The sequence below is a fragment of the Gopherus flavomarginatus genome, chromosome 10 (assembly GCF_025201925.1).
Source record: "Gopherus flavomarginatus isolate rGopFla2 chromosome 10, rGopFla2.mat.asm, whole genome shotgun sequence".
NCBI lineage: Eukaryota > Metazoa > Chordata > Testudines > Testudinidae > Gopherus > Gopherus flavomarginatus.
This window is the reverse complement of record NC_066626.1, coordinates 40,412,272-40,526,740: the sequence shown is the minus strand read 5'-3', so window position 1 is coordinate 40,526,740 and position 114,469 is coordinate 40,412,272. Positions and strand designations below refer to the sequence as shown.

General features: G+C 43.3%; 1 protein-coding gene across 3 annotated transcripts; it reads right to left on the bottom strand.

The window, feature by feature from the left end:
• Window positions 1–19,326: 19,326 nt before the first annotated feature.
• Window positions 19,327–114,112, bottom strand: WIPF1 (WAS/WASL interacting protein family member 1). 3 transcript variants are annotated; one of them, XM_050969025.1, is made up of 9 exons: window positions 113,895–114,112; window positions 38,113–38,201; window positions 36,458–36,587; window positions 33,453–33,623; window positions 30,479–31,246; window positions 26,839–27,054; window positions 24,477–24,590; window positions 23,266–23,317; window positions 19,327–21,711 (listed from the first exon to the last, which is right to left on the bottom strand). In XM_050969025.1, the coding sequence occupies exons 2-9, from the start codon at window positions 38,161–38,163 to the stop codon at window positions 21,633–21,635; spliced, it is 1,581 nt and encodes a 526-aa protein (XP_050824982.1). In that variant the 5' UTR covers window positions 38,164–38,201; window positions 113,895–114,112; the 3' UTR covers window positions 19,327–21,632. The 3 variants fall into 3 exon arrangements, with proteins under 3 accessions (XP_050824982.1, XP_050824983.1, XP_050824984.1); XM_050969026.1 differs by lacking the exon at window positions 113,895–114,112 and adding an exon at window positions 89,127–89,197; XM_050969027.1 differs by lacking the exon at window positions 113,895–114,112 and adding an exon at window positions 82,803–82,825.
• Between the last annotated feature and the right edge of the window lie 357 nt (window positions 114,113–114,469).

Sequence of the window (114,469 nt, the reverse complement as noted above, 5' to 3'; positions counted from 1 at the left end):
GCTCCCGCACACAGAGCATCTCCAACAGAAGCAGCAGAGTGAAACAGTGTCAGATCACGTCAATTTCATTCTGTTCCTTTTGCAATAATGTGCTATGTGTATGATCAGCCTGGGGGAGAAAAAACAAAACAGAAAAGGGGAGAAACAGAAATGGAAGGAGGATAAAAAAAATGAAGAGGCAGGACAACAAAGAGGAGAAGCTAATGAGAGAACACCAAACTCAGAAGAGATGCTCACAAATGGAAAAAAGTGGGAAGGGAATAACAAAAAAAAATTAGTGGCGGGGAGGGAGGTGAGTTAGCTTCACTAGTGGGAACATTGTTTAAGGACCATCCTCAAACCCCTGCTCCCTAGCATAGGAAGGCCTTGTCTAGACTAGGACTTGGAAGATGTTAGCTAAGCACGTTAACAACCTCATGTAGACAAGGCAGCATGCTTTTAACATGTTAAACTAGTTCTTTAACTCAACTAATTATAGAATACACAGTGAGAAAAATAACACATTGTCCTCAGTACAATACTAATTAAATACTGTACAGATGACCATTGCATCACCGATGTCAATAATGTAGCAGAAAGTACTACCGGACAGAGAATACAGTATTGTTATCCTTTTTTTACTTGAGCTGTTAGCCAAAATTTGAGGGTGTAGTCAGGGCCCGGTCCAACCATTTAGGCAGACTAGGCGGTTGCCTAGGGTGCCAAAATTTGGGGGCACCAAAAAAGCGCCCCTCAATTTTTTTTTAAGTGGTTGAGTGGTCGCTGCCGCTGGGATCGAGAGGGACTCGGAGCTGCCGGCAGCATCCACAGCCGGCAGCCCAGGGTGTCCCCTGGGTCAGGGCACCGCCGCGGCAGCGGGCAGCCCAGGGTTTATAGGGGGCAGGTTCTATATGTTTGCGGTGCTCGAGCACCAGCAATATTCAGGGCTGGGGGCCCTGCTCCAGCAATATTTGGAGCTCAGTCTCCCGCGGCCCTGCTTGGATCGGGCCCCGGCCCCGACCCCCGCGTATCCCCCCCACACACACGGCCCGCCGATTCCGTGCCTCACAGAAAGCAGCGCAGCACCTCTCCCCTGCCTGCTTCTGTTGCCGGAGTGGAGCGGCTTCCGGCAGAACTGCTGTCTGCTGTCCCAGCGTCCTAGTGCCCCCCACCTCCTACTGGCAGGGCAGGCTGCCCTTACCCTGTGCTTCCGCCCTCGCCCTGAGTCTCTCCAACACCCTAATCCTCTGCCTCAGCCCTGAGCCCCCCACACCCTAATCCTCTGCCTCAGCCCTGAGCCCCCCACATCATGAACCCCTCATCCTCAGCCCCAACCCTCATCCTCCTGCCCCCTAATGCTCTTCCCCAACCCTGAGCCCCCCTGCAGCATGAACCCCTCATCCTCAGCCCCAACCCTCATCCCCCTGCACTCCCTCCTATCCCCAAACTCCCTCCCAGAGCATGCACTCCCTCCCAGAGTGTGCACCACCTCCCCTTTCCCACACACTCCTTCCCACCCCCAAACTCCCTCCCAGAGCATGCACTCCCTCCCAGAGCATGCACCACCTCCCCTTTCCCACACGCTCCTTCCCACCCCCAAACTCCATCCCAGAGCCTGCACCCCTCACCCTTTCCTACACCCCCACCCCCAGCCTGCACCCAAACTCCATCCCAAAGCCTGCACCCCTCACCTCCTCCTGCACACCCACCTCCTGCCCCAGCCCGGAGCCTGCACCCAGCACCCAAACTCCATCCCAAAGCCTGCACCCCTCCTGCACCCTAGTCCCCAGCTCAGGGCCTGTACCCCAGAGCTCTCCCCCAAAACTCCTCCCAGAGCCTTAGGCAAGTGGGGTTGGAGTTTGGGGGACAGGTGCTGGGCACCACCAAAATTTCTACAAACTTGCCACCCATGCCTGGGTCAGCGTGCCACCACCAGCCCAGGGGTTCCACTGCGCAGTTGCTACTTCACTTCTCCCGCCTCCCAGGCTTGCAGCTCCAATCAGCTGTTTGGCACCGCAAGCCTGGGAGGAGAATTAGAGCAGGACAGCGTGCTCGGGGAGGATGCGGAGCAGAGGTGAGCTGGGGTGGGGAGGTACCACAGGGCTTCTTGGGCCAGGGGGAGGGGAGCTGCCGCAGGGGCGGCGGGCACACTTCAGGGCGAGGAGCTGCTGCAGGGCTGGGGGGGGCGCAAGATGGAAGTTTTGCCTAGGGCGCGAAACTTCCTTGTACCGGCCGTGGGTGTAGTGGGTTGCTTCAATTAGTTGGAAAAGTTGACTTGGAGTCAGCTATTTCTCTGATGCATTCCTTTCTTTGTTCACAGTTCTAGGTGCTTCCTGCCTCCCTCCCCTTGCACACAACTCCATCAAGGGATGCCCAAGCTCATGTGTTTGCTATATAGGTCTCAGGGGAGCCCCTATCAGACAACTTTTTATTAGAGAAGGCAGAGAAAGGGGGAGAGGCTATTCTAGATTTGATTGACAAATAGGATGGAACTAGTTGAGAATTTGAAGGTGGAAGACACCTTCAGTGAAGGTGATCTTGCAATAATAAGACTTGATCATATTTATCATATTCATCATGACTTGATCACATTTATAATGTGCAAAAAGAATAAAGTCTAGACCAGTATATTATATATATATACACACACACACAGAGAGAAATTTAAGAGTACCATATTTCACAAAGGTGAAAACAATTGTTAATCAGAGAAATGTGAATAATTGGGAATTGTTTAAGAACACTTTACTAGATGCCCAAAAATCCACAATCGAGGAATGCGGCTATATTGGTTTAAAAATGAACCTGGTTTAGTGGGGAAGTGAACGTCTCTATAAAAAAGAAACATAACAATTGAAGACAAGGGAATTTGATAGTAATGAATATAAAACAGAAGCTAGGAATTGTAGAAAATTGATAGCTAAGGGAAGCAAGGAGAAATCTATGGCCAACAGAGTGAAGGACAAGAAGAGCTTTTTTTTTCAATATTAGGGAAAAAATATTCCTAACAATTGCTTTGGTTCATTACTGGATGAAAATGGTAGAATTATCAATAATAATGCAGAAGAAGCAGAAGTATTCAATAAATATTTCTGTTTTGTATTTGGGGGGTGAAATAGGTGTAGTCATATCATATGATGTGATAGCACTCTCAGTCCACTACATTGGGACAATATTAAAAAACAGCTACAACACTTAAACATGTTTAAAATCAGTAGGCCCACATACCTTTCATCCAAGACCTTTAGAAGAGTTGGACCTTAATGTTGATTTTCAATATGTCTTGGAACACTTGGGAAGTTCCAGAAGACTGGAAGAAAGGTAATGTGCCAATATTTAAAAAGGATAAATGAGATGACCTGGGTAACTATAGGTTTGTCAGTAAGACATTGATCTCAGGCAAGATAATGGAGTAGCTGATAGAGGGCTTGATAATAAAGAGAGGGTAATATAATTTATGCCAGTCAGCATGAGTTTATGGAAACTAGACGCTGTCAAACTAACAATATGTTTTTTTAGATGAGATTACAAGTTTAGTTAGTAGTGTTGATGTAATAGACTTCTGTAAAGCATTTGACTTGGTAACAACAATTTGATTAAAAAACTAGAATGATATAAAATTAACATGGCACACATTAAATGGTTTAAAATCTGGCTAACTGATAGGTCTTAAAATGTAATCATCATTGAATGGGTGTGTTTCTAGTGGGGTCCCACAGCCTACACTAGGCAATGTCATCAATTACCTGGAAGAATTTAAAAAAAAAAGCCACTAATAAAGTTTTTGGATGATATAAAAATTGGGAGAGTGGTAAATAATTAAGAGAACAGGTCACTACTGGAACTGTTGCCAATACTAATAGAGGGTACTGCCAGACACTAATTTAACCATAAATTCCTTCATTAAATCCAAATATTTATGTAATTGCTCTAAACATGTTTAAAAGCCTAAAAGATAAGCAGTTACTACAGCTATACAACCTATGCTGACTGGCTCCAGTTTGGTCAGCCAGATACTAGTGATGAGCCATCTAAGAGCTCACCCTTTTCTACCCTTTAACAAAAAAATGATGTCATTGCCAATTGCTAATTTTAGCAGGTTAGGGCTAGGCTCTGTTCTTAGGCCTGAGGTAGATAAGATTTCTGACTGGGTTCCCTTTTTCCAAGTCTTTTTTTTTCTTCTTTTTAAATCTTTACCATACTTCTTCCTAGCTGCTGACCAATATTCCTTCAGCTGAAGCTTGTGTATAACCAGGTACAGCTTCAAGGTAACATTGGTATGTTAAAGTAATTACTGACTCAAAATACACAACCCTTCTTTATTGTTCAAACTAGTTGGAACCGTCTGTGATAATTAGAGGTCCCTCTTTTCTTATCAGCCACATTCTGAGCTCAGCATTTTTACAACTTCTCTTCAGTTACAGTTTTTTCTAACTTTTAAGCACATTATTTCCAAGGCCTTCCCCTGACTGCTAAAATCCATTTATTTACCTATCTAATCCTACAGTCACTGTGTGACGCAGAGGCCCATTGGTATTTCACTACTTTAAGTGGATTTGTAGGGTCTACAGTTATACATTGTTTTATTTTTGATTGCAGTTATTTTTTGTACATAATTCTACATTTGTACATTCAACTTTCATTATAAATAGATTGTACTACAGCACTTGTATGAGGTGAACTGAAAAATACTATTTCTTTTATCATTTTTACAGTGCAAATATTTGTAATAAAAATAATATAAAGTAAGCACTGTACACTTTGTATTCTGTGTTGTAATAGAAATAAATATATTTGAAAATGTAGACAAACATCCAAAAATATTTAATACATTTCAATTGGCATTCTATTGTTTAACAGTGTGATAAATCATGATTAATGTTTTTAATCACAGTTAATTTTTTTGAATTAATCGCGAGTTAACTGTGATTAATCGACAGCCTTAGTTCTTTCACTTACCCACCCATTCACATACACAAAATTGAAATATCCTAAATTTTTAAAAAAGCAAAGTGAACTCCCCTTCCCTCAAAATTCTGTCAGCAGATTTAAAACCTTTAGATTCACTGTGTAGACCTCTGCCACTTGAGCCAATGGAATAACTGATAGGCTCTGGAGGAGAGTGTGCTGTAATGGTCACAGACTTTTCTGCCCAGGACTCCAAACTTGACCCCCTCTACCCTGTCTCCTCCAATCTGTCCTTGTCCAAATCCTGCTCTTTTCCCCGTCTCCTCCTGGCTCCTTGTCTCAGTCCCCTTCTCTTGGCCTACTCAGACCCAGTCTCCAATACTCAGGCTTCTCATCCCACTTCCAGTCTCTTTGCACAACCACTCCTAGTCTCTCCCTCCTGCCTCAAATCCTTGTCTCCAGTCTCTTTGCTCAGCTGTAAGTCAAGAGTTCCTCCCTCCTGGCTCCTTGTCTGATCTGTTTCTCACCTTCATCCTGCCATAGTCTCCCTCCCCAGTTTCAGTCTCCCTTGACCCAGAGTTTTGTTTCAGTCTCTTTGCCCAGCCAGTCTCAGTCTAGTCCTCTCACCCCAGTGCCTCATCTAATCTCAGTATTCCTCCCACAGCTAACTGTCTCCCAGCCATCCCCCTACCCAACTTCTCTCAGTGGCTCCCAACTCTAATCTCCCCCACAGCTCCCAGTCTCCCTGACCTGCTAGTTCCTCGCTCTGCACCCTAACTCCCCATCCCAGTCTCCTTGTCCAACCAATGTCAACCTCTCAGGCACATTTCTTCTCTTCACCCTCCTACCACTCCATTCTCACCAGAAGCCTTATCCAGTCTTCTCCTTTTCCTTTCCTCACACCAGGTCTGGCTTTTGTCCCCTCTGCATCCCAGTCAGACAGCTTCCTCCGCACTGGCTGAGCCTGGGGGTAGGGATGAGAGTGTCATCAAGAGCAAAGGAGAGACAAGCTCTTTGTTATCAGTTCCAGTGCCTGGTCCCACCCCAGCCTGGAGCTGCCATTACAGGGTAGCCCTTTTGAGTCCTGATCCCTTTTGAAGTCCCTTTTGAGTCCTGGTAGCTCAGAGCTGGAGGATGTTGAATCATTCTCTGATGAGGATGTAGCATTCATAAGAGAACATCAGGGTTATATTTACCTGCACCCTGTAAAAGTTTGGAGCCGTGCTGGAGAGGTCAAAGGCCCTAAAACTTTTCAAAGAAAGTTTCAAAAACAAACATTTTAATATGGGCAAAACAATGTATTTTCCCCAAGCCTCATTCTCAGAACTTGCTCAACAGTTTTGGCTGAGATTTTAAAAAATACGAATAAAATTGTAGCCTGAGGCAGACACCCAGCATGGAAAACTTCAGGTAAACAGCTAAAGTTTGGTGAAGTTCTAAGCAGCTGAAAGCAGGGATCTCTAAACACAGATGGAGGATGAAAATATTGTTTGTGGGGGTCTGTGCCCAGATCTATCCCAGCCTAGTGCAGAGGGGAGGCCTGGGGTGCGGGCCCATCCAGCACTCATCCTGGGCAGTGGTGGCTCTGCTCCTGTCCCGTGGTGCTAGCTTAGGCCTGGCTCCTTGCTCTGGCCCATTGGTTTGCAAGGAGGAGGCTTGAGGAGCCATCACAGAATTACATGGTGCACATCAGTGTTTCACCAGTGGAGCTGGATTTACGGTGACTGGAGCCACCTCTAGCCCTAGGTACTTGCTGCCAATGCTGATAGTAGTTAGTGTCAGGCAATCTTAATAATGGGCGGTGCTGCTACCCCTGCCTACAACATCACTGAACATCACAAAATAAGCTCCCAGTAGAGTATTACAACGATTGACCTTTGCAGGAAGACAGGGATATCACTACTTTTGGAAGGAGATGAGCAGCCAGTGGGAATTATGGTACACACAAACAAATCTGGATGAAATACACCTGGATCACTACCAATATAGTAGCAGTGTAATTTCCAGCCAGCTGTTCATTTATTTTAGAACAACATGGAACACCTAGAGACCTATGGATACAGCTGTTTTTAGCAACTGTAGACACAATGGAAAGAAGAGTATAGCACCTTTTACGTAATCTTCTTTCTCTCAGTTACTTACTCAAGAAAGATACTTACTCAAGTGCTACTTTGTTATTGACAGAACCCCAAAGTTCTGTGCAAACTTGTTGAAGGCAATGGGTTTATGCCAGCAGAGAGTTGGGTCTTGTAACTTTAAAGCAAAAAGAAGCACTACTATCATGTTGCTTGTTGCTTACAGGAAAAATATAGTGAACAAGACTGGGACCTGTATGCTGCCATTGCTAACTTTAGAAAGCTGACTGGAAATTCCTGTGCAGAAATATTAATGCATGTCACTCTCCAACTGCATGATAGAATAAGCTGGAGTAATTGTAGAAAAAATTCTCTTGGATCTATTTTGTAATAGCAAACGGAATCTAGCAGGGATATGTTTTGATATTAAGTGTCTTTGGTTTCTTCTGCACAGCAATAGACTGATGATGCCAACTGACATGTCACACCAGGCATTTGTATTAAACATTGATCTGGCAAGCACTTTAAAATTAACAGATTAAAAGACTGCCTGAAATTTCTCTTCAAAACACTACCAGTTGTAGGGGGGAAATGTAGTAAAAATGGAACACACTTACCAAAAGTAAATGAAGATATTGTATAGGAACTTCTCTATGTGGATGACAGTGCTCTTATTGCACATATGCCATATGACATCCAGTTTATCACCTATAGTTTTGCCAAGACAGCTATAAAACTATAGACTTACTACCCAGCTGAAAAAACAAGCCATAACAGACAAACTGGAACAACATAACTCATAAGCTTTTAAGACCTAGCATCACATCAATGACCTCAAATACAATGAAGATGCAGATTTACTTTGATTATCCTCTTTACCTTTGTCAAACTTTGTCCTCATTGACCATGTTACCCATCTGCTTGTCTAGCGTTTTACAATAGTACTAGTCATTGTGGTGTCTAAATTGGGTACCAGAATCAAATTGATATTTTCTATCAGGCAGATTGGAACATCAAATCTGGAACCATCACAGGATCATACAAAAGCTTGAAGTCCATGTTTACAGCCTATGATGACTTTCACCTTATTTTATATCTGAAACATAGACACATGTTGCTGGATGTAACAGGGTTGTTTGCCCTGGAGAGTCTGAGGCCAAGCCAACCCTGACTGCAGAATGAGCCGCACCTGAGAGGAATGAAGCAATTTCCTATGACGAGGAGAAGGAGCCCCCAGTGAGGTGGTGGAGGGGCTATAGTGAGACTACAAAGAGTGGGAGAGGCTTCTTGATGGAATACTCTGAGAGCAGGGGAATTGCTCCAGCTAGGAAGGGGTGAGGGAAGCCTACTAAGGCAGGAAGGTCTCTGACTGAACATGGGAAGTTTGGACTGTACTGGGAGGGGGCGGGGGGGTTGTTTACTGTTGAGCTTTAAGATAATAAAATCAGACCCTAAAGAGGGCTGGTAAAACTGTGTGTGGAGTTTATTTGGGGGATCCAAGAAGCGAAACTGAGTGAGAGGCTATGTGCAGGACTGCTCTGAGGCCACCAACGGATACTTTGAGGTGGCTGTTCATCAGCACTGGCGTATCAAAGAGCTGGTAAATATAATCATTATAATCTTCAATCTTCTGTGTCAAATGACAAGAGACAAATCTTCATGAAATTCTGCAAACCAGAATGGTAGCAATGCTTCTGCAAGGACAGCTTTACTGAAATGGAAACATCCTCTTCTTGTAAGGCACTAGGCATCAAAAGAAAATGTTATACAGGGGGAAATTCACCCCCGCTCCTTGCAGAGTATAATGTATAAGGATCACAGAGAGGTCTCAGTGAAGTCAGTAGCAAAACTCCCAATGATTTCAGTAGGACCAGGATTTGGCCTAAAAGTTTATGAGGGAGATTGAAAAAGCAATGCAAAGATATTGTGAAAAAAGCAGCTTGATCATTGGCACAGAGGTGACAGCTTCTGGAAAGCTATCACAGCAAACAAATCAGCTTGACAAGTCAAAGTACAAACCCTAGACTGCCCCTCAACACTGTGTGAATGTGTCAAACTGCACGGTAAAAAAATGCCAAAAGAAATAGTGGCCCTGTCAAGTAGTATTTTAAACTTCACTGTTCTAACATACTTCTTTATGAGTGCTTAATCTAGGGATTTGTTATTTAAAATTAAAAAGCTTTTGTCTTCCAGTTTTATGTTATGAGTTAGAAATAGCTGCACATTTGAGTAGCATTAGTTTATACAGTAGTATAAACAGCATATAGACATTGTAGTTATTATACATTGTATATGTTTATTTTGAATTAGCTGAGGACCCACCATATGATGGAAGGAAATGTGAGTTCTGGCTAGTTTCCATGTAAAGCCACATTCATTCATTTTCCTGTACACAGACAGTTACTGGTATTGTGAGTGTTGTATCTTTCCATCACGTCTGCACTCATTTAAGAGTTGTTATCCATAGTTATTGTGAGAAAATTAAATTCATTTTGATTCTATCAAAAGAAAGAAATGGAATAAGATTAGCAGTTGTAACTCTAGTTGTCAAACACTGCTTGCAGGCCCTCTCTGACTTTGCTAAAGAAACTTGCACCAGGTAAGTTGCATAAAATAAACTGTCTTTTTTATAAGAAATCTGCATGACGTGACTAGCATGCCAGCTGGTCACAAACTGATTCATTTGGAAAACCAAAGCCACTTTTGATACCTACATATCATGAGTTTTTGAATGGTGTATGTTGAAACCTTTTCACTATTGACCAGACTTTAATCGATCTCCCTTGCTTATCATGATTCTATTTGTGAGCACAGTATATCCCTATGGAAAAAGCAGCAGCTTACAACATTTAGGAAAGCACGTCTCTCATTTAATGAATTTGTACATGTGCGGTTAAACATTACTTTGCAATTACTATACCTTTTTTGTGTTGTCTGTTTTGGGTAGAAAACCGCATCAGACCAGTTCTTTTTGTTGTTCATTTCATCTCCTCCTCCTAATTCCAACTCTTTTGTTCCTCTGTTCCATGCACATGCTATCATGTCTCTTGCTCTTCCTGCACGCCTCCGTACATACTAGTGGTATATCCTTCTCCTGTGCTCTTGCACATGCCTTCATGCTTCATCTCCTCCACTGCTCTACTCATGCTTCACAGTTCCTTCCTCTCCCCCTCGCTTCTCATGTTTAGTGATTTTGCATTTTATTTTAACCCTTCAAGTTTTTAGAATCATTTGGCGACGTGGGGTAGGTACGCTCGTCAGAGAAGTGCCGGTTTGTGGGGGAATTAAAGTAGGGGTTTGGCAGCCCAAGTGACTTAATTGCCCACATCACAGTAGTGGCCCTGACTCCCAGGACAGCACAGCCCAGTGGCCAGAATCAGTAAAACTGCCCTCCTCTGTGGGACTGCAGGGCCCATGGCCAGAGTAGAGTGGGCTGCCACCTGGGGTGGGTGGTAGTCAGGCCCTTCCTACTCCACCAGGTCCCAACTTAGGGCCTTGTCTGCAAGGGAATCAGGGGTGGAAATCCACCAGAGGCTCAGCAGGGGTTCTTCCAAAATACACAGAGTCTAGCCCTGGTTCCGTAACCAGATCATTGTCTAGTTCCTCTGGGCTACTTCCTACCCTTCCTTCCGAGACTGGTAGTTTTGAGGCTTCCACTGTCTCTCCTTTGGTGGTGGTGGTGGGCAGCTGGGGGTCGGGTGGAGCCTCAGCTGGCTCCTGTGTTTTGGTGCTCTAGTAGGCTCTTCACAAAGAGAGACTGCAAACACATGTACTCCCTTCAGCAGCCAGTCTAGAGTGAGCTGAGCTACTCTCTTTTATATCTAGGTTCCAGCTGAAGCATGCCCAGCAGGGGCGAGGGGGCACAGCCTCTTCACGCACACAGTGTGGTTTATCCCTGCTGAACCAGTGCGGGATAGGTACACACCGTCACATTTGGGTTGCAAGAGACATCAAATGGATCACGCATGCCAGCTCTTTGGATCACAGAACCAATTTCATTATTCTTAAGGGTCCTTAAGAGATGGGTTTCTGTTTCTAGATCTGAATATTTTTACTGATGGCAGCCCTCCTTTTTCCCTTTATTCTTTCTGAACAATGTCAATAAACATCTGCTCTTGGTTTAAATTCTCACCTTCTGTTCTGCTTCTATCAGTTTAGCTATAATAATAGATGCAGGGTTTTTTATTTATATTTTAAAATGCTAATAGTATCCTGCCTTCCCGATGAATCCGTTCTTGTAACAAAATTATGGAGCTGATTCTCCACTTTGTTACACTAGTTTTAGGTTGGTTGACGGCGTTACACTGACCTAAAACTTATGTGACTGAGTGGAGAATCAGGCCCTGTCTAGATTATACTTGAGTCATTTTACAAGTTGCTGTACCAGCAAGCAAAAAGACAGATTGGTGCTGTTATCACTAACTTTAAATTTTCATAGCTATAGTTCCGATCAAAGAGGTTAAAAACAAAATATTCTGTGAGTTGGGAATATATCTTAAAATGTAAAACTACATTTTGTTCTCACACAAGGTAAAATATTGATCAAAACTAATTTATAAATGATATAATTTCATAAGTTGACTGTGACCGTATAGATGTAGTCCCTTGTGATTGCAATGCAAAGGCTTATGAGAACAAATCACAAGTGCCACCTAGTGCTCTTTTGGAAAACACCATCTTTGCTTTCTAAGTAAAGAACATTCTGGGCAAAAAATATTTTTTTTGCAGTAATCTGAGATTTAATGCCAAAATTCAGACAGTCAAGGTGTTGTCTACTGACAACAAGCTAGTAGACACTTTTTTTCTTTGGAATCCAGATTGGTATGGAGCCAACATAATTACAAATCAAATTGTAAACCAAGAGGAAACATTCTGAAATGTACCTAAGGAACAAAACCCACAATCCTATTAGTGACACTGGGCATGCAGACCCCTGAGCCACATGGAGCCTTGCCCCACTGAACTCCATGAACATTTTGCCAAGGACTTCAGTGTAGCCAGAATCTCACCAATTTATTTCACTAGGGATCAGTAAACTGCAGAATTGGAGGGTTTAGAAACTCTCTTTTCGTTTTTAAAACTTAAGGAGTTCTTAAAGGGTAACTTAATTCCACTGGAGGGAAAATATGAATCCGCCTACCAAAAATAAAAAAGATGGAGAAAGAGAAAGGTCTCAAATATATATAGTTAGGATAAAAATTACAGTGAGACATAAGCTATTAGTGAAACCAGACTGAGGGAATAGATTTTTTTTTTAAATAGACCAATTTCTGTGCTGAGTTATACTAGTGTAAATCTATAGTACCATTATGGAGATACTGCAGAATAAATTAATGCAAAAGTTGGGCCACTATTTTTTGAACGTCCTTTTTACTGACTTACTACTATAATATGCCATGCTATGTTATGTCACTTGCACAATATACTGTGCAAACCTCTTTAATTGCTTAAAACACTGAATTTAGTTGTTTGGTGAATTGGCTCTCCAAGGGCATTACCAGATGCACACTACTTATGATCACTACTTGTGATTTCCATCAACTGGAAATTCATATGCAGCATGTACACAGCACTTTCTACCACCTTCCTGGCAACGAGTATCCAAAGCTTAGGTAGATATGGCTCCTGCTTAGTAAACATGAAGCTATACAACAGGTGGACAAACCCAGGGTCGGCTCCAGGCCCCAGCATGCCAAGTGCGTGCTTGGGGTGGCATGTCACAGGGGGCGCTCTGCCAGTCGCCGGGAGGGCGGCAAGCGGCTCCTGTGGACCTCCCGCAGGCGTGCCTGTGGAGAGTCCGCTGGTCCTTCTGCAGGCACGCCTGCAGGAGGTCCACTGAAGCCGCGGGACCGGCGACTGACAGAGCACCCCTCGCAGCATGCCGCCGTGCTTGGGGTGGCGAAATATCTAGAGCCACCCCTGAGCAAACCACGGCCCGCATCCGGCCCACCAGCTATTTTAATCCAGCCCTCCAAGCTCCCACTGGGGAGTGGGGTCTGGGGCTTGCCCTGCTCCAGCCAGGGAGTAGGGTTAGGGGGCCACTCTGCACGGCTCCCAGAAGCAGCAGCATGCTCCACCATCAGCTCTTACACATAGGGGCAGCCAGGAGGCTCTGCTCTGCATGCTGCCTCCGCCTCAAGTGCTGCCCCTGCAGCTCTCACTGGCCAGGAACCATGCCAAATGGGAGCTACAGGGGTGGTGCCAGTGGGCGTGGCAGCGCGCAGAGCTGCCTGGGTGAACCTCTGCATAGGAGCCGGAGGGGGGACATGCTGCTGCTTCTGGGAGCTGCTTGAGGTAAGCACCATCCAGAGCCTGCACCCCTGAGCCATGCTCCGGTGCCCCCACCCATTGGTCCCAGCCTGGAGCACCCTCCTGCACCCTAAATCCCTCATCCTCAGTCCCACCCCAGAGCCTGAACCCCCAGCCGGAGCCTTCACCCCTCCCATGCCCCAAACCCCTGCCCCAGGCTGGAGCCCCCTCCTGCACCCTGAACTCCTCATTTCTGGCCCCATCCCGGAGGCCACACTCCCAGCCACAGCCCTCACCCCCTCCCGCACCCAACCCCATTTTCGTGAGCGTTCATTGCCTGCCGTACAATTTCTATACCCAGTTGTGGCCCTTGGGCCAAAACGTTTGCCCACCCCTGAGCTATACATACGCAGGCCCCTCGCATTGTGTTATATGTACTTGTATGTCCACACCTGTTCCATCAACTACAGACATTTTAAATAATTTTGAATTTTTTATTAATAAAATTATTTTTACAGCTCCCTTTCCCCAAGTTTGTGGGACACTTTGCAGAACAAATAAAAAGATATGGTCCCTACCCTGAAGAATTTACAGTCTTGCACAGGCAGGATGAGGGTCCCAGCAATAAAATGATGTGGTTATTTGGGCACCTGTACATTATTTTATTTTTAAATAAGTAATAATCCACATGTGGGAGGTAGTATAGTAAAAATGAGTTTGAAGGAGGAATTAGAATGAAGAAAGGGGAGGGGCCAGGCAGGCAGACTCAGGGAAGGTGTTCCATGAAACCAGCCAGAAAGAAAAACAGGGCTACTTGAATTTTATAGGCGCACATGTGTATTCTCAAATAAACCATCTTCCTTGTCTCACTGCTTTCATAGGAATGCAAGTAACTTGCAGGATAACAGAAGTGAAAGCTTCTATTTTCAGTAAGGCTCCAGAAAGATTTCACAAGACTCCAGCAATAAAGGGCTGGTTTATAGATGGTACAACAAAATGACACTTTCCACAACCCTTTGACAACTGCCCCAGTGGAAATAAGACTGTACGCTAGAAAGCGTGTGCACTGCTTTCACAGCTGCTGCATCTTACATGCAGAGCCACTTCCTTTTGTGGAGCTCTTGTCATGGTCTGAACACTTCAGCTACCTCTTCCTCATCCACAGACACTCTTCCCTTCTTAGGAAATGACTTATATACATTAATTGCATGTGATGCCTTTAGCCCTCTACCATCCAAAGAGAAAAACTGCAACACATTAGAAAGTTCAAGGCATGCATCATGTTGGCCAGATTAACGGTAACTGTTTTTGTGTTTATCAAAATCTGCCCTCTGCAATAAATGGCAAAATATTGGTGCAAACAGGCGGGGGAGGGAGGAGGACTTATCATTTGCACAGTGCTATGTATGTATAAAGTCTCACATTTTAAAATCAGAATGAGTTAAGATCCTCTATTCATGTCCAAATATATTTGCATACAAAAGCTTAGATTTCCATAAGAAAATCAGCTTGATGGATAGCGAATTACCTGATGTGTGTGTGTATGTGCTGGTATGGTTTGCACACAAATTTGAATGTTTCTGTGCACAAACATGTGATTTGACTAATTTCACACACAAAACATAGATTGACCGAGTTGCGCTTGTATTATTAATGGTTGTTTTTGAAAACTGAATCCCAAAAGCTTAAAACTTCCTTTTGTGAAAACTACTGCCATCAAACACCAGACATTCCTATTTTTGAGCACAGATTAGTCCTGAAAAGTGATGCCCTAATTAAAATATAATTCAGTTGCGTGCATGTTGGGCCCCTTTCCTCAAACCCCGTGTCTGTTTATTTGTCTTCCTTTAGATTACAAGCTACTTGGGCAGGGATGATGCCTTCTTTTCGCAGAGCACATTACGAGTGCTAATAGAAATAACGAATACAGGGAAAAATAATGAAAAATAGTTTAAGATTCAAAATGAGGAAGGCACTCACAGGAACTAGTATCATCACTTCTCAAATAAAAATGTTACTTCTTTCAGCTGCGGAAGAAAAAAAATGAATGATGTAAAGATAGAGAGGGGCATTTAAAGGAAATTAAGTGGTTAAAAAAAAAGGCAATGATAAAACCGAAACAATATAAAGGCCCAGCAGGCTGAGTTCTGTAGAACTCACTCAGGTTAACTTACACCCTATACATCATTTAGACAATCCACCACATACTGTGATTATAGGCAATATTTACTGTTCTTTATTGTTAAGTTGGCATCTGCAGAAGCACTTTAAAAAAAATCATTCTCTCTTTACATTATCCTCCTTTGGAAAGAAACTATGTTTTAGTTCATTGCATTGCACAATGGACCCCATCTCTCAGCTGGGGCCTCTAGGTGCTACTGGAATACAAGTAATAATGGTTACCATTTTTACAGCCTTACACTGGTTCTCACATTAAGGCTTCCTGTTCCTGTCCTTTTTATGCTCACAGCCAGTCAGGTTACCTCCACACCTCATTCCTGAAGGCTTGCTTCTCTAAATTTGAGAGGACGCCTCTTCTAGGCTCCAAATCCATTGAATAAACTGCATTAGAAGTTGAAGATTTGACTTCCTTACTGTCAGAGATATGGTGCAAATGTCCCGACTATCCACATGGTCTGGCAGAAGGTAAAATGATCATGTACTGGGAGAAGAGCATTAGTAGGAGTGACTGTGTTAGTTTTAGCCCCATCTCACTGAATAAGAAGTTTAGGAGCTGGCAGGCAGATACTTGGTTGCAGCTGAATAAAGAAAACGGTTGCTGACCTAGTTTTCTGACCTCTCATTTAAAACTCTTACCCAAGGACTTTACAGTTGAAAAGTATGTCAACCAGGCTGTGAGCATCATGGATGTGAGCTGTAATGTTAACATGAACTGATCTGATCTTAATTAGCTCCTTTCAATGACAGTGTAGTTTATGGAACACAAGGCCCCAGCTCCTCTGCTTCTAGCCAATCTTCCTTTTTAATATTCACTTGATTTCCGTTTTGAAATCATAATCCCTTCAAGTATTCCAAGTTTCCAAGGAGGGGTTTAATAGCATGTCCTTTAGTCTGGAACTGTTTCCTTATATAAACAAGAACTGCAATTTTGTTTCATCTCAGTTCCTTGGTAAATAGGTGCAAAGATTTTGTTCTAGCACATGGATAAGGTACACAAGTCCAGGAGAGCATTAGCAGCAGCTTCCTATGGGAATGCAATGAAATTTACCCTCTGTATTTTAAACATTTACGAAGTTATCTTTTGTGGTTTCCTTTCCAAGACTATTCTATGCCTGATTTTTCTATAGACGCTTAACTTACCCAACTCTTAACTAATTGCGAATAAAAAACCCAGAGAACTGCCCATCACCAAAATGGGTGTTTTTAAAGACTATATTCTAATTATAATTCCCTGCATGTACCCCCCTGAGTTTAACAGTTTAGCCATCTCAGTATGCACCATTATACTGATTACATCAGTTTCACTAGCTGTGAAAGAATAATAGGTGAGCCCATTGCATTTTTAGGATAGTAAATTGAGATGCAGTACTATATAGACTTCTTTCACAAAAGGATCTGACCATCCAAAGATCTGTCACAGACATCATTGTCAATATTATTTCCTCTTCTTCTCCCTTCCTATAGTGCAAGCTCTTGGGGTCAGGGCTCTCTTGCACTAGGTGTTCGCTGCTTAGCACAATAGGGCTCCATTTTCAGGTGGGAGCTTTAGGAACTATTGGAATACAAATAATAAACTGTGATAAGGGGACACCACTAACTTGAAATCCAGTCACTTTAAGAACAGGGTTAAAATTAGTTTCAAGCATTCAGACGCTTGCCAATTTTTGTGGTTCTACTCATTGGCTCCTTTAAGGTTATTACTGTGAACTATCCTAACGAGTTAAATAATCCTTCTACTTCTGAGGAGAGGTTGAAGGGAGAACATGACTAAGCCCCACTTGTATTTTCAGACATTGACTAGGGGGTTCTAACCCTATATTCTGGCTCCAAATGGACTAAAGTATAGGAAAAGTCTAAAGACCAGGAGTGAGAACAGAATTGTGATGAGTGAATGGACACTTCTTTGGGGAAATGGGAAGTCCCTGATATTTTGCATTCCAAAAGGTAAAATATTTGCTTATCCCTGTTTAGTAGAGACATTTGGTGCATAAGACTTTCATCGCGTATACGTTTTTGTTTGGCATTACACCTCACCTTAAATTTTTTGTTTGTCTTGCTTAGAAACAAATCCTGAAGTCTTTATTCAGCTATGACTGTAGGATCTGGCCCTAAAATAATACCTAGCTATAAGTATAGTATCATAAGATACAATGTAAATCTGTAACATTCATTAATCAAAATTAACAGGCTAATTTAAGTATTAAATTACAGTGATTTTTATATACATTAACCATGCTTGACATCCTTTCAGTCCCACACTGTGCTGCAAAGAAGTGGTATATACTAAGTTGGGAAAAAATGTTGCAAGTCTTGAGCAAGTGCCCAGGTTCATTATTACACTTCTGCTTCCCTTTAAGGCCAGTAGTCAGTTTCCTCTCTCCTGAAGGACTTGATAGGGTTTGTTCCTAAATTAATGCAAGTCTCCACAATCAATTCATTATCGCAAATAAAAGCAAAAATTTATTTAACATAGGGCAGAAAATAGAGAAAAAGAAGCACAAACAAAATAAATGTTATTTTTGTTCTGCTTGATGACTAACATTTTATGAAAAGCCCAGAGAGCTTAGCTCCAAGCTCAGCTCTGGATAGTTTTGGTTAAGCTTCCCAAAGACTTCACATAAGTTACCAGAATCTCCTCTCAGCACAGCAGGCTGTCAGGTGGACTTGACACATTTCTTTCAGAGAAATGCTTTATTTGTTCTTCAGGAACCATTTTGAGCTATATTTCTTCCTCTTTACAGTCTTGTGTGGCTTTGCATGTCCAGATGTTAAGTGCTGCCGTTAGCACATTTTATATTACCTTACATTACAGGCCTGTCATCATTGCACCAAGTAAACTGTATTTCAGACATACTTGATTAGGTTTATTATTCCTTTTCTCTGGACACACAGTCTTCATTTCCTCCTCTTTGACTTGCATAGCCATTGCATACACTTGGGAACAAAAAATTTATATAAGCCTGAGCTAGTCTCACTGAACACCTGCAAAACCTCCCCTTTGTCATCAATGGTGCAGGTCCAGACGCTAATTAAACAGCCCAGAAGATTTCGTTTTAGATGCTTGGGAGCCTAAAGGGCTTCCTCACCTTCTCTCTTTTCATTTGAAGAGACATTTTCCTTGCAGCAGCTTCTTTTAGCAGTTTTTCTTTTAATGAATATTTCATGCAAGGTATTCTCATTATTTCCTGGTTGAGTACAGTTTGGAAAAAACTATACACCCAATGTAATGCCAGAGTAGATTTTGTTCCCACTGGACAGACATCAACATTCACAATACTACAATATGACACTGAGAAAGCACATACAGGTCTTGTTTTGAACTGTTATATCAATATTCACTCCATTTTTTATGTAATCCAATGCATACAAATTCTTCCTTCTTTTTAAGATTCTGTTGCCATAATGACTATGTCAAGGTTTCTCATTACATAATATTTTGTTTGAATTAAAATTAGAAGTTTGCTCATAAGACTCAGAATTCTTGACTCTAAAAGGAGGAACGTGTAGCTTCTAATTGCATTTTTTTTGCATAGCAAAATTATTATAGTACTAAAACACCCAAACCCAAGTGGAAATTAGTTCCCCACACCTTCCTCATAAATAGAATGCAAAATACACCACAGACATGTAAAACAGTTATTTTTGTGAGCAGAAGCTACTGTCTAATTTTTTTAACCATAAGAAATGCATCTTGTAGTTCCATCCCAGAAGATGCTGTTCTTCTGAACCAAAGAAAGTTAATGCAAGGCTATTTAGTTCATCAAAAATTCCTGATTTCTGCATCACATATTTAGTTTTCTGTAATAATTCTTATACCTAAACAGAGTACCTAGAATAAAGTCATAAAGCATTAAGAAAGTCACTCCAATAGATATATAGTTTGTGCTCTTCATTCAAAAATAGGGAATAGAAAATATAAATAAAAATGGCCATCTCACACAGAAAGCCCTGATTTTATTTATCTGGTTGATTTGCATAGAAATGAGTTTCAGTGGTCATCTGTCACAATTTGAGTCTCAGGCGATGACATACAGATAGTTAAAGGAGTGCATGTTTAAAACACCATGCCATCAAAATAAACATACTAAATCCTAAACACAGCTAGTCAGTGGTCTTCTAATATACTTGCGCAGCCCCACTGAAGTTAATTGGATCGTACAGGTATAATAGAAGAGATACATTGGTCCAATGACTGTAAACATGTGGGGTAACTGTTCTATTATTTTCAAATGCATTAACATCAGAAATTGATTTGGAATTAAGCAAACTTCCATTCATACTCCAATTAAAGGCCTGACCCAGCAGTCTTTTCAAACACACTACTCCCTTTGAAAGTAGTGGATCAAGCACGTTACAAATGCAAACACTTAGCTCAGACATTGTATGATCACACTATAAGCACTGTTTTGTATTTTACATTAGACATTAAAGCAGAACATCTAAAATTTTTATAAAAAGGCAGTAATTGCTATTTTGACATCAAAGGTTTGTTAAAATATAGTAAGGCACCATTGGATTAACCAGTTTTGTTTCATGCTTATCTTTTTTAAACACTATGCATAGTGAAATAAATATTGTAATACTGATCTTATTGTAAATATCTACTTGTATACAAAATGATATACTGAATGTTAAAATGATGCACTTTTTTAATATATTTGGTGAATTTTACAATCAAAAAGACATACATTTATTACTATCTGAGGGAAAAATGATTACTTTCATTTCTCAAAGGTGTTTTATGGCTGCTTAGCGTATACATATTGAAAAAATTTCTACTAGTAAAGAAAGTGCTAAGAATCAAACAGTTCCAAACAGATTGGATTTCTTTGCTTCTCTCACTGAAGCCCACATCACAGTTTAAAATTAGACTTCTGCTAATTTGTTATGGCTTTGGTTATGATTATAGAGAAATTCTGCTCATGAAGTGAATTAGAGAGTATTTTGGATGGTGCAGTCAGCTACAGGAATGAAATACAGCATTTTCATTGATTCAGCCAAAGTAAAACTGTCTTGCTATATGTAGATAAGTTATAAAAATGTATAACTTCTGGAGTTGCTCTCAGTTGTTACACTGCATAACTATTCATATTTCATTAAGACTTGGCAGGGTGATGCATTAAAATATTGTATTCTCAAGTCCATGATGTCGTTCCTCAGAAAGCCATAAGTGCTTTGGTTTAACAGCATCAATACAATAATTTATCCTATAAATATCACTAGGTGTTTTAAATCTTCTTTGGACTTTAGACTCACACAATAGTGGGCCACATACAGACTTTCAATATTCATAGCCCTTATGTTTGTTTGTTTGTTTTTTAAGTGCCATGCTTACAAGTGATGTTAGTACATTTACAGATCAGACGGGCTTGATCCAAAGTTACATGTCACAGGTGGAGCTTCTTCTGAAATCTGTGCAAGAAGCTCACATGGCTCTGATCCTCTGTGTGTGTGTGTGTGTGTGTGTGTGTGTATTTCAACGTAGGATCAAGTCCATGGAACGCATCTCAGAATCAGGCCCAGAGATATCATAATATAAAAAAATGTATTTTATCAAATACTATCATAGGTAAAAAAATCCAAACGTGACTTTGTAAACATACTGGAAAGGCAAAGCTGTACTCATCACGTTCATCTCCTACCCTATCATCAGTGGGATTACACAGATTGTAAGGCAGGGTGGGATCTGCCACTACATAGTCACATAATGGAGAAGGTCCCACTGCACACTTTTCCCTAGGGTTCAATGTTCATTTTGAAGAGTCTCTTCTGCCAACCCCCCGAGATGTTCAAGTGTTGGGCTCAAAAGTATCATACTGTAACAAAACTCGCAGAATTGAATGAAGAATCATGTTTTCCACTGCTGGGGGGGGGGGGGTAAGCGGGGAGGAGATGTCGGCATTTTGCCCAATATATTTCTAACTTGCATGGCTTCTTCTTTTGATTTAATGAGCAACACAGTATGAAACATGTCCACCAGTGAGGACTTCCTGGGGACTCCAGTGAGCACGTTGAGAGAGTCAGAGATTGGTGGGGAGGTGATGGAAAGAAAGTCATTCTTCAAAGCTAACTTTCAGAAGTCCAGCTTACAGAGATACATTCATCAGACACGTTCAAATCCAGAATCAAAGTCCTCCTATGATTTCCAATGTCTTTTTCCATTTGTTTACATCAGTTTATAAAATGCACTAAACAAACATTCTTTGCTCATGTACAATATTTAGAGGCAGTTCTGCAATTTCACCAATCACCACAATGCCTAAAAAACGTTTGCTTTCTCCTAAGAAGGGAATTTCCTTCAGATTCCTCCTGATACCCTCTGAAACAAGAGTTTGGGGTCAATACACTTCACCCCTGTTGAACCAGCATGGACAACAAGTTCTAAAGTTTATGGCTTTCACTAGAAAATGGCCTTCCACCAGATCCCTCCTGTTTAAATGTGAGGGCCATTCATTCAAGCACTCACTTGATCTCAATTGCCATGCAACACAAGGGAGAAGCACTCGAGCAGCCAAACCACACAAAGGTTCATTAGTCAAAAACGTTATACCCAGAAACAAATGGGAAGCCAATGCAATCTGTGGAGCACAGGTGTTAGCAGGCTTCACAGAAGGAGCATATAATTAAGGGGGCTAGTGCATTTTGTATTAGCCATAGTTGGAGCAGTCTTCAGGTGTAGCCCGACATAAGGAGCATTACAGTAATCCAATTTTGAGGGCATGATCCACATCCAAATGGAAAGGATCAGTAGAGATTAACAGTATAAGACTATTACAAAACAAGGCATCAGGGCCATATAGGACACTATTACACAGCTGAATTCTCAATTTTCTCTTTTCTTTGAGAATTCTCCTTCATGTCATGGTAACGTTTTCCCTCAAGAATGAAGGCTGGAGATACCCTCTGCTGGAGCCCAGTGCTGATGGGGTGTCAGAAAACGATGCCATTTAGTTGTCACCCTCAGAGGGAGGGTGTGCAATCTGTAGCATAGACACACACTTTTGACAGGCTAAACCAGGGGTAGGCAACCTATGGCACGTGTGCCGAAGGCGGCACGCGAGCTGATTTTCAGTGGCACTCACACTGCCGGTTCCTGGCCACCGGTTTGGGGGACTCTGCATTTTAATTTAATTTTAAATGAAGCTTCTTAAACATTTTAAAAACCTTATTTACTCTACATACAACAATAGTTTAGTTATATATGATAGACTTACAGAAAGAGACCTTCTAAAAACGTTAAAATGTATTACTGGCACACGAAACCTTAATTTAGAGTGAATAAATGCAGACTCAGCACACCACTTGTGAAAGGTTGCCGACCCCTGGGCTAAACTATGGTCAAAAGAATTTGGGTTGAACTATTAAATTGCAGACTCACATAAAGCTGAGCAGTAGCATGCAGAAGCAGGATACGGCGTTGAAGCATGCAAAAAAAGATCCAAGGGAATCTCATAAGTGTGCCGTCCCCATGTGATTCATTTCCAGGCAGACAGCAGTAAATTATTGGACTTTGTCCCACAAACTAGTTAGTGGGCTTGCACCTGCTCTTGTTGAATTCAATGGCAAAACTCCTGCCAAGATCACTAGGAACAGGATGGGACCCAGTAAGAATATGTATATTGTTATATATGGTCCCCAAAATGCTTTTCATGACAGCCTGCTATATAAGCAAGTAAAATCTATAGTTTTAAGCAACTATGGTTCATAAACTGTACCTTACTTCTCTAACAGATACTCAAATTACCCCTAATCACAAGCCAAAAGTGGAAACAAAGCAGAAGAGGCAACTTTCCAATGACATGGGCGTGAGAAGTAATTCAAGAGAAATCTAAAACCAGCAATCACCCTGAGAAGGGCTGGAAGTCCACTTCACCTCGGTATAGGTGGGAGCGGTGGGACACCTCTTTCCCTTCGGCCAGAGCCATCTAGAAATGAAAGAAAGAGATGGCTGTGTTCATCATGATATATTTCTTTCACACAGAAGAGCGGGCCCAAGCTCCTCATGAAACGATTTGTGAAGAACTACTCATTTTAAGTACCCGTATTATCCATTTTATGAGCAGTTTTGTGTAGTTTATTGGATGATTTATTTACCAAGTTAAGAAATATAAATGATGTACAGAATAGTTCCTATTAAGTAACTATTTAATGCCCCAAATACCAAAAAGCATGAGGTTTTTCTGCCTTTTGGCTTTTTCCGCCTCTTGAGGACACATCTACAACTCTTGTTAGCATTAATAAGAGTTATCAGTTCTACAAGGGCATTAAGTCTTACTGTGACTTTAAAACAAATGCAAATTGTAATAAAAACACTGAAGTTCTACAGTTTAGGTGTGATAAAATCTCAAAGCACCATTTCTCCACAAGAAAATTTCCATCCAAAAACTAGGCAAATTAAATTTGAGAAGGGTACACAATTTCCAGGCCCTCCCCCTATTTAAAAAAAAAAGTATCAAGTTTCATAGGACTTGATCCTGCAAACAATCTTTCAGTGTTTCCTGCCTGGATAGGGTGCGAGATCAGGCCCTTAGACTTATAAATCTTAACTTATTAAGAGGATGTTGGTTTCTCCCATTTTTACCCAAAGAGATTTTACATATTTTCGTGTTTATAGAGTCTGTTCTCAACAACAGAAGAGGGACTTGCACAGGGAACATCTACACTATTTGTATACATGAGAATTCAACCATTAAATTTCTTCAAGCCACCAACAACAAAAATATTGAGAGATCTATTAGGCCCTATTCTCCCTCCAACATCTTTACAATCCCAATGGGAGTTGTGTTTGTATGTCTGAAGGGAGAATTATGAGTTTTTAGGTTGGATGGTGTGTGCAGCCAATAGCTAATAGAAAAGGGGTAATGGTAATTAGCAGAGAAATTAGTAAACTCAGTCTACTAAGGAAAAGCAGATGCATAGAGATGAAAATTTTTCCCAGTTCTAAATATTTTTAACCTCGCACTACTCTGTATAGGTTTTTTTTTTACTACATCCATCACTAGGCCACCTGAAGGCCTGACTACTATCTTTCAAAATTAACAATATTTGGCAAAACAAAAACAAAAACAGAACAAAACACCATACCTCTGCTTTCATTCCTTGCTAGTTTACTGGGGTAACTTTTGTTCATTGGAACGTATGGCTCTGGAGGTGGCAGGTCAGATATCGGATGGAAGGAAAATCTGCTTTCCCACTCATCTGGGGAGAAAAACAGTTACAAGAAAATTTTAAAAGTAACAATTCTTAACAGAAGAGTTGTGTTGTATTGATATTATTACACATTCAGTACTGCAGTACTTCTTAGAAGCCCAAGTCATAGACCAGAACCCCACTGTGCTAGATGCTATACAAATACAGAACAAAGAGATGGCCCAAATTAGCCTGAATTCACTTCATCATTCATTGATCATTTACATCATTGCACCTGCCTTGTCTTATTGTTTACAATGCTCCATTAAAAACAAACTAAGACAAATAATCCAAACAGGAGTCCACTGAAATCCGCAAGAGTCCTAACAGTGTGACTCAGAATGTTATATGAAGACTCTGTGTCTTCTACCCACCTTACCATCTGTGCAGAAGAATTTAGCCTTCAGGGTTGAGATTCGATGCCCAAGGGGATGGTGGCTTCAAGCCTTGGCATAGATAGGGCTGCCTAAGCTAAGTTATAGTAGTTTCCCTGGGTTGCCCTACAGGCCCCACAGCACTGCCTTGAATGTCTGCAGTGCTGTGTGCTGGGGCCCCTTCTGCCCTTTGCCCCACCCGGGCATGGCCCCTATGCTATGGCTTGTAAGGGGTAGTCGTTGGAGGGCAGCCTTATGACTGTCTTTTTACAGTGTCCGTGCTGGGGGGAATCCTCCCATAGTCAGCTATGAAGCTTTTAGAGTGTCTCTTTACATTACTCCGGCCCTTGTATGCAGCGTAAAGGGCTTGGAGTTGGTGGGAGGATCTCACTCTAGGTTGTTTCCTGATTCTCAATATTGCACCCACTTATGCATATAATAAATTTGGCCCTACATAGTCTATATTAAATTAATCTTATCGCCTGCTATAGAAATGTGTAGTAGGATTCAGGGTGCTGAATTTGCATTACGGCTACTGAGACCTAATAGATGTGCAAAGTATCCAAAGAGCTAGAACCACTATAGCATCCAATAAAATTCAATGTTAAAAGAAAAAAGAAAAATTAGCAGCACTGTGAGAAAACGCATAATCAAGGAGAAATGTGCATCTTTTGTAAAAAGTGTGAAAATAAAGCTAAAGGTTTCAGTATTTCTTCAATCGCTAGAGACCCACATTTCCCTGTACAACAAAAGAGGGGTCAGATTCCAATGACATATTTGTAGTAAATCAAAATCTTGGAAAAAATAGCCTGTGCTCATATTACACTGCCTGTATCTGAAAGCAGATGCTCAAGGGGTAGAATAAGGGCACACAGGCAACTTTGTTTTTTTGTCATTTCCAGCACTTTGCAGCCGTAACACTCCTGTAATGCAGGTTTTTGTATGATGTCATCCAGCTATGACCTGAGTGAACTTCACCAACAATTGACCACAGGATTGATTATTTTGGGGCCCAGATTTGCATTCCTGAGGCAAACAAAACTCACCTTGATTTCAATTAGAGTTCTGCTTGTGAAGGAACTATGTAGGTTCTGACCCCTAAAGGTAATTTGCACAGAAAAAATTATGCTGCATCGAGAAAACTCAGAAGGATTATTTTAGAGTCTTATTTTCTGCTTGCTTTTTATCCTAGAAATATCAGGAATGTCAAGTCTGGTCTTTCCTGATTTTGTAGGGAGATGCAAATGTATATTGCGAGCTCATGCCTTAATTGAAAGGAAAGGGCTGATTCATCTTTAATGCACATATTCTTTATCCCCACTGTTTAGTAGCCAAAATGGAAAACCCGCAGAAGTTTTAAATAGTTTGACTAAAGATCCCTTTCCTTCACTACTGCTCAGCTTTTACTTTGTCTTCTGTGATGTCATAATCCCACTACTTCAGTCATCCAAAGGGTTTCAGGGCAGAGACCACCTGAATTTTTAACATGAAAAAAAAAGTCCTACAGACTTTCTTTATACAGCATAAAGAAGCAAGGAATGGCACACACGTTTCCTCTTTTTAGGTTACCTTTGAATGGTTATTTCTGAGGTCCAGTGCTTGCTGAAGTCCCACTGGCATGCTAGTATGTTCATGTCAGTAGTACTGTTAACTTTGCACTTCTGTTTTCCACATTAAAATATTTAGATAACTCCATATGGCAGGCCTTTTTAGACCCAAGTTACACTGGGGTCAGTCAGGAACAACTCCAGTGTAAAACTGGTGAGAGCTCAGAATCAGACTCTAAGCATCAGTGAAGTATCTCATTTAACGTTTGGGGGGCCAAATGCTGATAGCTTTACTTAGACAGACATATGTTGTGTATGTCTGAGAATGCAGCTCACCTTCAGATGACGAGTCCGGGAAGCCATTTCTGATTGCTGATGGTGCAGGAGGTGGTGGTGGAGGAGCTACAGAACCAGGTCTGTCAGGAGGAAGTGGAGGCCTTGGTCCACCTCTCTGGTTTTCTAATCCTGCCCTGGAAGGCAGCTGTGGAGTAGCAGGCAATGCCCGTGAAATGCTGCCATTTCTGTTTACAGGGGGAGGAGGTGGAAGGGGTCCTGAATCAAGACAGAGAATCAAATCAATAATCTATTGTACCATAAAACCTACTATTATTCTATCAGCTCTAAGCATTGTTGTCCTGCATAGCTCTGAAGGGTGTCAGATAGGATACTAGCTTTGAAGGGCTCCAAAAGCAATGGGGAGGGTTGTCTGCCTCCTTCAGCCAGACGGAAGGAACACAGTAATGCAGTGTTTGACATCTCTTTCCTGATTCACCCTCCCATGGATGTGGCTGATCAATACAGAGTGCAGGTTCAAGGGGCATGTTTACACAGAAAGGAGGCTTAAATGTCATCTTTCCACTCCCCTTGCCTCAAATAGCCTCTGTGCAGGGCTAGTCTCTTTGTTCCACGTTAATGCAGCCCTAAAGCTGCTCTAACTTATGCTGGCTGCAAATGGTCACAAAGGGCTGAAACTACGATGGTGCACCAGGGCAGCACAGAGGGTCCTGGCCATATCCCATTTCCTTCAGCCACACCCTCTTTTAAGGTAACGGGATGGGAAGTGGTGTAAGAGCTCTCTGAACCAAGAGAACATAAGAGCGGCCATACTGAGTCAGACCAATGGTCCATCTAGCACAGGATCCTGCCTCCAACTGTGGCCAGTACCACAGCTTCAGGAAGAGTGTACAAAACAGGGCAATTTTGGAGTGAACCACTCCTGGCTTCCACTTCTGGCTTCTGACAGTCAGAGGTTTAGGGTCACCCCGATCATCTTGCTTAATAGCAATTGATGGACTTATCCTCCATAAATTTATCTAGTTCTTTTTCGAATCTAGTTATACGTTTGGCCATCACAACATCCCATGGCAATGAGTTTCATGGGTTAATTATGCATTATGTGAAAAAGTACTTCTTCTTATTTCTGTTAAACCAATGGACTATTAATTTCAGTCGGATGATGCCCGATATTTTTATTGTGGGAAAGGGTAAAACACACTTCTCTATTCACTTTTTTCCACACCATTCACGATTTTATAAACCTCTATCATATCTTCCCTTAGGCATTTCTTTTTTAAGCTGAACACCCATAATCTTTTTAATCTCTTCTCATATGGAAGCCGTTCCATACCCCTGATCATTTTTGTTGCTTTTCCCTGAACCTTTTCTAGTTCTACTATCTCCTTTTTGAGATAGGGCAACCAGAACAGGACATTGTATTGAAGGTGTGGGTGCACCATGGATTTATATAGTAGAAAATATGATAGAAAAATATCACAATGCTATCTCCTTCCTAACAGTTCCTACCATTCTGTTAGCCTTTTTGACTGCTGAGCAGAAGTTTCCACAGAACAATCTATGGGCACTCCAAAATCTCTTTCTTGGATGGGAACAGGTAATTTAGAATCCATCATTATATATGTATAGTTGAGATGATTTTTTCCAATGTGCATTACTTTGCACTTATCAGTGTTGGGTTTCATCTGCCCCTTTGTTGCTCATTCAAGTTTCGTGAGATCCCTTTGTAACTCTACACAGCCAGCTTTGGACTGAACTATCCTGAATAATTTTGTATTGTCAGCAAACTTTGGCACTTTACTCTTCACTCTCTTTCCCATACCATGCTGGGTGTTAGGACCAGATTCTGCCAGTGGCATAGTGTAAAGGAGAATTCAGCTCAATAATGGCAGTGTTATGCAGTGTGAGATCAGTTCTCTCTCTTACACAAATATTTGCTGCATGCCAGGCTCTGCTGTGGCTGCAGTACACGAATCTGTCTCTGAATTAAAAACAGACCTCACACACATATTTTAACATTTCCAATGTCAGTATATTTGAACTACTGTAGCGGTAACATGCCTAGAGCCAGCATGAACGATATCGCACACAATGTGGGGCAATTAATCAACACAATTAAATTCTCCCAAGTCATTTTTTTACAACAAGTATCCCCTCGGCTCAAAGAAATCTAGTTACATCTATTAAAGATGTATTACAGATACATCTATTAAAAATAAATCAGCAGATATTGTGCCACTATCCAAAAGCAAAAATGTGTCACAGAAATCCTACATACTTTGTGGTTTACATTTACATGCTACTACAGTTTGCAATCCTGAAATGGTGCTCCATTAGTAAAGGTTAATTCATTTTAGTAACTTTAAGATTGGGGTCGGCAACCTTTCAGAAGCGGTGTGCCAAGTCTTCATTTATTCACTCTAATTTAAGGTTTCATGTGCCAGTCATACATTTTAACGTTTTTAGAAGGTCTCTTTCTATAAGCCTATAACATATAACTAAACTATTGTTGTATGTAAAGTAAATAAGGTTTTTAAAATGTTTAAGAAGCTTCATTTAAAATTAAATTAAAATGCAGAGCCCCCTGCACTGGTGGCCAGGACCTCGGCAGTGTGAGTGCCACTGAAAATCAGCTCGTGTGCCACCTTCGGCACACGTGCCATAGGTTGCCTACCCCTGCTTTAAGATAATGAGAGAAATTATTCCAAATTAAAAACAATGTAAATATTAGAAGGATATGGATTAAGAAGCAAACACAAGGTTCCCTTCTATTTACTATATTATCATCAAGAAGATTGTTATTAACAATAAGAGTATAATCTATGTTCTTGAACATTAGTAATAAAAGGCACAAGGCAAAGTATATTATGAAATATCATCATGGAAACAATATTCTTTTTGTTAGAAATCTGCATATGATAAGTGACAAAGTTGACTCAAATATAATGACACTTGTTATGATAACTACTGTTGTATACATTAAAATAACTTAAATACCACTGTAAGTGTAAATGATGTTTAACACGCACAGAGCCTGTTTCTGCAAATCTTTACTTGTGAACATTGCCACTGACAAACTGTACTACTCCCGGGGGTAAAGATTACTCATCTGATTAGACCCATAGATAAAATAAGTTTGTTGCACCAAAAAATATAATCATCAAACATACTGTTTGTCATTGCTATTAACTATGATAGTAATAATGAATGTGTAAACACTACAGCATAATTACTACTACTAAAAATGACTTGAGTGGAATGGTGCTTGTAATCAGCCCGACTGAAGGAAGGTAGTATTACATGAAGTGGCAACTACATGACCCATGTGCCTGCAAAAATAACTTGCAAATCAAACTCAGGTCATGGCAGTTAATTCAAGTCTGAATAGTGATTTTTAAAGATGTAACTGATTAAACCAGTCAGTCACACTTTTTCAGTGAAAGGAGGACTTCAGTTTTTAAAACTGATTGCCATTTTGGTCTATAGCTTCAATTTATATGGCAAATAAACAGCAAAGTATGTCAATCGATTTAAAGCTACAGCTCATATTATATTTTGAAAAGCAAGAAGGAAATTGGTGTTGGAGGTAAATTCAGCTACTTCACTGAAACCATGTGGATAACAATTAATTTAGTCATTACAAGGGTAGTCTGGAGAGCTGAAAAAATGCACACTGCCGTACCTGATCTGCTAGGAGGATCTCTTACTGGAGGAGGAGGCCGCTCATTTGGAGGGGGAGGAAGAGGCCCAGATCGACCTGCCCCAGGCAAGCTGGGAGGAGCAAGAGAACCTAGAGAGAGATTCCTTTGTGGAAGACGTGGCATGTCATCATTTCCACTGGAAATGGGTGGAACTGGAGGTAAGCCTGGTCTTCCTGGAGGCAGGGGTGGAGCCTGTGAGACAGCGGATGGCCGAGGTGTTGAAGGAACGGGAGGTTTACTGTTTTGAGGTGGTGGAGGTGGAAAAGAAGGTTCCCGGTTGACGGATGCCCTGTTTCCTGTTGGAGGTGGTGGTGGCGGCGGCTTGTCATCTGTTGACTTGCCAGGTGCAGGAGGAAGGGGAGGTCTGTTAGAGAAAGAAGGTGAAGAACTTGGATTCGACTGGCGAATAGATCCTCCAAATCCTGTATTTCTGTTTCCTGGGAAAGATGGAGGGATAGGCCCTGCACTGGTTTGCCTGTTTACTCCTGGCACAGGAGGGGATACTCTGTTGTGTAAACTTGATGGAATGGGTCTCGGAGTATTTGGCACTGGAGGAGGTCCTGTATCTGGTTTGGAACCAAAATCAGGTCTCGGAGGTGGCATTCGGTTTCTCTGTGGTTCGGGAGCGGTACTTCTTTGCCCCAAAGAAGGCCCCGGAAATCTCCCTACGGCACCTGGAGGTGAAAAAGGCTTGGCAGATGTTGTTCTTCCTCCTGGTGGTAGCATGGGAGGTCTGTTTCCTCCAGAATCTGGAAACAGAGAAGTAAATACTAATTATATCAGGGTAAAGAGCTGGGCAAAGGCAAGAGAAGGTAAAACACACTGTGAGAATGGGCCAAATTTTCAAGTCTTTATTTGAATGCACTGGGAGTTTTGCACTGGCTGTAAGGACTGATTGAAGTCTTCAGAATTTGTCCCTATAAGGCTACTCAATAGGTAATTTAAATGCATTTGTAGCAACAGCTTCTAAGTAGCCATTATGTTCTATCACAGCAGGATGGCATACAAAGAATACTGGCTCTCATCCTTTCCAAACTACACCGCTACCTCGATATAATGCCACCGGATATAATACGCATTTGGATATAATGTGGTAAAGCAGCGCTCCTGCGGGGGGGGGGTGGAGGGGGGCACTCTAATGGATCAAAGGAAGTTCAATATAACACGGTTTCACCTATGACGTGGTAAGATTTTTTGGCTCCCAAGGACAGCATTATGTCGAGGTAGAGGTGTATTGTACCCCTTTCAGGAGTCTGATTTGTCTTGCGCCAAGTTGCACCTCTCTTAAAAAACTATTTGTTTACAAAATCAGACAAAAATACAAAAAAGTGTCATAGCACACTATTAATGAAAAATGGCTTACTTTCTCATATTTTACCATATAATTATAAAATAAATCAACTGGAATATAAATATTATACTATATACTGAAATGTAAGTACATAGAGCAGAATAAACAAGACATTATCTGTATTAAATTTTAGTTTGTATTGACTTCACTAGTGCTTTTTATGTAGCCTGTTGTAAAACTAGGTAAAATCTAGATTAGTTGATATACCCCCCTGGAAGACCTCTGCATACCCTCAGGGGTACACATACCCCTGGTTGAGAACCACTGGACTGGAGCGATTAAGAACCATTGCTAATAATGATATAATATGATTTATTTTCAGGCTTCCCTGATGCAAACATGAGCAGCAAGGAGGGAAGAAACTCCCCTTGGAAAAAACTGTGAAGAACAATGATTTAGGGTTTTCAACATGTGAGCAGAAGCGTCTTAACTTTCAATCAATATTTGATCACTAGAATTCAGCAAAAGGAAGAGGACTTGAAAGTAATCCAGAAAAAAACCTCTCCCATTTCTCCCCTCTTCCAATATCCATTTTTTATGGATTTGCTTGTGTTTCTCTGGAGGAGGCAGTTTTGCAATTGAAGAAACACTGGCTTATTATGCTGGGAACCTTTGGATTAAGAAGAGTTCCCAGCACAGGCTAACATAGATAAAACCATCTCTGGAAGTCTGTGTTGTGTCAACATGTGCTGAAGGATTAAAGTTAGATCTGTAATGAGCATAGGCCATTAATAGCATCTTAAGTACACATTTAGATGGAGCCATTACATCCTCTCATGTCAATAATCACTAAGGCCCAACCTTCCTTGACAAGTGGCAAATCCTCAATTTTATAAGTCTTGCCCGCCACAGAATCTGCTTTGTTCCATCGGGTAGCTCCTTTGAAAACCTGTGAAATGCAAAAAAGTGTGTATGCCCAGCTAACGATAGCTTGCATAGCAGCCTGATGGGATGTTTGCCACACACCTTAACAGGTAAAGTATGCCTCCTTGGGGTTTAAATGGGCTCTCCAGTTTAAGAGGAGGCCAGTTTCCCTTGGGCTTAAGGGAGTTCTAGCTTGGGATCCTCTTGATGCTACACTTGAGGGTGCGCACACACAGAGCAATGGACTGGATCTGGCCCTTATTACTGTACACTACAGGTGAGGTATCAATCCCTGAGATCTTTATTTCTCAGTAATACCTTCAGGAATGGGGGGGAAAAGAAGGAAGGGATTAACTTCTCTCCCCCAAATATCCCTATATAACATAGCACTAAGAATGAAACACACAAAGCCAAATTTAAGTCTGAAACTGCATTTCTTTTTAACTCCCTTCCTTGTACCTAGTTACTCAAGGGATGACCGTACCTGCTATAGAGATTGAAATACTGAGGCACAAAAGTGAATGCTGGTTTTCTTCAGAGTTTACTGTGTATGAGAGTTTAAAGTTAACCCCTTAACGAGATTTTAGTTGTATTTTGTTTACATATGTTTGGAAGCATTCCCTAAGCCAAAGAACTCTTGCATTATTTTATTACTCTTGTATTAATGTTTTTGTAAATTTATCATTTAGAAAGCTTTTAATATCTTGACTGAATTCACAGATCTGGGAAATCCTCCTTACCTGTATCTCGATTTGCTGCAGATCTGAGCTTTGGCATTCCTGACTGAAACAGGCCTCCTAAGCCAGGTGGTCCTCCTCCGCCATAGCCACCACCGCCGCCACCACCTCCTCCTCCGCCACTTCCTCCTCCACTGCCGCCACCACCACCACCACCACCAGATCCTTTGGGTTCTGTTGAAACAAAAATCAGGAATTTTAAAACATAGCCAGTATTTTCATGTCCTCTCCTTCTTCTTGTCGCTGTCTTGGACTACAGGATTATGAAGCAGGCACAGAGCAGAAGTTAGGACTGGAATAGGTTGGGGCAATGATAATTTCATGTGGTATTCAGCCACACTTTCATGCTGGGCTTCCATGTTTCCCCATGCTGTTGGTCCCTAATCCTTCTCCACCTTCCCCAGATTTATAGGCTTGGTTATAGATGGAAGAGCTGTCCTTCTGGTGGCGGTCTGAGCAATTTGGAGTCTTGGAATGTGCACAAATCTCAGTCACCAGTGGGGTTGCTGCCACAAATACACATTGAACAAAGCCCCCCAAGAGATCAAGGAGTTGTTTTTAAGATAGTTTTGGGATGGCCTAGGAATGGATTTTAGCTTGTTTTTCCAATCGGTAGAAATGGTCATAATAGAAAAATACTTCTTTCTATTCTGACCATGACAAATATTGACACCGTAACTGAAAGGGCATGTGAAAGTATTTTCCTGGTTCTGAAGGCAAGGGACTACTTTAAGGCAGCACGCAGGGCACAGGATGGGAAATCAGGAGGCCTAGGTTCTGTTCCCTGCTCTGTCACAGATACCATGTGAACTTGAGCAAGTCATTTCTCTGCACCTCAGTTTCTACATTTTTTTTAAAAAGGGAGAATAGTATTTTCCATCCTTTGTAAAGGGTTTTCAGGTCTGTGGATGAGACGCACTATTCAGTAATCTCTCCCTTAAAGAGAAAAGACGCATTTATAGGGAAGTGCTCAATTGCTCCCTTCCCCTTTGTTAGGCTCACTGGGCCAAATTCAGCTCTGACTTGGTTAGGGTGTAAACCTCTGGAGAGTTCCTGCTATGAGACTTTAGTCTTTCATCGTTTCCTAACTCAGGCAAACAAGAAAATAGACCCCATCATCTTTAATGTTACTATTTAATCTACCTTTAATTCCCATTGATTGCCTTGCCATGATAGCTCCAATTCAGCAGATTAGTGAAACACGTTCCTAGCTTTCAGTGGGAATATCCACATGCCTCAAATTAGGCATCTCGCTGAATGCAGCCCTAAATCTACTTTGCTTGTTTTTTTCTGGTTCACTTCTAAGAATCTCATTCCTTTCAGTGCTTTGGTGTTCTTCAGTCATCTTCCCATTAAAATCCAGGGTTAAAACATGCTGGGCTAGACCAGGCTGTATTTCTCTACACCCTCACCATGGAAGTCTGGTTTGAGTGCCTATCATTGTGCTTCCCATCAGCTAATCTGGCTATGAATGCCTACTGTCACCAGACAGCAGCCCCATGACCTACTAAAGGGATGGGCTTTTATTTTCTTGATCCTCTTTCCTGTTTCTCTCCTACCTTCCCAGAGTTCTTAGGAATGGTGCTTTTCCAGTCTCCTCTGCATCTGCCAAGTAGAATTCTGATGCACTGTAGCAGCTCAACTGGATGGGGAGCCTCCTCCAACACAGGTAGACCGTCATGCAACTGAGTTGCTACAGAACACTATCTGGCAAGTTGAGCCACACACCATTTCTGTCCCCTAGACTGGAAAGAAGTAATTCGAAGAAACTTTTATTGGACCAGCTTCTGTTGGTGAGAGAGAAGCTTTCAAGCTACACAGAGCTTTTCTTCAGATCTGGGACAGATACTCAGAGCATCACACCTAAACACAAGGTGGAACAGATGCTAACACATATTGTTAGCACATATTCATTCAAGGTGAAGTGGCCTGTTAGCACCTCTGCATGCATAGAAAATAAATGTCTAGCTAGGTAACTCTAGAGGAGTCACTCCAGCATGATGTGACTGAACACATCAGAGTGACACCTCCCAGGTGTAGCAGAGGTTCAGAGCTTTGGCTAAGATTTTGCTTAGCTATACTGGGGTCAATTCATAAATAAGGACTCAACCCAGGCACTCTCTCAACACTGCACATACTTTTGTCTTGTTGTGCAGAGACTTTTAGTACATTACAGAAAGACTGTAATGGGATTTAAAGAGTGTTTCCATGCACTTGATCAAAAGTAGAACATTACTAAATAATTCAGGAGATATTTTTAAAATAACTTGTACGTAAAAATGTAATTGTTTCATATTAAATGTTATCAGACTGATTAGATTTTTCAAGCATTGTAACAGGAAGATCAGAGATTCAGGAAACAGTATATGCTTTTACCAGATATTTTTCTGGATCTTCTTTTTCATTTAGTGTTTCCATCCATATAATATGGACACCTAGTCAGAGCCAAAGGGCCAGTGGTACCTGTGGAATGCAGGTTGCTTCTACCACCCATTCTGGGTGTATACCAGCAGCTCTCATCCTCCTGTCCTGACATCAAGATGCAGCTCCTTTTGTAATTATTAAAAAAGCTGACCATTTCATATCAGTGGAGGATGCAGATATTTTTATATACTCCTTTGAAATTAAGAATATTTTTCTATAGCCATCTAAAGAAGTACTTAAAAAAATCACTGCAGTCTGCCTTTAAAATAAGCATGTACTGCAAAATTCAAAGCAATACACTTTTTTCCCTATTCCCCACCATTACACTTAGTTGTGCCAATTTCATTTTGCTATAGACTTACCAGAGTTAGCACACAAATTACTATACACATTTTATAAACAGTAATGGAGATCTCAAGTGATTTAAAACATGCATTAATATAGCAAATTATTGGACCATTTAATAATTTATTTTGCCTGACCATCCTGCATCTCTTCACCTGATTATAAAAACTACTCTAATTTTGCATATTAACTCACCGTTCATTAACTATATTAAAATAAACAAACAGAATTGTACTTACTGTCTAGAATAGGGGCACTTCTATCATTAGTAACAGCCTTCTTTAGCTTTTTTCCTTTGCTAATATCAGATAAGAGAGCATTTCGCCCCGCTTGTTCGGACCTGTTTAAGGAAGGCTTTTCGGTATTTGCCTGCAAAATGAAACAACAAATAAAGATATAAAAGAAAACTGCAGCATCCTGCTTAAGTAAGGGGTGTAATGAATACCTCCATTTTTAACACAAAAGCAGTGAAAATGAGTTTCGTGTTACAGCCTCCCTCTTGCAAATGTGGCATTAAAAGCAGTTAGCCTTGCAAACAAAGATTCTGGTCCCCAAAAATCTACTTCTGTTTCAATACTCAGGATCCATTGCCACACCAAAGGTCTAATTTGAAAAACAGTCCTCTCTTCCACCCAGCATTCAGAGTCCATATCTGATACATGTGAAGCCAAGATGGATGTGTCTTTTTTAGAAATCTCAATTAAAAAATATAATTGAAAAGATGGAACTGAAAAAAAAAAAAAAGGTTGCTATTTTGGAGAATGAATGAGTGCAAACCATACACAGTGATGATTTGCACAGAAAGATTGAAGTTCTTGGGGGGCGGGGCAGAGGATTAACACTGAAGTACATAATATCCGAACACTGGATGCCTCGGAAGGAAACCAAGCATTTGGCTACTGTTTTCTCTTCATTAAATCTATCTGGAAAATGTTGATCCTCCACTTCAAACATCACAGGCCTTTCTGATTTCCAGTCAAGGTTTTAAGATGCCCAATCTCAGTTGCATCTGCTTTGTCTTTTCAGAGTGTAATTTTTGCATTACCTCCGCATTCAGAAAGGGTAACGACAAGTTTAGAAAAAGAGAGGAAATGTTTCATATTGTTATACAAAATACAAGTTCTAATCTTTCCAGACGTTTCTAAAGCCTCTCATGACTGAAGGAAAACCGTTACTCATTCAGATTGAATTTGTTGCATTAGATTTCTCCCCTTCTTTCCTTGCAAAACTGCAGCTGAGAAAAGATCCCAAAACCTAATTTGTTTTGAGATCATTTAATGACCACTGAAAGAGTTTCCTGATTTGCCAGCTCAGTAATATGGACATTTCCCAGAAAGTGGGGACAGAGACCATGCAGAACACCCCTGCACTCTTGTGTGGCATAGCTTTCAGTGGCAGCATAAAGGGAAAGTGGGGCAGGGATGGATCAAAGCCACTAGTTCATCCAATAGGAAGATCCATTAGCCTAATGGTTCTCAACCTTCTCCACATGATGGCCTCATGTTACAATGGAGAAAAAGTTTCACGAACCCCCTCCCATGTAATGTAGCTCTAATGACAGAGAAGGTGGTCACAACCTCCTGAAAAATGGCTATGACCCTCAGGCTGAGAAACTATATATTAGACTAACCCAACTGTATGGAGGGAGCAAAGGGATGCAGAGCAGGTGAGGACAGTAGTGCAGTCAATCAGCGGGAAGGAGTAGCAGCACTGCTTGTATTCCTGCAGGGAGTACATTCTCCAACACGGAGGGAATCCCTCACCCGAGTCCCAAATACATGATTGTGCACAAAGGTCCAGAATTTGCCCCTTTAAACATGACCCACATGGTACACTGTAACAACAAATATTTTACCTTTATATTTCATGTGATCACTTCTAAGTTGAAACTTACCAGTGCAAGAGTTGGGGGAGGCGGAGGAGCTGGAGGGGGAGGGACAGGCATGGTCTACAGTGGAACTTTTCCCGATATTGCTATGAAATCTGTCAACAATAAGATACAGTAAAGTAATAAATCTATAAACGTTGTATTCACACTTTATCCTGACTGATGAACCATATGCTTAGCTAACAGATTTAGCAGCTACATTTTCGGAGGGTATGTCTTCGCTACTGGTCAAATCAGTGGGCAGCGATCGATCCAACGGGGATCGATTTATCGAGCCTAGTCTAGACGAGATAAAATCGATCCCCGAGTACTCTCCCATCAACTCCGGTACTCCAGCTCGGTGAGAGGTGCCAGCAGAGTGGACGGTGGAGTGGCAGCAGTCGACTCACCGTAGTGAAGAGACCGCGGTAAGTAGATCTAAGTACATCGACTTCAGCTACGTTATTCATGGGGGGAATTGCACAAAATTGCCCAACTGAGAGAGAACAGACTACTCCTCTGCAGCCTACCCTAGGCTATGTCTACACTTACGGTGGCATGCAGAGTAAAGACATTACATGTGTAGCTACATGCTGCAGTGAAAGGCTCCAGCATCTTCCTCCCTCCTGCCAGAGCCTTTCACTGCAGCGAAGAAAGGCTCTAGCAGCAGGCAGGCAGTGTAATGGTGGGTGGCACTGCTTGGGTGTGTAGAGAGCCTGTGCAGGGTACACACCCTGAGGGCTCCGGTATGCAGGGCACTCTACTCTACTCACCTTAGCTAAGCCTTGCCATCGACACGGATATTTGTACCCCTGTATTCGACACGCCACCATAAGTGTAGCTATACCCCTTGTGTTTCAGCTGCTGAGGAGGCTCCATTGGCAAGCAGCACTATGTGCAACCACAGTGATTGCACATCCCTAGTGCTGGCTGTAGCAACAACAACAACAGATATAAGCAGAACTAGTTCTAGGTAAGGTTAGGTTTCTAACTTCATTCTATACCTCATATTCAGCTACCTTTTAAAAATCTCTCTCTAACAAGCTCCTTTTGGATTAAATGTTTCTAAAACTTCATCTCAGCCCAAAGAGCTCCTAACAAAAACAAACGAAAAACCCCAAAACAGTTTGCCCTAAGTCAGCCATGTTGCTTTTGAGTTTGTTGGGAAAAAAAAAAAAAAAAAACCACTACAGATTTCCCATCATCCCCTGATCTGAAATCTCATGCTTGGATAATTCAAAGAGATGAAAGTAAAATGTTCAACCTTGGGTTTTATGTAGTTCTCATTAAGGCTAAAGCATAGGTCAGACTTGGGAAAAAATGGTTGTGTGCAAGTCCAGTGTTTACAGATGACATTTTGGAACACGAGAGCTAGAACTTTTCTATTTGTTTTTTCACAGCTGCATTCAGAAGTATTAACTTAGAGGTATCCTGAAGATCAATAATTCTCCAACTATGGTTGAAAGTCCCACAGACTGCTAGCAAGTCCTCTGGTGCAGAGGATGGAATGGGAAAATGAAGGACTTGGTAATGCAAAGAAAGTGCTACCTCTATAATCAGCTGCTCCTTTCTGGAGAAGCCTAGCCATTGAGTATTGCTGCCTCCACAAGGAGCCAATCCAGCAGCTTTCTAGGGTAGAGAAGCTCAAGAGTAGTTGACACAAAGTGTTTGAGGAGTGGCCAGACAAGGAGGGAGAAGCTGACTGTTGCTGAATGAAGGAAAGATCAAATTCCTGTGCCACGAGCCCCAGCAGCAGGAAGGAAGAGATCATCACAGATGGGAGCATTATACACTTGCCTGCCTCATTGCTGTAGGTAAGTGGAGGTAACGAGCATACATTTAAATAGAAGCGGTTTCTGGAATAGGAAGCTAGTTTGTTATTTAAGATGCCTCCTTTTCCCATAGGTTTTTCTTTTGCCAGTTCAAATAAACAGGCATTAGTAAAAGGTGCCACTATCAGTCACTCAAATCATACCTATGCAGAACAGGTAAAAAGGTAATGGGAGTGGGAATAAAAGTTATCCTCAGGTGTCCATGCTGACAGTAATATTATCCACAGTAGTTATTCAGAGGAATACACAAATCTTATTTTTTCCACACTTATTTTTGAAGTCTCAAAACAAGATTTGCAGCAAACAAATTCTACTTCAGATCTGCCTCATGCTAGATAGAATACACTGATTAAAATCTGATGCTAGAAAAAGGAAGTTCAATTATCTGAGCTGTTAGTAACCATCTGGATTCGAGTCACCACTTTGCACTTCTGTTATATCACAGAAATGGCAAGGTGGTTTAGGTCTGTTAGAAAAAAAATCTTGCTTAGAAATAGAAATTTATATCTTAAGATGCTGACATGCTTCAAAGAGGAAAAAACTTATTTTCCTAGTTATTTGTAAAGTCATAAATAGCATTGCAAATACACTTAAAACAAAATCCATGCTACACAGAGAAGAGGAGAGGAGAGGAGAGAAGGAATTTACACAGGCTGCAGTTTAAGAAAGCACTTAAGAATGTGCTTAACTTTAAATATGTGCTTAAGTGCTTTCCTGAATTGGGACCTCAATGAATACTGCCTAAAGTTTTCAACGGTGGAAGAAAGGAGGAGAACACATCACCAGCTTGAAATCTAACTAACTGGGGGAGAAAATGGAGTTCAAAATGGTTTCAGGCACTACTTCTGCCTTGGAGTGTCTCTGCCAATGTTTGTAGGTTTATAGTCTCCTTTAAAAAAAGTTTTTCTCCTGTTGCTCTGTGAGACACCAATGCAAATGAAAGGAGAAGCTAATTAACTTACTGAGTCTACACACAACGCTGTCAAATACAGAAAACCAAACAGATAGAAATTCTCTTTGATCTTTGTAGTGGTAGAAGTTACCTCTAATATTAGTAGGTGAAATATTTTCAGACAGAAGTAGGTGTTAATTGACAGTATTCCAGTAAGTTCTGAACATTTCTTTTCAGAGGTTTGCATATTTCCAACTCTTACGATCATCAAATAAAAATGTGAACAAAATATTATCCATTCCCAATCTTCTTATACTAAAATTCAGATTTCAGATTTGAAATATTAACAGAAGAGCTAATTAAGACATATGCAGCTTTGTTCTTCAACTTCCTGTTTAAAAACAAAAAAGTCAACAGGAAAATTAGTTCTTACAGCAAACCACCACCATCCTGTTTCTTAATACAGTCTTTTCATAGCTGCAGTTGCCTGCACAATTACTATGCCATCATACTGGGAGGGAGGGGTGGTGGTGGGAGGGAAACAGTCATGCTTTTCACTTATAATAAAATCTTAACTCCTTCAGCTGAGTGAAATGGGAAATAATTTGTTTTCTTTATTTAAATGCTATGGCAAGAAGCTAACAAAGGCAGTTTGCTTAAGTCATTGCAAATTAATGACACCATTGCAAACACCCAGAAAAAGCATCTTTAGAGGAAGGAGAAAAACATCTGGTCTGAAATGTACACTTCATATATAAAAATGCATGCATGTAGGCTGCTCAAAGATAAATCAGTGAGTAATTGGACTAATCTATTAATGTTGAAGACTGGTTTACCAGTTACTTATTTCAACTATCGAGTTCTGCATAACTATACTATTTTAGTTACCCTTCCTTTTTAATGGGTCATTTAGGCCAGCAGAAATTGGCTTCTTAACAAGTTCAGTGGGGTGGAAGTGAACTAAGGCTGCAGACAGGCCTGGAAGTTTAACAAACTCAAATCTCTAAGGAAACCCCTTAACCTAAAACAGGCCTCTCTCATCTGCCTAATCCCCCATTCCTTAGAAAAGAGGTGGGGGAAAACAGGCACTAGGCAATGGCCTGTCTTTCTATCCTGCTTCTCCAGTGGCAAATGGTCCCCTCGTCTCTCTCCCCCACGTATCTTCAGTGACCCGCAGGTAGAAGGCTAAAAGTTGTTTCTAAGGGCTGGGTGAGGCGAGTCTTTTGTGGCAGATGGGAGTGGAAACAGGAAGTGCACTCCTGCTCCCAACAGTATGGTGGGAAGTGAGCTAGAGCTAAGCAAGCCCCATATTCTGCCTAGTGCACAGTAGCTAGAGAGCCCCTAAAGGCTCATGAAGCTTTGCGAGCTTGGGCTGAGATTCAACAATGCGCCCAGGCTTAGGCAGAGTGGGTTGGAAGTTTAATGCTGAAAGGACGACTTTCCCATACTGTGGTATGAACTACGAATCACGGTTCTTTTTCTGTGCTTTATACAGATGCTTTTATTTCACTTACCAGCTATTAGAAATGGTGCATATGGCTTCACGGGGGCGGGGGAGGGGGAGGGGAGGGTGGAAACAGAATATTATGTATGTGTATACAGTGACCTGTGTAACACATCTGTTCAAGATTCAGAACAGAGGGAGTTATGATGCTAATTCAACTAGTTACAAAAGTAAAGTTGAAACAGTCCTAAATTCTTTTTCTATCTGCAACTCAAACTGAAATTTTGTACCAAAAACAACTCCCCATCCTCGCAACCCTGATTCAGCACTGGCCTGTGTACATTAGATGTTGTACAGTATAGTCCATTTCTTTCCTTCCTTTTTGTGAGCAAATACCAACATGCTTGATCTATAATGTTCTATCGCTATGAGCCTGTAGGAAGAACAATGTACTGAAAATGAGTAATAGCTCTAAGACGTTAACTGTAGTCTTCCAATGAAAGCTTCAATAATTGTGTTATGTTTGGCAAACACTGACTCTTTCTCAACATGCAACAGATTAAAGATGGGCAGTGTATGATTTGTGCATTATCAGGGGGAAAGATTCCACTTTTAACAAATAGGAAGTATACTCCATGGCTGACAATTAACACTTAAATAGTCTGGATTTGTAACTGACCCATGCAGTGTTATTGTATCTGTATTGGTCCCAGGATAGTAGAGAGAAAAGGTGGGTGAGGTAATAGTTTTTATTGAACTAACTTTGGACCAGCTTTTATTGGACCAACATATTGGTCCAGTGGAGCTAGCGAATAGGACTCGCATACGGGAGAGTTTTGTGAGGGAGCTTTCCAGGTGAAAGAGATGTGACCACGTGACCCTTGGGCGAGTGTGTTGTCTGGTTGTTTGTTGCTGTGCGCTTGCTTACCGTGTGCCTGCTGGATTGACGATTATAGTGAAGGGTGTATGGGGGGCTGCATGCTGAACCCAGTGACCTCCTAGGCAAGGCTGAGCACTTCCTAATGAGGCTCTATCCTGCCATCCTTTGATTCGTAATCCCTTTAGGAGCCCTTGACCAGGGGGTGGGACTAACGCAGGGAGAACAAGGGTTTAAAAAGCCATCTTGTAAGCGACCAGAGGAGCCAGCAAACAGGAGCAGCAAACGGGAGTTCTGGGAGGGAGTAAGAGAGCCAGATACATCTAACAAACATTCTCTAAACATAGGCTAACGAACACCAGAAAAAAAAAAACAAAATTCATTCATCCACAACAACAAAAAAAAAAAAACAACCAACCACCCCACCCATATCTGCAGGAGTGAAAATAATGCAGGCAGAAGTCCAGCAGCAGCGTGGGGGCTATCCAGTTTATTCCACTGGATGCAACAGGTATGATTTACCTGCCTTGTGGGCAGGTGGCATGTGTGTGCACATTTGATGTAAGCAGCGCACTGTTCTCAGAGTTTGCATATGGGCTGTGGAGACCAGAGGAGAGCAAAGGGAGACAGAAAAGTACACAGCCAAGACTTTCCGGGACACAACAGAGCGATCCCACCCCCATGTGATGGCCTCTGTGCTGTTGAGGAGGATGAAAGCCTTGGGAAAGGAGAACATCAAGCGGGAGCAGAGGTGGAATGATCCCATAGTTGTGACCCTCCTTCCAGATGATGTCATGGTATCTCTTGAACCGAGGGTACCTCTGTGGCAGTGGAAGGAAACGAAGTTAGCAGGAAGACACAGGTAACAGTAATGGGGGATTCGATTATTAGAAATGCAGATAGTTGGGTTTGTGATGACCAGGAGAACTGCACGGTGAATTGTCTGCAGGTGTGAAGGTTTCAAACCTCTCAAGACATCTAGACAGATGGATGTGCAGAACTGGGGAAGAGCCAGTGGTCGTGCTATGTGTGTGTATCAGTGACACAGGGAAAGATGTGCTAGAGACCAAATTTAGGCTGTTAGATAAGAGATTGAAATCCAGGACCTCCATTGTAGCATTCTCCAACAAGCTTCCAGTTCCACGTGCAGGGCCAGTTACACAGGCAGAACTGCTGGATCTCAATGTGTGGATGAGATGATGTTCAAAGGAAGGATTTAGGTTTATTAAGAACAGGGAACATTTTGGGAAAGGAGGAGCCTATATTGGAAAGATGGGTTCTATCTAAACCAAAATGGAACCAGATTAGTGGCATGTAAAATTTAAAAGGTCATATAGGAGTTTTAAATGAAGGGCTGGGGGAATCCAACAGGTGCATAGTTTGGACAGACACATCCAATAGGGGACAATTTATTAAAAGGGATACTCTATATCCTAGTAAAGTGAAGAGGATAGAAGTTATAAAGTAAAGGTAGGAGCTGAAGAGAAACAAACAAACAAGAGTTTCATTCAATCATATAACAAAGGCAAACAACTAAATACTGATACATTTTACAAGTGATTGTACACAAATGCAAGAAGTTTAAATACTAAAATGGGTGAACTTGAGTGCCTGGTATTAAATGAGGATATTGATATGATAGGCATCATAGACATTTTGTGGAACGATGGTGATTAACAGGACACAGTAATATGATGGTACAAAATACATAGGAATGACAGTATGTCATACTGGTGGGGGAGTATGTGAAAGAAAGCTTAGAGTCAAATGTAATAAAAATCTTAAATGAATGAAACTGTACCATAGAATCTCTGTAGATAGAAAATCCATGCTTGAATAATATGAGTATAGCTGTAGAAATATACTACCCGTCACCAGACCATGATAGGGATAGTGATTGTGAAATGCTCAGGAAGATTAGAGGGGTCACAAAGACAGAAAACCCAGTAATAATGGGGGATTTTAACTATCCCCATATTGACTGGGCACACGTCACCTCAGGATGGGATGCAGAGATAAACTTTAGAGACATCACTAATGACTGCTTGGAGAAGCTAGTCCTGGGACCCACAAACAGAGAGGCAATTCTTAATTTAGTCCTAAGTGGCAACACAGGGTTTGGTCTGAGAGATGAATATAGCTGAACCACTCGGTAAAAGCGATGACCGTAATTAATTAAATTTAACATCCTGGAGAGGGGTGGGGGGGGGAATACCAAAAAACACTAAAGAAAGCCACCACAGTAGCGTTTAACTTCAAAAAGGTGAACTACACAAAAAGGAAGAGGCTAATTAAATGGAAATTAAAAGGAACAGTCTCAAGAGGAAAATGCCTGCAAGCTGCATGGAAACTAGTTTAAACCAGCATAAAAGAGGTTCAAACTATATGCATATCCCAAACAAAACAAAAACAGCAAAAGGACCAATAAAAGGTCACCGTGCATAAAAAACAGAGGAAAAGGTATGGCTAGAGACAAAAAGACATCTTTTAAAAATCAGAAGTAAAATCCTACTGAGAACACAAGAACGGCCATACAGGGTCAGAGCAAAGGTCCATCTAGCCCTGTATCCTTTCTTCCGGCAGTGGCCAATGCCAAGTGCCCCAGAGGGAATGAACAGAACAGGTAATCATCAAGTGATCCATCCCCTGTATCCCATTCCCAGCTTCTGGCAAACAGAGGCTAGGGACACCATCGCTGCTTATCCTGGCTAATAGCCATTGATGGACCTATGCTCCACGAATTTATCAATTCTTTTTTGAACCCTGTTATAGTCTTGGCCTTCACAACATCTTTTGGCAAGGAGTACCACAGGATGACTGTGCGTTCTGTGAAAAAATACTTCCTTTTGTTTGTTTTAAACCTGCTGCCTATTAATTTCATTTGGTGGCCCCTAGCTCTTGTGTTATGAGAAGTAAAGAGCACTTCCTTATTTACTTTCTCCACACCAGTCATGATTTTATAGACCTCTATCATATCCCCCCCTTAGTCATCGCTTTTCCAAACTGAAAAGTCCCAGTCTTATTAATCTCTCCTCATACAGCAGCTATTCCATACCCCTAATCATTTTTGTTGCCCTTTTCTGAACCCTTTTCCAGTTCCAATACATCTTTTTTGAGATGGGGCAACCACATCTGCATGCAGTATTCAAGATGTGGGAGTACCATGGATGTACATAGAGGCAATATATGATATTTTCAGTCTTAGCTATCCTTTTCTTAATGATTCCCTACATTCTGTTCACTTTTTTGACTGCCGCTGCATATTGAGTGGATGTTTTCAGAGAACTATCCACCATGACTCCAAGATCTCTTTCTTGAGTGGTAACAGCTAATTTAGACCCCATCATTTTATATGTATAGTTGGGATTATGTTTTCCAATGTGCATCACTTTGCATTTATCAGCATTGCATTTCATCTGCCATTTTGTTGCCCAATCACCCAGTTTTGAGATCCTTTTGTAGCTCTTCACAGTCTGCCTGGAACTTAACTATCTTGAGTAGTTTTGTATCATCTGCAAATTTTGCCACCTCAATGTTTATCCCTTTTTCCAGATCATTTATGATTATGTTAAAATAGAACTGGTCCCAGTACAGACACCTGGAGGACACCACTATTTACCTCTCTCAATTCTGAAAACTGACCATTTATTCCTACTCTTTGGTTCCTGTGGTTTCAACCGGTTTGACTGGTACTGAAGTTAGGCTTACTGGGCTGTACCACTTAAAAAGAGATATAGGCGTCATTGTGGATAGTTCTCAATGTGCAGCAGCTGTCAAAAAACAAACAACGCCAGGAACCCTGGTGCGCCTACATGTTGAATACTTTGTCCAGGATATACTGGAACTGGAGAAAGTTCAGAGAAAGGTAACAAAGATGATCAAGGGTATGGAATGGCTTCCAAATGAGGAAAGACTAAAAATATCAAGGCGGTTCAGCTTAGAAAAGAGATGACTAAGGGGGATATGATAGAGGTCTATAAAATCATGAAAGGTGTGGAGAAAGTGAATAAGGAAGTGTTATGTACCCCTTCACTTTACACAAGAACCCATGAATATCAATTAAATTAATAGGCCACAGGTTTAAAACAAACAAAAGAACATGCATTGTGAAGATGTACTATCAACCTATGGACTGCCAGGAAATGTAAAGGCTAAAAGCATAAGTGGGTTCAAAAAAGAATGAGATAAATTAATGAAGGATAGGTCCATCAATGGCTATTAGCCAAGATGGTCAGGAATGCAATCCTATGTTCTGGGTGTCCCTAAACCTCTGATTGCCAGAAGCTGGGACTGGATGATAGAGGATGGATCACTTGATAAACGACTCTGTTTTGTTCACTCTCTCTGAAGCATCTCGCAACGGCCTCTGCAGAAGGCGGGATACTGGACTAGACGGACCATTGGTCTGACCCAGCATGGCCCTTCTTATGTTAATTTCTGTTGGTGCAATAAATGTACCTACTGTAGTTGCAGGGCTGCCTGGGGGGGGCAAGTGGGGCAATTAGCCCCAGGGGCCCCCACTAGAGTTTTTCAGGGCCCCTGGAGCGGGCTCCTTCACTCGCTCCAGGGGCCCCGGAAAAATCTTGAGGGGCCTGGGCCCCCGGAGCTTCTTCCGCTCCAGTTCTTCAGCGGCAATTCGGCGGCGGAGGATCCTTCCGCTCCAGGACCTGCCACCAAAGTGCTGGGTCTTCGGTGGCAATTCAGCAGCGGGGGCCCTGAATCCTCTGGGTGGCCCTGTGTAGTTGCAAACAACGAAGGTGCTTGTAACACTAATGAGCAGTGACACAAAGCACCACTTTACAAATCAAAAGGATGAGGGTCTCTGGCTCTGACACTTTAGAACCATAGATCTTTGCAATCCAATGTTAATTTCTTTGCATTTTATTTCTGGAAAGTACTGTATATTTACACTATTTATATATAAAAATTAAAAGGGCCAATATCTGAACACTCACTGTAATGAATCCTTGTGCTGTAGGCAAGAGATACAATAACAGGAACCTAATACACACCTTATCCAAGGCTAGAAACCCGGTCCTTAAGCTCCAAAAATAAAGGTCTGTATCTGTGCTAAAAGAAGAATTTTCCACAGCTAGCAGGGGCAACAGCTGTGAGGCAACCTCACATACAAATTCAGTACATTACGATGACTCCACAATCAATATCATGGGCCATGTGCAAAATAATAACAGAAATACCCAATGCTGTACCTAGGATTGCTCAAAATGTTGCTGGCACCTTTCATCAAGGTTTGGAATGATAAGAAGCTACCACAATATAAAACTTCGCTTTTTAAATATACCTTAGAATATTGATAGACTTTCTCCATTTTCTTTGGGCTTCTCCAACCCTTCCCTTTCTTAAATCAAAGAAAAACAAAAAAACCCTCCAAACTTGTTGAGGTTTATAATCCATCAGTTAGTGTTACTAATAGCAGACAGACCATCCCAGGGGTTCCATCACAGACTGGTTTGAGGAATTTGCCCCTGCTGAGACTAGAACTAAAAACTCTCAAATCCAAAAGCATCCATGCTACAAAGTCATCTAGGGGAGGATTAGAATGCAGCAGTATATGTTTTCATCCTCTTTCAAGGCATCTACTCCAGTCACTAGGAGGTGATACAACTAAAAATTGCACTAAAACTCACATATGTTAAACAATAAGGACCAGTGCAGGGAGGTTGTGATCTTAATTTAAGTTATTTTGCAAATTACTAAATGTTACTCCCAAGGGCATTCTGCACCAAAAAATTTAAAATTGTGCGCCAAAGTCTTAAAAAATTTGTAGAAATTTTGTTTGTCAAATAAATGTGGAGGCTCTAGCATGGCAATGGGGAGCACATGCCACTGACTGCACAGAGGTGGAAGATCACTGTGCAGTCCCCTTCCCCCCTGCTCCCGACACAGACTCAGCAACAAGGCGGCACCCAACCTCAACACAGCGCAAGGACCCTGCCTGTTCCAGGAACACCCCAGGGCCCTGCTCCTCTGTGTGGGCAGGTGTGGATAGCAAGGCAGTGTGACGTTGCATTCCATATATGGTTTAATGGAAATATGCTAATGAGTGTGAATATGTAACTGGAATATGCTTTATGCAAAAGGTCTCTTGTAAGTTATCACTACAAAGCTTATAATCTACTGAGTGTGTTCATCCTATTTATATGAATGTATCATTCTTGCATCTAAAACTAGAAATATGAAGTATTACTCTGGGGTCCTATTGTAATTATGCAAAGTGTGAGCCATTAATGGTGGCTTAGGATGTTGATGGCTCCCATTAATTAGAACAATTGGTTGCAAATGGCTCTGTTTACTTGTAAGCCTGTGAATCAGGCAAGAAAGAATGGAGGCTTGGGGTCTCACAGGACATGTGACCATATCACCTGGTACTGGAATCCGTCTTAAACCTGGTGCTTTTCCATTTAGAAGGAAGGGTGGGAACCCAGAGAGAGACAGGAGTCCCGTCTTGTGCCAAAGATATAAAATGGGGTGGAACAGAACAAAGGGGGCTGCCAGTCATGAGAAATCCCCTAGTTACCACCTGAGATGGAACTAACAAGAACTGTACCAGAGGAAAGGATTGGGTCCAGACTAGGAAGGAGTCTAGTCTGTGAAAGAAGCTTATTGGAACATCTCTGAGGGTGAGATTTACTTTTACTCAGTTTCCGAAGTGTATTAGGCTTAGACTTGCGTGTTTTGTTTTATTTTGCTTGGTAACTTACTTTGTTCCGTCTGTTATTACTTAAAACCACTTAAATCCTACTTTATATACTTAATAAAATCACTTTTGTTTATTAATTAACCCAGACTAAGTGATTCATACCTGGGGGAGCAAACAGCTGTGCATATATCTCTATCTGTTATAGAAGCTGGACAATTTATGAGTTTACCCTGTATAAGCTTTATACAGAGTAAAACGGATTTATTTGGAGTTTGAATCCCATTGGGAGTGCTGGAGATAGGTTACTTGCTGAGCAGTTTTTGGTTAAAGTCTGCAGTTTTGGGGGTGTGAACCAGACCTGGGTCTGTGTTGCAGCAGGCTAGCGTGATTGGCTCAACAAGACAGGTTCTGGAGTCCCAAGCTGGCAGTGGAAAACAGGCTCAGAGGTAATTCCAGCACATCAGGTAACAGTCCCAAGGGGGTCTCTGAGACTGAACCTGTCACAGGCAGGATCCAAGCGTGGAGGAGTTTAACATGGGGGGATCCAGGTGTGGGTTGAGAGGGTTCTGTATGGGGCAATCTGGGTACGGGCAGCTCAGTGTGTGTCCGGGTGCAGGGGGATCTGGATGCACAGGGGCTTGTTGGAGGTACTGGGTGCAACAGTAATGGGACTCTTCAAGGGAGTCCAGATGATGGTGGTTGGGGTCAGCAGCAGGAGAGTCGTCTAGATGCTGTAGGCATGGGATGGAGATCTGGGTGCAACTGGTTGGGGCTTGGTGGGGTAGTCCAGGGTGCAGGGGAAGTGGGGCTCATGGAAGGAGGGTTCTGCATGTTTGTGAGGGGGTGAGGCTGGGCAGGAGGGTCTGAGAATGAGGGGTCCTGGATGCATGGGGTTTGGGTGGATGGGGGCGCGGCTCCCTGTACAGCAATCCCGCCCCCCTGCAGCTGAAGAGTGATGGGTGCAGGGAGGGAGTGGGAGAGAGTTTGCAGAGCTTCCTGCAGCTGGGGGAGAAATCTTGGCATGGATCTGAACATCCCCGGGGATGCCATGCGGGGGAAGAGGAAGTCCCATCCTTTCCAGCCCAGCTGTGAATAGCAGCAGAGCCAGGCAGATGGTAGGAGCCAGGTCTTCTCTTCCCCAGTCCCGCCCCTTGCCCCACAGTGATTTAACTCTCTGCCGGCTGCCCATGGCACCTGAAACATACTTCTGGGAAGAGTCACGTGACCACCCTTGTGGCTTCCCTTTGCTTCTCCGTCAGAAAGTCATTTTTTTGCAGAGAAGCAAAAAAATTTGTAGAGGGACATAAATTCTGCACACGTGCTGAGTTGCAGAATTCCCCCAGGAGTAATTAAATGTGCATGACTGTTGTGCTAATTAAGTCCACCAGCTATTGGTTAGACAGCCATCATACCAATTCCAATAACAGAATGAAAAACAAACAGTCATGATATGCAGCATGTCATTAAAAAAAAAATCTCATTTGAAAATCTAAATGTAGACGTAAGACCTCTCTTGGACATTACACTCTTCTACTTGCAGCTTTCCTTTGTAATGGGCCTGCTGAGACCCTGGATCCCCAAACTTTGGCAATTTCAGATTCTAACTTTATAGTTCTAAGTTATTTTTAACAAACATCTTATTCTGCTAAAAGTAAACGGATGACTAGCTGTGTGGGATGGCCAAAGTGAACAACTGGATTGTAAGTCTGTACAAAAGCAGGCTGTGTGCATCTAGCCAACCATTTTAACTCACTTTCGGGCCGCTCTCTTAACATGACACATTAAGTCAGAGACAGGCAGACAGAGAGCTAGCTGCGGTTAATCATTTCCTGCATGATTAATTTCCAAACTAAGAAAGAGGAAGGAACAAACAACAAACTGTTGAAAATAATATGGCACTTAAGGGGGAAAAAAACTAAAGTCGACAGTCAAAACCGTTGATTGTCTCTCTCAAGGCTTTCCTTATTCTGTGAAAAGGAGCCTAACTTCCAAAGTAGCACTGATTTGGGACTGTTAAAATCCCCAACTGCTTTTGCTAATGACAGAGAAAAGAAAACAAAAAATGCTGCATTAGAGGAAACTGGGTAAGATGAGCCACAACTTTGGTAACATAGCTACCTTCAGGCAGAGCAAGCCTAAGAGTTACAACATCACAGTTAAAAAATAACTCAGAACTAGAATTGATCTGAAAATGGGCTTTCCTCACCCATGGACAATGTCAATGTACATAGAAAAAAAAATCATTTTCATCTCAAATTTCCATGGAAAATTTTGATTTTTTCAGCAAAAATTCAAATACAGAAAAGTTGCCAAAGCACCTAGTGAATGCTGTAGTTCAGGTGCTTCATGTCCCCATTCTCCTCTGTCGACCAGAGACTCTGGTCAATCTACATTTCCCACACAATGCATCGGTGGTCCTTCATGGTGAGACAGTTGCATCATAAAAGTGCATCCTAGAAGATGCAATCTGGCCAGGGAGCCTGGCACACAGAGACTTGATTTTAACAAATAGGGAGGAACTCGTTGAGAATTTGAAAGTAGAAGGAAGCTTGGGTGAAAGTGATCATGAAATCATAGAGTTTGCAATTCTAAGGAAGGGTAGAAGGGAGTACAGCAAAATAGAGACAATAGATTTCAGGAAGGCAGATTCTGGTAAGCTCAGAGAGCTGATAGGTAAGGTCCCATGGGAATCAAGACTGAGGGGAAAAACAACTGAGGAGAGTTGGCAGTTTTTCAAAGGGACGCTATAAAGGGCCCAAAAGCAAGCTATTCCGATGGGTAGGAAAGATAGAAAATGTGGCAAAAGACCACCTTGCCTTAACCACCAGATCTTGCATGACCTACAAAATAAAAAGGAGTCATATAAAAAATGGAAACTAGGTCAGATTACAAAGGATGAATATAGGCAAACAACACAGGAATGCAGGGGCAGGATTAGAAAGGCAAAGGCACAAAATGAGCTCAAACTAGCTATGGGAATAAAGGGAAACAAGAAGATTTTTTATCAATACATTAGAAGCAAGAGGAAGACCAAGGACAGGGTAGGCCCACTGCTCAGTGAGGAGGGAGAAACAGTAACAGGAAACTTGGAAATGGCAGAGATGCTTAATGACTTCTTTGTTCGGTCTTCACTGAGAAGTCTGAAGGAATGTCTAACATAGTGAATGCTTATGGGAAGGGGGTAGGTTTAGAAGATAAAATAAAAAAAGAGCAAGTTAAAAATCACTTAGAAAAGTTAGATGCCTGCAAGTCACCAGGGCCTGATGAAATGCATCCTAGAATACTCAAGGAGTTAATAGAGGAGTATCTGAGCCTCTAGCTATTATCTTTGGAAAGTCATGGGAGACGGGAGAGATTCCAGAAGACTGGAAAAGGGCAAATATAGTGCCCATCTATAAAAAGGGAAATAAAAACAACCCAGGAAACTACAGACCAGTTAGTTTAACTTCTGTGCCAGGGAAGATAATGGAGCAAGTAATTAAAGAAATCATCTGCAAACACTTGGAAGGTGGTAAGGTGATAGGGAATAGCCAGCATGGATTTGTTAAGAACAAATTGTGTCAAACCAATCTGATAGCTTTCTTTGATAGGACAACGAGTCTTGTGGATAAGGGAGAAGCGGTGGATGTGGTATACCTAGACTTTAGTAAGCATTTGATACTGTCTCGCATGATATCCTTATCGATAAACTAGGCAAATACAATTTAGATGGGGCTACTATAAGGTGGGTGCATAACTGGTTGGATAACCATACTCAGAGAGTAGTTATTAATGGCTCCCAATCCTGCTGGAAAGGTATAACAAGTGGGGTTCCGCAGGGGTCTGTTTTGGGACTGGCTCTGTTCATCAACAACTTAGATGTTGGCATAGAAAGTACGCTTATTAAGTTTGCAGATGATACCAAACTGGGAGGGACTGCAACTGCTTTGGAGGACAGGGTCAAAATTCAAAATGATCTGGATAAATTGGAGAAATGGTCTGAGGTAAACCGGATGAAGTTCAATAAAGACAAATGCAAAGTGCTCCACTTAGGAAGGAACAATCAGTTTCACACATACAGAATGGGAAAAGACTGTCTAGGAAGGAGTATGGCAGAAAGAGATCTAGGGGTCATAGTGGACCACAAGCTAAATATGAGTCAACAGTGTGATACTGTTGCAAAAAAAGGAAATGTGATTCTGGGATGCATTAACAGGTGTGTCGTAAACAAGACACGAGAAGTCATTCTTCCGCTCTACTCTGCGCTGGTTAGGCCTCAACTGGAGTATTGTGTCCAGTTCTGGGCACCGCATTTCAAGAAAGATGTGGAGAAACTGGAGAGGGTCCAGAGAAAAGCAACAAGAATGATTAAAGGTCTTGAGAACATGACCTATGAAGGAAGGCTGAAAGAATTGGGTTTATTTAGTTTGGAAAAGAGAAGACTGAGAGGGGACATGATAGCAGTTTTCAGGTATCTAAAAGGGTGTCATCAGGAGGAGGGAGAAAACTTGTTCACCTTAGCCTCTAATGATAGAACAAGAAGCAATGGGCTTAAACTGCAGCAAGGGAGATTTAGGTTGGACATTAGGAAAAAGTTCCTAACTGTCAGGGTTGTTAAACACTGGAATAAATTGCCTAGGGAGGTTGTGGAATCTCCATCTCTGGAGATATTTAAGAGTAGTTTAGATAAATGTCTATCAGGGATGGTCTAGACAGTATTTGGTCCTGCCATGAGGGCAGGGGACTGGACTCGATGACCTCTCGAGGTCCCTTCCAGTCCTAGAGTCTATGAGAATGGGGACACAGCTCCCATGAGGCACAAGGGCAGCATATCCAAATTGAAATATTTCAGTCTTCAGGTAAAAATAATTAGTTTGGGGGCAAAATATAAAATAATCTTCCATGGAAATCATGTAGCTCAGTAAAGGGAAAGTGACAGTTTACCCTCAATAACTTTGTGCCTATTAACAAAGTTTATATGCCTTTAAAAGGAAGCCTGTGGTCTAGCATTACTCTGTCCCACTCCTGCAAGGCATAATGGACTCCTAATCCAGAAGAACACTGGAGCATTAAAGGCTGTCACAGCAAAATACACTGGAAAAGAGAGCAGAGTTAAAAAATACTACTATCCTGCACTATGGGGAATGCTGGGGAAGGAACAGGAGATGTCGACATATTGCCTTTAAAAAGGCCTTGTAAAGAACTGGATAGCTACAGAAAGGGAAGTTACCATGGACACAAGAGACATAGGGAAATTCTGGGGAGAAGACAATTCCAAATGGGGAAGTTCATTTATTCTGGGACTTTTGGGCTTTATTTGAAAGCAGAGGCAGTTCCCAAAGAGGGGTGGTATTAGCTGGCTGGAGACCTGATCCCAAACATGCCACCGCCTGTATAAAAACCCAGTATCACTGAAAGGCTAAGGAAGCAGCCTGAGCCAACCAAGTAAGAGAGGGATTTACACTCATACTGAGCATCTGCTTCCATTTCTGGGATGCAGCTCAGAGCTCCCCTTCTCTCACCCCTGCGCAGAGAACCAAACAAGGCCTATACACAAAAGGAGGGCTTAATGCGATTTAAATGGCACAGGGGTCTTGCGTAGCCCTTTTACACGGGAGTGAACTTCACCCTTACAAAACAGAACAATTCAGTACTGACCAGGGTAGACTGTTTCACACAACACTGGAGCTTTTACAGCAGTCCAAAAGAAGGGAGTAGGAAAGAAGGCTACTAGAGATCTTTAACAGCAGTGTGTGGGGAAGTCTTCGGAAATATGCAAATGCAAAACCGATGTCAGAGTAAGTGTTTTTCCAGACCCAGTCAGACTGCAGAGAGAAACGTTTTATTTCTGTCAGAGTCACAGCTTAAATTTTGAACAACATGACATTTTAATCTATGTTTTAATCCTTTTCCTCTTGCAAACAGCAACATGAGCTGAGACACACAGAATTTATAGGTAGATGGTTCACGGACAAGCATAAAAAAACACAATAGGAAATAAAACTCAAAACTTTTGTTCTTGAAAAAAAATACAAGAAGGGGTAGGATGTGTCTACATTCTTATGCATAGGGCAAGGTAGATTAGCAGTATGGCTACACTTGAAATTTCAAAGCGCTGCTGCGGCAGTGCTGCGGGAGCGCTGCTGCGGCAGCTCTTTGAAGTGTGAGTGTAGTCGGAGTGCCAGCGCTGGGAGAGAGCTCTCCCAGCGCTGCATGTAAACCACATCCCTTACGGGTGTAGCTTGCAGTGCTGGGAGCCACGCTCCCAGCGCTGCAGCACTGATTACACTGAGGCTTTACAGCGCTGTATCTTGCAGCGCTCAGGGGGGTGTTTTTTCACACCTCTGAGCGCGAAAGTTGCAGCGCTGTAAAGTGCCAGTGTAGCCATGGCCTAGATATCCGTTCAAATAATCTAGGCATGCTACAGAGTCAAAACTCACCCTTCCTGGATGTTTATCCTCCAATTCAGGGATCGGCAACCTTTGACTCGCGGCTTGCCAGGGTAAGCCCTCTGGCGGGCTGGGCCAGTTTGTTTACTTGCCATGTGTGCAGGTTCGGCCGATCGCAGCTGTAATAACCTTAGTCCCAGATTTGGACCTTAGCGTCCAAGATATGGGGGTTAGCATGAAAACCTCCAAGCTTAGTTACCAGCTTGGACCTGGTACTTGCTGCCACCACCCAAAAAATTAGAGTGTTTTGGGGCACTCTGGTCCCTCTGAAAAACCTTCCCTGGGGACCCCAAGACCCAAATCCCTTGAGTCTCACAACAAAGGGAAATAATCCTTTTTCCCTTCCCCCCTCCAGGTGCTCCTGGAGAGATACACAGACACAAGCTCTGTGAATCCAAACAGAGTGAATCTCCCTCTCTGTTCCCAATCCTGGAAACAAAAAGTACTTTCCTCTTCACCCAGAGGGAATGCAAAGTCAGGCTAGCAATCCAACACACAAATCTCCCCTTGATTTCTTCCTCCCACCAATTCCCTGGTGAGTACAGACTCAATTTCCCTGAAGTAAAGAAAAACTCCAAAAGGTCTTAAAAGAAAGCTTTATATAAAAAAGAAAGAAAAAATACAAATAGTCTCTCTGTATCAAGATGACACAATACAGGGCAATTTCTTAAAAGAATATTGAATAAACAGCCTTATTCAAAAAGAATACAACTCAAAGCACTCCAGCACTTATATTCATGCAAATACCAAAGAAAAGAAACCATATAACTTACTAGCTGATCTCTTTGTCCTTACACTTAGAAACAGAAGACTAGAAAGTAGAACTACTTCTCCAAAGCTCAGAGCAAGCAGGCAGCCAGAAAACAAAGACAAAAACACTCAGTTCCCTCCACCCAAAGTTGAAAAAATCCGGTTTCCTGATTGGTCCTCTGGTCAGGTGCTTCAGGTGAAAGAGACATTAACCCTTAGCTATCTGTTTATGACACGCCCCCCAAATTGCAGACAGTGGGGAAGCTCACTGGCGGCGATTTCCTTCTAGAACTTGAAAATAAACAGATTAATACAACACATACACCTTTACATATACTCCTAAGTATATAACTAACAGACTTCTACATTTTAAGAACACTTTTTAACTACTGAATTCTGGGAAACTCTCACGGGAGAGTGCATCAGCTACTTTGTTAGAAGCTCCTGTGATGTGTTGAATTTCAAAATCAAAATCTTGGAGAGCCAAACTCCAACGAAGAAGTTTCTTGTTGTTCCCCTTGGCAGTATGAAGCCACTGTAGTGCAGCATGGTCAGTTTGTAGTTGGAACCGCCGTCCCCAAACATATGGGCGTAGCTTTTCCAGGGCGTACACAATGGCATAGCATTCCTTTTCACTGACTGACCAGTGACTTTCCCTCTCAGACAGTTTCTTGCTGAGAAACACGACAGGATGGAAGTTGTGATCTGTTGCTTCCTGCATGAGCACTGCTCCTATACCACGCTCAGATGCATCTGTGGTTACTAGGAATGGCTTGTCAAAGTCCGGGGCCCTGAGCACAGGGTCAGACATGAGCATCGCCTTAAGCTGGGTAAAGGCCTTTTGACACTCATCAGTCCACTTAACGGCATTTGGCTGGGTCTTTTTGGTCAGGTCGGTCAATGGGGCAGCGATTTGGCTGTAGTGTGGTACAAATCGCCTGTAGTATCCGGCCAAGCCTAAGAAGGATTGGACCTGCTTCTTTGACTTTGGGACAGGCCACTTTTGGATAGCATCCACCTTGGCCTGTAGGGGGTTTATGGTTCCTCGACCCACCTGGTGCCCCAGGTAAGTCACTCTGTTTTGGCCTATTTGACACTTTTTGGCCTTAACAGTTAGTCCTGCCTGCCTGATGCGCTCAAAGACCTTTTCCAGGTGTAGTAGGTGTTCGGGCCAGGAGTCTGAAAAAATGGCCACATCATCGAGGTAGGCAACTGCAAATTCTCCCAGTCCAGCTAGTAGACCATCTACCAGCCTCTGGAAGGTGGCGGGTGCATTTCGAAGGCCGAAAGGAAGGACATTGAATTCATACACCCCCGCATGGGTGACGAATGCTGACCTCTCCTTGGCAGGTTCATCTAGCGGTACTTGCCAGTACCCCTTGGTTAAGTCTATTGTAGAGATGAACTGGGCACGTCCCAACTTTTCCAATAGCTCATCGGTACGTGGCATTGGATAGTTGTCCGGACGAGTTACAGCATTTAGCTTACGGTAGTCCACGCAAAAGCGTATTTCCCCATCTGGTTTGGGTACCAGAACCACTGGAGATGCCCATGCACTGGTAGATGAGCGGATTATACCCATCTGTAGCATGTTCTGGATCTCCCGTTCTATAGCGGCTTGGGCATGAGGAGACACTCGGTAGGGTGGGGTTCTGATTGGGTGAGCATTACCTGTATCAATGGAGTGGTATGCCCGTTCAGTCCGTCCTGGGGTGGCTGAGAACAATGGGGCGAAGCTAGTGCACAGCTCCTTGATTTGTTGCCGCTGCAGACGTTCCAGGGTGGTTGAGAGGTTCACCTCTTCCACGCCACCGTCCTTTTTCCCGTCGTAGTAGACACCGTCAGGCCACTCAGCATCCTCTCCCTGGACTGTAAACTGACAAACCTGTAAGTCTCTGGAATAGAAAGGCTTGAGAGAATTAACATGGTACACTTTAGGCTTTAGTGAGGAATTGGGAAATGCTATGAGGTAGTTTACAGCTCCCAGGCGCTCCTGGACCGTGAATGGCCCTTCCCATGATGCTTCCATCTTATGGGCCTGTTGCGCCTTCAAGACCATAACCTGGTCTCCTACCTTGAAGGACCGATCTCTGGCATGTCTGTCATACCAGGCCTTTTGCTCTTCTTGAGCATCCTTTAGGTTCTCTCTAGCAAGGGCTAAAGAGTGTCGGAGGGTGCTTTGTAGGTTGCTTACAAAGTCCAGAATGTTAGTTCCTGGAGAAGGCGTAAACCCCTCCCATTGCTGCTTCACCAACTGTAATGGCCCCTTAACCTCGTGACCATACACAAGTTCAAATGGTGAAAACCCTAAACTGGGATGTGGTACAGCCCTGTAGGCAAACAGCAACTGCTGCAACACTAGGTCCCAATTATTGGAGAATTCGTTGATGAATTTTCGTATCATGGCCCCCAAAGTTCCATTGAACCTTTCCACCAGGCCATTGGTTTGATGGTGGTACGGGGTGGCAACCAAGTGATTCACCCCATGAGTTTCCCACAGTTTTTCCATGGTCCCTGCCAGGAAATTAGACCCTGAATCTGTAAGGATGTCAGAGGGCCAACCTACCCTGGCAAAGATGTCTGTTAGGGCCAGGCACACAGTGTTAGCCCTGGTGTTGCCTAGAGCGACTGCTTCCGGCCATCGGGTAGCAAAGTCCACTAAAGTCAGTACGTACTGCTTTCCTCTGGGCGTCTTTTTTGGGAAAGGGCCCAGAATATCCACAGCTACTCGCTGAAATGGGACCTCAATTATGGGGAGTGGCTGGAGAGGGGCCTTGACCTGGTCTTGAGGCTTTCCCACTCTTTGGCATACCTCACAAGACCGGACATACTTGGCAACATCCTTGCCCATCCCCTCCCAGTGAAAGGACTTCCCCAACCGGTCCTTGGTTCTGTTCACCCCAGCATGGCCACTGGGATGATCATGGGCTAAGCTTAAGAGCTTCTCCCGGTACTTAGTTGGAACCACCAACTGTTTTTTGCGGCTGCCATTCTTCCCGGTGTCCACCAGAAAGAATTTCCTTGTATAAAAGTCCTTGGTCTATAACAAACCGGGATCGATTAGAAGAGCTGAGAGGCGGTGGGGTGCTCCGTGCCGCCGCCCAAGCTTTCTGAAGGCTGTCATCTGCTTCCTGCTCAGCCTGGAACTGTTCCCTTGAGGCTGGGGTCACCAGTTCTTCCTCAGACTGTGGACTTGGGCTTGGTCCCTCTGGAAGCGATGTAGGTGATGGGGTTGTTTCCGTTGCTGGTGTACCGCTCTCCGCTGGTGCACCTGAGGGTATTTCAGGCTCTGGCTGAGCCTTTTGGGTATGGCTGTCTTGTGCTTCTGCCAGTTTTGGCTCGCTGGCGCCCTCTGGCGTTGAGTTTGAAGATGTAGTTGCACTTGCTGGTGCTGGTTGCTGTTCCAGTTCCGGGCCTGGGACTGGAGATGCTGTGGCTGTTTCAGTGGTAGGCATGGAATCCGGGTCCACTACCTCTGTCTGGGTCTCTGGTAACACAGACGGGGCCTCTGTGGACGGCTCAGGAACAGGAATGGGTCTGGAAGCTTGCCTGGTTTGGCTACGTGTAACCATTCCCACTCTCTTGGCCCGCCTCACCTGGTTGGCCAAGTCTTCCCCCAGTAGCATGGGGATAGGATAATTGTCATAGACTGCAAAAGTCCACATTCCTGACCAGCCTTTGTACTGGACAGGCAGTTGAGCTGTAGGCAAGTCTACAGCTTGTGACATGAAGGGGTAAATTGTAACTTTGGCCTTTGGGTTGATGAATTTGGGGTCAACGAAGGATTGGTGGATAGCTGACACTTGTGCCCCCGTGTCTCTCCACGCAGTAACTTTCTTTCCGCCCACTCTCAAATTTTCCCTTCGCTCCAAGGGTATCTGAGAGGCATCCGGGCCTGGGGATCTTTGGTGTGATGGTGGTGTAATGAATTGCACTCGCATGGTGTTCTTGGGACACTTGGCCTTGATATGTCCCAGTTCATTACACTTAAAGCATCTTCCATCTGATGGGTCACTGGGCCGAGGTGAGTTACTGGAGACTGGTGAGGTTGAAGGGTAGGGTATCTGTGGCTTTACTTGGGTGGTATGTGGGGTCTTTGGCTGTCCTCGGTTGTAGGGTTTATGGTCTGTGTGCCCCTTGGGGTAATCGTTCCCCTTGACAGTAGCTTTCTTGCTTTCTGCCAGTTCCATCCATTTGGCTCCAATCTCCCCCGCCTCAGCGATATTCTTGGGGTTTCCATCTTGTATGTACCGTGTGATGTCTTCAGGAACACCATCCAAGAACTGCTCCATTTGTATGAGGAGGTTCAGTTCTTCCAAGGTTTGAATGTTGTTTCCTGTTAGCCAGGCCTCATAGTTTTTTGCAATGTAGTAGGCGTGTTTGGGAAATGACACCTCTGGTTTCCACTTTTGGGTTCTGAAGCGCCGACGGGCATGATCTGGGGTTATCCCCATCCTGTATCTGGCCTTGGTTAGAAAAAGTTTATAGTCATTCATTTGGTGCTTAGGCATTTCAGCTGCCACCTCTGCTAAAGGTCCACTGAGCTGTGACCTCAATTCTACCATGTACTGGTCTTCGGGAATGCTGTACCCAAGACAGGCTCTTTCAAAATTTTCCAAGAAAGCCTCGGTGTCATCACCTGCCTTGTAGGTGGGAAATTTCCTGTGCTGTGGAGCAATACTTGGCGCCGGGTTGTTAGGGTTGGCTGGCACATGCAGCCCAGCTTTTACCAACTCCAGTTCATGTTTTCTCTGTTTTTCCTTCTCTTCATTCTCTTTTTGTTGTTTTTCCATTTCTTTTTGTTGTTTTTTCCATTTCTTTTTGGTGTTTTTCCATTTCTCGGTGGTGGGCCAACTCTTCTTCTGCTTGTTTCCTTCGGTAGGCTATCTCTTCTTCTTCTAGTTTTCTTTTGTGTGCTGCCTCTTGGGCTGCCTGTTCTCTTTGGAAGGCTGCCTCTTTGATCTGTTCTTCTCTTTCTTTCATTTCCATCTCTTTTTGTTTTATTTCCAGTTGTCGCCTGTGTTCAGCTTCTTTGATTTGCTCTTCGGCGTCAATTTTTGCCTTAGAAGTCATGATTCCTGTTTTCTTGTGTTGGGGTGCCCTCCGGTGTTTATCTTCTGCACTGCAGGTTCTCTGTTGCCTCCTGAAGTCTGCCTAGCAACAGTGCCTTTAGCTAATTTTCCTTTTCTCTCTCTAGCTAATGTTCAATGAAGGGAAACCAGAAAAACCACTTTATTTGCATGCCTATAAGTGCTGGTACTTGACTCCTAATGGGAGGGCTATTGCATGACAAAAGACCCTTAACATGCAAGCCACAAACTGCGAGAGAGAGCAGAAAAAAAAATTCTCTCCGGTTCCCTTTTAAAACCAACTGTTTCTCTCTGCTAAAAAGCCCTTAGCAGAGAAAAGAAAAATATAATATTCCTACTGGCTTCTGGATTCTAGTCCCACCAGCTGCACACCATGTAATAACCTTAGTCCCAGATTTGGACCTTAGCGTCCAAGATATGGGGGTTAGCATGAAAACCTCCAAGCTTAGTTACCAGCTTGGACCTGGTACTTGCTGCCACCACCCAAAAAATTAGAGTGTTTTGGGGCACTCTGGTCCCTCTGAAAAACCTTCCCTGGGGACCCCAAGACCCAAATCCCTTGAGTCTCACAACAAAGGGAAATAATCCTTTTTCCCTTCCCCCCTCCAGGTGCTCCTGGAGAGATACACAGACACAAGCTCTGTGAATCCAAACAGAGTGAATCTCCCTCTCTGTTCCCAATCCTGGAAACAAAAAGTACTTTCCTCTTCACCCAGAGGGAATGCAAAGTCAGGCTAGCAATCCAACACACAAATCTCCCCTTGATTTCTTCCTCCCACCAATTCCCTGGTGAGTACAGACTCAATTTCCCTGAAGTAAAGAAAAACTCCAAAAGGTCTTAAAAGAAAGCTTTATATAAAAAAGAAAGAAAAAATACAAATAGTCTCTCTGTATCAAGATGACACAATACAGGGCAATTTCTTAAAAGAATATTGAATAAACAGCCTTATTCAAAAAGAATACAACTCAAAGCACTCCAGCACTTATATTCATGCAAATACCAAAGAAAAGAAACCATATAACTTACTAGCTGATCTCTTTGTCCTTACACTTAGAAACAGAAGACTAGAAAGTAGAACTACTTCTCCAAAGCTCAGAGCAAGCAGGCAGCCAGAAAACAAAGACAAAAACACTCAGTTCCCTCCACCCAAAGTTGAAAAAATCCGGTTTCCTGATTGGTCCTCTGGTCAGGTGCTTCAGGTGAAAGAGACATTAACCCTTAGCTATCTGTTTATGACAGCAGCTCCCACTGGTGCTCCCAATGGGGATGGCGGGAAGTGGCAGCCACCACATCCCTCGGCCCACACCGCTTCCTGCCGCTCCCATTGGCCTGGGACGGCAAACTGCGACCAGTGGGAGCCATGATATGCCGAATCTGCGGACACAGCAGGTAAACAAACCGGCCCACTAGGGCTTACCTTGGCGAGCTGCATGCCAAAGGTTGCCGATCCCTGCTCTAATTAAAAAAGCCCCAGCAATAAGATAAAGTTCAGCTCATACCTGCCCCCAGCTCCTCTCAGATCTTCTCCTAGAGAATCAGACCCATTTCTTTTATAACTGTTGAGCCAGCAGAACCCAGTGAACTCTTTCTGGTAACACTAACCCTAATTATCCTGCTGAAAAATTCCTTACTCTCTCCAAATCTCTCAAAAATTTCAATGTATTTAGTAACAAGTCACCCACAGGACCCCAGAACAGATCCAATGAAACAAAGTACATTAGTTCAGAAGAAAGAAAAGGCTAAATAAAACTGCATGCAAAGAACCAGCACGAAAGTGGATATGTGCAAAGAGTGATAGCTGTCACCATCACAGTAACATTTTATTGGTCCATAACAGTTGTTCCCCACTAGCCTGAGGCAACCAAGAAATCCATTGTGGAAATCTGGCAGAATTGTGTATGTGGAAAATTCCAGCTAAGTAAGATTGGCATGATGCAGAATATTATAATCCAAGTACTTTACAAATCTGTGATGTGGAAGTCCATATCAGTCAATTTTCTGGAGTATGAGGAGACAATGAATTGATATGTAGATAGCTAAAATTACATTTCATATTCTAAATTACAGAGATATATAGAGGACCTGATCCTGCAAAGTGGTTAGCACCCATAACTCCCTGAAATCAGTGATGTAGGGCCTAATCCAACTCTCAGAGGCAATGGACAGACTCCCATTGACTTTAGTGGCAGTTTGCTCAGGCTCATGGCATGTTTAGGATCTTGAAGCTGGGGCTCAAAACGTTTGGGATCAGGTGTGCAAAGATAAGTGTGTTGTGTCACTCAATTGTGATTGTGCACACAGATTGATAAGGCATCGAGTTATACATCTACATGCACAAACACCACACTAACCTAAGGGAATGTACTAACCAGCAGCCACTGCTACTCCTTATTAGTAAAGGTATGTCTTGTGATCCCTCAGCACAGATTGTCTTGCTGGTGAGGAAAGGTAATGGCTGGAGGCCACACCCACAATCCGCTCAAATTAGGGTAACCAGATGTCCTGACTTTATAGGGACAGTCCCGATTTTTGGGTCTTTTTCTTATATAGGCTCCTATTACACCCCACCGCCAGTCCCGATTTTTCACACTTGCTGTCTGGTCACCCTAGCTCAAATATAACCTCTGTGGCATTCAGCACAGCTGGCACCTCGCCGCTTGGGGTTGGGGAGAGCAACCTGCCACATGTGCTGCCAGTTGCGTGGAAGGGCTGGGGTCAGGTGAAGAACTCCCTGTGACTTTCCCTCTGTGCTCCTGCATACCAGCAGTGAGGATTTGGGCTTGTGAACTGATCTCATACTAAGTGAAGACATGTGTTGGGCCTATACCTGCATCTCTCAGGCTCCCAGATAGCCACAGACTTCAACAGGCAAAATCTACTAAATATAGATAACTGATAGAAACCAAATACAAGTTTATAAACAAAGCAAAATTTCAGTTAAAAATAAACCTTTACCTATTGAAGTGCAAATTAGTCCAAATTACACCATTAATGTTTGCGTGCTGAAAGCTTTGTTTTTTAGGGTTTTTTTTGAAATAGCATTTTATCAAGTACCCTCCTCCCAAAAGAGCCTCTAAAAATAAAGTATGCCCTTGGCTAATTCTTTGGCCACATTTATTTTTGTAGAAGGAGTCAGAGGTCTGTATGCCACAGACGCTTGTGCAAATGTGCATGTAGATTGAATAACTGTATGTGCATAGAGACGAGAGACAATATATCCCTGTGCATGAGCAGTTAAAGTAACTGTGCTTACACATTTTTGCCTACATGAATTAAGTTTCTGCCCTTTAAAGTTTAAATGTAAAATCCAAAAGAGGCTAATTTTACAGCACATTTTAAAATTTGAAGATGCTGCTATAGTTTCAGTAAATATTTTAGAACGTCCAACAATTTCAACAAATTTCCAGAAGTGGTTTTAAACCTAAAATTAAAGGGGGAAGGGCGGGGGAGAAGAGGAAGTTCCCACACAAAAGGCATCTAAAATAAACTGAGGATCTGCTTTAATCTACTAAAGCAGAATTAAGGCTCAGACTGTCCACTGCTGACCCTGCAGTTCTTAGTTACTGTGGTTGGAGAGTCATCGCACATACAGTGTGAACTGCAATACTCAACCAAAAAACAAACAAACAAAAAACCCTAACCCTCACAGGGTGACTCAAGTGCAAGGGTTAAATCTCAACTCTAAATATCTTGACCTAGATTTTTTGTTTGGAAGGAGTTGGTTTTAAAAACTGGACTCTGAACTTTACTAAAAATTAGTTCACTTCATCACCTAATTCCCTAGCAATATCAGCAAATGAGATATAAATTTTAAGCCGGGGAGGTGGGGGGGGGAAGGGAGAATCAAGAGTTTACCAGCTATGTTCCTTCACCATCAACTGGCCTCCCTGAAATTTGTCCAGCAGGAACTTCTCCTGCAAGCTTTTCAGAGAAATGGGTGAAGGAAGTAATACGCTGATGCTATTTAAAAAGTCCATCAAACAAAAATACAATTCAAACATATCTGTAGGTGGTTTAAGCAAAACAAATGGCTCAGCTAACTCCAATTTAAATAGGTCTAGAGTAACAGTTGGTGTTTTTTAAATATTGGTCAAAATACATATTACATACATCTGATTTACTTTGAAAAGGTCCAAATAGTTTTTCACTATTAAAATGTAGCTTTTATCCCATGTATTACCTGTATTATCTCATAGTCTTAATAAACATCTGGCAAAAGCTTAATTTAAAAAGGTTTTGATGTCTATAAGAATAAAAATATAAGACCAGATCCTCAGCTGATTTGACTTGGCATAGCTCCATCGAAGTCAATGGACTTACACAGATTTACGCTACCTGAGGATCTGGTCCAAAGTCTGCAGTTACAAAAGCTACAATAAAATTACAAGGACTATCAGTTTAAGCTTCAGGGAGCAAGTAGATTATTAGCTGGGGTCAGGAGAAATTCTCGCTCAATGGTATAACACTGAACAGCTGAATACCTTATAGGTTTTTATGTCTTGTTCTGAATATCTGGCACTTGCCTTGGTCAGAGGTAGGGTTCTGGAGGAGAAAGACTATTCCAGAGTGGCAATAGTTTATAAGGAGTAATTATATAGGGTGCAATCCACAAACATACTTAGGTGCCCGTAGGTGCCTAAAGGTGCTTGGTGCCTACATATTTACAGTGACACCTCTTTGGTGCCTATGCTTCTGCCCCGAGCATGTGCACCCTGTGTCCCTCTATAACTGAATGCCTGTCTCCTTCCTAATCCCCACAATGATTCACAAACCAGAGAAGATAAGTGTTTGGCCACTGTGGCTGCATGTGGGGGCGTGTCACGGTACAACTCCTCTCCTGCTTTCTTCCCCGCAGAAACTGTATGGACTCCAGGAATTGTGCCTTCACCCTATCTTTTTTATTTTAAGTTCCCTCCACCATTTCCACAACAATCCCTGTCCAATAGTCTATTTACAGCACCAATAGCACTTTTTAGCCCTTTCCCCAGGACCTGAGGGAAACAGAGTTCTCCCTCCCTTGAGGCCTCCATGTTACTGAGCTCAACTAGTCCTGTTCCCCTCTCACTCCTCTCTTGGCACTTTCCTCCTGCCTGTTTTTCAGCCTGGGGCTGATGAAATAATTGGCTTCTTAGAGCATCCATCCTGATTGTCTAATTACCCATATCAGTTTTCTCAAGGGGAACTGATTAACGTCCAAGTGATCAGAGTGCAGGGAGCGAACCAGTGAGCCTGCACTCTGTCACAGAGTCCAATCTGGCATGGGTGCTCAGAGGCTGCCTACGGTATTGGGCCCCGTCAAGTAAATTAACACAAAAATGGCCAGAAGAGGCTGATAAGCTGCTTTAATCTAGAGGATAAGATGGTCAGCTAGGACATGGGAGACCATTGGTTCAACTCCCGCATCTGAGGGGCAGAAGAGATTTGAACAGGGCTTTGCCATGTCTCAGGTGAGTGCCCAGACCACTGGGCTATTCTAACTTGTGTATCCCCAGTCTCTCCTTCATTTAGGTAATTAAATATTATTTGGGACAGAGAGAGTTAGAATAACTCTGTAGCCTAGTGCATGAACACCTAGCTTTCCACAGTTCATGGATTGCAAGCAGAGATAGGCATCTTCCTGCAGCCCCCATTTAGGCATCTATCTCTGAGTAGGAGCAGGACTCAGCTCATGCCACTTCTCCCATTGATTAGCTTAGGTGGCTCCCCACCTAGCATGCTGGCTTTGTGGCTCGCAGTCTAAAGTGCCTCTCTCCCCCTATTCATTGTATAGGATCCTAAGCACCTAACTCCAGCTTTGTCAATCACAGTGTTGTTCCATGATTTTCTAGGCACCTGAAAGTTAGGCTCTATAATGCTCAGCATCACAATGGCTAAGTCCCTTTGTGGATCTAGGCCCCAGTCCATAAGCCCGGGAAGCATGGGTGTGCCCTCCATGTCTACATTTTGTTCTGTGGGCAATGCACTTCAGGTAAAATGAACAGCTTTGTGGAGGGCCTGTAGAAGCCCCCGTGATAGCCCTGTAAAAGCATGCAGTAGTGCAGGTGGAATGGCTGAATGGGGGTTCCTCCAGACTCTGTGCACTGTGAAGGTTGTGCCATACCAGCCACAAGCCAATGGAACAGATTAGGGATGGGACCACTGGATTTGTGATTACATAGATCCAGTGGCTCTACCCAGAAACTCCTATACAGGACACTCAGAAGGGTAAGTGGAAACCCATGGATTCACCTCTAGTGCACTGAATAGAGGACACTATAGCCCAGGAGTTCTCAACCATTTTCTGAGCCCCTCCCCCCAACATGCTATAAAAACTCTACAGCCCAGGTATGCCATAAAAACTGGTTTTCTGCATATACAGCCAGGGCTGGCGTTAGGGGGTCGCAAATAGGCCAACTGCCTGGGGCCCCACGCCACAGGGCCCCCAACAAAGCTACATTGCTTAGGCTTTGGCTTCAGCCCTGGGTGGCAGGGCTCAAGGCCCTGGACTTCAGCTCTGGGCCCCAGCGAGTCCAATGCTGGCCTTGCCTGGCAGCCTCCCTGAAACCTGTTTGTGGCCCCCCAGGGGACCCTGAACCCCTGGTTGAGAACCACTGCTTTATCCTTCAGCACTTGCATTTGATATTTTATCCTCATGCAGGCAGTTCAGCCATCAATGCTCATTTGCTGTTCCTATCACCCAATATTTCCTTTCTGGCCATTCTGGAAAAAAAAAACCCTGAGTAATACAAGACTGAATGTTTTCTATGTAGTATTTCCAGTGCTGCTCTTTGGAAAAAAAGAAGTATCACATCATAAGGCATTTGGAAAAGTGAGGTCAACTTTTTAAACACATTTTTCATAGATGTTTTATAAATAGATTCCTACAGTAAAGTCTCATTAATGCAAATATACTTTGTTCTTCACTGGCCTAATTTCCACTTAGCTTTTAATGGTGTAAATATGATCAAAATATATTTTTTTTCACTCATGGAAATTCAGGTTCAACAAAACTTCAACCTGGCAAGGCTGGGCAAGCCCATAATTATGTATTTTCTGGGTCTTGCTCAAACATTTAAGTGGGCGGAGCACTGTATTTACTAAATCTGGACCCAAGAGAGATGAGAAAAGATTAAAATACAGAGCCCAGTTTTTAAATGTGGGCACTTTAATGGGATGGCTGAATCTGGCATTTGGACAATGAAATTCACATATAGCTACAGAAATGCTCATTTTAAGTTGACAATTACTGTGCATGCATCAATGCCCAAAATTTGGACATCCTATTAAGTCGCCTGCATTTAATCTAACAATTTTACTGTCCTGTTAAAAGTCCCATAAATGAAGTAGGTTTCTAAACACTCCATTTCTGAAATAAAAAGACACCCCAGAAATATGTTCCTCCCCTTATTGCTGCAGCAGATAACCAAGTAGAGTCTCTGTTTTCCATCAGTTTTATGCGTTAATTTTTAATTTTTAATTAAACAAGTAATTCCTCTTCAGTTCATAGCAGTGCTAACATTAGATGGAAGTTAAGTCACACTGTCAACTCAATTTGCCAAATTAAAGCCCTATTCTATCTATGCGGAGGAATCGTATTCTATTCCTGCTGTGTCTGTCTGAAATCTATAGAATTCCATCATTTTCTTCCAGAAACATTTAGCGCATTCACCTATAGATCCACACCAAAGTTTTTTTTAAACTTGGGCACCTAAATTTAATGCCCCCCGAACTCATAGTTTTAAGGCACCACTTTCAAAGGTTTGTCTTTATGGAGGGAGCTTCAGTACAGTTCTCTTCTGTCACATAATACAGCATTGCTGGCACAGTAGAGAGATTTATCACAGAACCCAGAACACTTGCAACATTAGCCAGGCTGACTATCTGAACCTTTTGATAGTGGATATAAGGTGGTCGACCAGTTTTTAATTAGATGAGTTGGGTGTCATTGACATATACATAGGCAAGCAGGGGGCCCACATGTCGGGGCATCAAATGTACTACTTAAGGCACAGCAAGAATGTCAAGAGAGACTTTCCCATGCTGAGGTTACAGAAGCGCACACTTACAGCTCCAGTTCATATCACAGTTCATTTCAGAAATGTTTTATGCAGCTGCAGAAAACAAAGTATTTGACTAGTGAATGAAGATTTTTGGAAGCTGCAGAGAATGATGAATTATAGACCTCCATGAATTGGTAGCCCTACAACATGCTGGGAGGGGATGCTCAACACACAGGTTCTGCCAGACCAAAGGAGGAAACAAGATCCAGCATCAAGGAATATGTGAAGATTAAATTATAATGCTCCTATAGCACCACTAATTTTTGCATGGTTGAGGAGGCACTTTCATTACAAATTCACTCTGTAATTTTGCACACTCTGAAGGACACAGATCCCCAGCACACATGAATTCACATGTTCTCAGGCATTCAGAATAGCTGAAGGAAGTCCTCCTTTGAGCTAAAGTATCTCATGCTTGTTCTCTGAGCCCAAAGGGAAACTCAGTAAAACTTCCAGCTGAGAAATTGTGTTTAAAAATAATTGCTAAACATCAATGAAATTCATAGCAGTGGCTGTACAATGGAAAGGGAGCTCCATCTACTACACAAGTACAATACACTCTACTCCTAACAACAAGCCAGTTAAAGGTTGATATTAACTTGATTCTTGCACATGGTTGGACTTCTCCTTTTACTTCCTGTCATGAGGTGCACCACTCACCCCCGGACTGGCGCCTCCTCCTGGTACTCTTGGGATTAGCTCGAGGCCAACATCTCCATTCCCTGGTCCATGGTTTGCACACTGTCACTCTGTCCATCTGCAGCTCCTTCTGCAGCCTCAGGAACCACAGCATCCTCTTAATGACACAGCTGGAGGGCCAAGCCATGGTCTGTGTTCCCCCCCCTCTGAGGGAGTTTAGCTCCTCAATAGTCCTAGGCAGTCCTCTTCTCCGGGTTCCAGCCCAGGAACCCTCAGCTAAGCAGTCTGGGCCTTCTCTCTCTGGCCTCACTGCTCTATCATTGGGCTTCTTTCTACCACTAGGTCCCTTTTTTTGTTCCTGGGCCTGCCTGTTCCCAAAGCCGCCTCCTTCAGAGTGACTTCACTCTGTAGTCTCCACTCACTGCTCCCTTTCTCCTGGAAGGGTCTGTCTTTTCCCAGCAGCCCCTTCTGCTTTCAGTTCCTGGACTTTACCAGCCCCACCTATTCCTGCCCAGCTGAGCCTCCTTAATCAGCTGCCTAATGGGTTAATTGGCTCATATGGCCTGCATTAAACAGGGCCACCCAGCGGGGGGGGAAAGAGGGGCAATTTGCTCCAGGCCCCGGGCTCCGCAGGGGCCCCCACGAGAGTTTTTCCGGGGCCCCCGAAAACTCTTGCGGGGCCGGGCCCCGGAGCTTCTTCCGCTCCCGGTCTTCGCTGGCGGGGGAGTCCTTCCGCTCCGGGGCAGAAGGACCCCCGCCATCGCATTACCGCCGAAGCGGGACCTGCCGCCGAAGTGCAACCCAGTCTTCGGCGGTAATTCGGCATCGGGGGGGCCCTTCCGTTCAGGGACCCGCCGCCGAAGTGCCCCAAAGACCCGCGGCGGGGACCCCCGCCACCGAATTACCGCCGAAGAGCGGGCTGCATTTCAGTGGCGGGTCCCGCTTTGGCGGTAATTCGCCGGCGGGGGGCCCCCGCCGCGGGTCTTCGGGGCACTTCAGCGGCGGGTCCCAGAACAGAAGGGCCCCACACCGCCGAACAGGGCCGGCTCTAGACATTTCGCCGCGTGGGGGGCCCTCTGCTGCTTGCTGGTCCCACGGCTCCGGTGGACCTCCCGCAGGCATGGCTGCGGAGGGTCCGCTGGTCCCGCGGCTCCGGTGGACCTCCCGCAGGCGTGCCTGCGGCTGCTCCACCGGAGCCGCGGGACCAGCGGACCCTCCGCAGGCACGCCTGCGGGAGGTCCACCGGAGCCGCCTGCCGCCGATGGCCCCAGGCCCCCGGAATCCTCTGGGCGGCCCTGGCATTAAACCCTGCAGGGTGAGTATGGGATAGTCACCCCATCATATTTCCCCACTTATTTACTCTTTTGGAAGAGGTAACCTCAATTTGTGTGCACTCTGGGGCCTAGAAGGCACTGCCCATGTAAAGAGATTGTGAAATTTGAAACAGACAGCTGAAAGTCACCACTTTCAAAGGTTTGTCTTCACGGAGGGAGCTTCAGTACAGTTCTCTTCCAAATTCATTTACGGTCTCTGACACTTTCGGTGGCATTTCCGGCCACCAGGCACACTGAAGCCGTCTCATGGGGCCACTTCCAACCATCCAATTTATAATTTTGCACACTCTGAAGGACACATGAATTCACATGCAAACACTCACCTATATATACTGTAGTACATGATATTCTCTTAAATGCACATTTTAATACCTGTGCAAAGTACTTACTGTGACGTTGCGCTCTATATGATTTTCTGAAATGATGCTAATGAGTTTAAATATAATGTAACTGGAATATGCTTCATTCAAAAGGTCTCTTGTAAGGTATCATTACAAAGCTTATAATCTACTGAGTGTGGTCATCCTATTTGTATAAATGTATCACTCTTGTATCTGAAACTAGAAATATGAAATATAACTCTGAGGGCCTATTGTAATTATGCAAAGTGTGGGCCATTAATGGTGGTTTGGAATCTTGATGACTCCCATTAATCAGGACAATTGTCTGCAGATGGCTCTGTTTTACTTGTAAATCTCCCTGTGTGCTGACAAGTGGGTAATGAAGTCTTACAGTGACATGTGATCATGTCACCTGAACTGGAATCCATCTTTAACATGGTGCTTTTCCATTGAGGAGGGGGTGGGAACCAAGAGAGGGACAAAGGATTCCCGCCTTATGCAAAAGATATATGAAGGGGTGGAACAGAACAAAAGGAGCAGCCATCATGAGGAATCCCCTAGCTACCACCTGAGTTGGAACAAGGGCTGTATCAGGGGAAAGGATTGTTCCCAGACTAGGAAGGCATCCAGTCTGTGAAAGAAACATCTCTCAGGGTGAGATTTTATCTGTACTCAATTGCATTACTGTATTAGGCTTAGATTTGCATGTTTTATTTTATTTCACTTAGTAATTCACTTTGTTTTGTCTGCTACTACCTGGAACCACTTAAATCCTACTTTCTGTATTTAATAAAATCACTTTTTAATTGTTAATTAACTCAGAGTACGTATTAATACCTGGGGGTGCCAACAACTGTCCATACCTCTGTCAGTGTTATAGAGGGTGAACAATTTATGAGTTTACCCTGTATAAGCTTTATATGGGGTAAGACGGATTTATTTGGGGTTTAGATCCCATTGGGACTTGGGCATCTGAGCGTTAAAGACAGGAACATTTCTGTAAGCTGCTTTCAGGTTAAGTCTGCAGCTTTGGGGCACGTGGTTCAGACCCTGGGTCTGTGTTGGAGCAGACTGGCATGTCTGGCTCAGCAGAACAGGTGCTGGGGTCCTGAGCTGGCAGGGAAAGCAAGGGCAGTAGTAGTCTTGGCACATCATTTGGCAGTTCCCAAAGGGGTTTCTGTGATCTAACCCATCACACTTACTATGCTCAAGGAAGAGGTGTTACAAGTAGTGAGGGAAACAATTGCATTTCCTGACCAGTGTTTAACATCTCAATCATCACTAACATATTGAAATTCAACAGCATAAAGAAATATCTCCTCGCAACAAAAGAGAGTGAGTTACAGATTGACTGTGGCATGCTCTCTGTTGTAGGCCCTAAACTGCAGGAACTCAAGGAATGGCAACTAGTTTCCCCTTCAATTTCCTCTTTATAAAGGGAATTGCAAGCAGGTGTTGGGTCCCAGATTTGCTTAGCACATTTAAAATATATAGTTTAAAGCCTGTGCAGATTAACTCTGGTTAAACCCTGTTTGGCTGGACAGCATAGACAAAGATAAATTGGGTTTACCGTATATACTTGTTCATTAGCCCGTTCATTTATAAGCCGACCCTCAAAAAAGGTTAGGTAAAAACAGCAAAAAATGTATGACCCTTTCATAAGCGGACCCTATATTTCAGGAGTTAGCAAACTTTGGCTCCTGGCCCGTTAGGGTAAGCCGCTAGGGGGCTTGGACGTTTTGTTTACCTGGAGCGTCTGCAGGCACAGAGCCCCTCAGCTCTCTGTGGCCGCAGTCTGCCATTCCCAGCCAACAGGCGCACCACTTCCCGCAGCTGCCATTGGCTGGGAACGGCAAACTGTGGCCACAGGGAGCTGAGGGGCTCTGTGCCTGTAGATGCTCCAGGCAAACAAAACGACAATGTATTAGATATTCAATGATTCCATAGAGTTTAAAATCATCAAGTTTTGGTCTAGACCCATTTATAAGCTGACCCTCGCTCTTTGATGCGTCACTTTTTTACCAAAAATATTTGGCTTATGAACGAGTACATACGGTAATTTAAATGGGTTTGGACATGGAGTTTAGAATATGTGGACTGAAGCCCGGTTCTTCAAATCTCTGAATTTGATACAGGTATAGAAAAGAAGAACCACATCAAATCTGAACCCCAAAGTCTTCAAGAGGGACAGAGGACCCCCAGACACCCAAACCCATCTCTAGCTTTGTGTCTGGGTCAGCTCCATAGCTAGAAGGGGGCTTGTGTTGTGGTCCTTTGTTCAGTCATGACCCAAGAAAGGATTATTCTCATGAGAGCAAATGTTACCCTAACACTACAGCCGAGGATGGAGATCTTGCAAGAGACAGCGAGACCTTGCAAGATTTGGACTTCACGATTATTGAATGTCAAGGTGCTTTTAATTAACCTGAAGCTGTGACTAAATTAGCTTTTCTTTCCCCTTCAGATTTCCTGCTATTGCTACCAGTAGTGTAGCTTCATTAGTGTAATGTAGGCAAGGTGCTGTTCATCTAATCCTGCTTAGAGCAGCAATAGTAGCAATCGTGAGAAATTATAGAGGGAAAAGGACGACTATGGACATAGCCAGTGGAAGATGAAAAAGATCCCATCCACTTACACCACAGCACTTCATGCCACCTGTGTTCCTCATTAACTCGTTATTCTTCAGGAAGCTCTATTTACAACAAAACAAACTATTTTTAGACAGCCAGAAATTCAGCATAGATCTTAATTCTTAGTGTGTGGGTCCTGGCTCAGAGCCTAGAAGTAACTGCTGCCTCTGGTTCCCTAATATCTACACCTGTGAAATTGCTTGCTTTCCTTCTGTGCAAACAGAGTGGCTTGCAATTTCTAGGCCTGACTTGTTACCTTCTGTCATAAACAGATAGCTAAGGGTTAATGTCTCTTTCACCTGAAGCACCTGACCAGAGGACCAATCAGGAAACAGGATTTTTTCAACTCTGGGTGGAGGGAAGTTTGTGTCTGAGTCTTTTGTCTGTCTGCCTGCTTTCTCTGAGCTTTGGAGAAGTAGTTTCTACTTTCTAGTCTTCTGTTTCTAAGTGTAAGGACAAAGAGATCAGATAGTAAGTTATATGGTTTCTTTTCTTTGGTATTTGCATGAATATAAATGCTGGAGTGCTTTGATTTGTATTCTTTTTGAATAAGGCTGTTTATTCAATATTCTTTTAAGCAATCGACCCTGTATTTTATCACCTTAATACAGAGAGACCATTTGTATGTATTTTTCTTTCTTTTTATATAAAGCTTTCTTTTAAGACCTGTTGGAGTTTTCTTTACTTCAGGGAAATTGAGTCTGTACTCACCAGGGAATTGGTGGGAGGAAGAAATCAGGGGAGATCTGTGTGTGTTGAAATCGCTAGCCTGATTTTGCATTCCCTCTGGGTGAAGAGGAAAGTACTTTTTGTTTCCAGGACTGGGAACAGAGAGGGGGAGTCACTCTGTGTAGTTTCACAGAGCTTGTGTCTGTGTATCTCTCCAGGAGCACCTGGAGGGGGGAAGGGAAAAAGGATTATTTCCCTTTGTTGTGAGACTCAAGGGATTTGGGTCTTGGGGTCCCCAGGGAAGGTTTTTCAGGGGGACCAGAGTGCCCCAAAACACTCTAATTTTTTGGGTGGTGGCAGCAAGTACCAGGTCCAAGCTGGTAGCTAAGCTTGGAGGTTTTCATGCTAACCCCCATATTTTGGACGCTAAGGTCCAAATCTGGGACTAAGGTTATGATATGAGTGGCAGTGGTGGGAGGATAGACAGAATCCAGAAGCCAGTAGGAATATTATATTTTTCTTTTCTCTGCTAAGGGCTTTTTAGCAGAGAGAAACAGTTTGGTTTTAAAAGGGAACCAGAGAGAATTTTTTTTTTCTGCTCTCTCTGGCAGTTTGTGGCTTGCATGTTAAGCAAGAAGCCATTAAGGTGCTATTAAGAGTCTTTTGTCACACAATAGCACTCCCATTGAGAGTCATACCAGCACTATATGCATGCAAATAAAGTGGTTTTTCAGGTTTACTTAACATTGAAGATTAGCTAAAGGCACTGTTGCTAGGCAGACTTCAGGAGGCAACAGAGAACCTGCAGTTCAGAAGATAAACACCGGAGGGCACCCCAACACAAGAAAACAGGAATCATGACTTCTAAGGCAAAAATTGAGGCCGAGGAGCATTTCAGAGAAGCTGAACACAGGCGACAACTGGAAATAAAACAAAAAGAGATGGAGATGAAAGAAAGAGAAGAACAGATCAGAGAGGCAGCCTACCAAAGAGAACAGGCAGCCAAAGAGGCAGCACACAAAAGAAAACTAGAAGAAGAAGAGGTGGCCTACCGAAGGAAACAAGCAGAAGAAGAGTTGGCCCACCGCCGAGACATGGAAAAACACCAAAAAGAAATGGAAAAACACCAAAAAGAGAATGAAGAGAAGGAAAAACAGAGAAAACATGAACTGGAGTTGGCAAAAGCTGGGCTGCATGTGCCAGCCAACCCTAACAACCCGGCGCCAATTATTGCTCCACAGCACAGGAAATTTCCCACCTACAAGGCAGGTGATGACACCGAGGCCTTCTTGAAAAATTTTGAAAGAGCCTGTCTTGGGTACAGCATCCCCGAAGACCAGTACATGGTAGAATTGAGGTCACAGCTCAGTGGACCTTTAGCAGAGGTGGCAGCTGAAATGCCTAAGCAGCAAATGAATAACTATAAACTTTTTCAAACCAAGGCCAGATACAGAATGGGGATAACCCCAGATCATGCCCGTCGGCGCTTCAGAACCCAAAAGTGGAAACCAGAGGTGTCATTTCCCAAACACGCCTACTACATTGCAAAAAACTATGAGGCCTGGATAACAGGAAACAACGTTCAAACCTTGGAAGAACTGCACCTCCTCATACAAATGGAGCAGTTCTTGGATGGTGTTCCTGAAGACATCACACGGTACATACAAGATGGAAAACCCAAAGATCTCGCTGAGGTGGGGGAGATTGGAGCCAAATGGATGGAACTGGCAGAAAGCAAAAAAGCTACTGTCAAGGGGAACGATTACCCCAGGGGGCACACAGACCACAAACCCTACAACCGAGGACAGCCAAAGACCCCACATACCACCCAAGTAAAGCCACAGACACCCTACTCTTCCACCTCACCAGTCTCCAGTAACTCACCTCGGCCCAGTGACCCATCAGATGGAAGATGCTTTAAGTGTAATGAACTGGGACATATCAAGGCCAACTGTCCCAAGAACACCATGCGAGTGCAATTCATTACACCACCATCACACCAAAGATCCCCAGGCCCGGATGCCTCTCAAATACCCTTGGAGCGAAGGGAAAATTTGAGAGTGGGCGGAAAGAAGGTTACTGCGTGGAGAGACACGGGGGCACAAGTGTCAGCTATCCACCAATCCTTCGTTGACCCCAAATTCATCAACCCAAAGGCCAAAGTTACAATTTACCCCTTCATGTCACAAGCTGTAGACTTGCCTACAGCTCAACTGCCTGTCCAGTACAAAGGATGGTCAGGAATGTGGACTTTTGCAGTCTATGACAATTATCCTATCCCCATGCTACTGGGGGAAGACCTGGCCAACCAGGTGAGGCAGGCCAAGAGAGTGGAAATGGTTACACGTAGCCAAACCAGGCAAGCTTCCAGACCCATTCCTGTTCCTGAACCGTCCACAGACGCCCCGTCTGGGTTACCAGAGACCCAGACAGAGGTAGTGGACCCAGATTCCATGCCAACCACTGAAACAGCCACAGCACCTCCAGTCCCAGGCCCGGAACTGGAACAGCAACCAGCACCAGCAAGTGCAACCACATCGTCAAACTCAACGCCAGAGGGCGCCAGCGAGCCAGAACTGGCAGAAGCAAAAGACAGCCATACCCAAAAGGCTCAGCCAGAGCCTGAAATACCCTCAGGTGCACCAGCGGAGAGCGGTTCACCAGCAACGGAAACAACCCCATCACCTACATCGCTTCCAGAGTGACCAAGCCCAAGTCCACAGTCTGAGGAAGAACTGGTGACCCCAGCCTCAAGGGAACAGTTCCAGGCTGAGCAGGAAGCGGATGACAGCCTTCAGAAAGCTTGGGCGGCGGCACGGAGCACCCCACCGCCTCTCAGCTCTTCTAATCGATCCCGGTTTGTTACAGACCAAGGACTTTTATACAAGGAAATTCTTTCTGGTGGACACCGGGAAGAATGGCAGCCGCAAAAACAGTTGGTGGTTCCAACTAAGTACCGGGGGAAGCTCTTAAGCTTAGCCCATGATCATCCCAGTGGCCATGCTGGGGTGAACAGAACCAAGGACCGGTTGGGGAAGTCCTTCCACTGGGAGGGGATGGGCAAGGACGTTGCCAAGTATGTCCGGTCTTGTGAGGTACGCCAAAGAGTGGGAAAGCCTCAAGACCAGGTCAAGGCCCCTCTCCAGCCACTCCTCATAATTGAGGTCCCATTTCAGTGAGTAGCTGTGGATATTCTGGGCCCTTTCCCAAAAAAGACGCCCAGAGAAAAGCAGTACGTACTGACTTTAGTGGACTTTGCTACCCGATGGCCGGAAGCAGTAGCTCTAGGCAACACCAGGGCTAACACTGTGTGCCTGGCCCTAACAGACATTTTTGCCAGGGTAGGTTGGCCCTCCGACATCCTTACAGATTCAGGGTCTAATTTCCTGGCAGGGACCATGGAAAAACTGTGGGAAACTCATGGGGTGAATCACTTGGTTGCCACCCCGTACCACCATCAAACCAATGGCCTGGTGGAAAGGTTCAATGGAACTTTGGGGGCCATGATACGAAAATTCATCAACGAATTCTCCAATAATTGGGACCTAGTGTTGCAGCAGTTGCTGTTTGCCTACAGGGCTGTACCACATCCCAGTTTAGGGTTTTCACCGTTTGAACTTGTGTATGGTCACGAGGTTAAGGGGCCATTACAGTTGGTGAAGCAGCAATGGGAGGGGTTTATGCCTTCTCCAGGAACTAACATTCTGGACTTTGTAAGCAACCTACAAAGCACCCTCCAACACTCTTTAGCCCTTGCTAGAGAGAACCTAAAGGATGCTCAGGAAGAGCAAAAGGCCTGGTATGACAGACATGCCAGAGAACGTTCTTTCAAGGTAGGAGACCAGGTTATGGTCTTGAAGGCGCAACAGGCCCATAAGATGGAAGCATCATGGGAAGGGCCATTCACGGTCCAAGAGCACCTGGGAACTGTAAACTACCTCATAGCATTTCCCAATTCCTCACTAAAGCCTAAAGTGTACCATGTTAATTCTCTCAAGCCTTTCTATTCCAGAGACTTACAGGTTTGTCAGTTTACAGTCCAGGAAGATGATGCTGAGTGGCCTGACGGTGTCTACTACGACGGGAAAAAAGACGGTGGCGTGGAAGAGGTGAACCTCTCAACCACCCTGGAACGTCTGCAGCGGCAACAAATCAAGGAGCTGTGCACTAGCTTCGCCCCATTGTTCTCAGCCACCCCAGGACGGACTGAACGGGCATACCACTCCATTGATACAGGTAATGCTCACCCAATCAGAACCCCACCCTACCGGGTGTCTCCTCATGCCCAAGCTGCTATAGAACGGGAGATCCAGAACATGCTACAAATGGGTATAATCCGCTCATCTACCAGTGCATGGGCATCTCCAGTGGTTCTGGTACCCAAACCAGATGGGGAAATACGCTTTTGCGTGGACTACCGTAAGCTAAATGCGGTAACTCGTCCGGACAACTATCCAATGCCACGCACCGATGAGCTATTGGAGAAGTTGGGACGTGCCCAGTTCATCTCTACAATAGACTTAACCAAGGGGTACTGGCAAGTACCGCTAGATGAACCTGCCAAGGAGAGGTCAGCATTCGTCACCCATGCGGGGGTGTATGAATTCAATGTCCTTCCTTTCGGCCTTCGAAATGCACCCGCCACCTTCCAGAGGCTGGTAGATGGTCTACTAGCTGGACTGGGAGAATTTGCAGTTGCCTACCTCGATGATGTGGCCATTTTTTCAGACTCCTGGCCCGAACACCTACTACACCTGAAAAAGGTCTTTGAGCGCATCAGGCAGGCAGGACTAACTGTTAAGGCCAAAAAGTGTCAAATAGGCCAAAACAGAGTGACTTACCTGGGACACCAGGTGGGTCGAGGAACCATAAACCCCCTACAGGCCAAGGTGGATGCTATCCAAAAGTGGCCTGTCCCACGGTCCAAGAAGCAGGTCCAATCCTTCTTAGGCTTGGCCGGATACTACAGGCGATTTGTACCACACTGCAGCCAAATCGCTGCCCCACTGACCGACCTAACCAAAAAGACCCAGCCAAATGCAGTTAAGTGGACTGATCAGTGTCAAAAGGCCTTTACCCAACTTAAGGCAACGCTCATGTCTGACCCTGTGCTCAGGGCCCCGGACTTTGACAAGCCATTCCTAGTAACCACGGATGCATCTGAGCGTGGTATAGGAGCAGTGCTCATGCAGGAAGCAACAGATCACAACTTCCATCCTGTCGTGTTTCTCAGCAAGAAACTGTCTGAGAGGGAAAGTCACTGGTCAGTCAGTGAAAAGGAATGCTATGCCATTGTGTACGCCCTGGAAAAGCTACGCCCATATGTTTGGGGACGGCGGTTCCAACTACAAACTGACCATGCTGCACTAAAGTGGCTTCATACTGCCAAGGGGAACAACAAGAAACTTCTTCGTTGGAGTTTAGCTCTCCAAGATTTTGATTTTGAAATTCAACACATCACAGGAGCTTCTAACAAAGTTGCTGATGCACTCTCCCGTGAGAGTTTCCCAGAATTCAGTAGTTAAAAAGTGTTCTTAAAATGTAGAAGTCTGTTAGTTATATACTTAGTAGTATATGTAAAGGTGCATGTGTTGTAATAATCTGTTTATTTTCAAGTTCTAGAAGGAAATTGCCGCCAGTGAGCTTCCCCACTGTCTGCAATTTGGGGGGCGTGTCATAAACAGATAGCTAAGGGTTAATGTCTCTTTCACCTGAAGCACCTGACCAGAGGACCAATCAGGAAACCGGATTTTTTCAACTCTGGGTGGAGGGAAGTTTGTGTCTGAGTCTTTTGTCTGTCTGCCTGCTTTCTCTGAGCTTTGGAGAAGTAGTTTCTACTTTCTAGTCTTCTGTTTCTAAGTGTAAGGACAAAGAGATCAGATAGTAAGTTATATGGTTTCTTTTCTTTGGTATTTGCATGAATATAAGTGCTGGAGTGCTTTGATTTGTATTCTTTTTGAATAAGGCTGTTTATTCAATATTCTTTTAAGCAATCGACCCTGTATTTTATCACCTTAATACAGAGAGACCATTTGTATGTATTTTTCTTTCTTTTTATATAAAGCTTTCTTTTAAGACCTGTTGGAGTTTTCTTTACTTCAGGGAAATTGAGTCTGTACTCACCAGGGAATTGGTGGGAGGAAGAAATCAGGGGAGATCTGTGTGTGTTGAAATCGCTAGCCTGATTTTGCATTCCCTCTGGGTGAAGAGGAAAGTACTTTTTGTTTCCAGGACTGGGAACAGAGAGGGGGAGTCACTCTGCGTAGTTTCACAGAGCTTGTGTCTGTGTATCTCTCCAGGAGCACCTGGAGGGGGGAAGGGAAAAAGGATTATTTCCCTTTGTTGTGAGACTCAAGGGATTTGGGTCTTGGGGTCCCCAGGGAAGGTTTTTCAGGGGGACCAGAGTGCCCCAAAACACTCTAATTTTTTGGGTGGTGGCAGCAAGTACCAGGTCCAAGCTGGTAGCTAAGCTTGGAGGTTTTCATGCTAACCCCCATATTTTGGACGCTAAGGTCCAAATCTGGGACTAAGGTTATGATACCTTCCTATGAACATCTGTGTATTGCAGAGACCTACAGTTAACGCTTTGGGTGCTGGATAGTACCTCCATACTCTGTCACAGTGCATAACACAACAAACCCAATGTGATGACTTCAAACTAGGAGAGTCCAATCCTCAGGAGGAACCTAGCAATAACATGTCAGTTACACTTCCTGAAATATTTTACCATGGAATATACTATTGTACCATACATTGGAAAGTTCTCATTGCCCTTCTAGTAATATGAACTTTGCTGTTTCTCCACACTTTAAAAATAAATCCATCAGCTTCCATTAGTAGCTGGAGAAATGTCAAAGTAAGCTGTCAATACAGAGACTCTGAGATTAGCCATGTACTGTGAAGTTGGAATAGGATCAGTGTTACTCCTCCCTCAATATTGCATTAACTTTCTGTTACAGCACACTGCCACTAATTCGGGAGAAATGCAAGTGTTTGAAAAACATTCAGTGTCCTGAATGCATGAGTTTGGACATACTGACAGTATTAAGCTGGTATTTCACAATAAACAGCTGCAGCCATACAAACTTACAGATGTGCTCTCTTTTCTAGCTCTTTCCAAGAACTTGTTCATCATCTCTGCCCTTGAGACAGTGACTTTCCTGCCAAGGTAAAGCAAAAAGTCTGCTAAAGGCCTGTGTTTGGTGGGTCTTATAAACACAGGCATGCAACATGACCATGGAGAATAAAAATCCCAATCACTGACAAAATCTTAAGTCTTTGCCATTGGATGTTTTTCTAAAAGATCTGCTCTAGGAATTATTTTGGGGATGTTCTCTGGCCTATGCTACACAGGAGGTCAGACTTTGTGGTCACAGTGGTCCCTTCTGGCCTTGGAAACTATGAAGGCATCCCAAATCAAGGAAAAGATGCAGCACTAGAATGCGGCATTGTACTCTTTTGACAGCAGATTGGCTCAACAGGGAATCATACTAAATCCCTGCCACTTTTTCAGTAAAAGGGTGAATTCTGCCACTGACACAAAAGGAGGAAATACATGCAAATGTGAAATTTTATGTATTTGTGGATCCCTGGAATAATGACAAGTAGGGTGACAAGATGTCCTGATATTTAGCCAATTAGTCCTGATATTTCGCGGTACTCCTTTTTTTCCCCCCTTTTCTCTGCCAGCAGCACTCGGCTTTTTTTTTTTTTTTTTTTTTTTTAACTCCCCCACCCACCATGTGTTCCGATATTTTCTTCCTCTCATCTAATGCCAAGCTCCCACTAACACATACTCAAAATGAAGTTGAAAACAGACACTTACTGATTCTTGTATTTATTGGTACAGACCCACGGAAAGAATGCATCACCTTTACACCAAGCTAAGCTAGCCCACCAGCTGTGAATCTGTATAGAGTTTATAGACACAAGGCACAATTAGATCATCTAGTCGTCTGACGTCCTGCATATCACAGTCCATTAAACTTCACCTCCATCAAGCCTTCTACCACGGAAGCACTAAGCTGGAGAAGGTGATTTTTCTTTGTTAAATAAAAAGGCCAGTCCAGTCTTAAGATTTAGCTTCACAGTACAGCTATAGTTATGGATCCAAATACGCAAACTTGCAAAATAATTCTTTATACAAATCCAGGAGTTAGGACAAGTAGAAATTCATGATGCTTGGTCAAAGCAAACCCTTCTGTCAGCTCCTGATCTGCTGATACAATCTTACAGCTCTAAGATGCAGTTAACTTTGGAAAAACATACTGTGCATGCCAATTTGCTTGTGGGTCTGGCTCAGGCTCTGATACACTTAACCTAGGAACAGCCAGAATTTAAATCATCCCTGTGGCACCAGGAAAGAAAACTGCCACATCAGAAGGATTTCACACAACCCGCCAACATCATCATTAATTCTTCCCCAGGAAAATCCTTCCAATTTTTTGGGGGGAGGCACAATAAGGAACCTTCTAAAAATTAATTACTAGTAAGTCACAAACACTTTGTTGTTTCTGTATCTGAACTTAGTGCATACACCAGGGTCACCTTCCACCCCTCTACTCTACCCAGCAAGCTCCCTCTATGCCACTCTACCATACCCCTCTATTTTCCCAAGGACTCGCTCCAACTCCCCACACTGCCTCAGGCTCTATGTACCCCCATGTCACAGTTCCCTGCCTCCCACACTTTTCAGGGGCTCTGTATGCACCACCATTCACCCTTTTCCCCCATATCAGGGTCTCCCATCCCCCCCATGCCAGAGGTGTATGCATCCCCATTCACCCCTTCTCCCTGTATCAAGGGCCTCCAACTCTCCCTCCCCCCACCAAGGGCTCTATATGCCCCCCCTTCCCTCACCATTCAAACAAACAGAAAAATGCCATCAAGTTGAGTGTAAGGCCTCCCAAGCTCAGCTAAAAATACGTTTACTGAAGTTAAATAGAATGTTGACATTTCCAAAGTTCAGTGCTTTAACAGGACAAAAGCATGGAATTGGGTATCTACAGAGGGTCAAATTATCAGAAGCCCCTGAACTTGTACACACATCTGTTTGTGCCACACGGGGGGGAAATGCCATTTGCTCATGGGAGTGAGAATTTGTACAGGAAAATCTGGCAGTTGTGCCAAGGAGCTGCTGCCCCTTTTCTTTGGGCAAACTGGTGAAGGCACAAAGATGCTATGTGTGCACTCAGTACCCAGAGGCAATACTTGACTAATAGAGAAAGAGCTTGATTTTAGTCCCACGTGAATGCAAGTCTGTGGACTTACACCAGTGTAAAAACCAACATAAGCGAAAGCAGAAAAATCAGACCAACAAGGATGTGCAGGTGGGTATGTTCTCAGGACACTGAATGGTGCATCTGCAGTTGCCCCCCCGAAGGAACCAAGACTCTAAATAGCTTCATAATAAATAGGCTTTTTTGAAGTTTAATACTATAGAAAAATGCCTGAGAAAGCTGAAACCAACCCCCACACCCTCCAGCCGCACTGAAGAGCTGCTTAAACAGAAATGATTTGCAGAACTTGAATTCAAATGGGGGGAAGGGGCCAAGGCATGTGAGGGAAGTACTGCAAATACCACAACAGGCAAAAGATACTGTTGGCCAACTCAGCAGATGGGGCACATTACTATGGGCAATGAAATGGCTTTTTAAAAAGACCTGAAAATAGTCTTTTTAAAAATCCAGTGATTCTGGAATAGTGTAGTGAATGGCCTTCCAGGTAGGATAAGGGGATCATTCAGCAAGTGAACAACTTATAAAAAATTTACCTATATTTTTTGGTCAAATATCCACACTGACTCCTGCTCCATAAGATGCCCCTGGGTAAACTATACTAATCAAGTGAAATGCACAGTGGAAGCTTGCTCTAGTTTCTGACTCTAGCCTATTGGGTTCAGATACATATTAGTTACAGTGCTATGCATTTTTGTTCACTCATCTGAACCTGTAGGATGGGACAGCTTCATGCCATAGCAATTTATTCTGTGATAGGTGTGAAGTCACCAGCACAATGCAAGCTGGATTCACACACAGCAGGAGCTGGCAAGTGAATAAATGTGCTGAACACTTCTGTTACTCCGTTTTGTTGGGGGAATTCAGCACATTTCTAAATCTGTACTTCTTGCAATTGTTCTGGTCATGGCCCTCACTCTTGGTGGCAGAATGAAACTTAGGCCTTGACTATATGAGAAAGTTGCAGCCGCTTAACAAAATTTGTATTTGAATCAGTTTAAAAAACTGTTGCAAACTCCAGTGTGGACACACTTATTTTGATTTAAGAGTAGCATATTTTGATTTAGTTTACATTAATTCCTAACTGATTTATGCTAACCCAGAATTAAGCTGAAATAACATCCACCCAGGGGTTTGCACTGTTTTAACTAAATCATTTTAGAGTCACACCTTTAGTTAAACTGGTGCAGCTCTCCCCCATGTAGACAAAACCTAAACCTCACACTGAGCACAAAAGGAGCAGGCAGTAGGCGGAGTGGGGGGAGGACATTGTGTTGGGAAGAACTCATGATTTAATCACTCTTATATCATATTTAACAAAAAAGCTGCCAGCCACTGATGTGCCCACTACCAAGAATTGCACAGAAATAATGGAGTCAAGCCAATGATCTCTGACTAACAGAACACACAAACCATGCAAATGTCACTGTTCCTATGGATTGACAGTTTTATTTTAACATTTTCTAGTACTGCCAAGTCCATGCATTCAAAAATCAAGAAACTGACTTATACACCAGCTTTCTGGGTCTTATTTGCCTCTTGATTTTGAGCCTTTAGCTTCTATCTATTCTCTGTGACAATGATGGGTAGAACCTTACTCTTTTTTCCCCTTCTTCCACTGAAAGCTGAAATTCTCAGTATATATTATGATTCCAGGAGCTGGGATTTTAACTAAAACAACAGTCTGAAGATGGAAAATTGGATGGCATCCCTAGCCTCTGTTTGCTAGAAGCTGGGAATGGGCGGCTGGGGATGGATCACTTTATAATTACATGTTCTGTTCATTCCCTCTGGGGCACCTGGCACTGGCCACTGTCAGAATACTGCGCTAGATGGACCTTTGGTCTGACCCAGTATGGCCATTCTTATGCTTTACTTTTGTTTATTATTTCCCTTCACAATGTAATATCAGAACAATTAAGAATAGGGCAATCCCATGAAACTCATTCATTAGCTATCAAGGAGAGATGGTAACTTCTTTATAGTTTATATTGTGACTAAGTTTCCATTATATGTCCAGTTTTTACCTATCCTCTTGCTACACCAATCTGCCATCAATGTCTCTTGTTTAGTCCCATGTCGGAAGTGGTGATTTTTGAAAGTCTAGTCAGTAACACGACAAGGCACTTGAAAAATAACCAAAAATTTGTATTTTTTAAAAGAGAGGTTTCCTATCTTTTTGGGGTATGTTATAATTCAAACAAATGTCATAATTCAGATTATTCTACTGTTCTCAGTGAGGAGTGGTGCCTTTATTTATTTTTGCAAGAGTAGGGGTGCTTATTTTATCGGTGAACCTCTGAGAAGTACCTGGGTTTTAGAGAGTCTACAGAGTCCTGGTAAAAACTACATACTTCATTGGAGCAGAGATTCTCAATGAGTTTGGGAACTTGCAAAACTTGAGTTCTGCAGGATCAGGGAAACTCAGCTAGGGCTAAGTGCCTTTTTAACAAAGCTTAAAAACTCCTCAGACCTGAATCGAATAGCTTTTGCTTGCAGCCTCCTGGGTTTATAAACTCTGCAGAACTTGAGAGTTACCCAAGTAAGGATTGACAGAAGTTGGACTGCAGGAGCTTCTGCCTTGCAGAGTTTCAAAGCTCCATGTGGGACCTATGCAAGGAGCTTCCACATGCTGTGAGGGTGAGGAGAGGAGGAGCAGCACAGGAACAGCCATTGTGGGAGGACTTTGTGTTGCTATCCAGGGGCAAGTGGGAGGAACAGCCTTGCATGGCCAGGCAAGGGACAGTGTGGTCCCTGACATGCTGCTCAATGATTTTAACACCTACCTTAGGACTGAGGCGAGGGATAGGGCACACAGCTCGTATGGAAATACGGTTTTTTTTAAAGGAATGAACAAAAATAGTTTTTTCAATAAAATCACTACTGAAAAGTGCTGAGGAGAAACAAGTCTTAGAAACACTCAGTTAAAGTTCCAACCTTTACTCTCACACTTCCCCTTCAGCCTCCAACCATCATACCCCACATCCAATACAAACTCCCATTATCGCGCCCGCCAGGGAAGGATGGAAGACAGACCTTCCATTAGCTTTCCAGAACAGGGCATGGGCTACAACTTCTCCACACAGTCCTGGAGACAGAGCTAGTTTCACTGTACATCAGAAGAGACCACACTTTTGAAATTCATACATGAAGAAGACGACAACATTTATTTCATGGCTCATTACCAGAATTGTCCCATTACCAAGTGGAGGATAAATGAGGGTAAGAATGCAGTTACTCATTTAAGGATATGTCACTATCTTGATTTCCAGGATCTCTGCTTAGATTTTTAGAACATGCTATTTCCTGCCTTTCAGAGGTTTATTTTATTTGTAACTTCTGTGCTGAGTTTTCTGACTTTCACATTTTTTAGTTTTTTAAACTACAACACTCCAGTAATGTTTAAATTTTTACATGTCTTTTGACCCCCTTAAAAGAAAAATTTAGTCTGGAAATTTAAAATGAAGATCTCATTCTGTCTACTTATTTCCCTGTGTATTCCAGGTGGAACATGAAAGACATTGGTTCAGTTTCATTTCAGACACTTACAAATTTCCAAGCACAGGAAACTCAAAGTAGAGGAAAGATTAAGACAGAATCTCCACAGAGTATCTAGCATGGGTGTCGGAAAAGAGCAGAATGGAGAGAAGGGAAAGTAAGAATCCTGTACTAAGTGAATAAACAAGAATTTATGTATGTTAAAAGAAAAGGAATTGTAGATTTTCTTCACTTAATATCAAAATTTCTTACACTAGCTGATAACTTCTACCTATCTTTCAAAAAGCACTTTACTGTATTTATTAGCACCTGAACTTTAGTTTTATAAAACGGATTCCTTTGTTCAATATAAAGAATCTAAAAAGACCCCTCCACAACAACAACAAAACAAAAGCCAGACAGTAGTAGTGTTTCCACAGTGTAAATCTGATTTAATAAATTCATATTTTTTAAACAATTCAAGTCTACACCATCCCAATGCAGCACGCCATGCTAAATGCTACTTTTTCATGCTCAGAATAATGCCTCCATGTTTGTTCTGTAATAGCTCACGCTTACAAACAGCTACCAACATAAGCGTTCTGCTAAAGCCCTCCTAGTCAACTGTTAAAAGGGATCTTTAAGAATGCATGTAACACATCTTTAGAGAGGTTAGAAATAGCCATTTCAGAAAGACTAACCTGTGTCGTTTAATCCGTTGGAAATCACCAAATACTGAAGTTCCCCTAAATATCTTCTAGCTTGTTTCCTGTAAGAGCTGCATGTGACATCACACTTCCTCACCGCACCTTGTTAAACTTGCCTCACTTACTGGGCAGAAGCATATGAAAAACTACAAACATACTTAACCGCAATGTCAGGATGAACAATTCACACATTTCTGCATAGCCAGAAAGACACCCAGTACATTTGTTTTGGGAGCTGTTCCCAAGGGACTGAATGGATCACTGTATGCTGCTCATTTACGTTAATGCTGCATTTTGATATTGTGATGCTGTTACAATATCATTAGCTGGCTTTTTTTCTTAAAGGGAGCATGAATGGCCTCATCAGGCAGTAATTAGGTAGATTTGCACTGATGCAATAGCACATGATTATGGGAAATTTCCATCTGAATATATTTGCTCATAGGCTTGTAAGAGTGGTAGTATTTAGGCTTGAAGTATTCATTTTGCACAGAGGCAGTAGGTAGTAGAAATTTGTTTTTTTGGGAAAATAATTGTCTTCAGTACAGACGAAGACATACACATCATTTCATCACCATAATTTACCTATTTCACAGGGCTGCTGTAGGAGTAATTATTTAATGCTTAAAAAGTGCTTTGAAAATATAGGGCCAAACTTTCCTCTCATTTACAGCAGTGTACATCCAAAGTAACTCCAGCTAATGATGGACTTGACAAACAAGCTGGGATAGAACTAGGGTGACCAGATGTCCTGATTTGTTAGGGACAGTCCCGATACGTGGGGCTTTGTCTTATATAGGTGCCTATTACCCCCTCCCCCATCCCGATTTTTCACACTTGCTGTCTGGTCACCCTAGAACGAACATACACCGGGTAGGAGAGGGATGGTGTAAGTTCTGGATATGATTACATGGTTACTCAGTAGTTAGTGTTTTTGAAGTGTGTTTTCATCAGTGATTTGAAGTCAAGAATGGAGACCTGAGAAGTAGATTTTGGAAGAGCATTTCAGTCCTAAGTGGCACCATGGAAGGAGACACAGATGTTTTTGAGAGAAAGAGTATCAAAAGCTGCCATCGCAAATGGAGCAGAGAAGGCATGGAAAGAGGAGAAACAAAATATTGTTATGCTGGAAGGTGTTAAGGGTGGCCATCAATCACAGACCTGGTAAGAACAGAAGGGTGTCCTAAGCATCCTTCATTTAAGCTAACTGAAGGAATAATTAAATGCCTCTTTGTTTTGTGATAACTGAAACAATAGAAGCCATCACTGAAGGCAAGTGCCACCATGGCAAAGCCGGAGTAGAAGCTAAGCCATATGGACTGAGAGGTTTCCCTAGAGCCTCACTGCAAATGCAGGGGCCATGGCATTGCATGTATCTATGTATGTGAAAAAAAAAACAGAAAGCAAGGAGAAAAAGTGTGCAAACACAGAGAGAAGCAATGGGAGCGTGGCCTGGGAGGAAGCCCAGAGAGTGAGCTTTGGGCACAGTACTTGCCGAGATGGAAGACTTGGATTTCTGGATGAGGAAACCGCTTCCTGTTTGTTTCTACCATGTTCAAGAAAACCAGACTTTTGCAAAAAAAAAATTAGGGGGTAAATTAACAAGAATGCATCAAGGAAATAGCTGAATCATTGCATTAATTTCTCCTAACAGAAACAATCTGACAAGGCCCCAAATATTGGCTAACTGCTCAGGCTAAAAGATGCAACAGTGTAGAGTGATTTCTTAATAGATATATTCTGTCTGCCCAAAGTTCTCTGAAATGTGGAAGGAATCATTCATCTAAAAGAGATGATAGACTCCTCCCCACTTCCTGGAAAAGCCATTTTTACTTCCTGTTTGTATTGTCTGTCCTCATGAAGTGGGTGCTGTGTCCACATACTTACATAATAAGCCTTTCATCTGAAGACTTCAAAACATTTTACCTCAAATGGAGAAGTACTAAACCCATTTTACAGATGGAAAAAAAATAAAGTACAGAAAACCTGCCTCATGTCGTAAAGTGAGTGACTAGCAAACAGATCTGCCTCCTAGCCCTGTGCTCTTATCACTAGGAAAATTGCCCCAAACTGGTATAAATTGTTGTGGTGTAAAAGGAGTTCAGAAAGAAACAGATCCATTCCAACCGGGAAAGCAATGCCAATTCAAAACTTAAGAAAATTTGGCTCCTGGATGTTATGTAAACAATCCTTCATGAAAGCACGGAGAATAATATTTTTCCAGGAGAAAGGCACAACTACACCCACAAAAACGTGTGTACTAGTGTCACTGGAAAATAGGCACCTGCCTGCTAAATGAGTACTTGTGCATGAAATTCCCATTTTGGGTCCACAAGTACCTGTTTGTGCATGCACCTGCAAGTTCCTGTGGTTGCACTGTATGCATGCATCCGCAACCCTATGTTTGCAGATACCCTTGTTGCACCCACCATGGAAAATCTGGGCCCAAATGACCAAATAAAGGGCCTAGTATTACTTATATTGGAAGATGATTTAGAGCACTGTGAAATGCCTTCAGTAAGAATAATCTTTCTCTGTGAGCATGCTGAGACATTCTGCTCTGTATGCCTCAGCACTAGAGGAGTAAGGGGAAATTGAAGAGTTCATGAACTTGCTATTTGTTTGTTCACAACACACTGCTCCATTGTACTCATCTTCAGCTGAAACTGATCCTTTAGAAGTTTTTCAAGAGTAACAGTCACTGCTGACAAGTGGTGATTTTTTTTTTATTACATGAAAAAGGGCTACATTTATAATGGCACATTTAACACGGGAACTGCTAGTTATAGATAGAAAGCTAGATCCTCAGTTGTGCCAGATCTTAGCTTTGTGCAGCTCTGGGGGGGGGGGGGGTTGGGGGGGCATACGTAGCTCTGTACCCTCAGAGCGGCTTTAAAATTATGCCTGACCACAGTTGTTCCCAAGGAGCCATGCCACAGCCAGAGATCAGAATGCAGCAGCACTCCACATCACTTTCCCTATTCTGAGGTGGAGCTCTAGCTATACCACTCCTGTGCCATCAGGGGAATTTACTATACCTCCCACATAGCTGGATCTGCTGGTTTCTGGGGGCTTTGAGCCACCACTGTAGCCTAAGGATCTAGCCTGTTGTCTGTCAGGTCTGCCCTCACATCTTCAAAATACGGAAGGAAACATGAATCTGAAGGCCATGATGCCCATCTCCCACAGACAAGCTATTTGTTTCTCCTCTCTCATCATACAGATCATCCACATCAGCAATGTGGAAGCTCTACTCCAGCAGATCTGGGAGTACTTCTGTCCCTTGCAGGGGATTCCCTATGGTAACCCAACACATTATGAGGTGAGCCACCCATTTGCAACTAATGTGGTGTGTCCTATACACTGTGAAACAAAGTCATCCCTTCCTCTTTTGAGGGCAGGATATATTTAAGTTCCTCCTGATGTGCACCCATATAACCAATGAAGGGGTGGCATATGCAGTAACACGACAGTAAATTACAGGAAAGGACAGATTTTACAATTGGTCCTGATAATCCCCTCATTGATACTACAAGATGCAACAGTAACTTACAATTGAAAACGAGACCACCCATATTAGGAGTGAATCGTGGATGTAGCAAAGAGGATGGCAATACACACCACTGAGAACTGTTGTTGCAATGTCATATTATGATACTTTGCCACACCAGCACACTTAACAGGCTGATTGAACCTTTGGGCCAAAGGTCACTGTGCAGCTTATTAGCATGTGTACCAGTACTGTGTACCATCCATTATTAACACAAGCAGATATGCTATTGTAAGATGCTAGTACCCGTGACATTTATACCAGTGTTTGTTGTCCCAGATGGGTTGAGAGTGTAAAATGAAAATCATAGGATGTTTGAGGTTTCTGACTTGAAAACAAGTGCACAACTAGTTCAGGAAAATACTTGTGGGTATACTGGATAATGCAATATGCACAAATGGGGAATACTTAGTCCCAGAGTTTACTTGTGGTAAATACGCCAGATCTAGTGCCTGCCTCAGAGAGCTGGACCATGCATAGCTGTTGTGTAGAAATTCACATATACTTAACTAATATGACAGTCTGCATACACACTGATTAGTAAAATATTATGAAAAATATTTTCTATTTCTAATGTTCCCATCACAGCCATAACTGGTCCTGAAAAAGCAAGACATACATGAATGCAGGAACACTACAGAATGTGGAACTGCTAACAATTAAGTAAAGAACCATATAGAGATACCTGACTGGATATTTCTGAGGAACTTCAAAATATAGTAAGTAGTGTTATATCTTATTTCCACATGCTTCATCTCATCCTCTTGTCTGAAGCAATTTGGGATTGACGTCTGAATCACTGACAGAATGTTGTTTAAATGCTTGCAAAGCTATATATATCTTAAAAGCTATTTCATTTATAAAAAGAAAGCATTTTAACATATAAAAATATTTACAATGACCCTGTGATGAGTTTCTTAAAAGGACAGCATTTTCATATTAAGGGCTAAATAACCTCCTACTTCCATTCTTAATTAAATAGCAACCATAATTACTTAACATACAGCTTTACTTTAACACTCAAAGGCCAACATATACACAGATATTTTAAGGACAGGTTCTCTTAATGTTGAATATTAAAAAACAAAACCAATAATCTTCCAATATCACACAAATTGGGACACTAACAGAGTGGTGTTCAAACTTCAAAGCAGGCGTATGGTAGGCAATATATTCTGAGAGTTATGTTCAGGCATGGAAATTGAGACTACTCAATAGTTTATAATCCCTGCTGTTTCCATTTCCTCTTGTTCATTATCAGCACAGATGGGGGCTGTAGATTAGTAAACAGTGGGAGTCTGGTATTGGGGTGAACTAGAGCATGTGTGATATAGGGTTAGGTCTCCTGTTGGCATCACTGGTTTGTGCTGAGATTTGAATATTTAATGGATGCCCAAGAGGCTCCTTCACAAATATCAAATATAAGCACATTTTCCCATTCCTTACATGGTAGAATGATGAGCAAACTGAGTCAAAAAGGACTTGAACTGAACCTATGAGGGCCAAACATTTTGAGGTCACTTCCTTTAGAAAGAAAAGTTTTCATTCATCTCTGCTGATATCATTTGGAAGAACTGAAACACCACAAAAACAAAACACATGGTTCTCGTGCCATTTCTGACTTGTGTGAAACCAGGAATCTTGCATCAAAACCTAATGTGGAGAGCTCATAAAAGGTTCAGATAAGTGAATTTTGAATGCTTTTCCAATGTACACTTCAAGCTCTTTAGAGGTTTGCACCTAAAGTTATAACAACTAAGAGGCATATGCAAAAGGGAGACTACATTTTCTAGTTTCCGCCCACTGTTTTAGCTACAGGATGCCCAGTCATATACCTAAATCTTTGCTTGGTACCACAAAGAGATCGAGAAACTTATAAGCTTTCCCACATACTTTAAGTGAGTAATAGTTGCCAAACTGACAAATACTGCTCTGGAAATGCTACTTGTTTGGCTCGGGAAAAAAAGGAAATAACATGAATATTAGAAAACTCTCAAAGAAGTTCTGTAAATTTTTTTGGTATTATGATCCAGTAATTGCATTAACTACCGCTGCCAAAAGATCTAGATAGCTGTGGAAATTCTATGTTGGATTAGAGGACTCAGAATTTTAGTCTAATCTCAAGAATCAAACAAAGGACTTCTGTTACGATGAACTGAATTGGTGGCTGTTCATATCCATATAGTATTTGATTTCTAAGTCCGCAGCATTTCTAAATATAGTACTCTCCACTTGAGTAGAGAGTAAGATATGATCCATTTTCTCCCTGCCCCCCCCCCCCCGAAAAATTGGCCATGTTTACTACAGAGAAATATAGGGCCTCACACTTCTCTCATTTATTCCAATGCAAACCAGGGGTCTACCTACATTGACTTCATTGTAGTTACTAGTATAAAACTCTTGGAAGTGAAATCAGAATTTGTCCCATACTCACCTTCCGGGAAGCATTAGAATGGAATCTCTCCAACATTTTTCTAGAATATTGGGTTGCTAGTGACATGTCTGCTAGCTACTTATCCTTTTGACTACATTGCCTTTAGATTGTGGTGAAGGTGGTGGTAAAAGGAAGAAGTTCAGTGCAGCAGCAGCAATTCCTTATTAGCAGCCATTATGAGTTCTAAAGATTGTTCATACCAGAAATGATATGATGTGATCTCAAGAGTTTCTGTAGCGTACGTATTTGGATACAGCATTCCTTACAAAAATCAGAACTCACATTGACCTCAGATGAGACTCAGCACTCAGCTAGAACAGATTAACATAGTTCTCTTTTCCAAATTCTTGAATCACAAAATATTTTATATTCACTTTAGGCCAGTTTTTTTATTTTAAAAATATGTATTAACAAAGTTGCATACATTCTCCCCCATACATGCCCTTAGAATTTGTGAGCTACTGTAACTTACACAGAGGCAGAGCTTTTAAGGCCAGAAGGGATATTACTTATCATCTAGCAGAGTGTTTCCCAAGAAAAAGATTGTGACCCACTGGTGGGGCACAGTAAGGTTCTAGGTGGGTCTCAGGCCTGGGGTGAAGGGAGCAGTAGAGAGCAAGCTTACCCCACGGCAGCCACTTCTCTGCCACTGGGATGGGCCTAGCTGCCCACTATGGGTGTTGTGACCTGGTTCATGGGTTGCAGTGCCCCTGAAAAGAAGTGAGGAGGTGGCAAGTGGTTGAGGAAGAGAAAGACACTGGCCTATGAGTTTGCTTCCATCTGAACCCTGCCTGAATTTGGACCCTCTCTCACACGCACAAAAATTCCTACCAGTGCTATCACCAGTGGGAACAAGAGAGGACGTTTACACTGTAGACACACCTACACTAGCGTGGCTAAAAATTGCAGAGTAGATGCAGCAGTGCAGGCTTCAACAAAATGTGAGTAGGCACTCAGCATCCCTGGCATACTTGTACAGCCTGAGCTAAAACCCACGCCACCTCTCTCTCCTAATATCTGCAGCTGTGTATATGTCTACCTGAGCTGCAAATCACACCTCAGACTGCAGTGTGTATGTCTCAGTGTGACAGTCTGCTAATAAAATAGTGACTTGCACCTCTGAGGACTTATGGATAGCATCCTCTGCTCCTTTCTTAGGTAAAATTGCCAGCAATTTCACACAAATAGGAGCTTTAACTCAGTGAGGAATGCAAGATCACAGTCTGTTTCCATTAGTTTTTAAAAAAATATTCCTATTAATTAGCCTTGGAGACTGAGGTGCTCCATTTTATTCAGAGAGGGCACATACAGAGTGCAGGCTCAAGGCCTATGCATCACTGAAATCCCACTTCAGTCCTAGGCAGGGAGCACAGGCAGCCTGCATGCAAGTTTCCTCAGATCACCATGTCCAGTGTGCATGTACCCTGTTCTGAAATGGATGCTTGCTTGGGCTGAGGGAGCAGTTTAGGCTTATGCTGATTCAGTCCTTGACCATCTCATGCCTTTCAACATGAAAGCAAGCTAGCTAGCACCTCTTCTGACGCAGACACCTGTCCCACTAGAAATAGATGTGAGACAACTCATTCTCTCACCAAACAGAAGCTGGTCCAATAAGAGATATGAGCTCACCCACTTTGTGTCTCATTTCATGCAGACCATCCAAAAGCCATTATATGGGAATGATGTTCAGTTAGACCAACCCGGCTGAGATTCAAACTGCTAATCTAGATGTGAAAGGCTCTTTGCCTATCATCAGTGCCTGGCTCCAGATCCCCCCTTTCAACCAATGTTTAGTGAATTAAACCTGAAAAGTTTTAGGGAACCACCTCTCTATCTTAACAGAAAAGTATGTGGAATTTTATCCATTATATAAATAGAAGGAAACAGTTCATTGGAAGGAAACTGTTACCCACAATAGACAGGGGCTGTGGTGGGTTGGATAGACTGGACTCCATACTGAATTTGGCAAGCAGGAGGAGCCCTTGAAAATGCAGCCTAAGAATGAAAGATAAGGCAGCCATCTGGTGTTCTGGCTTCAAGCAATCTGGCACCAGTGTCAAGTCAGCAGGACTTCTGTGGAAGAATCCAGCCAAGTGTAAAAGGCAGTAAGCATCTGATTATTCAAAGATGAAAAAATAAACAGTAGAAAGTTAGGTCCTCAGTGGAGATGGGAAATATTGAATTTGTGCTTGAGCAGATGGATATATGCATTAACAATGTTATCTTGGGACAGTGAGGACCCTTATCACTGTAGATTTTGAAGATAGGCTGTCTGAAGAGTTCTGTTAGGTTATTACTTATAGAGTAAAAATATACTACAATCCCATTTCCAAAACTCATCATAACTAAGTTAGATTACTTCCCTCAGGGCTGTACTATACTTGTAAACCCAGAGCACAGAGAATAGACTAGCAGCCAAGGGATAGTGCTAAACCTCCCCTCTCCTTTACAAGTTAGGGTGCCCTAGGAGTGGGAAGGGCACTGAGGTGCAAGACTCTCAGTAGTTTTTATAGAGATTCTTCCTGTGCCAACCCTCTCTCCCCCATTGTTTGAGTTTTCTATGGGTCAGAGTCCTTAAGGCATAAGAGGCATGGGTATGGTGTTCTTTGGCCTGACTGGCAGGTACGCTACAGGTAATGTGGGCATGCCTCCAAGCATTACCACATGCTACAGGAGATTACAATGTAACTTTATCCATTTCCCTGTTATTACCAGCAGCAGACTGAGCTAAACCAGCTGTTAGACAGTATGTTTATAGCTACAAGGTTACATGTAGGCTTGGGATATTCAATTTAAGTCAGTAGTCGTTGGTCAATGTCATATGAAAACAATATCCATTCACAGCAGTCCTTGAGTGTAGCCCACACTCACAGGGATATAGTATACCAGTTCTGGGGCTACGCAGGGAGCCTTTTGCAGCCCTGCTCCCACGGCCTCACTCACTCACAATCTGTCACCTGGCAGGAACTATTCAGCACCAGAATGACCTTCCCCATGTCCAGGAGTTTGTCCTCCTTCAAGTCCTGGCCAGGGGTCTCTGCTCTGCCCCACCAGGACCACAGTCTCCCCTATACTTTAGTGCCACAGGAATTAGATCCTTGCAGGCCCAGAGAGTAGTAGGCAGCCCTGACTGGAAAACTGAACAAAAAAAAATTATTAAAATTGTTAAAAATCATCAATATTAACTGCTGAATTCACAAAAAAGAAATAAAACTGAATTCTGCCAAGCTTACTTCTGATATGTTAATAACTTAGATTTATGTTAACTCTTTGATGTGTTTAATAATTGTCCAAAGTTATTCTCTCAGTTAAGCAAAAGTCCCATGTAGAAGCTTTTTAAACTTGGATTCCCATTGTGAGTACTAGTTTTGAAGATTCTTGACCGCCTATTTGTGTCTGATGCTCCCAAATCAAATATTACCCCCCGTAAAACTATGCTTTCAACAACAAAAGTCCTCTAATTGTATAGCTGGCATTATGCCATACAGAATCCCTTAGCAACACAAACTTCTGGGAATCAGCACTGATGTGTTTTATATCTAAGGCTACTGTGGCACAAAGGGTCAAGTACCATTTAAGAAATGAAGGATGCAGGACCTGACCCTTCAATCTTTGTGTGCAGGGAGGTCAGAGGGAAGTCCACGGGGATTTTACATGCAAAAGGACTAGAGGATTGACAGCATAGGGGCTACTGCATCATCCAAGGAAAATCAGCTTATCCACCTCACCAGAACAGAACAGCCTTGTCAGAACCACATTCCAAACACTCCACAATAAAGGATGCTTGGTGCACATGAGCTTTAGGGGAAAAAACAAAAAGCTCAAACACTCATCCTGCCCATCTCTTCAGGGAGTGAGTTTTTAAAAAACAAAAACGATTACAAGCTCTTTTATTCCTTAAGAATTTTCTAGAGGCAGATGGGACCAGATCAGAACCGCTAATGGCAAGGCATACAGGACAGGATTTACTGTGCTTGCCGAATGCATGAAGATGGTCAGGGTAAAGCACAAAGCCTCTTCCCCTTTCACACTGTGCAGCAGCTGCATATAGTCCCTGTCCCTGCATTACCAGATTCCCCGAAGTGGGTCGGGCCATGGTCCCCCAATACATCAGCCAGCAGTAGGCCAGGCACACAGGGAGTAATATGCTCTTTCCACTGAAGGGGTATAGTAGGCAGGCGCCCCAGATCCCCCGTGGGAGGATGTGTGTGTTGTAGAACAGCCCAAAGGAAAGAGTCTCCAAACCCAAAGGATCTGCAGGGGCAGGGACAGCCTTGCTTGGGCATACCCTGCTGCCGTTGTCTCTCTGCAGCACCTTTTCCATACTGCCTCTCCATGGGTCGGGGACAGAGTGGAACAGGAGTTAGTGCCACACCTACCAGTGTTCACTCCAGCTGGTGTTGCTATAGGTGCATCTGTCTGTTTCAGAGGGGATTATGCTGCAGTGAATGGCTTCTCCTTGGCCTTGCCAAGCCAGACAGCCAGCACCACCTACAACTGGCATTTGGGGGCATCCACAAATTGTATGCGTGTCTGTGTCGTGGTGGTGGAGAAAACACACCAGGGGAGTGTTTTTTGCTCCCCTCCCCCCATTTTACTTATATTTGCCTCCCTTCATGCCTTACGGTGGAGGGTCTTAAATGGATGCAAAACCAATAAGTTAGTTTTTGTGTAGCACTTTGAAGTTGCAAGGTGCTACATTACAGAAGTATAGAGTATCATTACCATAATTTGTGGTCTCTAATGGCCACGCTTTTGACACTGAAGGGAGTTCTTAAACTGAACCAACTTGGTTTTTGGCTAAGAATAGAGTTGTCTTGCACCACTCCTACTGTAAGCAATTCAAATCACTACGGCTTTTCCCCAGAGAAAAATTTGTTATCAAGATATTGAGAATTGGCCTACAATATTCTAGTCTGGGCTTCACACTGACACGCAACAGCAGCTTTTTACCCTGCAATGCACTTGGTAGAACATCTGCGTTCTCACATTCAATGCAATTTCTCATTTTAGATTAATAAAAAAGGAACTTTTCCAGTCATCTTGTGCTGTTTGTCAGTCATGGAACACTTCACATTCTAGTTCCCCATAACCGGGGGGTAGTTTGTCTTCCTCTTCACTTTAGTCAGAATACACAGACACTCACATGCAGGACACGCTAATGAAAGAGAGGCAATGTTAAATCTCAGAGGGCCTGATTATGCAGGGTTCTGATTGGGAGTGGTGGGTGGGCTCTACCTATTAACCAGGACACTTCTAGTTATTGCTCTGACCCCATTTTATCTACTTTAGGTGTCTCCAGAGGTACAAAGAAGCATGTGGTCTTATATTCTTCACTTTGAAATGCAGCATGGTGGGGAATTTGAAAGAGAGACAACATTAAAAAACTTACATTCCCTGTTTCAATCAATTTACCTCTTTTAGGGGTTCCTCCAAACCCTTCTTGAAACCTCAAAGACCCCCTTCATTTTCTTCCCTTGAGTTACTTCCACCATATCAGTCCCACTTTTAGCAAAGGACTGAATCAGCTCTCTTCAGAGCCCATCCACGCTGCTTCTGGAGACCTGACATGCTCTCCCAAATGAAAGTCACTCAGAACTTGGCTCTCCACAAGAGGATATGTTGTGATGCCACTAGAATGCCAGCCCAGCCCATCCAAAAGAACTTCTAAAATAAATTTTGCTATGAAACAAAAATAACTCCTCTATTTTCCACACAGAGTCACCTGTTTAGAACAAACACAGAACTTTGATTTGAGAACACAGAAGCAGGGTCCTTGGGAGGGCCATTGCAATGTGATTTGTTGCTTCTTCTTAGAGAAGCAAAACTCTGGGAGTGGTTTGTTTTCTTTTGAAGCTTTATGGTGTTATGTACAATTTCAACGTTTGGCACAGCTGCATGTTTGTTTTAGCAAATATATTAACACTCTGAGGCCAAACAATAAGGGTCTCAGGTGTTCTGAGCACAGTACTAGAAGCTAGGAGCTACAGAGTTCTAGACCAGGTTCTGGTGTGCACTCTCTCTGAGGCCTTGGAGTGCATCACCTCACCTCTCCCCCTTGATTTCACTATCTGTAAGATCAGAAGAGGAATACTTTTATACCTACCTCACCAGGGTAGTACTATTTGAATTACCATAGCTCCCAATTAGGATCAGAGCAGGGGCGCGATGACCAGGGGGCCCACTTTTCCCTTGCCTTAAGGGTGTGCAACCAGGGGGGAGTGGGGCAGAGAGAAGCGAGCAGAGTCTTGGGGGCACAGGTGGAACAGGATGGTGATGAGTACAGGTGGGGCCTCGGGGGGAAGGGGAAGAGCGGGGTGCAGGACCACAGTCCAGGCAGTGGTGGGCCCCCCTGCTTTTATGGAGATTCTTGATCAGAGCCCTATTATACAAACACAGCCCGTCCCACAGACGTCGTATCTTGTCTTAAATTAGATTGTAACAAGTGAGTGTAAGAAACAGAGAGGGATCATAACAGCAATAAGAACATGGAGTTATAGACTAGCTATTTGCCCGGCTCTGTGGTTCTGGGTCATTTAAAATGTTTTGCAATAAGCAGTACAGGTAGTGATGCCCATGGTTAAGGTTGCCTGACACTTCCCATTGTAAGATCCTGTTTTCAGTTGCTTATACCTTGGCCAAACTATTATTTGGGCTGAAATTTTTCCATGCTGGGTGAGTGCCTCAGGACGATATTTTTTAAAGAAATAGTTCATCCAAAGTGGTTCAGCCATTTTCTTGACCTAGTTCTGAGAAAAAGACATTGTTTAGCCCATGTTAAAATACTCTTACCCTCATTTCACTGAAAGATTCTAGCGCTTCTATGCTTTGGAACAACGGCTTGAAATTTGGCAGGGAGAAGCCACCCTAATGTCAGGGATGTGCTTTTGCTATTCCTGTGCAAATCAGCCCAAATTTGGCCAAATTATGCTCAGGAGAGACTTGATAGAGTTTGGTAGCTGAAGATTTAGTATGCACTGAACATGCTCCAGCCCAGGACTGCAGGGACTGAGACACACTTTCCCCTGCAATTGCTAGGGGTCACTATGGTGCCAGGCACAGGGACTGAGAGCAGGAAGACTGTCTTTCCCATGCCTCAAAGCTCCTCCTGCTGGTGCCCAAGCAGTGTGGAACAGGAGGAGGCAGCTGGAATACAGAAGGGTGAGAAGGTGGACTGGGAGAAAGGGGGACATGGACTGGAGTCGGGGAGGGCTAGGGGGGACAATAGGGTCAGTAACCACTAGATACACTTCCCTCTCGGAAGCATGAATTGAACCCAGGATTCTTGAGTCCCATCAGACGTCTGCTGTCAGCAACTATCTGTGAAACCCACTGAAAAAAAAAGTAGCCTGTATCATCTCCCTCTAGTGGCTACCCACTGTTAGGATATAGATATTCAGGCCTGTCTGCAAAGGCCTATACTTTTAAGAATTTAGGTGTATTCTTATCACTTAGCTAGTTATAGAGGTATAAAAGAAAGAATCAAAATCACTGTCTTTAATGGTCTTCTCTTACTGTGACAGGCTAAGGCCTTCAGCTAAGATGTAGTTAGGCAGCCATAAACTGGGAAGTGTATGGTCAGATCCTCACATTCCAAACTAGTCACATTGAAATAAGGTGCTATTGGGCTATTAGGAATACAGTCCTGCCCTGATATTCCTATCACCTCCAGAGAAACGGAAGAGCCTAGAAGATAGCATCCTGTCTGGCAAGAACTCACTTATCAATAGACACAGCTGGAAAACCCTTATGTCTGTATAGATGTAGTTGTGAAATCCTCACTTCTGTATTGTTTTGTATGTTTATTTGCATGGTCTCTGTCCGGCTCTGTAATTGTTTCTGTCTGCTGTATAATTAATTTTGTTGGGTGTAAACCAATGAAGGTGGTAGAATATAATTGGTTAAATAACCATGTTACAATATGTTAGGATTGGTCAGTTAAATTTCAGTAAAATGATTGGTTAAGGTACAGCTAAGCAAAACTCAGGTTTTGCTATATAGTCTGCAGTCAATCAGGAAGAGGGGGGAAATGGGAACAGGGACTGGGGATGGGGGAATTAAAATCATGTCTTGCTAAAGGGGAAAATGGGAACAGGGGATGGGAACAGGAACAGGGACACAGGCAAGGCTCTGTGGTGTCAGAGCTGGGAAGGGGGACACTAAGGAAGGAAACTGGAATCATGCTTGCTGGAAGTTCACCCCAATAAACATCGAATTGTTAGTGCCTTTGGGTATTGTTGCTCTCTGTTCATGCGAGAAGGACCAGGGAAGTGAGAGGGTGAAGGAATAAGCCCCCTAACATCTTGATGCTGACCCACAATGAGGATGATAACCTACTAAATCAATTACTCTGTTCACTCAAGTGGCAGAAGTTGGTGGATCTAAAAGTGAAGCATGTGAGAATCAATATGTTCCACAGAACCTTTTTCCAGGTTTTTGGCTTTTTTTAAGGCAAAAACCGCAGGAAATTAGATCCAAACAAGTATATTAGAAGAACATTCAGGTCATAAAGTCAAGCACTCAGAAAAGTAAGGAAATACCAGCATTAATGCTGCTTGTGCAATGTGGCTGTCAGGATGCCAAAATGATAGTGATCACAATGCTCAAGTTGGGAGGATTAGTAAACGTTTGTAAAGTGATTTGAAAATGACAAGAGCTAAATATTTAATTGTTGACCTTGTCCATAGAGTCAAATACTGGTCAGTCCAGTAAATTTGATCAGAAAATACATTTTCACAACAGACTTCTACTGGCTTTTCTAAACATCTCAGCGGGGGGTTGAGTCTTTTTTAGCAAAAGGAGGAAGAAGACAGCGTCACTTTCTTTTCCCACCTCTCTCAAGTACACCTCTACCCTGCTATAATGCGACCCGATATAACATGGATTCGCATATAGCGTGGTAGCAGCTGGGTTTGGGTGGCGCTTTAAAGGGTCTGGGGCTCCGGTGAGCCCCCCTGCCGCAGCCCCAGGATAGCGGCAACAGGGCTCCAGCGGTGATTTAAAGGGTCCAGGGCTCCCCGCAGCAGCCGGAGTCCCGGACCCTTTAAAACGCCACCTGAGCCCCGCTGCCGCAGCCCCGGGGTAGTGGCAGCAGGGCTCAAGCAGTGATTTAAAGAGCTTCAGGCTCCAGTCACTGCGGGGAGCCCGGGCCCTTTAAATCACTGCTGCCCTGCAGCCACTACCTCGATGTAATGGAGTTTCAGCTATAATGCAGTAGGGATTTTTGGCTCCCCACAACCGTATTTTAGCGGGGTAGAGGTGTATTAAAGAAATCAGATACCAGATATGAAACCTGCTAGATTTCAGGTTGGGTTACCCACAAAAAGGAAGGCTCTTCCGGCATGCATGGGAAGTTCTCATTAGAAGCCACACATTTATGGCTTTGAATGAACTGTTCTCTGCTCTAATGGGAGCTGAAAAAGCATCATCTTGAATTCAGCTGTACCAGGTTATAGATGCCAAGGCCCTGGCTCAGATCTTTAGCTCACGCACATTTCACTTGGTACAAGACCAGAAGGGGGCAAAAAGCTGTTGTAATTTACATTCAGCTTCCACGGCTCTAAAAGGCCATTCTAGGAGCTGGGGATTGCCAGGGTCTAGGAATGTCCCAGGGCTTGTCTACATCACAAAGTTGCAGCGCTGGTGAGGGGGTTACAGCGCTGCAACTTAGGAGGTGTACACATCTGCAGGGCATCACCAGCGCTGCAACTCCCTGTTTGCAGCGCTGGCCGTACTCCCGTTTTGTCTCGGGTGTAGAGGATCCAGCGCTGGTAATCCAGCGCTGGTAATCAAGTGTAGACACTTACCAGCGCTTTTCTTGACCTCCGTGGAATAAGCAGGTATCCCAGCATACCTGAGGAAGCCTCTGGTAATCAAGCAGGTCTCCTTCCCTGGTTTGCTCTCGCGTTCCCCGAACCCCCGAGCAAGCAGGTCTCCTTCCCTGCGGTTTGCAGGGGGGTTCGGGGAACGCGAGAGCAAACCGCGGCGAAGCTGGTCTCCTTCCCCGGTTTGCTCTCGCGTTCCCCGAACCCCCGAGCAAGCAGGTCTCCTTCCCTGCGGTTTGCAGGGTGGTTCGGGGAACACGAGAGCAAACCGCGGCGAAGCTGGTCTCCTTCCCCGGTTTGCTCTCGCGTTCCCCGAACCCTCGTGCAAGCAGGTCTCCTTCCCTGCGGTTTGCAGGGGGGTTCGGGGAACGCGAGAGCAAACCGTGGCGAAGCTGGTCTCCTTCCCCGGTTTGCTCTCGCGTTCCCCGAACCCCCGAGCAAGCAGGTCTCCTTCCCTGCGGTTTGCAGGGTGGTTCGGGGAACGCGAGAGCAAACCGCGGCGAAGCTGGTCTCCTTCCCCGGTTTGCTCTCGCGTTCCCCGAACCCCCGTGCAAGCAGGTCTCCTTCCCTGCGGTTTGCAGGGGGGTTCAGGGAACGTGAGAGCAAACCGCGGCGAAGCTGGTCTCCTTCCCCGGTTTGCTCTCGCGTTCCCCGAACCCCCCTTGAAGCCGCCCAACAGCGCTGCAGTGTGGCCACATCTAACACCACTTGCAGCGCTGGTTGCTGTAAGTGTGGCCACTCTGCAGCGCTGGCCCTATACAGCTGTACTAATACAGCTGTAACAACCAGCGCTGCAAAATTGTAGATGTAGACATACCCCCAGGCATGTCCCCTTGCAGCACACCCTTCATCAGTGAATAGAGGGCAGCAGTGTAGGAGCTGCTAGAAAGGCTCTATGCTACCCAGGGGATTCTCCTAGGCAGGGAAAATCTCAGGTGGCTGGATCTGCTGGCTTTATAGGGATTAACAGGATTAAAGATTTAGTGATCCAAGTGTGAAGCCAGAGCACAGTTCTAAGCTATTGGGGCAGGACCTCTGGTTTGAAAAGGGACGCCCAATTGAAGCCACATTTCTTTGAAAACCTTTCCCCTTCAATTGTTACAATTAACACCTAAGAGGACTGTTACAAAAAACAAAATATTTTTCAGATTGTTTTGTACATTTGACTGCACTTTGTATGCAGCCATTTCCATGGTCTCTGTCTGTGTGGGGTTATCCAGCAAAAGGGAAAACCACCAAAGCTGGAAAATGTGATTGTATGACAGGTCAGCAGGGAGACTGAGAGGACATGATCTACAACTAAATTTTGACTCTTTAGATTTCAAGTTGACTGTGTTCCCTTATGTATCAGTAATTAGTGGCTGATGTTGGTAAACAGAAGTCTCAGACATATTGAACATTATAAACATTGGGACTTTAAGTTAACTTGGATCAGTGAGCCCTGGACGATCTCTCACATGGAGGGATATTTCTCTAGTCAACTATTTCTAGTGTACATGTGTCCCATTTGAGGACTCATTTTCTAAAAGACTGAATAGTTCAGCTTGCTCTATCAGTGAGTGTGTCTAATCTGTGATACATTTCAGAGCACAAGCCCTTCAGTTTATCACTACCATTGCAGTCTGGTTTATGGGCAAATCAGCTTTATTTATTTGGCAGACTCAGCTGCTACAGAGTAACTCTTGACACACAACTCTGTTTACCACGTAGCACCACAATACATTGTCTGAGCTTTGTAACACTTGTATTGACAATGAAATGACACATTATTATGTCTATTTCTGTGACTTAAAGGATTTCACAGCTTTCAGCTCATACTTCTGCCCTCTTAAGATTTTGCTGTCCATTGCAAGTTAGTCACAAAGCCAAGCTCTCATTATGGTGTATAAAATGGACAAATCGGAACGAGGCAAGGTTTTACTGACTTTTTAGCTATGCTTATATAACCTAGAAGAGTTTCACAGATGCTAGCAATTAGCAGATGACCTGCACAAGTTACGTTCTAGGCAAATAATTTTGCCAATAAAACAGAAAAGAAAGTAGAATCCTGCTTCATCATTCACAAAGAGCTACTGAAAGAAAAGCAATAGATATAAAAATTAAGTTGAAGCTTCTCTCTATGATTCACTTTTTCTCTTCTTGATACAATTCAGCATAACATAACCAAGAGCTGAATGGACCCTTGTTCACAGCATTTGGAATTCGAAACAGAGACACAGTTAACTCTGCAGGCTCAATTCCCAAATGGTGCCCTTGAATATGCTGCTCTGTTTACTTCTAAACAATTTTTACATTAAAAAAGATTTGAGTTTTTTTAAAATGCAAGTTTTAAACTCTGATTCTGTGGATGACTTTTAAAAACATTAAAAAAAATAGAGCATGACAGATGATTAACCAAAATAAGTTCAATAAAGTAGAATGAGAGGCTATCCTCCTCTCTCCCGATAACCCCTGTTGTTCACTGATTTATAATAGTTGAGCAGTGGGAGGCGATAGCCTATGTTGAGAAGCAGTGTAGTTTAGTGAATAATGCACTAGCCTGGGAGTCTAGAAATCTAGGTTGCATTCCCAGCTTTGTCACAAAACCTACTGTATTACCTTAGGAAAAATCACCTCACCTCTCTGTGTTTCTGTTTCCTCTCCCCTGTCCCCAATAAATAAATAAATAAATAAATAAAATACATCTCTTTGGAAGTCTTCTCTATTTAGCAGTCTAAACTATTTGGAGGTAGGGAATTGTCTTTCTATGAGTCTGTACAGTGTCTACCATCAGTCCAGTTCCTAGTGGCCATCCTTCCACATGGCAGCCTCAGCAAACAGAGGCCAAAGACTGAATGGGCACATAAGTTTTACTCCCCTGTCAAGACTAGAAGTGCTCCCCGCCAGGTCAAGGCTGAAGTATATTAGTGGAAAAGTCTCCTCTGCTGCTCCCACCTTGTACCTACACTGCTGCCAGAGTACTTCGCATTCCAGGGTGATCTCAATCTCACACCTTTAATCACCATTATGTTCACCACAAATATTTGAAAGGAGAGAGACCCCCAACTCTTCCAGAAAGCATAAGTAGAGTTGCCTGTGCAACAAGACATTTGAAGCCAGAAGAAAAAATGCTAAGAAAGACACCTAGGTCTAGTATGCAATTGGCTATTTATTTAGCCTCTTTTCTTTTCCACTGTACAGAGAATATCCTGTACTTTCTTTACAGCTAAATGTATGTTAAAGTTGGCACTAAATGTAAATAAAAATATGTAATAAGTGCATGGGGGGTGGGCAGTCTTCAAAGGATACAAGCCCTAAGAGGAGGAGGATAGCGTACACATGCTACGGAAAGATTCAAGAAGGCAAGTATTGTATAAACAGCTTAAATAAACCAAAGGAATCTGTGTTTTTATATCAGGAGGGTAAATTAGCTACACAATTAGGAGTTTTAAATCCAAATTTTAGTTAGCTGTAATTAGAACCAAATGCTGAAATAGATCCTAGGCAGGCACTATAACTTGACAGTGTTAACAATCCACTTTACAAAACAGGCAGGTCAAGCTATTGGATGTGTTTCCAATTTATCTCCTAGTAGGGCTGGGCAAACTTTCCACTCTCAACTTCATTACTCTCTCAGATTTGGTTTAACCTGCTCCCACAGTATCAACCTCCTCTCTTACCAGATACAATCTGACACACTCCAAGTCAGTGGCAGGCAGCCTGCAGTGGGAGTTGGATTGGACCCTGAGAGAGCAGCTCTTTCAGGCCTTTGGGTGTCATTCTGTTATAGCCACAGGCCTTTAGTCGACTCATCTTGCAAAACCCCCACGTCGAATGCTCTATAGCATCCTTTAAGGTTCAAATCTTAAGACTCAACAGCAGTTGGTTGTTATTCTCTTAGCTTTAAATGCTGCTGAGACCATCTCTATTATTTAATTATCCAACTCCTAACACTGAAGTACTGTGGTCCGGACACTGATTTCATTGTATGTTTTCTTGGAAAAAAGTATCGAGATGTATAAAACATGCAAGTAGATGTATAAAACATGCAAGAACTACTCATCACTTCCCTAATAATTCCACACACACAAAAATATATTTACTGCTACTTTCTTGCAATAGCTCTGCAAATTTCACATGCTGCATGCTAGTGGCCAAACCGTATCTCATGTTCAGCCTTTATCTATAGTGTCAGTGTTACAGCTCAGAGCATCAAACTGATATTGCAAGAAGAATGGCGGCTGGAAAAATCTATCAATATTTCATTATTTTTGTTCAACAATTTGTGCAGTACAAAGCAGCATTCTAGACAACTTCGTTAAATTAGATTTTTTTTTTATAATGCATTTCCCTGGGCTATTTGGTAACTGGTACAAGTTAGTGACTTGCATGGTTGATTATCTGACAAATGATTCATGATCATATAGAAGACTGTGAACACTTTGCTATGCACTTGATGCAATACATCGTATATTTTCAAGACTTATTATTTAAAGCCATTTTAGTATTTTCCCTTTAATATTGCCAAGTATAAAAGCTATCCTGCCCAAAATAGGTGACTTGTTTGCAACGTATAACAGCAATGCTTATTTGAAATTTCTTTCAAATGCACGGAGACTTACTGAGCAGTTGTGAACCAAGACACAATCACACTCCCACTTTACAATACATATTACACCAGATCCAATGCTTAAAAAATTAAAACTACACCACATGCAGGAATGAAGTCACAAAGTAGAAAGTGTCTAAATTAGTCCTGAGGTGTAACGTTAACAAGAAGAATAAGAGAAATCAGTGGGGAGAACACCCACTTTTAATGAGAATGGAAGTTTTACACCATTTCACAGCAGCTCATTGTTAGGCTTTGGATACGTGTGTTACCCATTTCACAAGCTCTTTAGACAGGTTTCCAACCCCCTGCCCTTCTTTTTTTCCAATATCTTTTCTTTGTTTCCAAACAGTAACTCCAAGGTCCACATATGCAAGTTAGTCAAGACTGAAGTGAATTTTTAGTTGCAATGCAATGGCACCACTATGATATATTTGGAGACAGTGTATGCTCCTCTAGGGAAGAGCTCTGTTCCTTTGGGAGATGTCTGGATTATTGTTTCTGGGCTGCTACTATATTAACAGCCAAAAGGTACAGCCTTTTCTGCTTCCAAGAAAGCATAGCAATTTTTACAAGCAGAGTAACAACGTGGTAGCTGTAAGAACTTCAGTGAGATATTGGCAAGGGACAATAAAGGAGGGATGTTGCAGTCTTAGTGTCTCCTTCACAAAGAGGCTAGGATAGCTCCCACCTGTCATTGGCCCCTCTAGTATCTTATATCTGGGGTCTTATTCTTGTCTTAGGTGAGGCTGTGGGGAAGGGAAGAGCACACATCTGCCAAAGGTAAAGGCTTGCTTCCAATACAGTTCAGATTTACTTTGGGTCTCCACTAAGCAAAGAAGCAATTGTGTAAGTAAGAGGGCTAGAGTCCAGATGCAGTTATGGGACCGTGGTGTGCATACTTCAGGGGTGAAAAAGGGAGAATAGTCCCTTGGAGTTTTTTATTCCTATAGGAGACATAAGGAGATCTGCTGCCATTCAATGAGTTGTGTGTTAATGTAGAAAGTTACAAGTTACATTTCAACAGAGGATACTGAAGTTGTTAGAGAAAAGTTATCTTGTTGCACTCTAATATAAATGCTTGTAATTCCCATTTCAAGGCAGATGGGATGGTAAATATTGAAATATTAAGCTGTATCCAGAGCATTAGGAAAAGATTTGCAAAACAAAACAAAAATCTGCAGAACTGTTGCTTCTTGCCACCTTTAGTTTCAAGTTAGCTATACAGAGTGTGTTCATCTGAAAAGGAATAACTGAGGTATGACAATTTATTATGGTAGTGGCTAGTTGCCAACTGAATCCAAGAGTGAGGCCCTCCTCTGCTAGACATTGTATGAAACATAGAATAGAGATCGGTTTCAGAGTAGCAGCTGTGTTAGTCTGTATCCGCAAAAAGAACAGGAGTACTTGTGGCACCTTAGAGACTAACAAATTTATTTTAGCATGAGCTTTCGTGAGCTACAGCTCACTTCTTTGGATGCATAGAATAGAGACCGCAGTCCCTGCCCCAGAGAGCTTCCATTCTGAAGAGAAGACAGCCAAATGGGTTTCTTTAACGTGTCATATAATATTCCTAGTATATTTGTTTTCACTGATTGTGGACGAGAGATTGGGCAACATAGTGATTTAAGTGGTAACTCAAGGGCCTATGCAAGTGACAGACACACATTAAGGGCCAACATCCCAATCAACTCCATGGGAAGAAGATAACATGGGCAGAAAAGCAGCAGAAGAGAGAAGTGGTGAAGAGACAAAAGCCTGGTTTACATCTAAAATGTAGGTCAGGGGTAGGCAACCTGCAGCACGCAAGCTGATTTTCAGTGGCACTCACACTGCCCGGGTCCTGGCCACCAAGCTGGGGGGGCTCTGCATTTTAATTTATGTTTAAGAAGGTTCATTTAAAATTTTTAAAAACCTTATTTACTTTACATACAACAATAGTTTAGTTATATATTATAGACTTCTAGAAAGAGACCTTCTAAAAACGTTAAAATGTATTACTGGCACACGAAACCTAAAATTAGAGTGAATAAATGACGACTCGGCACATCACTTCTGAAAGGTTGCTGACCCCTGATGTAGGCTGATCTGTCCACATGCTGAGGGATGTGAAAAATTCACACCCCTGAGAGATGTAGTTAAGCTAACCTAAGTGCCAGTATAGGCACTTCTAGGTCGATGGAACAATTCTCTTGTCAACCTAGTTACTGCCTCTCCAGGGGGTGGATTTACTACAGCGACAGACCAACTCCTTCCCTTGCAAGTGTCTACACTACAGGACTATAGCAGAATAGCTGCAACGGTGCTACTGTAGCGCTTGTAGTGTAGATATACCTAAAGTACTGTCAGGATAAAAAACAGCAGCAGCTGGAGACAAAAAGAATGGAAGAAGAATAACCACAGAGACTGTCAAAAATAGCCAACCATCCTATAAGGGTACTATGCTACCATCCTACCATGCTTCTGCTGGAGGGTTTTCTGTAAAAAAAGGTTATTTTTCCTATGTAGCTTTCCTCTGACCCTCTCAGTCTTTCTGTTCTTGTTCTCTTCTCATGTGTTCCTACTGGCCAGACACGAGGGAGCACATAAGAACAGCCATGTTTCTCCCACTTTTCATACTCCTTCCCTATGTGTGTTAAGAGCACAGAGAATCCGCTTGTGTTCTTTCTACTATAAGCCATGGTATATGCTATGCTTAACAAGGCTGTGGGTTGGGGCAGACCTGCAGGCTGTCATTTGCCTCAGCTCACCGATAACCTTCCATTTTCAGAGAAGATGAATCAAAAAAACCTATCTAGGCAACACCTGAAAGGAGTCTGATGGTCACCTTGGCTCCCTGGTGAATGTCTTATCTCCAAAACCTCCAGACTCTGCGGAGGAGAGGTATGGAAAAGGGGTGGGGGGAAAGAGGTCAGGAGAGAGGCATTTTAGCCGAGTATCATGGGAAAATCTTGCACATCACTCCTATATGCCTGGCTCTAGCCAGATGTATTTCCCCTTGTCAAGCAATGTTTAAAAATAAAAAAGTGATAACAAGAAGTTCCATGTTTTGGAATTCTGAACAAGTGTGTCTCACCTAAAGTCACAGGGCCAAATTCTGCTCCAATATTGGCTCAATTGGTCGTACACAAACAAATGGGTTGCAGAAACAAAAGACAAAAAACACTTCAGATTCTGAAGTGAATGTAGATCAATTTAGTGATTTCTGCTTGAGTCTACAAAAACAAATAAATAAAGCAGGCAAGCCTGAAACAATAGCACGGAGAGATGTGAACTGCTCCATTCATCTCCATGGGGTGTTAACTCTGAAGCCTAATTACACAATTTAAAATATCAGCATATACCATTTAACTGCTGATCAAAGCACTTCATAAAATGGGCATCTCTCTTTTTTCTTACAATCTGCACAATCTACAGAGGCAGCATCTTAGTTTGGTGTCACAAGCAGAAGGAAGGAGCTTAATTTGTCCTGGCCTGACCCCATTCCTCCAGTCTGATCTGGCTGCATGGGATTTACAGGGGCAGAAACAGGCATTCTGATGTTAGCTGGGACACATCTGCTTAGGATAGGGCAGAATTAAGGCTTTTAAGGAAGGGCAGCATTTGGCCCCACATCTTACTAATGGAATGGACAATCCAACCACCCTTCATCCAGTCGCCCCTCCAAAAATACCCCAACAACAGAAGTCCAGAAGGCAGAGCACAAAGAAAGGAAAATCAGAAAAGGGTGGGAACAAGAGGGCGCACAGTCTATGCAGACGGCTGGGAAGAGCGGGAGCTGCTTCAGAATGCAGGGAGCTTATCCAAGGGTTAGACAGACAGGTCTGGAAAACAGAAAGAGGCAAGAATTCAGCTTCAGTGTCAAGGCACAAACACAGGCGCGGTGCCTCTCGCTCGCTCCCTTCCTTCACAAGGAAGTCCCCGACTCGCAGCCTGGCCAGGCCAGCCCGCTGCTCCGCCAGACACGGCTCGGCGGCGTGGTGCGGTGACAGGCAGGCGGGGACCTTTCCCCCACTCGCAAACTTTGGACGAGCTGCGCAGGCTGCCCGCCCTGGCCGGCCCGGGAGCGAGGGGCGCTCCGGGTCCCCGGTGCCTGCGGGCGGGGAGGCAGCTCCCGGCCCGGGGAAGGGAGCCGGGGCAAGCGGCGCGAGGCTCTGCCCACCACACCCGCGCTGGGGGCGGCGGGGGATGGATTGACAGCGATTAGCGCGGCTCTGAGCACCACCAAGCCCCGGCCCCTGCTCCCCAGGGCCTCTTCAGACAAACCCCAGCGCCCTCCGCCGCTGCCAGCCCCACCCAGTGACACCACTCCCCCTCCCCCACCAGCTGGGGTCAGCCCCAGGAGCGGGGACCCCCTTCCCCTTACCGCTCTCCGCCTGGGTCCCTCCGGGCTCCCTACGCCCCGGGCGAGGGAGGCAGCGCTCGCCTCTCAGCCAGCCGCTGTAGCGACCGGAGCATTTTGGGATGGGAAACGATTTCTAGAGCCCGGGAGCGGCTGAGCAGCAGCAGCAGCAGGAAAAGCTCCCGGAGCAGCCAGAGCAGAACCTGCCCAATGAGCCCTCTTCGCTTCTGCACATGTCCCGACTCCGGAGCTGGTCCGAATGAGCATGTGCGACGTGTCTGCACATGCCCATTAGGCAAGTGACGCTCCAGCGGGGCCGATGCCCATCTCTTGTCCTTGGCACCGAGCGGCTCCTCGCAAGCGCCGTTGGCCGGGAAGCCCAGCCCCGTTGGTGCAAGGGCAGGAGCTGGGAACCAGATCTAAGGGAGCGAGCAGTAGCGTTCGAGCCTCAGCTCCGCTGAAGAAATGTTATTGTCTTAACACAGCTGCCCCTTCTCTTTCTAGAAAGGAAGAGTTCTGTGTTTTGGATTATAAATAGCGGGAGCTGTATGTCCTTCCCTCCAGCCTTTAGTATCATCAGCAAGGGACGCAAGTTTTCT

Coding starts and splice junctions, on each gene's coding strand:
- WIPF1 (XM_050969025.1), bottom strand. CDS start 38,163: ATGCCTGTCCCTCCCCCTCCAGCTCCTCCGCCTCCCCCAACTCTTGCA. Junction 33,624..36,457: donor AAGTGCCCCTATTCTAGACA/GTAAGTACAATT, acceptor TTGTTTCAACAG/AACCCAAAGGATCTGGTGGT. Junction 24,591..26,838: donor CCCGGACTCGTCATCTGAAG/GTGAGCTGCATT, acceptor TTTTCTCCCCAG/ATGAGTGGGAAAGCAGATTT.